We start from the raw sequence: 144,179 nt of genomic DNA, 5'->3' as shown, positions 1-144,179 counted from the left end.
TGAAGAGAATCAAGTGGATAGAGGACTTAAAGATCATGAAGCTGTTCATCTTTGTTGAGGCTCATGCAAATGCAACCCTACATGTCGGCAGTCAAAACGTCAAGCAGAACACGTATGTGTACGAGGAAGTAACTCGAATAATCCCTGCCGACAAAATTAAGGTGTTGGGACGTTATAAGAAGAACAGGTATCAAAGGAAAGGATATCCCAAGCTTCCTATAACCTATCGATTCCTGAAAATCCATGATTCCAATCCATACTATTACTCAGTTCTCGTAGCTGAATATAACACAATCTTATTATCACTGAATTAATGTATCAGCTTGTTTCATTTTCCCAAAAATAATTGTACTCAGAAAGGGCTATGCCCATATGAATGAAATATACTTTTTTTAATCAATAACTGTCTTGGTTGTAAGTATTGGTAACGAAGTTAAGTGATTAGGTCACTTGGCTAAAAGTTGAACTGGACATGTAATGTAATGTGAGAAATGTCTAGCAAGCTTTTAATGTAAAGAATTTCAATGCCCAGGTATAACCTCAAGTGCAGATTCCTAGTCCGATCCCTATACCAAGTACAACCGCAATCCAAGAGAAGAAGTTCCTTCTCAAGTAGATCAAACCACCTGAATTCGATGGTAAGGGAAGGACCGTCCAAACTGATGCTGAGATCTGGATCGAATCCATGGAGGATTATTTCGAAGCAGCAGGTACTGCACTTACTAACCACGCTATGCTCGCCAAGCTGAAACTTACCGGTGAAGCAAGACTTTGGTGGGAGCAATGGTGCAGAGACCAAGGGATCTCAGAAGGGTCAGTTACTTGGGAGAAGCTAAAAAGAGCTACGCGAGAAAGATATCTACCACCTGCCTATCGCACGCAGAAGATGAACGAGTTCTATGAACTGAAGCAGCTTGGTCTATCCCTTGATGCATACTATTCAAAATTCGTCTCTCTTTTGAAGTATGCGCCACAAATGGATATGATACAATAGGTGTCGAATTTTTGTGCTGGATTAAACCCACCTATAAACACCCACCTCGAATCAATGTGCCCAACAGATCTATAGGATGCGCTCATTCGAGCTGCACCCATAATACAGGAGGCGCAGACTAAGCTGAGGAATAACAGGACTTGGTCATACAAGGATCAGAACAAGGGAGTGTATAGTAAGTCTCAGGCCAAGAGAGCACAGGGCCAAAATCAGACACAAAGGAAGAAAGCTAGGGCGAACACTGCCAATAACTTCGTTCCTACCCAAGTTAATGGCTGCAATCTCCGTTGCTTTCATTGCAACGAGCTTGGTCATTTCAAAAGGCAGTGTCCCAAGCTTAACGGAGGTCAACGTCAAGGACCATTCCAAGGAATCGTCCGTGGCCAAGGAGCCGTCGTCATGGCCAGAGGGAGAACCTCTAGGGTTGCCAACAAGGAGTTGTGTGATGAAGAGGACCCATCCATGGAAACAGACATTGAGAGGGCAAGGTTCATGCTGCCCTTCACAAGAAAGGCCCGAATCTCCAATTTTCGGTGATTCAGACTCCATCGGATTATCAAGATAAAATCTTCAAAACCTTGATTGTGGCAGTACACATTCCTTCATTTCGCCAGTCTGTGCAAAAAGATTAGGAATAGCCACCATAGATGCACCTAGCTTGCTTGTGAAATTAGCAAATGGTCGTGAGATCACTTGTACCAGGCAAAATGCTAAGGTGGAATTCCTATTGGGTGGAAAGTCGACTTCGGTCAGATTCAGGGTTATGAACGTAGATGTCCATGAGTGTTTGCTCGGAATGAATTGGCTTAAACCTAATGATGCCCACATTCATTGTGGAAAGGGCCAAGTGTCCTTTTGAAATTCAAAAAGAGAATTGGTCACAACTCAAGGAGAGGTTGGTACTCTAAAAATTCAACTAGCCAAAGCATCTCGGATAACAAAAGGAGTTAGAAAAGGGCTACCTGTCTATTTGATTAAGCTAAATAAGCTAGATCAGAATTAGGAGTCTAGCGAAGAACCTTCATGGCTAAAGGAGTATGCAGACGTATTTCCTGAAGAGCTGATAGAACTTCCTCCTCAAAGGGAAGTTAATCATAAAATCAAGCTAGTGCCAGGAGCTGCACCAATCGCAAAGAGACCATATAGAATGTCTATCCCGGAAGCGATTGAGCTGAAGGAGCAACTCAAGCAACTGATAGACCAAGACTACATCCGTCCTAGCAGTTCACTATGGGGAGCTCCAGTGCTGTTCCAGAAGAAGAAAGATGGAATGCTTCGGCTATGCATTGACTACAGAGGGTTGAATCAATCAACCATTAAGAATAAATACCCCATTCCAATAATAGATGAACTTCTTGACCGTCTTCAAGGTGCGAATATCTTCTCTAAGATTGATCTTAGGTCTGGATATTATCATATAAGGATCAAAGAAGAAGATATCCCAAACACGGCATTCAATACAAGATATAGACACTTTGAGTTCCTAGTCATGTCATTCGGGCTGACAAATGCTCCTTCTACCTTCAACAAGTTAATGCAGGATATCTTTAGGCCATATCTTGATGACTTCCTACTCGTCTTCTTCGACGATACCTTAGTCTACTCCAAACAGGAAGAAGATCATGAACCCCAGCTTCGCATTGTCCTTGAGACAATGAGGGCACACAAGCTTTATGCCAAAAAGAAGAAGTGTGCATTTTTCAAGCGACAGATTGAATATCTGGGATTCATTGTATCGGGAGAAGGAATTCTAGTAGATCCGGCCAAGGTTAGAGATGTTCTAGAGTAGCCAACGCCAACAACTGTCAGAAATACGTAGTTTTCTTGGATTGACAGGATAGTACAGGGTCTTTATAAAAAACTATGCTTTGATTGCAGCACCATTGACCGATCTGCTAAAGAAGCAAGCATCAATTGTATGGTCACCTGCTGAACAATCCAGCTTTGACAAACTAAAGCAAAAGCTTGATATCAGCACATATCCTGAAACTTCCGGACCTTAGTAAGGAGTTTGAAGTAATAACTGATGCTAGTACACTTGCCTTAGGATGTATGCTTATGCAAGAATGTCATCCTGTAGCATACTCTTTGAGGAAACTGAAGAGCCATGAAAGGAATTATGCTACCCATGATTTGGAGCTATTAGCTGTCATCCATGCTCTCAAGCTTTGGAGACACTACTTGCTGGGTAACAAGTTTACCTTAGTGTGACGGATCATAAAAGTCTTAAATGGATTTTTACCCAGAATGAGCTCAATATGAGGCAATGCCGATGGATTGAAGTGCTGGAGGAATATGATTTTGAGATCAAATACCAGCTTGAAAGGAAGAATGTAGTTGCCGATGCACTCAGTCGCAAGGCATTTCTAAATTCTTTGATTTTGCAAGATCCATCAATAGCCAGATCTCTAGCCACAAAGCTATCCATGCCAAACAACCCAATTCCTGAGCTAGCTAGAGAAGAGGCATGCCACGATCCAACCTACCAGAAATTGCTAAGGGAGATTCCCATCAAGGATCAAGACCCGAAGCTACAAACAAAGTATCAAGAGTTCTCTATCAATAGTGGATTGGTCTACTATAGAACGAGATTATGTATACTGGCAAGCCAATCACTCAAGCAGAAGATACTTTGGGAAGCCCATGACTCCCCTTTTTCAGGACATCTTGGCTATGCCAAGACCCTCAATGCAGTCAGAAAGAGCTATTATTGGGAGAGGCTTAAAGGTGATGTTCTCAAATATGTCACTGAATGTTTGTCTTGTCAACGCATTAAGGTCGAACATGTCAAAATGCCAGGGAAATTGTAACCACTTGACATTTCCCAAATGAAATGGGAATTCATTAGTATGGACTTTGTTGTTGGCCTACCCCAAGTTCAGGGAGGATATAACTCCATTATGGTTGTGGTTGATATATTTACCAAGGTTGCACATATTATCCCTGTTAAGACAAACTATAAAGCCTCAAACATCACAAGGTTATTCATCAAGGAAATATTCAAACTGCATGGGTTGCCCAAAAGAATCATCAGTGATCGTGACTCTCTCTTCACAACACACTTTTGGAGGGCCATCTTCGAGGCCATAGGGACTCAACTCTGTTTCGATACAACTTACCATCCCCAAACCGATGGTCAAACGGAGCAAGTCAACCAAGTCATTGAGTATATGCTAAGGGCACATTGTTGTCGTGAACCTAAAAAGTGGATTCAATATTTGCCAACACTGGTTGATTTTGCCTACAATTCTTCTTACTAACAAAGCATTCAGATGACCCCTTTTCAAGTACTGTATGGGCACGACTGTCGTAGTCCTTTAAACTTTTCAGATCCAACCTTGAGGGTTGAAGCTTCAAAGCAGATGTTGAAAGACATGGATGACCAAATCAAGTCAATAAGACAAGACATCCAAGCCACCAAGGACATACAAAAGGCTTACGCGGACTTGAAACGGCAAGATAGAGCCTTCGTTGAAGGTGACATGGTTTTCATTCACGTTTGTCCAAAGAAGAGTTCCCTATCCTTGGGTGAATGCAAAAAGCTAAGTCCAAGGTATTGTAGACCCTACAAGATTGTTAAGTGCCTAGGCCCTAATGCTTACAGACTTCAACTCCCTGAGAACCTAAAAGTTCATAATATATTCCATATCAGTCCCTAACCCTAGTCACGTGCTTGATGATCAACAAGTTGTCATGCCTAGCCAAGGAGTCCTTGAGCTATGGCCTGACAGGATCTTAGATGTTAGGGAGAGGCATTTGAGATCCAGAACCTTGAGAGAATACCTCATCCAGTGGAAAGATTATCCTGAAGAGGATGCCACCTGGATGGATGAAAGTACTCTCAACCAACAATATCCCCAGTTTTTCTTGAGATGAGGACATCTCGATTCCTCCAAGGGGGAGAGAATGTAATATTTCCGTAATGAAATATTAAGGGAGTTTTGATCCTACACACCCTGCGCAAGAGCAGTTTAAAATAATCTCCCCGTGAATAGAAGAACCCTGGGCTAAATGCTCCACTCTCGTGCGTTAATAAACTCCAGCCGCATTCTGCAAAAGAGGCCGAGGCTAAAAATCCGTAGGCCGCACGGAAACACCTCTTTAAAGGGGAAAAAAGGGGATAATGGTAAAAATTGAGGCAAATTTTTTTATTATTAACCCCCTCCCCCCAGCCGATGCATGGCAGGGAGAGGGAGTGTGAGAGAAGTAAGAGAGCATGGGGGGAGGAGGAAGCATGCAATTAGCCATGTGTATGGCTATCCCTCCCCCTTCCTGCTATAAGAACCTCCCTTAAGCTTGACGGGAGGGAAAAGAGAAGAGAGAGCAGGTCGTGGAGCTGCCGTGTTGCTGCCATCGCCGCCCTAATGCCGTGAAGAGCTGCCATGCTGCTTCCCCCTATAAGAACCTCCCTTAAGCTTGACGGGAGGGAAAAGAGGAGAGAGAGCAGGTCATGGAGCTGTCGTGTTGCTGCCATCGCCGACCCTAATGCCGTGAAGAGCTGCCATGCTGCTGCCACGCCAAGCCGTTGCTGCTACGCCACCTCCACCATCCTCATCGTCATCATCATAATCATTATTCTCATCACTCCATCATTTCTTTCTCTCTCCACGTCAACTCTCTGATCACAGAAGCATTAGAAGCTTCTTTGGAAGCTTTTAAATTAGAGCCTCCATAAGCCCCGCTTTCTCATGCATTGCGGGTTTTTCTTAAAACCGCATTCTGTAAGGGTCGTGTCCTGCGTAGAGGAGAAGAACTTGGTCGGAGAGGGATTCGTAACGCGTAAAGGACCCAAGAGGGAGTTGCTGAACCGAGAGTTGATTCGTTAATGGCTCCCAAGAAAATGGCGGGAGAGGCGCACATGCTGGAGCTTCCACTCCAAGTTCACGTGTGGACAACACCCCGAACCTCAATTGATTTCGCATGAAAAGAATGCACTAGCCATGTCCAATTCTCGTAAGCAAGTTTAATTACACTTGGAAATTTTAATTGATTGTCTGCTTTTCAAATATTTAATTGCATGATGTGCATTTGAAATTGCTTGCACTTCTAAGTTGCAATCCTATTGCATAGGTTAAAAGGTGGATTTGTCTAAATGCAGCCTTGGTTTCCTCGCAAAAATAAAAAAGAACAACGCATAATGCATTTAGATAATAATCTTTGAGTTGTGATTCGTATGAGATAATCATTGACGTCCATTAGAAGGAAAAGAAATGGTAATTGTACATTTTATAGTTGCATAGAAGGAAAAATACTATGAATTGCATATTTGCATGGAATGTTATGTCTTGCAATTATTTACATCTTTTAGGAAAAATATTAGTGTCTCTAAGAAAAGATCACCTCTTGTCGCAAGACAATTAGATCGATTTAGGTAAATCGCTTGTAATAGCTTAACCCACATGGGATTCATAAAGGCATAAATAGTTAGTGTGACGAACACCTCAAAGTGCTAGGTAAGGGTTTAGTTACATTAAAAATTTTGCCTAGTATCGCACTTGGGATGCCAAGTCAAGACTTCCAATCCCAAAGATCCTACCCACATTCACGGAATGTTAGGTTAGTTAAATGCCCATGCAAGAATGATCTAGGATTCTCACCCTAGTGATCGGATGACCAAATGTTAGACTTCCGAAAGGAAACTAGGGCCAAAACATTATCGGCCTAGTAGAGTTAGGGTTGGGTTGGGTCAAGAGGACTCCCAAATCCTACATCTTGACCTAAAGGTATTCTTGACCAAGTAATACCGTGTGATGGGAAAAATGATCCCACAAGATAGGTGCGACACCTATGCAAGAAGTTGCAACGTCGATTGGTTTCTGTTAAATCACAAAATAAAACTACCACTCCTTAGAATAAGGTTGGCAGGTTCTAAGTACTCGTCTAAATTGCAAGAGGATGAGTAGTCATCCTACTACATCACCCTTCTTTGGACCGATTTTCCAAGTTAGGGAAGTTATGAATTGCCTAGCAAGCAATTGATCAATCAAGTGAGGACAATGAGTTTGTCGAGGATTCATTGACCTTAATGTAAGGAAACCTAAGGTATTTGATTAGTTGGGTTAAGAGGGTATAAACCCTAACCCAAGTAAAGAGAGTAAACTAGCAACACATCTTATGAAACCCTTGGGGATCTTGCCAAGTCGCAAATTGATCCTGGAACAAATGCTGGATACATTCGATGAGAAGGAATTATACCTTAGCAGTTGGCCAAACAAATGACCACTGGATTGATTGTGTTTGTACAGTTAGGAGCACTGTTTGTACTTCTTTGCTCAATGAACTAAAACTAGAAAAATAATTAATGCTTCAGGTTGAAGGCCTGGAGGGAGAGGCAGCATCAGTTACCCCCGACTGTCTGCCTGACCCTATCCAAGGGGGTTGTTATCCACGCCAGGTACGTGGACCGAACCCGCTGCGAGAGGTCTCTCCGTGGGTGCTACTTGGAGCAGGAGGATGCTTGGGTGCCAGGGGGGGCTCTGGCCGTAAATCCCTTGCCTCCGGGTCCTGCACAAGAGGCCTATGTGACTCGGGATTGGATCTCGAGGACCTTCATACTAGTCTACGAGCGAAAACTTGGAATAGCAATCCGTGATGATTGCTGGAATTGCCTTCGGGCGGATTATGGATTAGTCTTTGGGCTGGATTATATGATGTATTCCAAAGACTGATAAATAAGATCAATTGTTGAAAGAAACTTGCTTGCTATTGTTTTTCTATGTCAATGCTTAAGTTACGTGAAGGAACCGGTGATTAATTGGCTAATTAAGGAAGCTGTTTTTGCTTGTCAAAATAAATATGGTAGGTAATTAGACAACTAAAGTAACCCTAAGGAAAGTGCGGTGGATGCGACCATGGGTTCGTTCTATGGAAGGGTGGTCCTGGTTGGCCGAGAACTTTTCTCAAAGAAGTTGACAGCAAGATAAAAGATGACCTAGAATCTAGGAAGCTAGAGTCTCGATTTATGTTGTTTTAGGGGAATGGAATGGGACTATGCCTTATGGGCAGAGAGGTCGAGCTTCGCATCCCTCTCGTTTCCCATTCTCCTTGAACCAAGTGCAGTATAAATCCGCTTCGACCCTGATGTTTCTGCGTAAAGTAGTTCGTCTGGGACTCGACGCTAGTTATTTTCTAGGAACTTGACCATCAGGTAAACCTTGATTCAGGTGGTCCTAAGTGGGAACGGCTGGAATGCTTCTGCTTCGTGGCAGACTCGGGAAGACCTAGATCGCAAACCCTGTGTCGTTCCGTGGGAGTGCCGAGCGGCACTTTCTGGACTCTCCTCCCGATGGGCTGCTAAGATGTGTCCTACAAGTCGACAGGTGGATATGTTACAATAAAAAGTGAAGTAGAGAAAGGGAGAGAAGTAAAATAGAGGGAGTTAGAAAGACAGAGAAAGTTAAGTTTGGAGAGGAAAAAGTGGAAGGGTGAGAGAGAAAGAGCAAAATATGACATCATGGATGATGTATTACTTGTACTATAGTACAAATGAGCGACAATGGCAACCTAGCTATTGGAGATTGAAAAATATATTGATCAATGTATCCCATGTCTTGTACTCAATATAGATGGATAATTGGTCAAAAACCATCATTCATCCATAGACCATGTGCTATACTACAATTAGTTCTAGCTCAAAATCACTAATTAATTGATCTTAAACTATGAGTTAGAGATAAGTAAAGTACGTAGAGATATGTATTGATTGTGACAGAGACTAGCTTTAATTGTAATATTTTGCAATGTACCCTTTTTTTATGAAAACATTTATAAGGGGATGATGGTAGATTGCAGCTAATAGAAATGTTCATGGATGTACTATACAAGAAGCATCTGACTAGGCATATTCTTTAAAAGACACTTTCTCTTGTGTATACTCTGTTGGAGAAGAAATTGGAGACAATTCAGATCGTTTTCATTTATTGAAGCTTGAGATAGAAGCAAGGATTGAGGCATTACAATATAAGCTATAGGCTATATACCAACATCTAAAGCGATGATAATATCTATTAAAAAATTATCCCTATCATCGCTAAAACCGTTAGTATATACGTCTCTAAAAAATGTCACTATTTTTGTTGCTATCTGCATTATTATATATGTTGTTATTTGCATTTCAAAAGTGATGCAAAGCAACACAAATAGTGATGCACATAAGATACAGATAATAATGTTTTTGACACATTTAACGATGTAAATAATTATGTGTAGGGTTATTTGTAACGCTAATAGCAACGGTTGTAAAGAAAAAAAAAATAGATGGTAGGGTATGCTATCATATTACCCGTTCAGTCTCGTGTTAGAAAATGTTTTATAAAGTATTTATAGATTGAGTACACAATTGTCATCAAAACATATACATCGTGATATATTAGGAAGAAAGTCATTGATTCAATATTCAAATAGTTACAATATCGATGATAACTCATAAAACTATATGGAATAATGGAAAGGAGAGTCGAAAATAAACAAAGAAGCGTATCCATAAATATTGCAAAATTGGAGTCCATACAAAGGATGAGAAATATATTTAAGAAAAGCTACATAGAAAGAGCCTACATGGATGATAGGGCTGAAAAAATAAGGGATGTGCACTCCATGAATCTAAGTAATTGCTATAACTTCTTATTGTTTAAGAGCTCATCTTGATTGTAATGGAGAGTTAAATGGACTTTACAATATAAACAACTAGAGATTAATCCACAATACATAATGCATAATAAGAAAACTAATAATTGAAAATATGAAAGATATATGATTTACTAGGCCATCATGTACATATAATCTATTGATGAGTGCAGTGTGATCGTGTCTCTTTGTATATTGAGTCTCCAAACTTATAGGATTGTGGTTTATGAGATCGAGTGTTGTAAGAAAAATATAGTAGTATTGTTAGAAATAAGATTATTAATATAAGTAGTATATCAAATAAAGAAGTGAATACAATCAAAAGAAAACATAAAAAATCTTTAAATTTTTTTTTCATTTATCACTTTTCAAATGATATACAACCCTTTTCTCCAAACATATTCTGACTATCTCTCACTGTTACCACCATCATCTTGGAGAGTTTGTGGCTTTCTGTTTAAGTCTTCACTAATTCTGTGTCTAATCACTTAGACTTCAAAGCACCACTTTTGATTGCATTGTGCACATCTAATAGTTTATGTGACGATATGTATGTATACAATTCATAATTCATCCTATGAAAAATCCATATGTCGTTATACGTATCGAGAACTTCTCATGTAAGAATACTGTATATAGTCTTTGCTCTCCTACAATATATTTTTCTAGTGGTCTAGAATGTTGTGCCTAAATATTTATTGATATAACTCTCTTATATGTGCCATCATCTTTCTCTCATTATTTATGAGCATGGTATTAGTTTTCTCATCTATTAGGTATCTGTATCCTAGTGGGGTATGTCTAAGATGCATCCTCTTTCACCCACAACTATGCTCTTGGGTATAACCAAGAGACCCATGTTCATGTGTGACGTACCTATAGGGATAGCATATCTTGGAATAGTATCCATAGAGATGCTAGATGTGGACGGTTAAGGAAAACCTAAAGCCAAGAACATAATATTGGTGAGTTTGGGAATCTCCCAATTCCCATTTTTTGAATACTAAAAAGGTGGCATCCGGATAACATGCCCATAAGTTTCTCAAAACCATATGATATGACCTATCATTGGAAAGAGCTTGAAAAATTGAATCTATTGAGTTATAGAGTGCTCAATTTGGAGTTATAGTGTTAAAGTTATGACAAATCCAAAGATTTGACCATGTGTCCCAAACTTATGGGAAATTCCCATATTCCCCAATATGGTGTTCAAGGAAGTACACCTCTGTAGGTATAGCAAATCTTAGAGATAATAAGTGTTCACTTCATCGATGAGATAGAGATACTACATCGGTCTTCACATTAGAAAAAAATGAACTCACAAATGGTCCCTAAAAAATAATATAGTTTAAGATGTGGACCTTTTGGATTGTCCAATAGGAAGACTAGATGTTGACATCCATGGAGGGTGAATCTTCTCTCCAAATCTTGAGTTTTTTAATTTAAAAAAAGGGGTAGTGGAGAATTTAACAAAAAGGAAGAATGAATAGTGCAAAAAATTTGAGTTTCTTTCACCTTGTATTTTTTTTCATTTTTTGTAGAATTTTCACTTTTGATTTTTTTTTCTCTTACGAAATTAGGTTGACCCAAAAGTTGAGCAATACACCACTTTTCGTCTCTTCTCTATACTAATGAATTTTTGTCTTCATTGAAGCTTCCTAGTGAGAGTAATTAGGGTTTTAAGTGTTCTACTTATCTTTACATTTTCTTCTTCGTGAAGCTCCAGATTTTGGGCAAAACACAAGTGTCTATCTTTCTTTGCATTTTCTCTTGTTTGCAATTTTTTCAATAGGATTTGATGTCATTTCTTACTGCTGTTGTTATTTTATTACAGAGGTTATTTTGGGCAAGAGGCACAACTGCTCATCTCTCTCTCTCTCTTCTTTCCCTCCTCTCTCTATGTGTTGTTTCTATTTTATATTGTGTTTTCAATAGAATTTGATGTTGGTTCTAATTGTTGTTTTCTTGTAGAGTTTATTTGGTGTAAGAGGCAAAGGTGTTAATCTCTCTCTCAGTTTGGTTTTTTTAAATTACTATCTTTTCAATATAGCATGATGTTAGTTTTAACCCTTGTTTTATTTGCAGATATCATTTTGGGTGACATTATATAAGTGCTCATCTCTCCCTCTATTTCTCTCTATGTTTTTTCTTTTTTATTATTTTTTCAGTACACCTTCATGTAAATTCTAACTCTTGCTATTGTTATGCATAGGTCTCCCATAGAAAGAGAAGTCCACTTCATTCTTGAAAAAATATTGTATTTCTCTCTCTTTGTCTACATTACTTGTACTTATCTCCTCTGCATGCTCCAAGCCCTCCTCATCCTCCACTCCGTTCAATATCAAGTCCTCTACTTGCATACTCTCCTTTCCCATTTTGGGATATTTCTTTCATCATAACTTGAGTGCTTTAAGGTGTTGATGGCACGATATACTACCAATGAGGTTTTCAAGGGTTTGGATAGAAGATTACCTATTTAATATCATATATAAACATGTTGCAAAGAATGAATCAACATTTGTAACTATTTTGTGCTATGAAAAAATTAACAAAAAGGTCATGCACTTGTTCACAATGACTTGTAAGACAAACACGTCATGTAGATCATTCAATCTTTTCTTGGAATCTACCTCCAGGAATCTGGACGGTCTTGAACGGTTGCCCCTACTCCTTTGAATGCCCCTTTAAACCATAACACATTGAATATGATTATGGAGAAGCTATGGCAATCTACTAAAATAATACTTTGCAGGTTGTCAAAATACTCCATCTCATCTACGGATCAATGGCCTGCTGTTGATTCTCTTGCTCAAACTTCGCCATGATATCATTGTCCATTATGGAGTGCATTTTGTCAATGCACTCAACTTGAAAATGTCATCCACATGACTATACCCTGATGTTGATTTTTTATTATACATTAAAATGGCCAGGTTTGTTGTCACGTAAAAAGTCTAGATATAACAAAAAAAAAAGCATATGGTCACCTTTGAACTACATCTACTCCAGAATTCCCACTCCTCCCTAGACACTTTTATGCCTTCATGTAAAACTACGGTCAATGTATCATGCAACCACCTTCTCATAGGTATGAACCGTGGCAACTTCTCCATATCCTTAGAATATCAAATCAATTCCATTATCAATAGCCACTTCAAAATGTATACCAATGCCTCGAACACTAGCCAACCTTCAGTGATACTATCCTCTAGACAAGCTCATTGTCACACAAAACCCTTCATAGTTTTCATACACTCCAAGAAGTACATCCATCGGGTATGGATGGGTCTTGCAATCTCCACTTTGTCCAAAATATGTACTAGGAGGTGAGTTTGTATGGTGATCATGCTCATGGGTAGTTACTTTTCAAGGAGATAGATAATCTCTACTACTTCTTACCTTACGGATTCAGTGGAGGATGTCTTGATCTTCTTGTGTGAGATCCATCTCACTAAATTCAACAACTTATAAATTACCGAATATATCTTTAGAGTGGGACATCTTGTAATTACAATTAGTAGTATGAACTATTAGAAATTTAAAGCATTATAAATATCAGACCAAGACAAAGTAGTGAAATAGTGATTGTACTTACTATTAAGGTTGGGACAAACTTAGCATATCTTGTGCCAATCATGAGATTTTAGTCATGTTATTTGGTCATCTTTAGAAAAAACAGACCTGAGAGAACGCATTATACCAGTGGGTATGGATAGACCTGATAATTTTCTTCACCATGCACTCCTCTTTAGTTGACAAGATCTAAGGAGCACGAGGTAGTTGCATATGACCATTAGAGCTCTCAATTGTGGCCAAAGTGCCTCCATCTTATCTACCTCCTTCAAATTCATCTGTACCCTTGCAGTGTCTCTCTTTCCTATGATATGGTTCCACAATAAGCTACTAACATTTTTGAAATTGTTTGAGATTCAAAAAATGGTTGATCTATAAGTGGGTCCAATATGGAAACTTACAGAAATTGAGAATTGTCGCATTCTGCTTGTGGGAGCTTTCGCTCAACCGCCAAGACCCACGGACCGCTTTTTGTTTCAAGCGTTCCAAGCCGAGCACTAATGGCTACCTCTCACATAGCCGACGCGCCATCCATATCTACGGGTGTAGTGAGCTTACCTCCATGCCGATTGAGTCACCTCCTCTCTCGCGCACTCCGGTAGCTCCACGATCCAAGTGCAAGCCTCAAGCAAGCTCCATCCCCAAGCTCCACGCTCCAAGCTCCATTGCCACGAGCAAGAGAAGAGAAGAGAAGAGAAGAGAAGAAGAGAGGAGAAGATGGAGAGCTTCTCCTCCCCGGTCCCTCACCCTCACACACTCTCTCCCTCACACTCTCACACTCCCTCTCTCAAGCACAAGCTCAAGCAAGCAAGGACAAGAAGAAGAAGAAGAAGAGGAGAGCTACTTTTGGCCACACACAAGAATGAGCTTCTCATTCACCTTTCAACTTTATATACAAAACCCTAAATCCCTTTTGGGCGGTCATCCCCTTTTCCCCTTTTTTACATGGCCGGCCGTAGCCTAGGCCCTTTTTCCCATTGTCCTTCTATCTTCCTAGCTTCCTTTCCACCGCCCGTCTACATTTACAAATTGCACGGGTGAGAGCCCAGTGCTCCTTGAATTAAACCATGATGCGCTTGCACTCTTTTACAATAGTTTGACTTGCGCTTTTCCTCCTGCGCCTTTGTTTTCCGTTTCTCTTTGCCTTGGCCTTTGTCTTTGTCTTCTGTTTTGGCTTTCCGGATTTTTCACCGCCTGGCACTCTTCTACAAGATCTCAGGAAGGAGCGCCTTTGTATTTTAAAATGCACCTTTCCCCTTTTGCATTTGCCTTGGACTTTTAAGGTTGCCCTTGCGCTTATGGCCTTTTCTCCTCTTCTTTTTTTAGTCGAGCTACCTTTTTTCAGCCTTTGCCCTGCGTCTTTTTTATTTCCTTTTGCTTTCTTCGTGTTGGGGTTAACACCGCTTGGAAGCGACTCTTAGTGGACCATCTTTAACTCATACCAACTTTGGATATTCAGTCATGCTAGAGGTTGTCCAAGGAAACCTGCCCTCAAATTATGGCCCTTTGGCAAGTACGAAATGTGCCCCTAATATACCTTTTTCATGGTTTGTGACCTTTGGAAGTCCATTGTGATTCACACAATGGATATGCATGATAACTTGAGATAACCAGACCTATCACAATATTCCTATCTAGTTAACATCAATATAAGAAATCCATCTTAGATATTAGTAATGAGAACGAAAACTTGTTTACCTGAGCACTCCCCAAATCCTGAAAAGTCATGCATGATCCACATAAGAATGGCTTGTATATTGATAAACCACATGCCAATATGCTTGGTCATATCTTTCATAGCAATCTTCTCCTCCCACAAAATCTTGAACTCATCATGCACCTAGGAATGAGCAAACTAAGGATTAGGTATCTTTTCTTCATAGAAAGATATGGGAGGATATTGTAGTTTTTGCAAGGACTACTAGCTACACATTATAAGAAGCTGAGCGGAGACCAAATGGATTCACACCATCCATAGCAAGACCGAGTTGAAGATTCCTTGGCCCTCGTGCAAAGCTTGAAAATGTGGAGTTGATGTGACTCTATGCTTGTTTGCGAGTCTATTTGTATTCACTAGATTCCATCTATAGAACCATTTTGCACATGCCACATTGTCAAGCTCACTATGTCTAACATGCAAAACATGTGACGGATGCATAGTATAAGTGAAAATTTTCTAAGAACCTTTTGAGAAATGGTTTGTTCTTGCAAGTTCTATCAATACCTATGAGCACTACACTTTGGACATGTCTCTGTGGTCTCATAGTCTCCTCACAATAGCACACAATCATTGATATATGCATCAATGTGTATTGTAGTTCATGCCAAGCTTCCATAACACTAGTCACAAAACATCATGAGACTTGGATGTCGTGTTTTCAGGTGGCAATATGTGATATTTTAGCAACTTGAAAAAAAAACATTAAAGAAAGTAAAACTTGTTTTTATAATGAAGTCACAGACAAAGGAGCATAGTATATACCTGACCAACTCGGTCACAGTTGCATCGTTCCATCACTACTTTACATGTATATTTAGGATCACAAGTAGTGTTTTTAAGTTATATACTTGCCATCCATCATATAATTGTATGGACGTCTTCTCTCTCAATGGATCAGATGACCTGGCATCCATGGGCAATAATGTATCAATCATTGCCTCCATCTCAAGCTTTAAGATTGGAAAAAGATATGAAAGATTCCTAATGTCTTTTGGTGTCGAGGACATAGTTAGTGACATGCCTTCCAATGGGTTTATCGGCCTAAGGCACTCCATCAATTGCATGCCCACAAACTCTTTTTATGGATTGCAATAGGTGTATTTCTTGGGATGGAATGACACCTCTCTACAGACATTTCTAGGAAACATTTAATATTATTAAATTTTAATTCAATTATAGTCTGAATGTTAAGTATCAGATTGGTACACAGTTTTCTTATCATTAACTCAAAGTCCAAGATTTCTTGGTCAATGATTTTCTATTGAAACTTGTTGAAGCGTTGCATGTGGTCTATAGACAAGCGATGTTTTCATCAAATTGCTAGCTTGTAATGAGTATAAGGATATGGGATATGTTGCAAATTGAGATACACCCCTCGATCTTGAAGGTCATGGCCATTACTAGCATGGAATGGGGCTCCAAATCAAGGGGGTGGTCCACTTGCCTCTTAGGGGGAAGGGCTGTAAGCATCTGAAATAAATCATTGTACTCCTTAAGTAGGGCGTGCAAGGCTGAATCCATAGATACTTCAAAGGGCTAACCTGAATTGTCCTTATTCAATTGCAAGACAAAGATCAATGAGCATTTCTTAAACTCTCGTTTGAGTTGCTTTGCTATAATGAGCTGAAAATCAGCATTATCTTAAATTCCCTCTAAGTAGATGAGTTGTCAATGCATCATAAACTCCATGTACAGTTGAGAGAAGTCCATAGCAAATTTTGTCAAATTTTCCAACCAATCACAACCCAAGATAACATCAATGGGGCCCATATCTAAGGCACTTAAGTAAATCAATGCCACATAATTTTCAGCTAGGCATAGGGGAATTGTGGAACATACATGTGTGCTGATTTCTTTCTCTCCATTTGCCACTTGAACTTTTAGGGGGTGTTGTAATTCCGTAGGGGTGCATTTCAACCGGTCAATGACTGATTTATTGACAAAACTATGAGTACTACCACTATCCACAAAAGGATAAATACATGCTTCCCATGAGGAATGCCTTGAATGCGCAGGGTGCTAGGGCTTTGAGAACCCGTCCAAGCATCCAAGGAGATGGAGCAAAGGGAGGTGGTAGTCAAGTGGGATGTTAGATCAAGTGTCTAGGATAGTCGCGCTGTGTAGGATGCCATGTGGGAGCCACACTTTATTATGTAGCATTTCATCTGTTATTTGATTCAGCAAATGCTTTCGTGCAACAGTCATTTAGTTTTTACTAGCCAACCTAATCATTTTATTAGTATTTTTCTTGCCTATTTACTAGCAACCTGCCCCAGTCATCATTCACTTGGTTTTTCAAGTTGCGAGAAAGATCATCTCGAGGAGATACAGTCAATAGCCCATGTATACATCTACCTTCTTCATTTCAGCATTCATATACTGCAATTTATGTGCTCTATTGTCTCTTTTCTTTCTCCCCCTTCTCTCATGTTTATTTTCTCTTAGTCAATCATACACTTCCGCATTTATTGCCCTATGACGATTAGAGATTGTCATCTCCTAGACAGACAGGCATCCACGAGCAATTTTGTGTGGTGCAGGTCAAAAGGGAACCATCCTCCAGGTCATAAAATTGCTTGTGATCCACATCCTCAACATGGTCAATATGTAAGTCATCCTCACATCATTGTGCCAATCTTCCATGACACACATGCTATGAACCTTGATCTTGGCTGTCTTGTAAGGGCACTTGGAGGCATGGTCAACTAGTGTACTTATCTCTACATTTAAAACATAGGCCTTTTTCCTTCCATTCCTTTACAACATCTGGTGAAATGAACCATTGGCCATTGGAGGATGATGTAGTGGAATGTTTATTTTTAGCATACTTACTCTTAGTATTAGAGCCAATTGATGTCCCAAAAGTCCCTTGTTTTCTTTTAGCATGGAAGGTGGGATAAGTGGATATTTTGGGATTTTTATTTGGTAGGGAATTGCCTCGAAATCCACTTCCATAAGGGGCTGATCTTGAAGGGATATGGTGTTGTTCATAACCTTGCAAAAAAAATTCATGCTTACGGTACTTTCTTGGATATCTTCCTACCAATTCAATTGCATCAAATAGCGTTGTAGGCTTTTGGGCCATGACATCTACTGATAGGCTCAGTTCCAACCCATAGATATACTTATGAAATTTCGGCATCATTGCTACTGTTCTCCATATACATGGTTAGTTCATAAACTAGTTTTTGTACTCACACATAGTGAGATTATGTTGGCCAAGAGTGTACCATTGTCTTGCCAACTGCTCTTTTTCCACGAGGGATACAAATACTTGAACCATATGCATTTTAAAGTATTCCCAATAAATGAACTAATGATTCTCTCAATTGATATACTACCACAATGTGTGGGAAAATCCTTTCAAGTGGAGAGAGGCAAAGATAATTTTCTGATCATCAGTGTGTGGGGGTTGATATTGAAGTAGGACTCTAACTTGGATGTCCATTTCTCCAAGTCTGATGGTGAGGTAGATCGCCCATTGTACTTAGTTAGAAAATCTTATCACGTAGATCATGAGGGCCTTGTTGCCCATGAAACCCTAGTTGTCCATACATTTCATGATGTCCATACATACCTTAATGCCCATACATACCATATTATCCCATGCAACCCATTATAGCCATGCTACCCATGATTGCCATGTTGGCCATTAATACCATACAATCCAAGATGGGGCCGATTCATGTAAGTTCCATTGGGGCTCCAAGGGAGAGTGGGGGAGCTTCTACTAATGGTGGGAGAGGGCCTTGTCAGGGGTTGGCTACATGGTTGATGGGGGAGATCAACAAGAGCTTGTCATGAGCGGTAGAAGGGGGAATACCCTTAGATCCAAGAATTCCCTATGGGCCATGCCAATGACTCCAGTGGTGGTGGGCATCTAGATTCGTGCTTGGATTCATTTTTCTTCTCTTGGGATGTGAGCAACAAGAGTGGTGAGTTGCTCCAAGGTTTGTTGAGTCCTAGAGTTTGAGAGGGCCATTTGCTCAATTGCTTCATCAAACTTGGACATCATTTGGTAGTGGTGGGTGACCATGTCATTATGCCTCTGCATGTGATGAAGCTCATGCTAACATAAAGTGTGGTTGAGCAGGCTGTAGGGATCCGTATCAGGCATTTCCTCATGCATATCACCATGGTAATCTTGTGCCAAGCTAGGTTCATCATTCATGGAGTTCATGGAGTCTTTGATCTCCCTCTAAATTTCTTCATGGGCTTTACTTTTGCCTTTCTAGCTAGCCATCTAAATGCAATTCATAGGAATCACTATTAATACATGGGATGTAACTTTTGGTGGGAAACTCCGATTGGTGAGATTTTTAATTCAGATAAGAGGGGACAAAGCCCTCTTTCGAGATGAGATATTAATCTTTGTGATAGAAAATGATTAGAATATTCTGCAATGGGATTTTTGTGTTTATGGTCTGCACCCTATCCACAATGACCTCACTGCACAAAAATGGCCATAACTTTTAAACCATAGCTCTGATTGGAGAGATTTTTTATTCAAACCAAAGGGGACAAAGCCTTTTGAGATGAGATATAGGATTTACTCTAGGTATAATAAAAAAATTTATGTAATTGAAACTTTATGACTATCCTAATTGACTATGACTAAAAACATTGATTGTCCCTTAATGCAAAAGCACTATATGAATGGCTCATATATGGAGGGTCCTAAGCAGCATCATAAATAATATCCTAAGAATATTGATCACCATGCTAAGCACATTTGGATGTTCATCTGCTCTGTCATTAATGCATAAGTAAAGCTTAATGCCATACATGTCTTTTGATTGCATACACTTTATAAGTGTCATACATAGGTACCATAAGCATTGAAAGGGTGTCCAAAGGAGATCATTTCATTGGGAGAGGTAGTGATCATAGGAGAGTACTTGCACTTGCATACAAGTATTGGGATTCAGATCATTGGGAGGTGGGCAAAGTTTCCCTCGAGCTGGGTTGTGCACCCCTTCAGGGTCTCAAATGGTAAGGGAGGGTCACCTCTCTTTTGGCTTACCACCTCACCTGGCATCGGCCTTTTTTCTTAGTCGTCGGAGTATGCATGGTAGATTTTTTAATTAAAAGCAGCCATCATGAGATGCATTGGAAAGAAAACATTGGATTGTTTCATGAGATGCAACGATGAACAAGAGATTGGATAGGGATTACCTTTGCAGTCCATTGATTCACTGGCTGCTAATTACATGTTTACAAAGGTCTATCACTTATTTGGGATTAATCCAAGGCACAATGGCTCCATCAAGCAATCATGATTGGTTGGATCACTCTAATGGATGAATACTTTCAACATTCGAATGCTTCCACTGATGATGGGGCTTCCGTGTTTGCTCTCGAGGAGTTTGAGTCTCAAAATGAAAAGCTTCAAATGGAGCTTTCATGGCTACCAACAAGAATCCCATGCATGCTGAGCTCCATGCCTTCAATCAGGTTGAAAGGAGGTAAAAGGGGGTGAAGGATCTCCTGAGGGCTGAGTTTCTAGAGGTTGTGGGCTGAATTAAGAGCTTGGACTAAGCTTCAATGGTTGCCTTAGACAGTGTACACCACAGGGTTTTCACATATGGGGACCTCAATGTTGGAGGGGAAGGTACCAATCTTGCTCGGGAGGGGGGGGTGGGGGGCGGGGGGCGTTGGCCAGTTGCCTAGGGGTCAGGAAGGCCAAAGAAGTTTTTGAATGTTGGAGCACAAGGGCAGGAGGAGGGTAGGGGCAACAACACAATTCGCACTGCAAATTGGGGGCTGCTGCTACCTGGTGCTTGTGGTTGGGCTTCCCTAGCTTCCAAGGTACACAATCTATAGCTAGAGATGTGAGAAATAAAGTTTGGGTGGTGGCTAATGTCCTCGAGGGGGCTAGAGAAAGATCTTGGAGGTTATAGGGGCTGGTAGCGATGGTAGCTTGCAAGAGAAGAGAGAGAAGGAGAGCTGAGGCAAAAAGAGAGACAAGGAGAGAAGAGAGAGAAGGAGAGCTGAGGCAAAAAGAGAGAGAAGGAGAGAAGAGAGAGAAGGAGAGCTGAGGCAAAAAGTAACTGAGATTTTTGCCCTCTTCTAACTCTTGAGTCTCTAGCTATAGCTCCTGCTTGCTCCAAAAAGCTAAGACTAATTGTGGTCCTTCTTGCTATACTTGTACATATAACTTGAGTAACTAGGGTTTGGGAATTTGAAAAGAGAGAAAGAGGAAAGAAGAAAAGGGCCAAAGCCTGATACTTTGATACCACTTGTAATGAAAGAAGCTAAGAGGAGAGAGGAGAATCAACTCAAGAGAGAGAAATGGAGCAGCAAGAAGAAGAGAAAGAAAGACTAGAAGAGGAGAGAGAAATATAAAAAAATAGGGGAGGAAGAAGGAGGAAGCCATGGAAGCCGAAGATGAAGGTGAAGAGTATGTTCTTGATAATCACTGGTTGCCCTAAATTGAGACTCAAACACCTTATATACCCCGATTAGTGTGACTGGGTATCTAACTCCTAGTTCCTTTGTATCTCGATGGTTACAATAATCTAATCCACCAAAGGGAATGCCAACAATGCCTTGCTTGAAAACACAAAGATGTACCTAAAACCATTTCTTAATAGTTCTACCTTGGTAAGTGTTGCTTGTGCATAAATTCATGGACATTGTGGTCCAACCCAAGTACTTGTAGAAAAATGTAATGCATGTGCTTGCAAGGAACATAGACCAATTGTTTGGTCTCTCTTTTTTGAAATCCTTCACAGGTGCATCTTGCAAAATCACTTATCTTGATTGCATATATAGTACACCCTTTGCCCATGAGCCTTCAGTACATATTAATGTGGAATATGTGAGACTCACCACACATTATTATCACCTCCTAAAAAACTTATGCATCCAAAAAATGGCCCTTTTCTATGCAATTTTGGAATTCTTTTTTCAACTTCACTCTCCATTTAACAAGCTTTCCATCTTTATACACTTGGAACCCTCACATCAAATCTACCAAAATAACCTCCTTGAACGTGTTTCACCTCCCCATGAAAAACAAATATAGTTTTTTGAAGCTCAACAACCTCCTCTGCCATAAGACTTGTTCCTTCAACTATTGACCAAACACCTCGTGCAAGACCAAGGGGCCTGATCACCTAACACTCATCTCATAACTATGGGTATTAGACACATTACAAAACCAAATAAATCCTTTCACCAACCCCCCTGGGTATTTGCGATGTCCCTGAAAACATGCTGCAAATAATCCTTGAGTAGCCCTTTTATTCCCCTCATAATGAATCTTCCACATCTTTTTGTATGTTCGTCTAACACTCCAAAACATGTAAGTTCTCTACTCCATGGCTAAATCCTTCACATTGCCCACATAGTCTTTGCAATCTTTGATTCCTTTAGCATATCCATTTTTCATGCATTAGTTGTATATTGCTTAGTATTCACACTAACAATAATGTACTTTGACCCATGTCTATCCCCTTCCAAGATCACATGTGGTTGACCAGGCATAGGCCTTTTCTTGTAAACACTCTTTTGGTTACCATGATTTTTATTCATTTGTGCTAGATTCGCACCCATTTCTTGCATAGAAGGTTTTGTCAAGTCAACCAATCCTTTTCCAAAAGAGGACCACACATTGGTTGTAAAATCTTTCAACCATATCTTCTAGTATAGGGCTAAGCTTAGTCCTTATACATTTCAAATACGCATTGTGTTTCACATTTTGAAGAATTTCCATTGACATATTTGCACCAATTGCCTCAAGCAAAGTGATTTTTTTAAAAATATTCCACACTTGCTCTCATACTTACATGTTTAGCCTCTAAAAGATTGGTAGTTGGAACAAAAACTCTTGAGTCATCCTAGGAGACAAACCATGCACCCCAATGGAATGCTCTAGATTGCCACAAAGAAAGCCAAGTTTCCAATGTTGATAACTCAACAGCCACTACATGACCGGTGTTCCAAAACTTTCTTATCTCTTTTTTGCAACTCTCAATAGCAATCTCTGAAGGTGCATTTCTCCACTTTCAGCCAAGTGTTTATGATCCTCTTAGGAAGGATGCATACATCTTTGAGTGTGCCTCACCATGCTTTGCTCCCAGTGGAGCACACAACTCCTTTCTCTTTTTGGTACTCTCTTATTAGCATCCCCAAAGTAGACTATGCTAATAGCAATCCAATTAGCATGGGCCTCATCTCCCATAAAACCCTCGAACTCTGGTTTTTCAAAGCCCTTACCTTGAACCATTCAACATTTTCCAAAACTCAACATGTGCATATCTAGACTCCACCATAAATTCACATGTTGCTATGGACTTGAAAGTGGTGTTATATAGTCAATAATTTTAGCAAACTCATCATCACCAATATCAGTCCGTTTCTCATTTTTAACCCCCATAAGCATGCCCAAAACAACATCTTTAGCCACGATGTTTATCAATTGTTGTGGAGTAAGAAACAGATTTCCCTTTGCTTTGGAATGTAGTTTCTTCTCAATTGATTGAATATGTGCTCTATGAGTTCCTTCCTCATATGGATGAGCATGATTTTCCAAATGTATAGTTCATTGTGTGAAGCCAAAGTGATCATTGGAATGTAGTAATACATAACTATAGGGCAAGTCTCAATGCATTTAGGCAACTCTCCACAATGCCTACAAGTTACGTTTCAATATTCTACAGTCACTAATTCTTTTGGATAGCTACGCTTCATCCTTTCTTTCCACTAAGTTTCACTCTAGTATTGAAGCCTTATGTAGTAAGAACAATCTAAATTAATACATCTTAGGTGGCTACTCAAACACATAATACCATCAAAGTAGTCATAACTAGTTGTGACATATTCTATCCAATGGTGGCAATCATTCTTTTGCTCCATACCAAGCATAGAGGACTTTGAAGCATACAAGGGAGCTCAAATGCAACATAACCTTCATAACACCTTGGAAGCTCAAGAAGTTTTTGAAACTATTTGACACTTTGCATGTAGAATGCCAACTATTATTTAAGGGAAAAATCTTTATCAAATCAAAAGCTGAGAAGAGCTTAGTATTGGACCCAAAACCTGAGATCCTTCTATTAATACTTTGATGATCATGCAATTCTTCTACACGATCTTTGCACGACGCACATTGAGAATGGCTTTATCCTTCTTACTTGCATCATTGACGCAAACTCTATAGAACAGGTTGGCTGCATGATCAAGAAGGAAACCATCCAAACCATTGGATAATTGTATTGGCTCCAACTTGCATTGTACAATATTTAAGGATAGGAGCTTCAAGGAAAAAGCCATTCCTTGAAGGTGAAAATGATCCACGAGCATTGCAAGTTTAAGCTCTAAATATTTTTGCTCGAAAAATAAATCTAGCCTCCAACCCTCAAAAGGACCAGAAATAGTAATCTCTCTAACCATGATGTCAAACAAGAAGTCGAGCAAGAGCTTGTAATGGAATATGTTACTCAGTGAACAAGCAAAACTACTATGCATCCAACCCCCTTGCTTAGTCACAAGCAAGACTACTCTGTATTGACTCATGGGATAAAGGAGATATGTAATTTCAAACCTCACAATTGCTTTTATTTGAAAAAAAGTCCCATGAGGATATTCCTTTGTCACATGTGAGAATACATTTAACCAAACATTGAATCATAAAGAGAGCAATGATATTCCTATATTCCACGTTCTTGCTAATATTGTTCAATGGGAGGTGGTTGTAACAATCACTCAAACTAAAATTTAATGTAATTTATTGTATTAAATATAGCTTTGTCCTATTAAATATAATTTTGTATGAGTTATATAATGAAAAAAGACTAAACTGATATAGTAAACATTAATTGAGAGAGAGAGAGAGAGAGAGAGAGAGAGAGAGAGGAGAGGGAAAGAGGAAGAGGAAAGAGAGGGAAGGTTTCTAGGTACACTGGTGATAGCTATACTGTAGTGGCCTATTGATGCCGACATCCTACATGCACTGCATCAACTTGCACTACAGCGGTCTGCATATGACGGCCTACACTGCACTGCACCATTGAAGCTTGCACTGCACGGTTGACGCTGACACTATATTGCCTGTATGGTGCCACTGACGATCACAAATTAACGTGTTTGACAGACACTAGTATACTAACAGCCTGCACTGCACATCAAGCCAATATCGGGGGAGGTGTGGACGAGACCAGAGGCTATTGGCGCCCAGGTCCAGGGTGTGCATGAGAAGACCTCCGGCAACCATGGCAATTTAAGACGGCATAGCTGGCCAGCGGCCCATACAATGGCGTCACCCAGTGATCTGCCCACCCACCCGCCACAGCCGTTCAAGAGAGCGTTCAGCATCAGGCCCATGCACTCTGTGTCCTTGATGGTGAGGACCTGCATCTAGTCCACCACCAGGTTGGTGGTGCTCCTCTCAGAGTTGGTAGTCCGCCTTGCCGCCACCATGTCAGCCTTTGCTACCTGTCGTATGCCCACCATCACAAGGAACTCTAAACCATTTGCTGAGTAGTAAATTTAATCCAAAGTAGTAAATTCCTCACATTTCCTAGTTATACCTAGCAAAATTGTTCCCCAAACATTTTACTACATATAACTCAAGAGAATCCTACATATAACTAAGTAAACTTATTGCTTTTCCTATATAGTTATTCTTTTTTTATAGTAAAATGGAATCTTTATGATAGACAGACCCATTTGCCATACAATGAAACCTTTGTAGCTAGGAATTACATTAATTGTCTGTATGTAAGAACTAGTTGAGTGTAGCACGCACAATTCTAATAAAACATTCGGATCATTTTATGACAAACCACCATGTGATATTATGAGTAGTTTTACAATGTGCAATACATACCAACATGAGCAAAACACCTTGAGGCAAATGCCCCCACTCGGCATCAAAACAATTTGTGCTTTTGTTTACACACTGAGCATAAATCAAAATTTCAAAAAGGTGTGTTTGGTTGACTGGTAAGAGCTTAATGGGACTTGCATCTCATAGATTGTGGGTTCAAGGCGTGTCAGATCCTTTACATTTCTTTAAATAATAAAATGAAAAGTGATTATCCTCTTATGACTTATCCGTGCACTAGTCCCCTGGGTGCGGGATTTCCCTCGCCCAGATCCGCCCTTCATGTGGGTTGTGCAGCATCCATTGTTCGCTAATACGTCACCTCCATGCCCCTCTACTTTGTGATGTGAACTAGCCCATGTGGGCCTATGTATAATTGCCTAGATTACATTGTAAACCAATAACTCACAACATGCCATTGTGACCCATATAGCATGACTGTCTTGGATGGATATGTCCCAATTTATGATAAATATTAGATAATCTTGACTTTTTGGTGTACAATTAATTTTTTAAAAGCAACTTTCATTCTCTCCCTACACATAGAGGATATCCCAATGTATAATCAGATCACAAAAACTACTATTGTTTCCTTAACTTGCATTCATGAGTCCAACATGCTCATTCAATCACAAACATTTGATGTGAAGTCTAAACTGTGGATCTTAGCGTTCTTTGAACTGATGTAGCTATTAAAGGCTCAAGCTATTTTAATTATTTAATATCAAGTTTAGGTTGTAGATCCGAACACTTCAACTTACAGTTTCGATTTCAAGAGGCACATAAAATTTGAATCCCTTATTATCAAGTTTAGGAACCGATCATAAGCTTTTAATTTCTTACTATTAAGTTCTTATTAGTAAGCTTAGGAAAGTATTAACAATATCATTTACAAAAGTCACAAGTGTTGCTTTGTAATCAAACCTTTGTGGTTGCACATATTAAACCTACAAAAGAAGAAGTAACGATAAACTCAAGGGGGGTTGAACCCCAAACACAATTTGTGTCTATCAAGGAGTCTACCTACAGAATTCTAAACAAATATTTGTAGAGAGAGAGAGAGAGAGAGAGAGAGAGAGAGAGAGAGAGAGAGAGAGAGAGAGAGAGAGATTGCCTCTCTCTCTCTCTCTCTCTCTCTCTCTCTCTGAGGCAATCTCTCTCTCTCTCTCTCTCTCTCTCTCTCTCTCTCTCTCATGAATACTATTAAGTAACATCAATATATGCCTTTAATTCCATATATACACATGTATGGCTCCCACATGCACACAAAACTATGTCCTCTAACAAGATCCAAAATGTAAAAAGTGAGTGGATTTACGTGTCAAAATAAAAGATCACCTCTACTTTTACATCATCTAGTGATTTTTGTATTCCTATCCAATTTGTGTTCTATTTTTGAGTAATATTTCAAAAGCCAAACCATAAAGCATCCCATGAATGATAGAGACAAACCTACCATCTCTTAAGGTTGAATAATCAACAGCAACAAATCTTATGTTTGTTGAGTCAAAGATCTAGACTATTGCAAAGATATAGTCTATTTTTTAGAGATATGTTCGAGATAATAATTAAGAATATTATTTGAGTCCTTCAATACCGATGAGTTAACTACACTTTTACAAGAACATACCAACAATGAATCATAAGGTTACTTGTTGATATTTAAAGGTGCCAATGTCAACAACTTGTGCTTGTGCATGCACTTATCAAGAGAGCATGCATGTGTTTGGATTGGGAGCTATATATGCTAGTAAGTTTACGACACTCCTTTACGATTGTTCATATCTATCGTAGGGCCTACTTTAGTCGTCCAATATCACAAGCAAGAGAAGATGGTATTGCAAATCCAAATACAGTGACCTTCTTTTGATCTTAAATTTTAAAAAATCACAAGACAATACAAAACTCCCATCTCCCAGCTTGCATATGGGTTTTGCTTGTACACTACTAGTAAAATTTTGAAGACCTTACAACTTTAAAACTTTTGAAGAGCTTAGAACCTTACAAACTAATACCCTTAATTGTTTCTAATCCAACTTATTAGACTTTTGACTGGTAAACATGGACTTGTGACATTACTATATCAAACTGTCAGTGTACTCCTAGTACACTAGTTGGGAACGGCTGCATGCTTTGACTACTTGTTCTCTCTCTGATACTCACATGCAAGGCTCATGCACGGTAATGAATTTAGGTAGTTACCCTGGGCTCTATAAGGCATCATCAATATCCTAAGATTCTTCATGGTCATCATGCCAAGATAGTCTTCCTGGCATGGTAGTTGGGAAAGATTGGCACGTCGTCGTTGAGGTAGCGCATCATCTTTGTGAGGGAGATGACATTGTTCCAATGCTCCAAGTTATATGCACTATGCAGTACTAGCTACATGCTTCAACTACTTGTTCTCTTTTATATTCACATGTAGGGTGAGGTATTGCTACAACAAACTATTGGTGTACTCCCACTATACTAGGGGGGACTAGTTGTATGCTCCCACCGCTTGTTCTCTTTGATATTCACATGCAAGGTAAGGATGCTAAAACTATAACATGTATTCTTAAAGGGTATAATGCAAATTGAAAAAGCATGTGCAAGCAAAGTGTTACCATTTGGCACACATTCTCGCCAACTTTGTTTAAATCTGGGTAAATATGGTCGTGCTGATATTGTGAATGCTTCATTGTGCATTGAAATGTATGGAGAAAATATATATTAGAGATGTAGACTCTATTAGATATACAAAAAAGTCCACTCAAGACTTAGAAGCTACAAATATCACTTGTGAGACATTGAAGCGACTTTTCTTTTTCTAGAATTGTTCAAAAAGAAAAAAGAGAAATTCTATTAGATATACAAAAAAGTCCACTCGAGACTTGGAAGCTACAAATATCACTAGTGAGACATTGAAGTGACTTCTCTTTTTCTAGAATTATTCAAAAATAAAAAAGAGAAATTCAATAAGAAATTGACATCTGGGCAACAGAGACCCCCCACCTCGAATCACATCTTGGACAAGTTACTAATATTTGCAGTGTGCATAGCATGTGTAGTATTCACAAACACTTTTTTACTATTGCCCTGATTGTTTGAGAAGTGTGAATCAGCCTAAGCTATGAACCCTCCATTAAATGTCATATCAATAAGTAATACTAATAAGTAATTATAGATTCAAACAAAAATGTTCAAAAAGAAATTTCTCATCCTACCGTTGTAAACACCAAACAGAATATATTTTCCCCCTCTACTACGTTTTGGAACTCATGCCTTCCCCAAACCAAAGCTTCTTTTCTTTTCCCTTTTTTTCATTCTAGAACAAAACAATCAGCCATACTCTGTGCACGGGCTATTAGGCACAAGGGAAACAACATTCAGCAAAGCTAGTTGGAGTTAACGTTCTCCGCGTCATACTATTCTAGCACATCTTCATCATGAGTGGGAAATTTGTATAGCTCCAAGGTAAGAAATCATATCTCTTAAAAAGGGTTATCTAATTAATTGATAGTAGCTAATATAAATTAGCACGTACATCTATCATCTCCTCTATATAATATGTTAATCATAGTTCATGAGAAGAACTAATATTTCTTCTCTGTTGGAATCTTGTCTCATTGGTGCAGTTATGATTCCCCCAACATAATAAGGCATGAAAATATAAAGACATCATAGATTTCATTATTGATCACCATCGATATTGCTTCTTAGCTATCCATGTACAATTTTGCAATGTATTACAAGTTTCTTTTCACTATGATTTGATAACATAGTATGGTTGTATTATCAATATATTATAGTGATAATCTTTTCAATGTTTTACAAGTTTCTTTTCACTATGATTTGATAGCATACTATGGTTGTATTATCGATATATTATAGTGATCATCTTTTGAATGTTTTGCAATGGTGGGTATCATCAATAATGTGTTGCAATAGATGTTGGGATACAAGGTGTTGTCCTTTTGGTTTACCTTGCAAAGTGTTGTCTCTTGAGGCAACACACTGAATGCCCCTACAATTTGCTATCTTGAGCCATAGCCCCACATTTTGCTGGTAGCTTTAGAAATGTGTTTTCTTGAGGGCAACAACCACAAAATGCCCTAAATGTCCCACATTTCACTGGTAGCTACAACAGAAGTAGAGCTATTAATACTAGTAATGGTGGGTAATATTAGTACTATTATTCGATTCTTAGTTCTATAGATTGGATATGTAGCATTGGATATGATTAATCCAATGCTTAGTTCTATAGATTGGATATGCTTCATCAAAGTGTGGTTTTTCAAAATTATTTGGACATTGTTTACCTATCATGTAGACAAGTGATAATCGACATCAATGTGAGATTGAATGAAACCCTAGAAGTGCCATGGAAGCTCTAGTACTAATGCCATGGAGTTATAAGTCTTGATGACTTCAATCTTGCAGCTAGCTGGGGATAGGTTTAGTCTTCACTCTCAACTTAATCCAATGCTGAGGCTGAAACAAATAATGGTTATTGTCCTATAGTTCAACATGAGGTTGAAACTAAGACTAAAATTGAAATTGAAACAAATGATGGTTATTGTCCTATAGTTAAACAAGTAATAATCAACATGAGGTTGAAAATGAAAATAATGGTTATTATCCTATAGTTCACCCATCATATAGACAAGTGATAAGGATCATGAGTGTTGTTACACACTAATGAGAGTGGCATGAAACAAATCAAGATTATACCTGAAACAAATCAAGATTGTACCTTCAAAGCTGATTTCAATCATAACCTTCATCAAAGTGTTGTTTTTCAAATTTTGTTTGGACATTGTTCACCTATCATGTAGACAAGTGATAATCAACATCAATGTGAGATGGAATGAAACGAATCTAGATTATACCTAAAATAAATTAGGATTGTACCTTCAAAGCTGATTTCAATTATAACCTCCATCAAAGTGTTGTTTTTCAAATTCTGTTTGGACATTGTTCACTTGTCATGTAGACAAGTGATAATCAACTTCAATGTGAGATTGAATGAAACCCCAGCAGTGCCTGGGAAGCTCTAGCACTAATGCCATGGAGTTGGCCACATTAGTCATGATGACTTCAGGTGCCATAACAGTCCACTTCACTCTAGCTTATCTGCCAGAAGCATATTGATGTCTTGAAGTAGAACCTTCATGACATTCAACACAAATTATCATGTCTAGCTAATATATACATTAGAATCACAAAGAGCCACATAATTAATACAACATGTCCCAGAAAGCTTCGAGTATCCTTCCTTGTGTCAATAGTAGAGAACACAATTGCTTGCACGTTGGTCCAATGAAACACAGAAGAAGAAGAAGAAGAAGAAGAAGAAGAAGAAGAAGAAGAAGAAGAAGAAGAAGTACTCCTCTGTAATTTAGTATCACCATAACTTGTCTTGCCTGAGTAATTTTAAAGTGAAAAAAGATAAAAGACATGATCAAAAAAGACTAAAGACATCTTCAACTTTGAAGTCCAAGATTATACAACCATCTGCAAATTCAACCCTGCTCTGAATTTTTATGCCATCTTACATAAACAATGCGCTCAAAGGACCTCCATAGCTCTCTTCCAAAGCCTGAGCATGATCTTGTGGCCGTAGAGTGATGTAAGGTTCAATGCCTGATCAAGAAAAAAGTAATCAAGCAAGACATAGAGGATATGAGTACCTCATAACTTTGCTTGTAGAGATTAGCAACAGTGGCATCATGTGCTCGGAGCAGATGTGACCAGCAATTTATGGCTCTGTGGAAGAGTTGCCATGGGTGCAGTTCTCATTGCCTAAGCGTTCATTGATGTTGCATCTCCCTGCAGCATTCATTGTGCATGCTTATGCCAACACCAGATAATCATTTGGCTCATCAATCGTTTTCCAGTACTTCACTCGATCACCAAACTCAGCAAAGTGCACATTCACGTACCCTTAATCTATTGGAAGATCAATCTATTGAAATGGGCTTAAATTTGAATAGTGGCATGTCAAAGATGTTGTAAATGCACTTGTCAAGAAGCATAGAAGATGGAAAATATTGCATGCTGGGGACTCGCCTATTGCTTTTGGCAAGTCCATTGAAATTGCAGTTAAGTTAGTTGTAGCTTTGGCTATTTCTAAGGATGAACCTATTGTTCCAATAGTAAAAGAGGATGTTATGGATGATTTGGTGAAGGGAATATGAAACCTACAGTTGGATGAGAAAGGGTGAGCAATAGCCACTAAGCCTTAGTGTGAGGGTTGAGTGCATAGATGCATGTGGTGTGATAGCCCTCACCATGAGAGACATGACTCTGATTTGTAGTACCATGATGCATTAGAAAGGAATCTTACTTTTGGAAGGATAGCAAAATCCATGCACAAGAGATAGGTTTACCTCTTTCTTTGAACTTTGGAAAAGGGGCAATGCAAAAACTACTAAAAGAGATTGTTACTACCTGGAATGCATGTGCAATAGTGCATGTTGCTACCTTTTGTTTGTAGATAGAGAAAGCACATGAAAAGTTTATTGCTATCTTGAAAGTTGAAATATGGTCTCATGCAATGCATGTAATAGAGAAGATCAAAGTTCCAAAGAATCAATTGACTCATGTAGGGAGAAGCATCCATGACATGACTAGTTGGGACTCAGTAATTGACTCTTACTTACTGTATGCTAAGTGTATGCATAATTGGCTAAGGTGCATAATATAGATGTGATTGTAGAAGTTAAGAGAAAGTAGAAGATAAGAGAAAGAGAGATAAAGACACTATAGGGACATCAAAGAGGGTGTGACATGAAGAATTTTGGAGTAGACAAATGCTTCAGTGTAGCCTACACCTAAATGTGTAATAAAGGATATAGTAGAAAGAAACTTGGATGGAAAACAGGCTCAAAAGTAAAAGGTAACTAGTTGTGCTATAAGTTGTAATCTAACATAGAGATTGCAATGGATCTCAAGAAAGTGCTTGAAGAGTATATTCTTAGGAATAAGGTAGAATTCACACTTGGGGAGCTTCTTGCTATTGCTAAGCATGAATTTCACAATGAAATCGTTGACATGATAAAGAGGAAAAGATAGTTTCTTAGATTTTTGGATAATTATTTTATTGAAGAGAGTAGGAGGAGACACATTAACTTTTTCCCAAAAATTTTAATCTAAAAATGGAGGAAGGGGATACATCTGTCAAGAAGGGGGGTTGTGAGTGTTAATTTTTCTTATTTAAGAAAAAACCCACTAAAAAGGGGGTGGAATACATGTGAATGAGAGTTGGGATTTATTTTTAACCCTTGCATGTGTGTGTGTGTGTGTGTGTGTGCGTGCGTGCGTGCGTGCGTGCACGTGAGATGGAGAGGAGGGGGTTTGTGTTAGATTTTTAGAATAAACAATGGGGGTACCTTAGTAGAGGCTTTTAAAAAAAATATGGGGCACAGAGAGAGAGAGAGAGAGAGAGAGAGAGAGAGAGAGAGAGAGAGAGAGAGAGAGAGAGAGAGAGAGAGAGAGAGAGAGAGCTTAATATATATAAATATGTATGTTCATAAAAATGTCAAAATGGGAGATACCTCATGGTTGAAACTGGGGGGAAAAAGAGAGAGAGGATATGTGTGTGTGTGTGTGTGTGTGTTTGGGGGGGGGGGGGGGGGTGTTGGGGGTGGTAGCGGGGAATACGTTGCAACCTACAACTTACAATTTATGTGGGAAGGAGAAGAGAGAGAGCTATAATATATATATTATTTAGAAAAACATTTTCAAAATGGAGGGGGGTTGGATGGGATGTAGTGGTAGGCCAAAGGGGGTGATGTGGTTAATTAATCTTCTTTAATAATTTAAAAAAAATGATTGGGAGTGTGCCATTCCAAAATGGTGCTTGAATCAAGATGTCCCCTCCTTATTTGTTTCCTCTCCATATTCTTATTTTCTTCATCATATTAAAGTTTTATAACCTTATCAATCTTTTTCTATTATCCCAAATCACACAAAGTGCATAGAATTTATTCTTGGTTTTCACTTATTGTACTTCTTATGCAAAGACAAAAAAAAAAAGACGACACAAAATTAACAATATCGAAATATTCTGCATAGCTTGGGTAATTTGATGAGTTGTGATAATACGCATGGATGGAAAAAATACCTTATCGTGCCCAAGACAAATCATGTAGAGAAAAAATCTAAATATTTACTATTCTTGGGGATATTACTGTTGAGATATCGAGCTCCACTCGTGATATGCCAGGGTGACCGTTGTGCATTTATGTCACCGACGTGTCAGTTGCAGACGCGGTTGGTACACCGCCCATGAATAATAGCTACATGATAGCTATCCTTATCTACTCTAGTTCGTGGCTCAGTTAGTATGCCACCTTAGTTAGTTGAGTTTGGTTTGAGACCCATATATAGGGTTCTTCTATTTCTTTGTACTAGAGTTCTTTTTGGCTTACACAACTAAGAAGAGGAAAACTGTTTTCAGCCTCCACCCTTGTGTGTCTTCCCCCATTGTGCAAGCAAGAAAGCTACAAGTGAGACTCCTTCCTTCTCTTCCACAATCTTGACATGGTATCAGAGCCTTGTTCGTGGTAAGGAGCTCAAGAAAGCAAGCCAAGCTCGCGGTGTTCTGGTAAGAGGAGCAGTGTTGCTTTCATTTTCTGTTTTGGGAGCAGATCTCTGCAGGTAGCACAGCCGGAAAGTGCAGGAGTGCATTGTCTCAGGTTGAGACGCCCTTCGCGGTGAAGCAAGAGGGCAGTATATGCTGCGGGAAAGGGCTTTAGCCCTTGGCGACCTTGTTTTTTTTATTTGAGGCCATTTCGGGGCCTGTTTTGGAGGCGGAAGTTTTCTGCACGCACTCAGGAAAAGGCCCAGTTTTATGCTGTGTAGCCACTGTTCTACAGGTCGGTGAATAGTTACTGTAAAAATTGCATTGTATGCTTGTGCACAGAGACATTGGGAGTTACAGAATCATCCCTGTTGCCTGTTGATGCAAAATCGTCACTAGGAAGTGACTGTGTGGTCAAATACCACTTTCGCCAGTTTTGCAGATTTTCCCTTGTGAGGGTGAAGCTGTGGTTTTTGCAGTGACATAATTTTTTGCAGTCTTCTGTAATGGCATCTGATTCTCTTTCACAGATTGTCACTGAAAAGCTTGACAAGAACAACTTCCAAGCATGGAAGTTTAGAATGACGAATTTCCTTATGGGAAAAGGATATTGGGAATTTGTTGCAGGAAATGAAGAAGAACCAGTTCTTCCTGATGTTCCCAATCAACAGCAAATGCAGGCATTTAAAGCATGGCATGAGAGAGCCAGGAAAGTTATGTATTGGCTGTCTATCAGCATTTCAGACTCTATGATTGTGCATATTCAGGATGCAAGTACGCCAAAGGAGGCATGGGATACTTTGTCAAAAATGTATAGTACAAATACGCAAGCCAGGAAAATGCAGCTCAAGCAAGAGTTGCACAATGTGCAAAGAGAAAATATGAGCATCAACGACTACCATATGAAGGTGAAGAAGATTGCAGATGCACTTGCTTCCATTGGGTCACCAGTGGAAGATGATGATTTAGTTTCTGTGACCTTGAATGGTCTAGGAAAGGATTATGCACAGTTTCGGACATCCATTTCAGTTCGTGAAAGATTTCCTGATTTTGAGGAGTTGATTGCTCTTCTAATTTCTGAGGAACAGAGAAATGGTGGTGCATCTTCTTCAGGAGGAACTTCAAAAGAAGCTGTCTTCTACTCAAATGCTGGAAGAGGTAGAGGCAGAGGTAGAGGAGGCCGATTTGGAGGCCGTGGTAGAAATCAGAATATGCAGCAAACTCAAGAAAACCAGTCCTATGGAGGAGGACGTGGTAACTCTAGAGGCAGGGGGAGCCAAAGAGGTCGTGGTAGATGGCAAAGAGGCCAAAATGCAAACAGTAATGTTGAATGCTACTACTGTGGTAAAATGGGTCATATGGCTAAAGACTGCTATAAAAAGCAGAATGACATCATGAATGGAAAACTGCAACAAGGAAATTATGCATCTTCTAGTAGACAGGGTGATGACAGAAATGAGCATTTGTTCATGGTACAGCACATGAACAATTCTGTGACAAGTGCGGAAGAAAGCAATGATGTATGGTATGTTGACTCAGTTGCATCAAACCACATGACAGGTCATGCAGAATGGATGGAGGATGCAAGGAAAATGGAAAAACCAGGATTTGTGGAGACTGGTGATGATACTGCACATCCTATTGTGCAGATTGGAAAAATTCCCTTGTCTATGCAGGATGGGAAAAAGAAATACCTGTCCGATGTATTTCATGTCCCGAATATCACCAAGAATCTGGTTTCTGTTGGTCAAATGGTTGAGCAGGGCTTGCAGGTCAGATTTAATCCTCATGGATGCTTTGTTGAGGATATGAAAAATAAAGGTCGCTTGATAGCAAAAGGAAAGAAGAAGGGCAGAATGTTTACATTGGATGCAGACATGCCTGAATTGAGTGCAGCAATGTTTGCACATGGGACCGGTGTAGTTGCAAATATTGATATCTGGCATAAACGCATTGGTCATGTTAATGTACAGCGACTTAAATCAATGCAGGCCCAAAACATTGTTGCAGGATTGCCTAAATTCAAGGTTGCAGAAATGCATAAGGTATGTGAAGCCTGTCAGTTTGGAAAACAGGCAAGGAAACCATTTCCTAGACATGTTCAAGAGAGTAAGAAGCCATTGGAATTAATCCACTTTGATGTGTGGACTACTAAAGCTGCATCTCTTGGAGGCTGTCATTATTTTGTCAGTTTTATTGACGACTATAGCAGAAAAGTTTGGGTGTATTTTATGAAAAAGAAAAGTGAAGTTTTTGGGCATTTTAAAACTCTTAAAGCTATGGTTGAAAAAGAAACAGGCCTGCAAATAAAATGCCTAAGGTCAGATGGAGGGGGAGAGTACCTCTTAAATGAGTTTGCAAGGTTCCTGCAGGAGCATGGCATAAAGCAGCAATATTCATGCAGTCATACCCCACAACAAAATGGAATTGCAGAAAGGAAAAACAGGCATATTGGAGAGGTATCTCGTACCATGCTCAATGAAAAAGACCTGCCAGATTTTTATTGGGCTGAAGCAGTTGCTACAGCAGTCTATATAATGAACAGGACTCCCACTGCAGCAATACATGGGATGACTCCAGAGGAGAGGTATACTGGTAGGAAACCAGATATTTCTCATTTGAAAATTTTTGGTTGCATTGCCTATGTACATGTGCCAGATGAGCTGAGATCCAAGTTGGATCCAAAAGCTGAGAAGTGCATCTTTATTGGTTACTCTTTGCAGCAAAAAGGGTATAGATGATATAACCCTTCTACTCGTAAGTTTACAGTGAGCAGAGATGTTGTTTTTGATGAGATGAGTAGCTGGTATAAACCAGTAAATGTGATTGATGATGTAGATGCACAAAATGGTAATGCTGCACAGAATTCACAGCAGCAGTCACAAAATATTAGTGGACCTGGAGCGTCCTCTAGCAGTGGTTCACATTCTTCGCCATGGACAGGGAGATTGAGATCAGGAGAATCTTCTCAAAGTAATGCAGATAGTGGTATGCAGGTATCACGAAAAGGAAAAGAGAAGGTTGATCAGCCCATGTTTGATGTGAATGCAGGTCACTCTTATGTGGATGGTGAATCTAGTGGCTCAGAACAGAGCATTGATGATGAGTTGGGTATTCCTTCTATTGTTACACCTGGAGTAAGGAAGACCAGGGATGTTTTGAGAGCACCTGGGAGTGAACCCACTTTGCGCAGGTCTACCAGAGTTAGGTATCCTGTGGATAGGCTGAAATATGATGGATTTACAGCCATTCACTATGCATATATGGTCAAGGTGATACAGGAACCAGAACCCACTTCTTTTGAGCAAGCCATGGGAAAAGAAAAATGGGAGAAAGCCATGGATGAAGAAATGGATGCCTTGGAAGCAAACGCTACATGGGAATTGGTACCTTTGCCTAAAGGTAAGAATGTAATTGGCTGTAAGTGGGTTTATAAGGTGAAGCACAATGCTGATGGTTCTGTGAACAGATACAAGGCAAGATTAGTAGTCAAGGGGTATGCACAAACATATGGCATTGACTATGAAGAAACATTCAGTCCGGTTGCAAGGATGGCAACCGTAAGAGCAGTCATTGCTATGGCTGCATCAAAGGGATGGTCTTTACATCAGATGGATGTAAAGAATGCCTTCTTGCATGGTGATTTGCAAGAAGAGGTCTATATGGAGCAGCCACCAGGTTATGTGCATGCTGTTCATCCTGAGTTTGTTTGCAGGTTGAAGAAAGCCTTGTATGGCTTGAAGCAAGCACCTAGAGCATGGTCTGACAAGATAGGACAGTATCTTGTCACTATTGGCTTTCAGATTTCCAAGGCAGATTTCTCACTTTATGTGAGAAAAACAGAGAAAGGTATTATGCTACTTGTCATTTATGTTGATGATTTGATTATGACAGGTGACAGTGATGAAGATATCCTTCATGTGAAAATGCTATTGAAGCAGAAGTTTGAGATGAAGGATTTGGGAGAGCTGCGTTATTTCTTGGGCATTGAGGTGATTAGATCACCAAGTGGGATACAGCTCTTGCAGAGGCAGTATGGATTGGACATGCTGTCCAAATATGGGATGACAGGCTGTAAGCCTATTTCAGTTCCTTTGGAGCAGAATGTGAAGCTGAGCGCAGATGCAGGTGAGCTTCTGGAAGACCCTACTATGTACAGACGCATAGTAGGAAGCTTGATTTATATGACTATTACCAGGCCAGATTTGAGCTATGCTGTTGGATTGGTAAGTCAGTTTATGTAGGCTCCAAGGAAACCACATTTGGATGCGGCTAGACGCATACTCAGGTATGTGAAGTCCACATTGCAGTATGGACTATTTTATGAGACTGGGGTTCAGATACAGTTGCATGGATACACTGATGCTGATTGGGCTGGTAGTATTTCTGATAGACGATCTACCAGTGGATATGTGTTCTCTTTTGGGAGTGCTGCAGTCACTTGGAGCAGCAAGAAACAGCCTACAGTTGCCTTGTCGAGCACAGAGGCTGAGTACAGGGGCGCAGCAATGGCTGCATGTGAGGTAGCTTGGTTGCATAAGCTACTTTATGATATGCATCAGACTACAGATGGGCCAGTTGTCATTTATTGTGACAACATGAGTAGTATACACTTGGCAAATAACCCAGTCTATCATGCTAGAACAAAGCACATTGAGGTGCATATCACTATGTGCGGGAGAGGGTTTTACTAGGTCTTATTGATCTAGTTTATGTCAGCACAGAGGATCAGGTAGCTGACATATTTACGAAGGCATTGGGCGCAGAGAAGCTGCGCAAGTTCAGAGACCTACTTGGTGTGCAAGAATTGGGATTGAGCTCGAGGGGGAGTGTTGAGATATCGAGCTCCACTCGTGATATGCCAGGGTGACCGTTGTGCATTTATGTCACCGACGTGTCAGTTGCAGACGCGGTTGGTACACCGCCCATAAATAATAGCTACATGATAGCTATCCTTATCTACTCTAGTTCGTGGCTCAGTTAGTATGCCACCTTAGTTAGTTGAGTTTGGTTTGAGACCCATATATAGGGTTCTTCTATTTCTTTGTACTAGAGTTCTTTTTGGCTTACACAACTAAGAAGAGGAAAACTGTTTTCAGCCTCCACCCTTGTGTGTCTTCCCCCATTGTGCAAGCAAGAAAGCTACAAGTGAGACTCCTTCCTTCTCTCCCACAATCTTGACAATTACATCCTCATAACCTTAGAGAATTCGACATATCCTCATCTCAAGAGAAACTCAAGATGGTCTCTCCTGAGGATGGTCTCCTCATTCGATATGACATCCTCTTTTTGGAGGCCTTTCCACTAGATAAGGTACACAGAGAATATTTTTCCTAGAAGGCTTTTCTTGGTCTCTAGGATTCTATCATGTTGAACTTCCAAAATTCCTTAAGTTGGCATTACAAATTTCCATCATTTAAGACATGATCAAGGTGTTGAGATATCGAGCTCCACGCGTGATATGCCAGGGTGACCGTTGTGCATTTATGTCACCGACTTGTCAGTTGTAGACGCGGTTGGTACACCGCCCATGAATAATAGCTAGATGACAGCTATCCTTATTTACTCTAGTTCGTGGCTTGGTTAGTATGCCACCTTAGTTAGTTGAGTTTGGTTTGAGACCCATATATAGGGTTCTTCTATTTCTTTGTATAAGAGTTCTTTTGGCTTACACAACTAAGAAGAGGAAAACTGTTTTTTTCAGCCTCCACGCTTGTGTGTATTCCCCCATTGTGCAAGCAAGAAAGCTACAAGTGAGACTCCTTCCTTCTCTCCCACAATCTTGACATGGTATCAGAGCCTTGTTCGTGGTAAGGAGCTCAAGAAACCAAGCCAAGATCGCGGTGTTCTGGTAAGAGGAGCAGTGTTGCTTTCATTTTCTGTTTTGGGAGCAGATCTCTGCAGGTAGCACAGCCGGAAATTGCAAGAGTGCATTGTCTCAGGTTGAGACGCCCTTCGCGGTGAAGCAAGAGGGCAGTATATGCTGCAGGCGAGGGCTTTAGCCCTCGGTGACCCTGTTTTTTTGATTTGAGGCCATTTCGGGGCCTGTTTTGGAGGCGGAAGTTTTCTGCACGCACTCAGGAAAAGGACCAGTTTTATGCTGTGCGACCACTGTTCTACAGGTCGGTGAAAAGTTACTGTAGAAATTGCATCGTATGTTTGTGTGCAGAGACATTGGGAGTTACAGAATCATCCTTGTTCCCTGTTGATGCAAAATCGTCACTAGAAAGTGACTGTGTGGTCAAATACCACTTTCGTCAGTTTTGCAGATTAGCCCTTGTGAGGCTGAAGCTGTGTTCTTTGCAGTGACAGAACTTTTTGCAGTGTTCTGTAATGGCGTCTGATTCTCTTTCACAGATTATAACTGAAAAGCTTGACAATAACAACTTCCAAGCATGGAAGTTTAGAATGACGAATTTCCTTATGGGAAAAGGATATTGGGAATTTGTTGCAGGAAATGAAGAAGAACCAGTTCTTCCTGATGTTCCCAATCAACAGCAAATGCAGGCATTCAAAGCATGGCATGAGAGAGCCAGGAAAGTTATGTACTGGCTGTCTATCAGTATTTCAGACTCTATGATTGTGCATATTCAAGATGCAAGTACGCCAAAGGAGGCATGGGATACTCTGTCAAAAATGTATAGCACAAATACACAAGCCAGGAAAATGCAGCTCAAGCAAGAGTTGCACAATGTGCAAAGAGAAAATATGAGCATCAATGACTACCACATGAAGGTGAAGAAGATTGCAGATGCACTTGCTTCCATTGGGTCGCCAGTGGAAGATGATGATTTAGTTTCTGTGACCTTGAATGGTCTAGAAAAGGATTATGCACAGTTTCGGACATCCATTTCAGTTCGTGAAAGATTTCCTGATTTTGAGGAGTTGATTGCTCTTCTAATTTCTGAGGAGCAGAGAAATGGTGGTGCATCTTCTTCAGGAGGAACTTCAAAAGAAGATGTCTTCTACTCAAATGCTGGAAGAGGTAGAGGCAGAGGTAGAGGAGGCCGATTTGGAGGCCGTGGTAGAAATCAGAATATGCAGCGAACTCAAGAAAACCAGTCCTATGGAGGAGGACGTGGTAACTCTAGAGGCAGGGGGAGCCAAAGAGGTCGTGGTGGATGGCAAAGAGGCCAAAATGCAAACAGTAATGTTGAATGCTACTACTGTGGTAAAATGGGTCATATGGCTAAAAACTGTTATAAAAAGCAGAATGACATTATGAATGGAAAACTGCAACAAGGAAATTATGGATCTTCTAGTAGACTGGGTGATGACAGAAATGAGCATTTGTTTATGGTGCAGCACATGAACAATTCTGTGACAAGTGCAGAAGAAAGCAACGATGTGTGGTATGTTGACTCAGGTGCATCAAACCACATGACAGGTCATGCAGAATGGATGGAGGATGCAAGGAAAATGGAAAAACCAGGATTTGTGGAGACTGGTGATGATACTGCACATCCTATTGTGCAGATTGGAAAAATTCCTTTGTCTATGCAAGATGGGAAAAAGAAATACCTGTCCGATGTATTTCATGTCCCGAATATCACCAAGAATCTGGTTTCTGTTGGTCAAATGGTTGAGCAGGGCTTGCAGGTCAGATTTAATCCTCATGGATGCTTTGTTGAGGATATGAAAAATAAAGGTCGCTTGATAGCAAAATGAAAGAAGAATGGCAGAATGTTTACGTTGGATGCAGACATGCCTGAATTGAGTGCAGCAATGTTTGCACATGGGACCGGTGTAGTTGCAGATATTGATATCTGGCATAAACGCATTGGTCATGTTAATGTACAGCGACTTAAATCAATGCAGGCCCAAAATATTGTTGCAGGATTGCCTAAATTCAAGGTTGCAGAAATGCATAAGGTATGTGAAGCCTGTCAGTTTGGAAAACAGGCAAGGAAACCATTTCCTAGACATGTTCAAGAGAGTAAGAAGCCATTGAAATTAATCCACTCTGATGTGTGGACTACTAAAGCTGCGTCTCTTGGAGGCTATCATTATTTTGTCACTTTTATTGATGACTATAGCAGAAAAGTTTGGGTGTATTTTATGAAGAAGAAAAGTGAAGTGTTTGGGTATTTCAAAACTCTTAAAGCTATGGTTGAAAAAGAAACAGGTCTGCAAATAAAATGCCTAAGGTCAGATGGAGGGGGAGAGTACCTCTCAAATGAGTTTGCAAGGTTCTTGCAGGAGCATGGCATAAAGCAGCAATATTCATGTAGTCATACCCCACAACAAAATGGAATTGCAGAAAGGAAAAACAGGCATATTGGAGAGGTATCTCGTGCCATGCTCAACGAAAAAGACTTGCCATATTTTTACTGGGCTGAAGCAGTTGCTACAGCAGTCTACATAATGAACAGGACTCCCACTGCAGCAATACATGGGATGACTCTAGAGGAGAGGTATACTGGTAGGAAACCAGATATTTCTCATTTGAAAATTTTTGGTTGCATTGCCTATGTACATGTGCCAGATGAGTTGAGATCCAAGTTGGATCCAAAAGCTGAGAAGTGCATCTTTATTGGTTACTCTCTGCAGCAGAAAGGGTATAGATGCTATAACCCTTCTACTCGTAAGTTTACAGTGAGCAGAGATGTTGTTTTTGATGAGATGAGTAGCTGGTATAAACCAGTAAATGTGATTGATGATGTAGATGCACAAAATAGTAATGCTGCACAGAATTCACAGCAGCAGTTACAAAATATTAGTGGACCTGGAGCGTCCTCTAGCAGTGGTTCATATTCTTCGCCATGGACAGGCAGATTGAGATCAGGAGAATCTTCTCAAGGCAGTGCAAATAGTGGTATGCAGGTGTCACGAAAAGGAAAAGAGAAGGTAGATCAGCCCATGTTTGATGTGAATGCAGGTCAATCTTATGTGGATGGTGAATCTAGTGGCTCAGAACAGAGCATTGATGATGAGTTGGGTATTCCTTCTATTGTTATACCTGGAGTAAGGAAGACCAGGGATGTTTTGAGAGCACCTGGGAGTGAACCTACTTTACGCAGGTCAACCAGAGCTAGGTATCCTGTGGATAGGCTGAAATATGATGGATTTACAGCAATTCACTATGCATATATGGTCAAGGTGATACAGGAACCAGAACCCACTTCTTTTGAGCAAGCCATGGGAAAAGAAAAATGGGAGAAAGCCATGGATGAAGAAATGGATGCCTTGGAAGCAAATGCTACATGAGAATTGGTACCTTTACCTAAAGGTAAGAATGCAATTGGCTGTAAGTGGGTTTATAAGGTGAAGCACAATGCTGATGGTTCTGTGAACAGATAAAAGGCAAGATTAGTAGTCAAGGGGTATGCACAAACGTATGGCATTGACTATGAAGAAACATTCAGTCCGGTTGCAATGATGGCAACCGTAAGAGTAGTCATTGCTATGGCTGCATCAAAGGAATGGTATTTACATCAGATGGATGTAAAGAATGCCTTCTTGCATGGTGATTTGCAAGAAGAGGTCTATATGGAGCAGCCACCAGGTTATGTGCATGATGTTCATCCTGAGTTTGTTTGCAGGTTGAAGAAAGCCTTGTATGGCTTGAAGCAAGCACCTAGAGCATGGTCTGACAAGATAGGATAGTATCTTGTCACTATTGGCTTTCAGATTTCCAAGGCAGATTCACTTTATGTGAGAAAAACAGAGAAAGGTATTATGCTGCTTGTCATTTATGTTGATGATTTGATTATGACAGGTGACAGTGATGAATATATTCTTCATGTGAAAATGCTATTGAAGCAGAAGTTTGAGATGAAGGATTTGGGAGAGCTGCGTTATTTCTTGGGCATTGAGGTGATTAGATCACCAAGTGGGATACAGCTCTTGCAGAGGCAGTATGGATTGGACATGCTGTCCAAATATGGGATGACAGGCTGTAAGCCTATTTCAGTTCCTTTGGAGCAGAATGTGAAGCTGAGCGCAGATGCAGGTGAGCTTCTGGAAGACCCTACTATGTACAGACGCATAGTAGGAAGCTTGATTTATATGACTATTACCAGGCCAGATTTGAGCTATGCTGTTGGATTAGTAAGTCAGTTTATGCAGGCTCCAAGGAAACCGCATTTGGATGTGGCTAGACGCATACTCAGGTATGTGTAGTCCACATTGCAGTATGGACTATTTTATGAGACTGGGGTTCAGATACAGTTACATGGATATACTGATGCTGATTGGGCTGGTAGTATTTCTGATAGACGATCTACCAGTGGATATGTGTTCTCTTTTGGGAGTGCTGCAGTCACTTGGAGCAGCAAGAAACAGCCTACAGTTGCCTTGTCGAGCACAGAGGCCGAGTACAGGGGTGCAGCAATGGCTGGATGTGAGGTAGCTTGGTTGCATAAGCTACTTTATGATATGCATCAGTCTACAGATGGGCCAGTTGTCATTTATTGTGACAACATGAGTAGTATACACTTGGCAAATAACCCAGTCTATCATGCTAGAACAAAGCACATTGAGGTGCATTATCACTATGTGCGGGAGAGGGTTTTACTAGGTCTTATTGATCTAGTTTATGTCAGCACAGAGGATCAGGTAGCTGACATATTCACGAAGGCATTGGGCGCAGAGAAGCTGCGCAAGTTCAGAGACCTGCTTGGTGTGCAGGAATTGGGATTGAGCTGGAGGGGGAGTGTTGAGATATCGAGCTCCACTCGTGATATGCCAGGGTGACCGTTGTGCATTTATGTCACCGACTTGTCAGTTGTAGACGCGGTTGGTACACCGCCCATGACTAATAGCTAGATGATAGCTATCCTTATTTACTCTAGTTCGTGGCTTGGTTAGTATGCCACCTTAGTTAGTTGAGTTTGGTTTGAGACCCATATATAGGGTTCTTCTATTTCTTTGTATAAGAGTTCTTTTGGCTTACACAACTAAGAAGAGGAAAACTATTTTTTTCAGCCTCCACCCTTGTGTGTATTCCCCCATTGTGCAAGCAAGAAAGCTACAAGTGAGACTCCTTCCTTCTCTCCCACAATCTTGACACAAGGTTGGGGGGGACATAGGGTTTGAGAAGGCTTACATGAAATACATTATGAACTTTGAGATGAGGCAGAAGTTCTTATCTATAGGTATTCCCACCAAGACATTTGATAATCTTCTAGGGTCCACAATAACTTGGATTGAATTTTTTGAATTTCCCAAGAGATAAAGAACTCTTCCTAAGATGGACTCTTAGGAATGCCATGTCTCCATCCTTGAAAGTCCATGGAGTTCTCTTGGGGTTGGTGTAGGCCTTGTGTTGTTAGTCTTGTGTTGCTGCTTTGATGTCCTACCGAATGGCCTCTCTTTGCTCCTCCATCTCTTTTAGAGTGTTTTTGGATGCTTTGACACATTCTTGCCCATACAATGCCTGGAAAGAAGTCATTCCAATACTTTGTTCATACAAGGTGTTGTAGGCTGACTTTTTTGGTCTACCATAAGAATAAATCTTCTTTTGAGAAATTAGTGATACCACAATTTTAGAGCATGAATGCCTACTAAAAGCTCAAGGTCATGCGTAGCATAAGTCTTCTCATAGGGTTTAAGTTTGCAAGAAGAATACACCACCAGATTCCCTTCTTGAGTAAGAACACATCCTATTGCCTTGATGATGGCATCAATAATGACCTCAAACTCCTTTGTGAAATTTGGTAGCTTCAAGATAGGGACAATAGTGAGGCATTGCTTTAGTTTGTCAAAGTTCTCCAGATCTCGAGATATCCAAGTGATTTTTACTTGCTTTTGAAGCAATTCAGTGAGGGGTATTGCTATCAAGGAGTGTTGCTGGAATGTGAGGTATACCTTGAAGAGTAAGGATTCTTTTTGAATGCAAAACAAATGGCTAGTAAGTAATAAAATGTTACTTTGTGTATGACCACTAAGAAGTCAAACTCTAGGAGAAGAAGAAGCCATCTAGAGATGGGGCCCGTAGCATAGGACTTGGTGAGCAAATAAAGAAGTATTTGATGGTCTAGAAAAAATGTGATTGGGGTAGCCAACAAGTAGTGATGAAACTTCTTGATGGCATACACCGTTGCTAATCCTTTCCATTCTATTGTAGAGTAGTTCATTTCTTCTTCAATGAGTTGTCTATCAGCAAATTTCACTAGAAAGTCCATATATGCTCACTAAGTTGGCACAACATTGCTATAAATGCAATTTTGATTGCATCAATATGCATTTGGAAGGTGATTGTCCAATTTGAGGATTGTAAAATTGGTATGGTCATGAGAGTCTTTTTTAGAGCTTCATATGAAGCTTGGGATTCCTCCATCCATTCTCAGATAGCTAGTAGTGTGGTTGGTGGGTAGTGGGAGATCCATTATCACTTTGATCATAGTTATATCTATTGCAATTTCATTTTGACATACCACATGGTCCAAAATGATGCCATGTTTAATCCAAAATTGACACTTCAAGGGCGTCAAGGAGAGGTGATACTGCCAAAATCGCTAAAGACTAATGGAAGCTCTTTGAGGTATTCATTCTAGCTAGAATGAACATAGGCGTCATCCATGAAAACTTCGAGTCATCATCTCATTATATCCTTGAAAATACTACACATAAGTTTTTGGAAAGTGATCAGTGTATTTGTCAAGTCAAAAGGCATGACACTGTAAGCGAACATTCCCCATTCGGTGGCGAAGTAGGTCTTGGGCAATCATCAAGGTGAACCAGTACCAAGTTATAGCCCAAAAAACCATCCAAGAAGTTGTAAGCTTCTTTTTTGCTAGAGGTCCAATCATGTGATCCATGTGTGGCATTGGACATGATCTTTGATCACTGTGGATTTAGTTTCTTGTATTTAGTGTACACTGATTTTTCCATTTTTCTTGAGTTCCAAAACAATGGGTGATACTGAGTCTATATGGTCAATCTCCTAAATAAATCTTGATTTTTGTAGTTTTTACAATTCTTCTCAAATGTGGTGTGCATAGGGGGGTTCACAAGATAGGGTCATTGTTATGTACACTTGGCATCCAATTTCAAGGGATAGTATGTGTGAGATTTTGGGGTAGTATTTCCTTGAGTTTTGAGTAGTTTGAGGTAAACACATCATGATATTCATTGAGAAAACAGATAAGTCATTATTCATCTTCTACACTAAGGTCCTCCACTATGTAGACTAATTTAAGGGATTCCCCTAGTTTGGTGAGGATGATCTCCTTTAGCTTCGTTAAGTTTCCCTTGGTTTAGGGGTTCCCCTTGCTTTACCTCCTTTACCTTCACCAAGCCCTCCATGGATTCACTCATTTTCCCTAGGCCTCTTTGTGCCAAGAAAAAAAATGGCACAATCTCATTTTTCTTATCTCACAAATCATTTTGAGAGAGCCTTTGGCTTCTTCTAGCTTTTAGTTTCTCACTCATTGTCAGGTGCCATGTTTTTAAGGTGTTTGCACTTTAGATGGATCTAGAATTTTTATTTGGCCTTGCGAGGAGCCATTTTATGCAATAATATGCCAGATTATTTCTCTCTTTGACTAGAATTCTCATCTCAACTATTGTGGGTAACTTGGGAAGCTATGTCTAAAACTCTAGCCTCTCAACTCACAGAACCTTGCTTTGCTCTTTGACTAGAATTCTCATCTCAACTATTGTGGGTAACTTGGGAAGTTATGTCTAAAACTCTAGCCTCTCAACTCACAGAACCTTGCTTTGCTCTTAACTCTGATACCATGCTTCAAATGGTGCTTATATTGAGTACAGTGCTTTTTTAGTAATAGAAATTACTTTTCTAGCCCTACAGAGTGCTTTCTAGTGCTGTTCCATAGAGTGCTTTCTGATACTATATAGAGTGCTTTAAAGTATTGCACAAAGTGCTTTAAAGTGGTTATGTATTATCGATAGAAGATAATAGTAAGATGAATCAAGATAATAGAAAAACAATGATTCATGCTTAATCAATAAGATTACATATGTAATTATCAAAGAACGAAAACTTGATTACTGTCTAATGGTAATAATAACGAACTATAGTAAGATGGGAGGCTACAATAGCATAGATGAATCAATAGGAGAGTGAACTCTATCCATGAATCTAAACTAACAAGCTAAAACACCAAAATGACCTTTATAACTTTGTGAAAGAATGAAATGAGCATGTCGTCTTGGGTATCTCTTTATATAGGCTTTCAAATGTAGGTGATTATTTTAGGTAGAATTGGTATATTATACCACTCCAAGGCCTGTTTATAGTGAACATAACTTTTGGAGTTGAGATCAATTGGTGATGAGATTTGGTAGGCTAGTAGACCATATGATAAGCTATGAATTTCTTTTTCACACCTACCCAAAATTCTTTAATAGATTATGAGAAAATAGTTTTCCAACAACTATATGTAGGAAAGGTTGTTGATTTGTAGGCTTTTCCTATGAATATAGGAAAATAGATTCTTCACCCCTATGAATTGAGGTATGAATGGTTATTCCATGACTAAAGGTGGTAAATTAGCTAGGTAAACACTAAGGATTTTCCTATGAATGTAGGAAAATAGATTCTTCACCCCATGAATTGAGGTATGAATGGTTATTCCATGACTAAAGGTGGTAAACTAGCTAGGTAAACACTAAGGTGACTTACCATGATGCTATTCTACCATGCCTTCATGTTTATACATCTCATGGTAAGGTACCATATCTTTAATTTCTTCATCACATCAATCTCATACATTTTTTCCCAACTATATCAGCATATCATTCACATAAAGGATCAGCACAATCAAGATGCCATATTTAGCCTTTCTAGTATAGAAGAAATGGTTCATATCACTTTTCTTATACTTATGAGATAGCATAAAAGCATCAAACTTATTGTACCATTCCTATGGGCCTACTTTAATCCATAGATACTCATTTTTAGCTCACAAACAAGCTTTTCTTTGCTATGTTCCATAAAACCCTTTGGCTATTGCATATAGATCTCATCATGAAGGTCATTGTGCAAAAATGTTTCATTGACATCTAATTGTACAAGGCCCATGCCATCCTTAGTCACCAAGGCACACACAATGTGAAGAGTACTCAATTTCACCACAGGTGAAAAGATCTCCTCCTTATAAAATAAGATGACTCCCCACAATCTGTCAACATCACATAGTCAACCCTAGGTTGAAATCTCTTGGGGAAACGAGAGGTACAAGTAGATCTATGTAGCACAAGAGGTCAACTTGGAGTTGGAATTTTAGCCTCCACTCTTTCTTCCTAAGGCACTATAGGGCTCTCGACCTATTGCTCAATGGATCTCCTTACTTGTTACTCACTAGCAGAAGCATCACTTATGTCCTCTTTCTACACACTTGGTGCACTAGTAGTTGTCTTATGTGGCAAAATAATAGGTGGCACTACATCTTAGAAAGTAGCATTTCTTGTTTTCACTTCCTTAAGAGGATGCTTATGCATATTCTTCTCATTGAAGATCATGTCATTACTACGAATAATATTTCCATCCTTTGGAACCTAGAGGCAATAACCCATCTCATCACTCTGTTCATAGTCCAAAAGATATATTTTTAGATTTTGGCTTTCACTTCCTACATCTTTCCTTGGTACATACACATAAGCTTCACAACTAAATACTCTTTTAGTGATCATAAGAGGGCTTCTTACCCAACCATGTGTCTTCAAGAATGTCTCCATGTAAAGAAATATTAAACAACTTGTTTATGAAATATATAGAAGTTGCCATATCCTTAACCCAAAATCCTTGAGAAAGACCAACATTAGATAGCATACTCAGTATCATTTCATTTATCATGCTATTTCTCTACTCTACAATACCGTTTTGGGTAGGATTACACAGTGCAATGAGTTCCATTTTTATCCCACATACTTCACAAAAAAATTTAAGCTCATGAGAGACATATTCTTCACCATTATCAATTATGAGACTCTTAAGTCTCTTGCTAAGATAATTTTTTACAAGTGCATTTTTTTTTTTGAAAACAAGACAAAGTCTCATCTTTCCTATCCATTGTAAAACCCTACACTTTCCTAGTTGCATCATCAATGAATGTGATAAAATAGGATATCCCCCTATGGAATTTTAGGCATAATGTATATCAATATGCACTAAGTTAAGAGGATCATGTCTTCTTCTATTGAAGTTTTTATTATGGGATGAATGTGCATATTTCTATATATAAAAAGCTTGACACGAAAAGAAAGATTAAAGAAATTGAAAAGGAAAACAACTCAAATGAGATAGCATTTCCATTTCTTTTTTGAAAATACACCCAAAACGGCGATGCCACAAAGATACATTTGGCTACTTGATTATTAAAATTACATGATTTTTTACAAAAGATACATGTAAGGGACATGAAAGGGATATAAAGTGCCACATTTGGCTCCTTTAGCAACAACAAGTTATCCCTTTGGACTTTTGATGCTAGCTCTCAAAGGGAGTATCCCAAGTCATCTAGCTGACCAATAGATATCAAGCTCTTAGTAAGATTAGGCACATGGCATACATTTTAATGAGTAAATGTGAATCCATTTTGAAAATCAAATTGCACATCACCTACACTAACTATGTCATATATATAGTCATTAACAAGATGATCCTACTGTTGTCATATAATTAGAACCATTCCTTATGCGAGGAGGTACATGATGAAAAAATGCACTCGAATCAAGTATCCAATCTTGAGCTAGTTAGCAATCTGGTACAACTAGCATATATAGAGGAAGTGTAGAAGTAAAGATTCCTCCACCATCATCATTATGTGCAATCATTGCATTTATTTCTTTAATCTTTACATTTCCTTTATTTCTTTCTTATCAATATCCTTATCCTCCTTCTCTTTATCTTTTTTCTCTCACTTTCATTTGTAGCAGTTCTTGATAAGACCTATTTTACCACAATGAAATCATTCAATGGCTTTATCAGACCTGGATTTGCTACTAACCACCCAACCATGATACTAATTCTTGTCTTTATACTATATTCTTTCTCTTTCTTCCTAAGTTTCTAATGCCTAACCATTTATGTCTTGGTCCATGGATTTTTTATATATCTCTTTAGCCAATAAAAACTACCCACATCATCATTAGACCTCGGCTCAATATTTGGAGCTAGATAGATGTCAAGGTATTCATGATGTAGGAAAGGAGCACAACAAAAATTTACATTAACCTCATCTTTAAATTTCAACTTTTGGGCCTACATTTGACTAAATATGATGTTGGGCTCGTTAAGGTGGGAGGCAATAATATTGCCCTCCTTCATTGAAACTCAATTAACTTTTTCATTAGATATACATTATTAGATGTAGTTTCTTTCTCATAAGTGACACATAGCTTCTTCCCATAAGTTATATGCAATGGTCTCATTCAAAACTATAAAATACACATACTAAGCGCAACCTAACATTGGATTTGGCTAATGCATCAGTCTTGTTTAGACATGTCTATTGGTTTTACATCTATGTCTCCTATGGCCCTCAAGTACTTCTAACTAAGGACATCTTAGATTTGCTCCATCCACAAATTGAAGATCAAACTTCTTGATGTTATATGATTCCATTGTATACAATGAATCCATTTGTGCTTAATAACATTTGATTGTTAAGTAACAACAAGAAAATCAACAAATTGCACCATGAAATTGGCAAAGACATTGTATTATTACCTCAATACTTCCTCATAGATATAGTAGCACAATAGTAGCTAACTCTCCAAAAGTACATAAGTAGACTAATCTACTTGAAACCACTACAATAAAGAACATTGTTCTTGCTTACTCACCAGCAAATATGCACGGATAGTATGATAGTAGACGTAGCTCAAAAATTGTTACAACACATAAATCAAAGTTTCTACTCTAGTAAACAATTGATGCATACAGTAGCAACCAACAACAAACTTCAAAACTATGAAATATGTAATGTACAACCTATGTCAAACAACCTATAACTTTAAAGTGCTTGTTTTTAACATTCTACCACTAGTTACTAATGCCTGGTAACATGTATATAAAATCTCTATAGTAAATCCTATAAGTCTTAACCAAATTTGCTAAAAAAAACTATGTAGAATTGTAAAAAAAAAAAAAAGAGATCCTGTGCAAAAAAAAAAAGGAGCCCAAAATAGCTTTAGATTGGAAAGGGAGCAAATTAAGCCTTTATGGGCTTATTCAAGGAGGTTTCAAACTCTTCGTGCACATTGCATCTCGTCAAAACAAAGACATGAAGATTTCTACTAGCGACACTCACTAGAGACTCCCATCCACTCTAATACTAGTTGATGGAGCTACAAGGAGAATGGAGATTGCATAGAAATGGAGAGAGAGAGAGGACATGAAGATTTCTACTAGCGACACTCACTAGAGACTCCCATCCACTCTAATACTAGTTGATGGAACTACAAGGAGAATGGAGATTGCATAGAAATGGAGAGAGAGAGAGGGGGGGAGAAGATGCTATGTTTCCGGTACTCTAATTGCTCTCTTCTGAGCAAAACCTTATTGCCTTATCACTCAAAGAATAAAGAATGAGTGTGTATATGTATAGTGAGGGTAATTTGATTGCTTATTTCTTAATTTTGAAAAGTGGTACTTAAAAAAATAAATTTACCATAATCACACAGTAAGATGGGTGAATTGTCACATTGACCTTTACCTTAATAGTCTCTGACTTGTTGCTATGGAACCTACATTTTCTCGTTAATTCTAAGAAGATCAAAGGACTCCCCTTGCCAGCAGATGACACTTTCTTTGCTAGTTTGTATATGATAATGCAAACATACTTGAAGAAGACATTAATGCTAGTATTCTTGATGGCCTTAAACTAAAAGACATTGATTTGGGAAAATTTGTTAGTTATCTTGGCTGCCCCATTGATATGAAAATCTCTTTCAAAAAAAAAAAATCATTAGTTATCCAAAATAATCTAGATCCCTTCACTCCAAGGATGTTGTGACCTAGTATAACTATTAGAGGTTGATTGAGTAGGTCTCATAATAGTTTCAACTAACTTGTAAAGAAAGGGACCGGTTGGTGTAGGTCTTCTCTAAAATTAAACATGAATGGCCTTCGCCTTTGAAATTTAGAAAGGATTTCAATTGGAATTATTTTTGCATTGAGGAGACTTTGATTACTAAGATTAGGTCAATTCCTAAAGAGCCTAAAGATAGCAGTTTTCTAGAGTGCATGCCTTTGGGTGAAATGTCATCATACTCTCATTGTCAAGAAAGTCAAAATCTTAGCGACTATTATTATGAGACATAATCTATTGTTATGGTGTGTTTTAATGAATAGACTTTCAACCATAGATATGATTGGCAAGTGGAAGCAACTAGATGATCATTGCACTTAGATTGCACTTTATGTAAGAAGTTTCAAGGGTCTATTTTCCACCCTTTTCGGGCTTATAAATGCACCCACAATGATGTTGCCCAAGATTCAAGATTGGTTGAGACGTGAAATTGCATGGTGTAAGCAAGTGGAGGTAGGGTAAAAGGGAGGATGACACCCATAGTCTTTGAGCCTTGGCACATGATCAAAAGTGTTGGGATTACTAAGACCCAAGAAGGAAGGAATGTCTTGCGCCTCAAGGGAAGATCTTGGTTGATGTTTGATCCATTGGATCACATTGTCATAATTTGTAATGGGCTTTTATTCCTCCTTAAAGTTAAGTCTAAGGACGATAGCAGGAAGCTAATTGTGGCTAAGTTACAAAGCTCGATTAGAGCTTGATCCCCTTTTCATAAGGCCGTACATATTTACTTAGTATATTTCACTCACATTACAAAATAGGAATCAATGATATCCAAGATTAATTAAGAGATATGAACGTTAGTCCTTCCAATTTAAGCAAGCAATTCCTATCAATATGACTGAGCTATTGAGACTCAAATCAGACGTAATTTGGGACAAATTCAATCCTAGTAATTCTTTGAATTAATCAACAAAAAGATAAGAAGTTGGAGACTCATTTTAGAATCATGAATGTTGTGAGTGTATGCCTCACATAAGTCTGCAAGTTAAATTTGAAAAGTTTTAGCCCTCAAAGTTAATTCTAGATTATAGCTAGAAGCTAATCATAGCTAAGATATAATGCTTGATTAGAGATCAATTCCCTTTTTGTAAGTTGTAAATTATTTTTGAATATATTTCACTCGCATTACTAAGAAAAATAAATGCTATCAAATATTAACTAAGAGGTACAAACATTAGTCCTTCCAATTTAAACAAGCAAATTCTATTGATATGAGTGAGCTATTAGTACTCTAATCAGAAGCACTTTGAAAAAAAATCAATCCTACTATTTTTTAAATTGATGAAGAAAAGAAATCAGAAGTTGAAGAGGCTCGATTCAAAAGCATGAATGTTGTGTATATATGCCTAGATAAGTTAAGTTAGATTTGAAAATCAATAAATAGAGGAAAAGATAAAGAAGTCGATTTTTATTGGTGTAGTAGAAGAGCTTAAAGCATTGGATGCATTCTAGAAGATAAGAAGAGGTTCTTGATTAGTTAGATCATCACAATAGAAAAGTTGTATAGTCTATAGCCTCCTTACCAATATTAAAAGGTATCTCAATCTAGTAAATCTCTTTCAAAGTATGAATCTAGAACTAATTTTGAACCAATGGTTCAAAATGCATCCTTTTCAATGTGTCAAAGAGGTAAACTCACTAATCTAGAACTATTTCAAGATTTTTGTTTTTACAATCACATTCCATTGGAAGGATTTGAATCCAAACAAAGTGACTTATGTACATAACTTTGAGGTTATTTTTTACACTATAAGTTGGCAACTAGAAGTAAGCAAGTCTTTGCAAGTTCTTTTGACATCTTTTAGAGTTGTAAATGCATGTACTTAACTTTATTTTGGATGCAAAATTAAAGAACATTTTATCATTCTTGATGGACATTCGTTACGATACTTGGCATGTATTAATTTGTTATAGACTTGGTTATATGCTACATTGGGATATGTATTGGGTTCGTATTTAGGATCTAAATAACTTTGAGTTGCTATTTGGAACCATAACCAAAGATAATTATAGTATATGGTCTTATAAGATGGAGACTTTTTCAATGGATAGAGAATAACATGAGCTTATCAAAAATGAGAATACACATCCAAAACTAGTAGAGATTCATCTACTCAAAGAAAAAAAGAGGATATTCAAGTATTACATTGAAAAGACATGCAAAGTTTTCAATACATACCTATAAATGTCTCAAAGATTTTAAGCTTGCACATCAAAGATGACTAGCACATGGAAAGAAGCTTAGATATCATAGAGGAGACTTATTGCACATGCAATAAAGCAAGGAAGATTCACCTTAAAAGACATTTGCATGGTGCTTGGAGAGGTAATGCAACTATTAATCATTATGTAGCTTAGATTAAGAAAATAGAAAAATAATCAGTCCAATAAAGCATTCATCTACGATGGTTTTGTCTCAATCACCTTCACTGGTTTAGGATTGCATTACAAGTTCTTAGATGCTCATATATCAATTTTTCAGAGCTCTATTCTTGATTTTGAGGATAGTATCTGCCCCTACATGAAAAATAATATTATCATTTATCTAAATGCATCTAATAGCATGCAATTGGATGATTAGTCTATTACCATCATCATTGATATGGAAATTACCTCGAAGTAGGCATTTATAATCATCTAGTAGAGAAAATGGCTATCGAATATGGTGATGGTAACATAAGTTGTGCAAATCCATGTGCCTAGAGCAAGAAGGGGATCTCAATGTAGAGATATAAGATATACAAGTAAACCTCAAAGAGATGGAAATTGCAAATGTGGATAGTTTGGTCCCTTTGTAACATAGTCCTTTCACAAAAGTAGTGGTGTTAATGTACAAAGTGGCGGATCATTGTTTAGAGGTTGCCTCTTTGCTATGGAGCATGTACTTGGGAGTATGCAATAACTGTCACATGAGGATAATTGTGGCTTTCTAGACTCGAACTACAAACCATACGATATGTCATGTAAAATGATGTGACATTAAAAAGGCATGCAAACTCAAGAATATGGTGCCGCATGACATTATGCATAAGATTACTCGCATTGAGACTATCAAACATTGCTTATTAAAGATGGTGTAGAAAACAAATTTAATCATATATAGTTTGTGCCCACCATTACAAATAATTATACAAATTGAATGAAATGTAAACACAAACATATTGTTCGTGGTCAAGGTTAAATTGTGAATTATGAGCATGTACGAGGCTTATTGGTTTGGTATGCAATCCATGCTATCTTTTTTAAAGAGAAATGCATTCTTTGTATAAATAGTACACTTGGATAAATGGGAAGCTTCTCAAGATGTATCATTAAGTGGGTATATAAGATACTTTCACATTATTGATGATTTAGTTGGAAGAGTTGGGTATATTTTATGCAATACATTAGCGAAGCTAATGAAGAGTTTATGAAATCCAAAACTATAGCTTAAAACCAATTTGGAACTTACATGACATATGTGACATTAGATAATATAAGGATAATCATATGAGTTCAATGACTACGTGTAGGGTATTGGCATAAAAAAGAAAATGATTTGTAGATTACAAATCTCAACAAAATGAAGTAGCATAAAGAAAAGGTTGTGTGATTGCAAAAGTTGCAAGAGCCCTTGTGAATCGGATGCATATACCACTTACATATCATGCTAAAGTTGTATATACTAACGTTCATATAATAAACAAGACTCCTATAGATGATACTCAATAGTATACTGCCTTGTGAGAAAACTACATGGAACAGGACTTATAGTGGCTTACTTGGAAGTGTTTGAATATTTGAAATATGCTTATAATCTACATGATTTGAGGAAGAACCCAAAGCAATCAAATGTATATTTCCTGGCTATCTAAATGAAAAGAAAGGGCTTAAGCGTTATGATCTTTGTATGTATAAGAGGGATGTAACATTTAGTGAATATGAGTCATGGTAGAAGCCAAAATGTTATGATTATATCAATGCATATAAAGGTAATTGTGAATATAAGGATGTTGGAATATCCACCTAAGAAGCCCTATGTTCCAAATTCTTAGGATATAACAAGACCTTGTGATAAGAAAATGTAGTGAAACCAGCAATCCATGGTCCAAAAAGTCAAGGAACAAAGAGAAGGTTGAAATTGCTAAGAGCAAGTAGATGTTATTGACAATTTAAAAAAGTGACGATAAATATGAAATACCACAAGACACTTGGAATTAAAAAGTGCAAGGAAGTGTACACCACCACATGCTAGAGAATTAGAGACTAGTCTACAACAATTGAGAAGGTTAGAAAGGATTTGGCAATCCAATTGACAAGTTAACTTACAATGAATGAATACATATACATAAATGCTTTGGTGGCTCGTAAACAACATGAAGACCCTCGTTACTTTCCAAAGATAGTTGGACAAAAATATTGGAAAGAAGATATGGATGTAGATATGAATGCACTTGTAAGAAATCATAATTGGCATTTAGTGAAGCTATCATATGGCAAGAAGGGAATCAATTGCAAATGGATCTAAAAGGTGAAGTGCAAAGCTCGTGATGCACTTCAACCTTACAAAGTTGGATTGGCTACTAAGGGTATTGCACAAACTTATACGATAAAACATTTAGTCTAATGGCTTGATTACATTGACAACTAGGAATCTATGCAAATGGACGTGAAGAATCCCTCCATAAATGGAAATTTGAATGAGGTAAAAATGGGTTGACCCAAGAAATTCATACACCCCAGAATATCCTCATTCATGTGAGACATACACCCCAAGTTCCACGTTACATTTGTGGGTTGCAAAAGTAGACACCTATAGAAGTAGTTATGTCAATGATTCATACATCTTATCATTACAAAAAACATAGGAAAAGAAAATCATAACCATAAAGGATGGTCTATGTAAATACTTAGCATCAAAGATTTGGAACATCCAACATTTTTTTTGAGCATAAGAGCACTTGTACGCTTGATGGAATGTGGCTTTTGAAAAAATAGTATGCATTAGAGATATCAAAGCAGCTATAAATCAATCAATACATTGTTAGATCAAACTACCAAGCTCACAAAAATGGATGATGGTAGTGACATTGAGGATATTCCCATGCATAACAGGATGGTTTCACTGGATAAGATGCAAGCTATGTGATTGAATGATAAGTTAGTTCATGCAAAAGCCATGCAACATTCATTTGAATGTACTTCAAAGGATTATGTGCTATGTGAAAATCATTACAAGTTGGTGTTATGAATACATGTATCTTATTTGAATACATAGATGTAGACCAAACTGGCAAACATCATACAGCAAGAAGTCTACAAGTGGTTAGGATGTAACTAGCCCACCATTGCAGTCTCAACCATGATGCTCTATGGCAACAACATAAGCAATATTATGCTGGTAAAGCACAAAGCACATTGAAATCCATTATCACTTCATTAGAAAGAAAGTACTAGGAAGGAAAAATAGACGTATTCATGTCAAGGCAGAGGCCGAGTACCTTGGTAGTTCACGATGTGGAAGCTCATATTGAAGTTCAAGGGGGCAGTGTAGTATTGATAAAGTTCTACTTATTACTACTATATGAGTGTGACAAAAATAGATAAAAGGGACGTGTGTGAATGCACTTTCTGGAAATAATCAAGATGAGATAGATATCCGCGTCGTATCTCTATTGTCTGTACGAGGAAGAGAAGATGAGAAGAGAATGCATGCAGAGAATCCATGTTTAGGTCGCGCTTTGCATTTGGCAATGGAGTAGGTAGTGGTTTGCAAATTGCGGGGCGCAATTTTGAAGACTGTCATCTCTGCTTTCAGTCATCTTGCCCGTCAAAACAAGCGAGAAACGGCACACGTCTTGTGAAAGATGTTTGGCATTGCTCGCTGGTGTTGGGCACAACATACTGGGATCTGTAGATAGTTTGAGGTTTACTCTACTAATCTACATCAGCGAGACGTTGTCGTTCTAATTATTGGGTACATCCTGTCCCATTCGGTGCCATCTGCCATCTGAGCTCGACGGATTTTGTTTTATGTGATTAGGACGATGCACATGCAAAGTTACCCTCTACCCTGCAGCCCATCCCTAGGCTGGAACCATGTACCTCCACTCATGTACACAGCTTTTCCGTGGACAAAGATGTGGCTAACTCTATTAACAGAGGAAATTCCCCATGAAGTACAAATGCTCACTCACAAACAGTCTACCTGCAGCTATTTCCCGAACAAATCCCACTCAAAAGTACACCCTTGACCTTGAATACTATTGAGAAACAGCATATCCCTTTCACCATTTGCAAACACGTGAAGCCACAAATATTAGATGATGGGGTTATGCCAATATATGTCTATGTGCCTTGTGCCATGAACACAGCCCAAACAAGGGAAGTCGAGGCCTCTACAAGAGCTCAGTTGTGAGATTAATGGCTACCCCCAAACACTACTGTGCGAAAGACCCTACAAGCACAACCTCTTTATGTCTGCCAGACCGACGATTTCTGCACATTAGAATTCAACTCCCCAGTATATGGCCAGACCCCGACCTTTGCCTGATGAATTCTGCGCACAAATATTCAACTGTCCAACGGTAGTTGGCAACAGAAGGAATATTGGAGAGGGTAACCGCGGGAAGAAACCATGTAGAGACACTAGAACCAAAAATCAACAAGTCGAGAAATAGAACTACATTGATGAGATGACAAACAGACGTTCTATTTCAGCAAGAAGGCTTAAGAATGGTTTGTTTTAAAAATATATCAGTGTAAGTTATCCGAGGGCTTGCTGATTGTGGCCCCTCAGCTAGTCATTGCTTTGATAGCAGATCCAAGAGCATATATCAGCAAATCAACATGTGTAAAGCATCTGGATTACATAAACTCATACAAGTAATTTCGTGTTTGGGAAAGGCAAATGTAGAGCCATTGATCTGACCAGGTTGCAATATTTAGCATCTCGTCTTCTGCTCATTCAAGGATCGATATCAATTCAAGTATGAGGACGCACAGAAAAACCTTTACCAGCTCTTCTGATTGCCTTGCATTGTTGACAATTTTTCGCACTCAAAAGTGATTTGCCAAATCCCCTCAGCAACAAGCTATGTTATCCACTCACTAAAACTATGCCGATGTGTACATGCTACCCATCTCATTGGAGAATGCCCACCAAAGTAATAGCTGCAAATACAAGAAACAGAACCCCTCCGGTATATGCAATAACCTGCACAGAAGGAGGTGTCATCTCTCTCTCTCTCTCTCTCTCTCTCTCTCTCTCTCTCTCATATAGCTGCGATCACTCAAAGCAGCAGAGGCAGCACCCGATGACAGTTTCAATTTAGACCATAGTGCCGACATGATGGCAGCATTTTCCAGGAGTAGACACTGCTAGATCTACTTGTCAGATTTTGTCAGATCTACTTAGTAGGCACAATCTGATTTTACTCTTTTGTTTCAGTTAAGTTTGTACTTCATGAGAGACATTGTTACACTTGTATTACATACTCAGGTATTATAGGTCACATTGGCCTTGTGCAGACGTTAATATACCTTTCTCTGTGTGTGCGTAAATGTTGAAAAACAGGATGCATACCAAACACCACTGAAACTGCAGAAGACTACAAGGAAATGCATTATGCTAACGATCTTTAAAAATTGGGGAAGTCGCCCATATGTCAAGGGGATGCTACATATGAACAATTGGGGAAGTCGCCCATATGTCGAGGGGATGCTACATATGATCAGGGCAGAAATGAAGAGAGACAATACAGGACATATATGAGAAAATACAGATATGATCAGGGCTGAAATGAAGAAACACAATACATGACATAAAAACCAAAATGTATGAGGATATGGAAGTTCAAAATCCGACATGTATGCACACATGAGAAAAGTGTAGAATGAAATGCTGGCTTGTAGGCTAAGATGTACAAAGCATTAACGTGAGCAACAAGATGAATTGAAGCTTGGAGAAAAAGGGGAAGAGAAGGGGACAAATCCATCTCAACAAAATGTTGACCGCACGCATTTTTGAGATGCTTCTATTTCAGAATCCGAAATTCTTTGCTTTCCTCGACTCTTAAGATAGAATACTTATGTCTATCAGATTTTTGAGAAGTTTTTGGGAAAAGATTTGAACGAACAGCCTTATCAAGAAAGGGCTTGGGAGAGCTCTCATATGCCATTTTGAAGCTTTGGGTTTTGATTTTGTCTAATGTATGACAAGTACTACTAGCACGATATAGAAACTTCTCTAACTGAATCCCAGAAAAGCAACATACGATGACTCTCTGTCAAGATTAGAATCTTTTAACATTATTATACAATCCGTGTTTCTTTTGCCAAAGAAAACCAAAGGTCTCTATAATCCTTTAGCAAAAAAGTCCTTCCGAAAGCAGTATTTAGAGTGTCGAAAACTAAGCACATGAAATAGCAACGAGAACAAATTCCACTTATCCTAACGTTATGCCTCCCTCACCATCCATATCCCCGGTAAAAAGCCATAAAAACGCCAAACCAATGATATTCAGAGACACAAACAGTAAAATAAGCATTTAACTGTTCAAACTTAAGGCATGAAAGCTGCCAAATCACATACTTTCTCTGAGACATACGTTGACAGAAATGAGCCTCCTAAAACTGCAATCTGCACATCCAAACAGAGGATGTCATGAGTTGCACACGAGGAATCGTTGAGATTTTCTACATGTCAGGGTTCAGAGTTAAACTTACCAGAGTAGCAATGCCATGACCAACGACTGCGCCTGTCACTACCCCAAGGGGTGATGAGGCAGCTGACAAAGCTGTGGCATCCCAAGTTTTAGCAGCAATCAGCTTTTGGATTTCATATCATAAATGATAGAGTTAGCATCAGCCAGGAACTTTACAATGTAGCATCATTTGAAATCAGAAAACAGTTCAAATTCCGAAATCATGAGCCTGAGATTTTTAAGGGACGTAATGTTCAGCTCCTAACCCCACAACAATGATATCGAGTGTACTTCAGCAGACGGACAGAGCAAACGAATGAGGGGGTACCAACAGAATGCGCCCAAATTTCAGTGGAAGAAGCAACATGTGAGTGCGAATGCAGAAGCAGAAACACAACTCTGTGTGTGTGTGTGTGTGTGTGTGTGTGTGTGCACGCACGTGCGCGGGTGCACATGGTGTGAGTGAGTGAGAAAGCGAGTGAACAAAACCTGAAGAATGCTTGAAACAGACCAGATTGAATACAAGACTGAATGTGACGCACTGAGGCCCTTGCATGAGTGTTGGAGGGGCAGCGCCATGAGGGCACCCAACAGAGCAGCAGAAGACGGACAAGTTTGGCAATGAGGAGAGAGAAGAAAGAAACACAAACTAGCTGGAAGGAGTGACTGCAGCAGCAGAAGCCCAAACTTAGGCAGGTCCAGGTGGGCAGATCATGCCCAAAACAGGGTGCCCTATCTACTGTCGCTACCTAGAATGTCTGGAATATACTGCTGGACAGCATAGACAAGTCTCAAGGACAAGACCAATGCGACAGCTCTAAAAATCCTCATTTGACTCAGACTGGAGTTCACAAAACAGAGATGGACACAAAGAAAGACATGGAAAGTTATGATTGCTAGCACCCCATCTCAACTATTTCGTGTTGCAAAAGGCCAAAGTGCAGAGAAGATGGGACACCACAGAAGAGTAAGCTGTAGAAGGGGAAACTCGATCGATCGAATAACCTCCAAAGCTAGCTCCAGGGGACTACAACATCCAAGTCAAGAATGAATGAGCTGGATCACTAACCCGACCAGGTGACACAGCAAGGAGCTATCAAACGTGTTGAAACCCTTCCTACGATGGATAGAAATAAGGGACCAAAGGGCATGGGATGTGCTTGCAAGCAAGGATTCTAAAGGCTAATGGTGGCTCAAAGAATAAGCAACAGAGTCACTACAAGAAGTGAAAGCCCTATAAAGTGGATAACCATTAAAGAGCTAATCGAAATCCCAGAAGACCCCCCATGAAACAGAAAGAAGGCCCCAGAAACACCAGAGCTGTATCACTGATTCAAATCCCCTATGAAAGGGATAGAGTCCAAAGGAACCACCAGATGAGATGGTGGGGGATGGGATGGAGCTATGAGATGGAAGAGATGCAAGATAGCCTCACAGAGTTAGGTGGACCAGTGGGAATATGCAAAGGACCCTACTCAGAAGTAATAGCAGCAAGGAAATGGAGCTAATAAAGCCCATACTCCTGAGTCCAGATGACCTAAGGTAGCATCCTCCACACTGCCTGCTTGGTTGGAGAAGATAGCTACGGTAGAAGATGGTAAAGGCAATGGATGGAGGGGAGATGGAAACCCCCAATTCAGAACCCTTAACAAAGCTTGAATATTGGCAGTCAGGGAGTAACAGCATGGTGTCCAACCCACAAATAGGCAAAGATGAGACATCACCTACATTGACAAAGCCCTCCTAATGACAGAGATCCTAGAGCCAATCATGTTGAAATGCCATATGATTGCATTATCCATCAAGCACGGCTTCTCAAAAGATGAGAAAGCCATAGAATGATTGTTTTCCTGATGAATTTAAACAAAGATGGCCTCCAATCATAACGGCTGTGGAAGTAAATGTAGACTCCTTCACTCCATACTTAGCACTTGGACAGAGGTAAGCATACTTCTTCCAACACTTCTCTATATGAGCAGTCTTTCCATAGTGAAGGCACTCAGGAAAGCCCTTGGGATTTACCCTCCATGTTAAGAGTCCAAGTACAATGATGCCTCCAATTTGACTTTCTTTTTTTTCTTCTTTATATTTTGACCTTTACCTGATATACTAGCGACAAAGCATGGCTGACTGACCTCACGCTTTCTGTTTCCTTGTCCCAGTCCTCCTATTCCAAGATCATAGGGACCAATTCCTCCCAAGTGATGGTGCTTCACATATACATGGTAAGCAGACTGGTGTGTGAGTACAAACCAGAAGAAAGAAACACACACACACACACACAGAATAATTAATACAATTCCCAGTTACACGAGAGAGAGAGAGAGAGAGAGAGAGAGAGAGAGAATGATGATGATGCCCTTTTACAAAAAAAAAGAATGATGATGGTGACTTTCTTTCTTGGCATCGAGCAGTAGCTTCAGTGACCCTGCCCTGACTTTTTTACTCTCTCGTATTTTTCTATGATATAATATAACAACTCATTACAGGAAAAAAAAAAGAATAATGAGCACATAAAATGATGAAGGAACTAACTGATCTGTAAAAAAGGATTGCATTCAAGGAAAGCCCATTCACATTGGGCTGATCCCTGTCAATGAGGGCATCCGACTACACAAGAGAAAGAAGATAATCTCATTGAGAGAGGAGACAGAATGATGATGGTTGGAGAGAGAGAAGACAGTGATGGCAGCAGTCTGATCACAAGCAACAGAAGGAGATGATGGAGGCATGAAAGTGATAACCCAGCATTGAAGGGAGAAGCCTTATATACATGCCAGAAATCAGAAAGGGGACCTAGCAAAATAGTGGCTGACTGCACCTTCAGTATCTTAAAGACTGACAACTTGATGGAGGCATGAAAATGATAACCCAACAATGATGTACATACTCAACAGAAATCAGAATTAGCAGACCCAGAAAAATAGTAGCTGACTGCATCTTCAGTGTCTAAAATACTGCCAATTTGATGAAATGTTGCCCACCAGCCAAGTGTCTCCTCAAATCTGGAAACTATCCCCCCAGCTTAAAAGTAATCGTGCAATGCAGGCAATCATGTTATATTCTATAAGGAAGCCACATGGCTGCAGAGGACTAGGAAACTCTGGATGGACTTGGAAAAGGTAGTGGACAGATCTGAGAAACCCGAACATCTCCATCTAATGTGCCTAGGGTGAACATTGCTGCCATATGCGAAGGACTATACAGTGCCCAAGCTCCAAAATATCCTCCCCAAACTCCAACAAAGACTCATAACCAAGAGACGGAAACAGAGAAAGACAGGTAAATACATGTTTGCTAACATGATGTAGAAGATCTTTTTTTTTTTTTGCAAGTAAAATGTGGCTGATTATATTACTCAAAAAACTGATTACAACAGAGTGCTCATGCTCACCAAACTAGCTGGAGCTGATGAAAGTCACAAAAACATCATGTATACAAGCCTCTCAAGGCGGTTTGGGGGGGATGGGAGCAAGAAACCATGAAGGGGGGGTGTATCGCCATCTGAGGCTGCTTGCCTACATCACGAAAAACAGGTCCTAGCCGCCCCAAGTGCACATGAAATGACATCTGAGCTCCTGACGAGCCCTAGACTCGCCCTACACCTGATCCCATCCGCCGCGGAGGGAGTGGATGATGGAGGTTCAAAGCTCTACTAATGTCGCCTATACTGAAAGTCTCTCTCCACTGAAAGCCTCCTAACACCGCGCCTTCCAGATATGCCAACTAGTAAGACTCCCTATGATCTCCCATACCTCGAAGCGGTCTATTGTGGGCTCTAGTACCTGGCGGGTGGGTAAAGCCTCCAAACCAACCACTGCGCACGACCCTGCCTCGATAATGGATATCGTGTCCTGCATCTCCGCCTCATACAGAAGGTGACAGCCCTAGCTGACTGCCTGCCGGCAAAAAGCTCCCCATGAGATACCTCCAAGGTTGGGTGCTATACGACGAAGGAGGCCGCATGCTCCTCTCCACACGAGCTACGCCACCTCACACGACCAAAGGCAGTGCTTTGGGGTTTCCACAGGCTGTTGTGTGCAGCGCTTACAACCTCCCTCCTTCTGTATCTGGGCAAGCCAACTTCCCACTACCAAGCCTTCGTGTACCACCAGCCATAAGAAATACGATACCCTCCTCGGCCTCCAACTATCCCATAGGCCGCGCCAAAAGGTCCGTCGGAAAGGCTCCGTGATGTTGTGCTCCATCCAGTGCCTGCTACGTGACGCACCCAATCCATATCCTCCTGCATCAGTACGTGTTTGCCAATCGTGGCAGTGTACTCCAGGAACCTCGGTGGCTTCTTGGTGACCGTAGTGGCCAGCCATAGCCACTCCCCTAGATCCCACTCCAACTCTCAAGTGCCCTACTCTCCCAGATCCAAAGGTGCCACTCCCTAAGCTCCTGCTAGAAGACAAAAGGGTCCAGCCGCCATGTCTTCCCTTGAAGGCCAATCACCCGCATCCTCCTCCATGAAAGGACAGCTATCCCCTCATCCTACTACCCTCTGTCAAGAGCCAGACACCCCCCCTCTTGTACGGTGAAGAGGGTCCCAGGTGGAGCGCCGCCCACTCTACCTGCCACCTGTAGGGGAATGCATGCTAGTGAAAACCTAGCAGCCCATACCTCCCCGAGCTCTATCGGCTCTCGTATCGGGGGAGCAAGCCACTCTTGAGATATTGCTGTGTCTATCTCCCTTCACCTCAGCTCCACTCCTCTCTGGCAGCCTGATACTCGCTGTAGCACCTCCTTGTCCACCATCCTGTTACACCTCCTGCCATGTCATGATGGTACGAGCCGAGCCAGCCTCCCAACCAGCCCACTGGATGTGGGGGAGCTCGCCAATCTGTGCCCCTTCCCGATCTTTGACCTAGGGGTTCCAGATCACCGGCGGCTGACGTCGGTCTATCTCCTCCTGGCAGCCTCGGGGGCTTTGGGTTAGGGCCTTACAGAGGCCCTGCCACACACGAAGCAAGCTGCGTAGGAAAGGTGATCTAGGCCGACATGAAGATCCATATCAGGGACGGCCTCCACTCACCACCAAGCCTCGGTCTACAATCCTGAAGACCCTCCTGCAATAGGACCTTCCAGGTCTGCCCTCCTAGTGTGAGGCCGCGGACAACTAGCTTGCCCAAGAGGGCCATGCTCTGAGACTCTAGGTCTATGATCCCAAGCCCTCCCTCTGACCGATGCCATATGATGGTCGCCCACGCCACCTTGGCCCTAGAATCCTTGGAGCCGTCTGATCCAGACCAAAGAAAGTTCCGCACTAGGCGGTGAAGCGGCACTGTGCAGGATGAGGATAAGCACCAACACGAGGGGACGTACCAGGCCAACGCTAGGACGACCTGGTTAACCACCAGGGATGTAGAAGACATTATATGTGCGTGATGACAAAAAGGTCACAATTAATTCCTCTGACTAAATAGTCTTCCCAAGGAAAGTCAATTAATGCCAAATCTCCTCCACCTTCTTGATGTCATCCTGCATGGTGGGCGAATCAGAGAAAGAAAGTTGTCACTTAACTATGTTGATCCAATGTGTAAAAGGTAAGGTTTGACAACCAGTTCCATATCTCAAAGATTGTGCAAATACTCCAAACATCCACTAGAACCTCGTCAATACGCGTCAAAAAAGAAGAATGAATGGTGAGGAGCATTGAGCCTAAACCATGGAGTTGCCTGATCCATAGAAGTACGTGCCTTTGGATCCATAATGGGCCATGTAATGGGGAGAGGAACAAAACACCAAAGGCCGAATGTATCAAGGATGGGCTCAACTTTGCAGCTCCAAAAGGAATAGTTAGCCCCATCGGCTCCTAGGAACATTGGGAAGGACGGGCACTTGAATGGATGGTGCCATGACAAAAAGATGAGGAATACATTTCTCTGAAGGAGGAGGGAAAGGGAAAGGGTCATGGGGGGATGGACAAAGGGGGAGGGAAGGACCATGGGAGGGAGGACGGGAGGATGGACGGAGAGGGGAGGGGTGAGGTGGTTAGTGGGTTATGGGGGTTTTGGTGTGTACTTTTTTGCCTATTCTAGTAATCCATCGTGATGAAATCTCTACACGAGCAAGGGGATGAGGATCTACAAAAGAGGAGTGTGCCAGGGGAAGCAAGTCTCCACGCCTAGAGAAGTGATTAGGCCTGAGGTAAACCCATAGAAGACATCACAAAAAAGCAATCCTAAAGCACTTTTAATATACCACGAAGAATGAGGCTCCCGACCACGAGCTATGAGATTGCACAAATGAATGGAAGCATAAAAACTTGGACATAACATTGACACAAAGAGATGAACATAAGAACTTGGACAAGAAGTCAATGATGCAACAACTTGTTGGTAGCTAGACAAAAAAAAAAACACTTGGGAGGCCGAGATAAAAGACAAGAGGTTATCATGTACTATGCTCAATTATAAATTGCAACTTGGAGCAGGTAGATCATGTGATCCGCCTACTGGCCTTGCCGTTGACAAGCAAGAGAAAGTGATTATGCCTTGGAACAAAGAATTCCATATCACACTACTAAGAATATGGATCAGCCATATACTTCAAAGAGGGATGGCTGTGGGGAAATTTCATTTGCATTGTTGGCTGATTTTTTGGATGAGGAGATTTTGGCTGCAATTGGGACAAAGGCAAAGGGTAGGATGTAATAGTCTCGTACCTGAATTTGTAATTGTCTCTTATGAAAATCATTGCTTGGAATGTTTGGGGCATTTTCTCTCACAGAAAACAGCATGATCTATTGAGAGTGTTACATGCAAATGCTTGGGATGTTCTACTTGCAACTGAATACAAGTCATAACAAAGCAAGAAGAAGAGTACAGTATCATAGTTTCAAATTATATTTTGTTGAGGTCTCATTGGTGAACTATGTGCATGTATTGATGATTGTGTAGGGGTATGTATCTTGTAGATTCCTTGTGATTGAGATTACATATTCTGTACCATGCCTTTTATATGTGCATGGGTGTGAAAACACCCTTAGCACATTTGTACTTTCATATATATCTATCTAAAACCTAAAGAGGTACACACGAGAAAGATTGTACCCAAGAACATCATACATCTCTCTCTGACTCTCACTCTCTATTTTTTGCTAATGTTTTGCTCTCTACCTGACATTTTCATCATTGGACATTGCATCGCCACTGCGCATCGCTCACTTCAAACTCGTTTCACAGCTGCGGCTAAGGTATTCGCACTTCTCGGAGTCCATGCAGGTCAGCTCGTCATTGTTCTTTCACTGGACAGACAAGCGACAGCTCGTGCAGTCAGGCGCAGGTCAACAGGCCACATTTTCAGTCATGCGAAAGTTCCAAGCTGCACGCAAGTCAAAATTGTTGTTTCCTGGTCAGACGCAAGTCATGCGAGCAGGCAACGGGCTGGCGGCTGTAAACGGGGCAGATTCGTCATTTTTGCTTTGCAAAATTTTTTACTTTTTCAAAGGTTCCCTGCAAGCAAGCCCTTTGCTCACTGACGGGCATTCGTGTGTGTAAGCACAATTCAGAATTTTGGGCAGATTTGTGCCAAAAATTTGGAGATTTGTCCAGATTTTATGCGAGCAAGACACAACAATGATATTTGTCTCAGAAATTCCAGGAATTTGTGACATTTGGCCTCTGACATTTGGGGCTTTTTCATGTACGTGCAAGAATTGGGCTGAAATTTACACAATTTCTCGACATTGATGCAAATTGGACCCCGTGCAATTTGGGGCTTTTGCTATTTGGGTGAAATTTGTGCGCCATTTGGTCATTTTATGTACATGCGGGTTTAATTCCATGCAATTTAAACATCTAGCACTTGAAAATTTTGGGGGTTTTGCTGAAATTGCTCTATTTTGGCAAAATTGGCCTATTTTATGCATGTCAAAGACAGTGCAGATGTATGGTTGATGCTTTGAGCACAAAAGTTTTGGGGCTTTTGACCGTACGTGTCAAATTTTGTGCCCGTGGGTGCATGTACAATAGAAATTGCAGCTAAAATTTGGGACTTCTCATGTAATGTGATGTATTTGTCCTTGGAACAACTGTAATCAGTTGTGGAGTGCTGTAGCACAAGGTTTAGTGCTTCTAAAATTTTATTTGCAGATCTGAAATTTCTGCTTTTACATGGTTATTTATTGCTGGTTGGTACTTGTTTGTACCTTGTCGCTTGTGTGACAGTTTGGGCCTGCATTTGCTGAATTTTTTTGTCACATTTGGGCTGAAAATCATGGCTAACAGCAGTGACAGCAGTCATCTCATGCACATTAAGAAGCTTGAAGGAGCATAACTTTGCAGTCTGGCAAAAACAATGCTATAATATCCTGTTGTAGAAGAAGTAGGCAAGGCCGATTAAGACCAAAGGGGCAAAGCCCACAGATATGGAATAGGAAGACTAGGATGAGTTAAATGAGCTTGCACGCTCAACCATCAAGCTATCGATTTCTGATGCCTCACTATTTAACATTGGAGGTTTGGATTCTACCTATGCTATTTGGACTCGACTGGAAGAACTATATGCCCATAAGAGTGCCGCAAGCAAAATTTACTGTTGAAAAAGCTTATGGATTTGCGTATGAAAGAGGGTACAGCAATGTCTACGCACTTGAGTGAGTTTAACTCCATTGTCAGCCAGCCAGTTGCCTTGGAGTTCAAGATTGATGAAGCATTTAAGGCTACGTTCTTGCTTTGCACTCTGCTAGAGAGTTGGGATACATTCAAGACTGCTATGAGCAATTCTAATGCAATGCTTTTGTATGCTAATGTAGAGAGAGCTCTACTCATGGAAGAAATGAATCGGCAGAACAATGCATCCAGTAAGTCTTCAAGTGCTTTGCATACTAGGGGCAAATCACAATAGAAAAGCAAATCTGATAGCAAGGGACGCAGTAAATCATATAGTAAGGATGTTGAATGCCATCATTGTGGCAAGAAGGGTCACTTTAAACGTAACTGCTACAAATGGAAGAAAGGGAAAGGAAAGGGCAAGAAGAGAGATGATAGCAAGGAAGAAAAGAAAGAGAGTTAGCCTAAGAAGAGCAGTGTCAAAATTGAAGAGGTGAATATAGTCACTCATGATAGTGACAGTGGGAATGATGTTGTCGTGACGTTGCACATCTACCACTGCAAACCTGAGGGCATAATTTTTTGCCAAGATTTTGGACTCTTAATTCAATGTCATTATGAGTTTATTTTCCGTTGTGCATAACTTTTGTGTTTGCATTTGCATGACGCATGAGCACATGTAGTTAGGCTAGACACAAATTCCTTAATGCATTCATATTTTTTTGTATGGAACATCGCTTGATTGATTGCAAATCATGGTTTCAAATTTACAAACTGCACGAGTGATTAGACATGAAGTTCTTTTCTAAAGCATGTTCTTGATAGGGCACAATTCATGGAAAACCGGATCACATGAAGAAGACTCGAGGACTTGATGATATTTGGATGTTGCTGGTACAGACGATATGACTCTTCATAAGCAAAATTGGAACAATATTTAGTGGTCCATGAAAGCTTAAGGATATCCGTTCATATTATGGGCATTTAAGTGGAGTAATGCTACAACTAATACTTGCACTCTTTGTGGAGATAAAGGAGACTTGTTGTGCAAAGACCATTGTCCCTCTACCTTTCATACATCCTGGCATTGTCATCTTGGCATATGACAGGTTTTTGTATGCTCCAAGAGATCACTTCGGGTGCTCTTCCTGGATGAGAGTTCAATTGATGCTTATGAGAACAATTGGCTACATGAGCTAGCATTATACAACTCATCCTCAGAAGTGCTGAACTTCTCAGCCACAAACATCTCAAATGGCGAAATTGCAAACTTAGAGACATTAGCAGAAAACTGCAGAGATCTAACATCGCTGAAGAAGAATGAGATAGATTTGAACAAACTCCGAGGGGTGTTTCGTAAAGCAGCTTCCTTGAAGAAACTAGGTGGAGTTTGTCTGTCTGATGAGATTAATGAAAGAACAAGGCAATTAGTGCGACTGCCGAGTTTACCAAAAGGTTTAACCTCATTAGTGAGTTTGATATATATGGGTGAAGACCATGGTGAAAGGTGTGTTAATGCATTAGTTTAACCTCTAACCTCCAATTTGAAGCAACTTGTCTTACAGCAGGCAGTTCTTAGTATTGATGGCCATTCTCGGCTCCTTCGATATTGTTTCAACCTGGAAACTTTAGAGGTTCTAAATGACATTGGTAATGAAGGTCTGGAAGTGGTTGCCAGTAGCTGCAAAAATCTTACGCGACTGAGAGTAGAATTTGGTTACAAGAATCGGTAACACAGAGGAGTTTAATCTCCGTTGCGCAAAGCTGTGGGAAACTAGAGTACATAGCATTGTACATGTCAAACATAAACAATGCTGCTTTGAGGGCGACACCTGGTGAACTTGACGTGAAAGCGTCGTTTTTGATTATCAAGATGGGAGACTCTTCAAATACTCCACCTACTTCATCATCGAGTGCTTCTTCCTTTTTGACCGATGAGATGAAGAATTTATTGCAAACTCTATCTTCGGCTATTATGATGTAGAATCAGCAGATGCAGTTATCTATGCAGCAACAGTAGCAATTACATCAGCAACAATTGGATCAACAATGAATGCTGCATCAAGAACAAGAGCATACACATGGAGCAACCAAAGCGATCGAGGTCGTGATAAGTAAACGCAAATTATTTAATGGCCGGAATGTCTCAGTTTATCTTAAAACTTCTGAAAGCCAGATGCACTTCTTTGGAGTTCCTACCAACTGGAGCAACTATTTCCTACGACTTGTCATGCTTGCTTTGCGAGTTAGAGTGACTGATTTATTTGTGCAAGATTCAAACTGGAATGTCTTTAAGAAGACGCTCAAAGATGAATATTTTCTGGAGGATTATGGTATTGCTACGTGATAGACGTTCAGAGAATGGGTCTATCAGCCCAACAAAGGACTTGTTGTTTCCGAGTTATTACACGAGTTTGAAGAACGTTACAACCAGTTGGATGCACTTGAGCAAAGAGCCCTCAACTCGGAGAAAGTGGAGTTATTCTTACAAGCAGCTAATCGTGCACTTCATGACGAGTTGGGAGAGCTTCTTGAAGACCGTACGCAACCTATGGGATTGAAGATGGATTGGCAAGATATTGTTGATGCGGTTTTCACATTGACGAAGAGGCGAAGATGGAAGACTCGCCTACAAAACGGCATGCAAACTCCCCTAACGATATCTTCTCCTACCTCCACTTCTCCTACTTCTTTTGCTGCTCCTTCCACTTCCTCTCCTACTTCACATCCCATGTCTATGCCTACTTCTATGCCTATGCCTATGCCTATTCCTACGGTAGTTGTCAGGCCATCTGCCAAACCAACTGTCGAAGTCATGGTGGAAGAAATTTCAAAGAACTTGAAGGATCTTCAAATAAAGATGGCCAGAAGAGATCAACAACCACTTAACCCAGCTCCAACTTCTGTCCCATCCTCTTCTACTCCTATGAATTCTTCCAGAAGTGATCAAGTACACCGTTGTATAAGGTGCGATAGCCCAGACCGTGAGTGCAAGGACTGTCAAGACTTTGAAGAGGCGAAAAGATTGAAGTTGGTGGTTTGCAAAGGAGATATAAAGAAATTATTGGAGGAAACTCTCTTACGTTCTTCTTATGTGAAGCAAGAGGCGGCAAGAGAAGTTGCTGCCTATGGTCTTCAATTGGAGCAGTTACTGAAAGATAAGTCTCCTCTATGGTCCTATACACTACATGCAGAAAAGAAAGGTAAAGCTTCATCATCTGAACTTTTATTCATAGGAGATGCAATTAGAAAAGGAATCGGATGAAATGATCGCGTAGATGTCTTCTCTATCTATGCTTATATTGCAAAATCTCAAGGGTTTAAAGCACTTGTTGAAGAAAAGCGCAAAAGAGAAAATGACCAACCTGAATGATCAAAGAAGACAACTAGGAGGAGTGAGTTCTTCAACCTTCTTCTTCAGGACCGGAGCAGAGTATGGCGGACATGCAAAAGCCAAAAGTGCAAGAAGACCAAAAGGACCCAAAGTTAAAGGATTCAAAGCCGAAGAAGCAATTTGGATTCAAGCTGCTATCCGACATCGAGACTTCCACAAACTTGAAAAAGGTACTTGAGGATTGAATTCTTAATTGCAAAATTGAATTTACGCTCGGTTCTCAACATAGGTTATTCTAGAGACTGAATTGGTGTTGATGTGTTCGAAGTCATTTGAATTTACCGTTGTTCTTGCTTTTTGCAGAGAGCTTTCAGATCAAAGGCCTAGGTTTCTCAAAGAGTACCAGGCTTTGATACCATGTAAAGAAATACTCTCACACAGAAACGCAAATAACAATCATACGACAAGGCACAGACTAATAAAAGAACTGAGTTAGGGTTAGGATAACTTAGAGACAATGAATAACTGAAGTGACATAACTGCTAAATATACAATGCTCATGCAGCAAACACACTATGCAATGAATGAATACTGAACCTCAAACTCATATATCTCAAGGATCAGGGCAGGGGCAATAAGCTCGAGAGTGTGTCGTACTTTGAACGGATACTGAATTGTAGCAAGGCAACCTCCAAATGTCACACAAGCAAACGCAGTAGTGAAAAGCTGGATCTGATGCAGACAGCACTGAGGAGAGAGAAAGAATGAAAACGCAAGCACCATAGCCTGCAGGAGAGAGAAAGACTAAAAACGCAGGCAGAACATCCTACAAGAGAGAGAAAGCTTCCAAATGCAGGCAACCTGCAAGAGAGAGAAAGTTGCTTGCGATAGCCTGCAAAAGCTGGGCAACAGCTGGAGAAGAGAGAAAACTGCCAAACACAAGCTACAGATGACATGGCAGGCAGTACGGCAGCAGGTGTGTGTAGGAACAACAGTCGCCATGTTGGGATCAGCTCCAAACTAAGAGAAGAGGGCTAGAAATCAAGTGCCAACTAATGTAGACAGCAATGGACAGCTTCAGTTGAGATCTCCTCCACGAACAGGGTGTGGGCAGCAAGATGTAAGACCTAAAATCTACAAAAACGAGATCGAGGGATGAATGGAGGGCAGCATACGTATTTATAGAAAGTTTGGGCCCTACCAAGTGGGTTTGTGCTTATGGGACACAGAAACTCTCTAGAATCATGTTTCTTTTAAATAAACAAGGTTTCTTCATTAATCAAGCAAGTTTTGGGATTGTAAAGCTAATGCAATTTTTAGTTCAACATCTCCATTGTATGGACTGCTAAATCTAGAAAAACGTAGCAAATACTAGAACTGCATAAGATTATGGTTGCACATGTAATCTTGATGAATATAAAGATCTATAACTACACAAAGAATGACATATCATGTTTTAGAGGTATCAAGTTCAAAGCTTGCTGGAAAGCCTAGAACATTGGTTGCACAAGAGCCTTCATAAAATGATCTATCAAAGTGTATTTTGAGCAGCTAGCCCAATCATGATTTGTAAGTCCATGCAAAGTAAGTGAAGCATCAGCCTTGTAGAAAAGGCCAAAATTTTGGGTCCCTTTAAGGTATCTAAAGACATGCTTCACAGTCCCCCCACAATAGTGACGAATTGGAGGGCCAAAGAATACTAAAATACACCTAAATCTATCATAGAAAAGGGCTGCTGTAAATAAGGCTGAAAGGCTGCAATTCGATCCCCGTTGGTCCGAGAAACAAGGAGATCAACATAAAGAATGGAAATCAGAAATCCCAAATGTTGATACCATAAAGTAGTGTGTGCCTAAGAGAATCGCTCACTCAAAAATGCATGATCAACATTTTTGTGTGAAAAAAATTGTGGCTAGTTACATTTCTAAGATGAAAAAGACAACAAAGTAGACAATGATCAACAACCTAGTTGAAGTTGTATACTAATCAAAATTATATATCCAAGCATCTTAGGGTGATCTAAGGGGGATGTGGAATGGAAGCCATGGTGGAGAAGTATAATCTAACGAGGGTTGCCATCCAGTAAAGTAAAGAACATGCCATGGCCACCCCAAAAGTGATGGAACTCCTACCAAAGCTTCCATCGATGTCAAGTCTCCCTACAACTGCTCTCAATGGCCATAAAGCTAAGGTAGCATACAATAAGAGGCTCTCATTGCTGAAAATAATTTGGAAACATATCTTTAGATGTACATTGTGTGAGGCTCCCGATGAGCTGTTGTATCTCAAATCACAATGCACAAGGCTTTATCTAGCCGTTGGGCAAAGCCTCAACACCCACTACTATGCATGAGCCAACTTCCATAATCAAGATCATATCCTACGTATGTATCAATAGTAGGTGGTGGCTCTGGCTGATTCACTCCCAACAAGAGACCCCCCACAAGATACACCTCAAGCCAAGTAGTGCTAGACAGAGTACGCAGCGCATACCCCCACACACAAGGTGAACTGAGTTGCATGACCATAGGCAAAGCTTCAGAGTCTTTAGGGCACTACAAACTCCATTCTATTGCATAAGGGCCACCAACTACTGATGGTCATGTGCCCTTGAATCACAAGCAATAGCAATCAGGAGAGTAACACTACTTCTCCCAAAGGCATCACCAGAAAGTCTAGCAGAAAGCATCCATGATGCTATGCTCTTGCCAATGGTTGTTGCATGACGAGACCCAATCCACATTGTACTCCATCGAGATGTATCTACCAAATCTGATCTATGTAAGCAAAGAAACTCATTGGTTTCTAGGTGAGTGCTGAAGCAAGCTAGAGTCACTATCTTGGATCTTAGTCGACCTCATCCAAGGGATTGCTCTCTCAAATCCAAAGTCGCCACTCTTGGATGTCTAACCATGCTATGTGTGGATCCAAGTGCCACAACTTCCCTTCGAGGCCTATGACTTTGATCCTCCTCCAAGAGATGTGGAGGAAGGCAAGACCCTACTGCCCTCTATGCAAAGCTGCCAACCACTCTCCCACACAAAGAAGAAAGTGACTTGGGGGGCAACTTTGGCTTTGCATGCAACCTGCACCCAAACGCCCATAGGTGAAAATTGCGATGCCCACCCATGTCCCCAAAACACAACAGTCTTGAGGCTGAAAATTGGTAAATCCAGCAATGTACCACCGATTGGAGGCCGGAAACTGATGATCAAGGCTGTAAACAGCAGGGTGCCAGCTGAGGGAGGTGTGTTGGATGTTGTATGGGCCCGCACTGCACAAAACACAAGCTAGCTGATGTGGGTGATGAGGCTGATCAGCAGGGTGGCCAACTGAAGCACTAAATGTAGCTGCCTAGGGCAGTAAATGCAATCGCCAGCAGCTAGGAACCATCCCTAACAATGGTGGACAAGCGCCAGGTGGAGGTGCTGCAGTCGATGATGGTTGGACAGCAGATGGTGAGGGGCTGCAAGTTGGAAACAGGGCATAGCAGCAAAGAGGGTGAGGATTGATGGACCTAAACTGAAACTTTCTAGGACCACACACTATTTAATGAAATGTTTGGTAATTCACATGTTTTGAGGCCGTTTTAAAGAGCTAATCTGTTTGTGATGCACTTTTAGCTCAACATTGGGTAGCATGGTCAATGTTGTGGTGAAGGTCCACCTCAAATATGGTCTCCACTCCCCTCCCAAGTGAAGTCGACATTCCTTGAAACCCTCTTGAAGGAGAAGTTTCACATCTAGTCTCCTAGAGAGAGCACTTGTACCACTAGCTTGCCCACTAGCGCTAGGGTCTAGAATGCTGGATTAATGATCCCCAAGCGCCCCTCTGAGAGGTATCAAATGATGATCTGGAGGCCACTTTGGCATGGAAATCCTTGACCTATCGAAGCGACCATAGGAAATCCCAGACTAAGCGGCACAATTGTGCAACACATGGTGATGAGAAGCACCAGCAAAAGGATTTATACCAAGCTGTCACAATAAGACCAAGTTGGCCACTTGACCTCTGCTAGCAAGAGAAAGGCAAGTCGTACTCAAGTGGGTAAACTTTTGTTGGAAGGAGTCCAATACTAGTTCAAACTGCTGGGATGCTATGATATCAAGTCCTACTTGGAACTTGAGGTATTTGACAGTCTGCCCTTGCTCACCCACGTAAAGGCCAAGTGAACTCCCCAATCAATGCTAGAGTTAGTGTTTATTAAAAGGCCAACCGACCTATGCTAATTGATTTTCACATTTGTTGCTATGCAAAACACCTCTAGTGCCATGCTATCCTCCAAGAAATCCCAGACCAAGCTACTATAGGCCTTCTCAAAGACCACAAAGAGGATTGCAACCCTCTGTCCACTATCTTGGACCCACTTCTAGCCTCGAAAAAGGTGAAAATGTTCTCCAAGATACTTCAACCTTGGTCAAAGTCTGTCTATGCATCATGATGACGTCTGGAAGGATGGGTCCAAGTTTGTTGCCGATGGTCTTTGGCAATGCCTTGTAGGCCACTGACAACGAGGTGGCAAGGCACCATTGTGTGAGCTCTAGTTGATCCCCTTCTTTGGAAAGGAGACAAAGTAGACCACTAGAAACACAACTTAGCATTCTCCTAGAGCTAAAGATCTAAAAGAGTTGCAGCATAGGTGCCTTGACCTCCTCCTAGTAGGTGAAGGGAAAGACCTAGAGAGCACATCCTCTCCTTTGCCTGTCCCTGGGACTAGAAGACATGAAACATCTCTTGCTCGGTGGCGGATATAAGGACCAAACATCCTATCTCCTTTGTCACCAAACAGTATGCAACCCCACACATGCTCTCTACATAGAGTACCCAAGCCAAGATAGTCTCCTACTGAAATGATTGTCCATAGAAATCGGTGGCAAGCCCTAGTGCCTCCTCATGGCAAGATCTCACTCTCTTATATTGATCGCCCAAGCTATAAATTTGGGATCCTAGGGTGTTAGGTTGATGTACCTGGAAAAACTCTCTACACAAGGTGCCCCCTTTCGCACCCAAAATTCAGCTTAGGTGCAGAAAGAGAACTCTATCATCCTGTCATCTACGCTCACTAGAGCTGCTAATGCCTTCAAGGCATGGAGGGTGTGGTCTCTGAGGGAGTCTTGCAGTAGCCTTCAGTTGGCTGCTTGCACCTTCTCCTCCCAGCACTTTTGTCTGGAGGGCCACCTCCTGACATATCCTACTTGAATGTCCAAAGGTCTGAGCCACCACCTACACAATCCCTCCATTCTACGCCCAGTCCCTGGACCAAAATTTTCTCATCTTCTATGTACCTCCTCTCGCTCAGTAGTCAAATCTAGAATCCAATATGAGCGTGAGTCAAGGGTTGAGGCAAGCACATCCAAAGATAGACGGATCAAGGCATAATGCAATAATGTGGTCCTTGCCAACCATCCAATCTTCCCTCCCCAAAAATTGCTCCATCTGGGAGGATGCCTCTCAATCAACATGTAACCCAAGAGAAGTCAATCAGCCATTGGGCTTGCAGAAATCCAGGCCTCTCAACAACATGTAACCCAAGAGAAGTCAATGAGCTATTGCACTTTTGCAGAAATCCAGGTCTCTCCAAACATCACATGCACATGCTACAAAAATAAAAAAGCCTCCCATGCCTCCTACTCATCGTCCACCATACCCTAGAAGTTTGTACCTCTACATTGTTGATCCTCTAAGGTCACACACTTGCCATTCTAAGACATAAGAATCACAAAGGTTCCCACTTCAAGTGGAATCAAATACTCCCCACGGTCTAAAGCTCACCTTAAAGGAACTCTTGCAGGAAGAGCTGATTGTGGCGAGGAAAGGCATAGCCTACTTCAAGGGCTGTAATGCATCTCCCTAGGAGGAAAGGATCACTCTGTTTGCTGTCAAGGAGAGGGACACAGGGGTATGGAACTCGTCACTGCTTGGTTGGGGTGCTTGGGGGTGGCAATATTAGGGGGTGGGGATGGGAAGGTGGTGTGTCTAGTGGATGGGAAGTGGAGAGGGGAACTGAAGCAACAGCAAGGGTGGAGGGGAAGGAAGAGAAGTTGGGGGGCAAGGGGTGATGACCGTTTCACTAGGGGGAGGCTGCCACTGCAGGGCCCACGCTGATATGAGGCCACACCAAATGTACTCTCTTTCAGCTAGGGCTGATGAGCAGGTTTCTACTGAGTGGCCTTTCCCCCAAAATGTGTACACTCTAACACCTAATGTCAAAAGACTTGCCACTCCAAGAGGACCCCCTTTTGCCACACCTTTGCACCATGGACCCATGCAACCTATTAGTGATTCGATTATCTGCCTATGTACAAATCTTTTCATTGAGTGACTTAATAATCCCAAATAAATTTAACTGTTGGACCCTTTTACAGGTGTGATTTATGGAACTACATACAGACAGCTGAGTTGGTGTACTATTAGCTGGAGTGATCATGAAACATATTCTGCACACTAGAAATGATCAAACTTGAGATGTAATCAAAGGATGCAAATTTGGGCTCTCTAAAGATTGGATGAGTAGAGACATAATAGAGCACCTAATACATAAACTCAATGTGAGATAATTGCAAGGTTAGAATAGCTGAAGAATACTGACCGACAGTCGAAAAGAATGATTTATCACCCCATTCAGCAACAAACACAAGAGCAAAGGTTGCAAGTGCTGTATTAGCAACAGCTTGCCCTCCACCATTTATAGCTATTCCTGCAACTGCCAGTTCTGCCTAAAACAAAAAATTAAAAGACCACCTCTGTCAGAGCTAATTCTTGTTTTGGAAAGAAAGAAAGAAAGAAAGAAAGATATATTAACGTCTACATAAGGCCAATGTGGCCTATGAGACAAAATCCAGAGTACATCCATGTCTAATTTCATCTCATCAGTAAGGTAAAGATAACATTACAAATAATTGGGTGGCCTATGAAACAATACTGAAAATAACTATACGATGGGACTATACTAGGGTTGAACCATGTGTAGTGTTGTTCCATCAATAGAAAAAAATAACCAGGCGAACCCTTCATGGAAAACATGCATCTCAAGCATCAACTCTGGTCATAAAGTGCCTTGTTTCTTTAAAACGGTCTAATCGAAACTGCAGTATGCATGCTGTTTGCTTGATATCTGCTTACCTAAATTGACAGTAACTATAATGTTCATTGATGCAGCAACAAGGATTCTAACACTATTTATATTCATCATGGAGAATTCAGACCATGAACTCTTGAATTGAAATGTCAGTGATCATTTTCAATATGTTTCAGCTGAACAAACACAACATCAGTCATCACACATTTGTCTGCTTCGGAGTTTTTGTCAATCAGAAGCAAAAGAATCAGGGGTTATCAAGACCTTCATTTTGGCAGCTGATCTGACACTGAAAAACTGGGCAAGTCAGAGTTCAGTTTAGGATACCTCTTGTTGTTCCTCCTCCGCCTTAGAACCTTCCATTGATGCAGCATCTACAAGAGTTGACACCCCAAAATACACCTGTGCATACAAAACTTTCAGAATGTTCAGTAATGATATGACACTTTCAATGCCAAACAAATCCAATGTATTTTCATCAACAGAATATCTGGACAGTAAAAACAAGAGACACAAAAAGACTGCTAGCAATACTCAAACTGTACATAAAGGAAACACTCAATGTAGTCAGTCATTGTTGCCATACACTTGGTTTACTGAAATAGGAAATACAGAGACCCCTGAAATTTGCAATCATACAAGAGAATTGCCATGAGGTCGTCTTTACTTTAAAAACACCTTCCAGAAGCATGAGGTTTCAGATTATCTGAAGCTTAATAGCATGATGATACAAATTAAAGAGAACATAGGTTCTTACAATTGACAAAAGGCTGTCAGCCTTCATGCAGGCTTCTGCCTAGTAGATTGTTGCTTATAGCTTGGTGCACTTTAAAGGCCAAATTCCAGGACATTGGAGTCACAAAACTAATATGCTGACCCCTAGATGTAAGACTTATCCAAATACCTCAAATATATCCCAATGTGATGAAACCTCAAATATTCAGATCCCACCAACAGTCAAGCACCTGTAAAGACAACCTTGAAAAGAACATGCCAGTCAAAAGAAATTTTTTGACTCATTGGAACTCACATGCAGATGGCTTGTCTGATGCCCCTAAAACTGCTCCTTTGGCCATTAAATCATAGTTTCCCTTGTACATAGTACAGATCTTTTCGTACTACAGCATGGTACGAATCCATACGTTTCCGTATGAAAAAACTGCTGCTTTTGCGCCACCCCGTGCTGGCACATTCTGCATCCCGCCGATCAAAGTCAAATCTGCGCACTCTGCCCGTATTTTTGTCCCGTTTTCTGCCCGCGTGGCACACTTGCCAGCCCATTGCCACTTGCCATTGGATCCCATGCTCTTTTCCACACTCTTGAGCCTTCTCTCTTCTTCCACTTTGGATCCCTCTCTTGTTCCACTCTCTTCTCTAGCCTATAAAAGGTGCTCCTCCCCTCCATCCTTCCACACCAAATCAACAAGTATTCTCATTGCTCAAGCCTCTCTCTCTTCAAGCAAGCCATCTATCTATCAAGATTCAAGTCTATCCCGATTCCTACGCCCTTCCTCTCTAACTTCCACCCCCTCTCTCCCTAACTTTCAAGCTTCTCACTCTCCCTCTCTTTCTCATGGCTCAAGGCTCAAGCCTCTCACTATCCATTGGGCCTATCTCTCACTCGTTACTCCCTCTCCATCAGCATCATGACACGTGAGAAGCACAAGGCCTTCAATTTGCACACCATTCATGTGGAGAGGAACACAAAGAAGTCCAACTCCCACCATTGGACATGCAAGTATTGCAGGAAGCGCCACACAAGTGGTGCAACCCAACTTCTCCAACATCTTTCCAAGATGGGTGGGCAAATTGTTCCATGCAAGGAAATCCCTCAAAATATTGTGAACGGGTATCTTCAACCGAAACGAATGAGGCCTCCACCATTGGTGGTGGGTGACTCCACATCCACATCTCGCTTCAGAAAAAGACAAAGAGTGGAGGCTCATGCGGCACCGGAGAGGCTATCCTCTCTCTCTCAAGCTCTTGGTCATGTACGTGGATCGATTACCTCTCTTAGAGAAAGGCAATGACTTACAGACATTGTGTTGAGAAACCCTTCACCCCCAGTTTGCGTTTTTTGCGTTTCTGCATTTTGTGTTTTGTGCTTAGGGTTTGCAGCCCCAAAAAAGGGGCACCATCCTAGACTAACTGTGCCTATTTATAGGCCACTCTCTCATTCATTCCTCACGGTTGATTCATTCAGTCCGTCACTTCTTCTCTCCAGCTTCTCCATTGCCCTCACATCCCTTCAAGAGGACATTGCGGTTCGTGGTTTGTGGCTATCATCATCATCTTCCTTGTGCTACGACACCCTTGTTCCCTTGTATCACATTCACTCCATGATTCAAAACTTCAACATTCCATTCATCAAAGTTTCTTCTCTCTTCTCTTCTCTTCTCTTCTCCATGTTTGCTGAGTTCACTCCGTGTTCCTCCCCGCAAATCCTACTGTCTCACTGGTACGTTATCTTTTGACATGGTATCAGAGCTAGATTTGCTCAAACAATGGCAAAGATCCTCCACTCCAGTGAAGGCAAAGACCGGTGGCAGGTTCGACATCCACTTCTCTTCTTCTTCCGCTACCTCAACACTCTGATTGGTAGCTGCTTCTGTTAGCGATGTCAGATCCTGGCCATACAGTACGACGACTGGTCAGACTGACCAGTCGGACTGCCACGTGGCAGTCCGACTATACTGCACCAGTCGGCTGCATTTAATGCAGCCGACCTGTCTATTTTGGGCGCATATTTCCTGGCTATTTATAGCTGATGTCCAGCACAGTCCCTCACACTTCTAATCGCAGGTGTCAGGCTGGAGATTCGTGCAAATTACATCTCTCTTTGCAGATTTCAGGTTGGAGATCGTGTAGACTCCAGTGGACTTCGAGGTGAACAGCAGGTTGCATCGTCGAGGTGGAGACACGCAGTCCCGCGCACTGCGCCCATGTACATATCTGCATATCTTTGTATACAGCACACTTTATACAGCAAATCTTCATCTTCCACTGTCTCTTTCTCTCTCTTCTCTCTGCTTTCTCTCTCTCTCAGTCTTGGTCCCACGCTTCCGCATCGCTGCACTCTGACATGGTATCAGAGTAGTGTAGAAGGGCTGGCTGAGTAAAGAACCAACCTGAAGAGAAGTTTCCATCGCGACACAAGGCTGTGTTTCCAACGTTTGAGGGCGAGCGGGAGGGCTGTGCCTCGGAACAAGGCTGAAGCAAGCGTGGGCGCGCGGGAAAGGAGTCCAGTTGGTGGGTTTGCTGCTGTTTGAAGAGGAGGAAGGCTGAGTTTTCAGCTTTCAAGTGCAGGTTTTGCTTTTTCATCGCCTCCGACGGGTGAAAAAGGTTCAGGACGTGGAAGAAAGAGCCCTAGCAGGCTGCGTTTTCACAGTCAGAGGGGGCTGCTTTTGCGTTTATGAAGGCATTACAGGTGAAGATGTCTACAGAGATTGACTTGGAGTTCCAGACGATCATGGACCGGAAGGTGCCTGTCTTACCGGCTCTTCCCGCAAATCAAAAGCTCGATGGCGACAATTACCGCATCTGGCGCGTGATGATGTTGGCCATCCTTGAGTCCTACGATTTGGCGGAGCTTGTACAGGAGGAGATCGACCGGCCCTCGGTGAGAGATGAGTCCAAACTCTCTTCCGATGCTCGTGCGGAGTTGGCCAAGGCACAGTCTCACTGGGACAAACTGAATGCCCGGATTCGTTCTTTTCTTTTTCTATCTTGTACTACAGCCGTGATAGCCCACATCGAGCACTTGACGGTGGCTCGGGAGATATGGCTAGAGCTTGACCAAATGTATAACCGGATGACCCTTATGAAGCGCGTTTCTTTGGAGGTGCAGATGCGGACCTTGTCCGTGAACAAGTCTTCTTCGTTGCGGGAGCACAGAAAGCTTCAGATGCAGGTTCAGAATGCGGGGAAGCTGATTTCCTCCGAAGACATGGCAATCACACTCTTGTCCCAGCTGCCGCCACGATTCGGTGCTTTCTACTCCGCCCTTATTGCTTGGGGGCGAGAGTCTACTCTTCGATGGGAAGAGCTGGTTCCTATGGTCTTGGACCAAGAGGAAAACTAAAGGGACAGCATGCTTCCAAGTCGGAAGCCTTGACAGGTCAAGCCTCTCAGAAGAAGGGGAAGGACCAAAAGAAGAAGAAGGAGGACAACAAGTCAAAGAAGGACAAGGACAAAGACTCCACATGCCATATTTGTGGAAAGATAGGCCATTGGAAGAAGGATTGCCCCAACAAAGACAAAAAGGACACCAACAAGAAGGACACGAAGGATTCTGAAGCAGTGGTGTAAACGCCCCGAACAACGTAGTATGCTTAACAATTATGATATTCGCTTGTTTTCGAGATTTAATATAAAAGAGAATGAACACTTAAAGCTGAAAATGAAAATTACTCACAAAATTACAGCCATGAAAATGTAAAAGTAATGGAGACAAGATTAAGGGTTGAAGATGGGCAACCCCCCCCGAAGGAATGAATTTCTGCTCAACCCAAGTCCCTTAGGGAAGAGCTCAGTTACAATCAACCTGAGAGTGAGAAGAAGTAATTCTCACTCTCACAAGATCATGCAAAGATGTACAAACACACATGCATTATCTATTATGCAATGATAAGAACTGATTTCTTTACAGTATGAGAGAAGGAAAAGGGAAAATCAGCCTTTCTCCATCGTTGATCAGCAGTACATGGATAGGGCTTGCTTCTTGTTGCTAAAATGGAAGAAAGAGCTCGAGAAGGAGGTGCTGTAATGAATTTACATGCTTGTTGTCCTGTAAAACAGCAGTGATAGAAGAGGGAATATGGAGGAATTTGATAATGGAGAAGTGGGGGATGATGATGGGGAAGGATGGGGCTAGTTTCTGGCTATCTGTGGGTGCTGTACATGAGTGTACAGCAAAGAAAAATAATGTTGAATGAAGAAAAACGAGCTCTTATTTATAGGAGAGGGGAGAGCTAGTACAAAAGGGGAAAGTGGAGTAGCACAAGACAAGTGTCCAGCCACATGTCATGAGATGTGACAAGTGGTGGGACACTTGGAAACTTGTGTGACAAGTGTCTTGACACTTGTCTCTTCTCTATGGTCTTCCTTTTTGGGTTGAATACTGTCAAGAATAGAAACAACCAAATTTAGTAAGCACAGTCAGAGTACAGAACTTACTATTATTAGAATGACATCCCTATTTTTTAGGACTAGCATTTTTAGGCTAATTCGAGGCTCCTAAAATTTAGGGACCCCCCCAATATGGGTGTCATATGAAAGCTTTTTCCGTGTACATCGCAAAAATGGTATCCGAATCTTCATGTGACTTTCCTATGCAAAGAAATGTGCATTTCAAGCTTTCAGCCCACACATGCGCATTATACAAGCATTTCATGATCATGCCATCTTGTTGATTGTAACTGTCTGTTCTGGTGGATCTAGCCCACACTTCAAGGCATCAATCATTTCTGTGTGCGAGTCTAACCCTGATATGCGTGAGTTCTAGTCACAGGCGCCCAATCGGGCCATATAGCTGGAAGTGTGAACTATCTTTTCTCTAACCCACCGCATGGGTCCACCATAACCTGTGACCACTCATCAGTGGCCAGCTCCAATGCACTTTTCTTTATATCTAATTAGTCCAAAGGAAATAAATTTAATAAATCATTACATAGACAAATTAATGAAAAAGGATACAAATTCTGTTTCTATAGAGTTGTGACAGCCCTCTGGCTTTTATTCAGCTGTCCTCAGTTGAAAAGCTTCTTGATATTGAATAGAATATTTGGGTAATCCTTCATGAATTTTTCATCTACCCACTGTGCATCTGTTGTGGGTAGATTCTTGAATTTTAGTAAGAATTTTAGTAAGAATTTTAGTAAGAATTTTCGTGTCACAAGGCCACTTCTCGTGGTTCGATCCTTGAGAAACAAAATCTTTTCAGGTTCCAAGAGTTGCTCTGTTTCTTCAATTTCTGGGGGATCTTCAATAATGGGTTCCTTTGATTCTGGTCCTATGTAAGGTTTTAGCAAACTTACATGAAAAGCGTTGTATATTTTCCAATGAGCAGGAAGCTCAAGTCGATAAGAAACTTCATTTATTTCTCAATCACTTTGAAGGGTCCAAAGTATCTACTGGAGAGCTTTGGAAAAGATGAATTTTGACCAGAACCTTATTTGAGCCTGCTTTTATCAAACTTTAGCAAGACATATTGACCTTTTTCAAAAGCCAAAGGTCTTCTTCGTTTATCTGCTTGCTTCTTTTGTCGCTCTTGGGCAACTTTGATAGTGGCTCGAACTTGATCCATTGCGGTTTTTAAATCTGAAGCAAACTCATCAGCAGCAAAAATCTTATCTTTAGTGCGAATAATTAGAGGAGGAATCACTTTACCCTGTACTATTTCATTTGGAGCTTTCCCTGTGGATGAGTGCACTGTATTGTTGTAAGCAAACTCCAATAATGGAAGATATTTCTCCCATTGTGACTTATGTTCACTAACATAAGCTTTCAACATATCCAAAAGAGTGAGATTCATCACCTCTGTTTGGCTGTCAGTTTGAGGATGAAAAGCTGAGGAGAACTTTAAAGTGGTTCCCAAATTCTCAAATAAAGCACGCCAAAAGTTACTTGTGAATTTGGAGTCTCTATCTGAAATGATCTCAGAAGGCATACCATGTAATCTGAAGATATGTTGAATGAAAAGTCTTGCAGCTTGTGCGGATTTCAATGTTTTATGACATGGAATAAAATGTGATTGTTTGCTGAATCTATCAATTATGACCCAAATCATATCATGACCTTGAGGTGTTCTTGGAATACCTATGAGTGACTACATTCACCTCTTCTATTTTTACACTGCTCTTCTTAGGCTGACTGTCCTTCTTCTCTTCCTTGCTATCATCTGTCTTCTTGCCTTTTCCTTTCTCTTTCTTCCATTTGTAGTAGTCACATTAAAGGTGGCCCTTCTTGCCACAATGATGGCATTCAACATTTTTGCTACGTGATTTACTGCATCCCTTGCCATCATATTTGCCCTTTTGCTGTGATTTGTCCCTAGTATGCAAAGTACTGAAAGACTTACTGGATGCATTGTTCTGCCGATTCATCTCTTCCATAAGTAGAGTACTCTCTACATCAGCATACAAAAGGATTACATTAGAATTGCTCATAGCAGTCCTGAATGTATCCCAACTCTCTGGTAGAGTGCAAAGCCAGAAAGTAGCCTTAAATTCCTCATCAATCATGAACTTCAAGGCAACCAGCTCGCTGAAAATGGAGTTAAACTCACTCAAGTGAGTAGACATTGCTGTACCCTCTTTCATACGCAAATCCATAAGCTTTTTCAGCCAATACACTTTGCTTGCAGCACTCTTTTGTGCATACAATTCTTCCAATCTAGTCCATATAGCATATGCAGAATCCAAACCTTCAATGTTGAAGAGCAAGGCATCAAAAAACGATAGCTCTATGGTTGAGTGTGCAAGCTCATTTAACTCATCCCAATCGTCCTAATCCATGTCCGCGGGCTTTGCCCCTTCAGTTTTGATCGGCTTTGCCTGCTTCTTTTGTAACAGCATATTGTAGCACTACTTTTGTCAAACTGCAAAATTGTGTACGCCTTCAAGCTTCTTTACGTGCATCAGATTACTGCTGTCATTGCTGCCAGCCATGGTTTTCAGCCCGAAAGTGACCAAAAAACCAGCAAATGCAGGCCCAAACTGCCACCCAAGTGACCAAGGTACAAACAAGTACCAATCAGCAATAAATGACCACGCAGAAGCACAGATTTCAGATCTGTAATTAAATTTTCAGAAGCACCCAATTATGTGCTACAGCATTATCCAACTGATTACAGCTGTTCCAAGGGCATATGCACCACATTACATGAGGAATCCCAAAATTTCAGCTGCAATTTCTGTTGTACATGTACCCACGGGCATAAAATTTGACACAAATGGTTAAAAGTCCCAAAATTTTGTGCTCAAAGCATCAAACACACATCTGCATTTCCTTTGTCATGCATAGGACAGGCTAGTTTTGCCAAATTAGAGCAATTTCAGCAAAACCCCCAAATTTTACCAAGTGTTGATTTCCAAATTGCGCGGAATTCAACCTGCATGTACATAAAATACCCAAATGCTGCACAGATTTTGCCCAAACTGCAAAAGCCCCAAACTGCACGGGGTCCATTGTGCGTCAATGTCAAGAAATTGGGTAAATTTCAGCCCAATTTGAGCATGTACATGAGAAGCCCCAAATGTCGAGGACAAAATGTCACAAATTCCTACAATTTCTGAGACAAATTTGCTTGTCCTACATCACAATCCCCAAATCTGGGAAAAACCCCAAATTTTATGGGTCTAATGTTGAGAAATTTCACTCAGATGAGCAAAATTTCAATAATTGTGGCAAAATTCCCAATTCAAATGCACACAATGTCTGCAATTTTTGACACAGATGCCTCAATTTTGCATGAACAGTACTCAGTCTGGAGAAGCCCCAAATTTATGGGCCAAGATTGCACAGATTTGGCCCTTTTGTGCCTAGCGCGCGAAACCCCGTTAGTAGGTAAAAGGAATTTTAAAAAAAAGATTGATTTTTACAGAAAATTCTGACGGGTCCGTTGACCTGGCAGGCGTCGCGTGACTAACGGCCCGCTCACGGCCGTCCCGTGCCTGTCGCCCGACATACGTCGCGTTATCAGCGCCTGCTACAGTCGTCGTCAGCAAAAGTCGTTCCGTCGACTACCGGTCAATGCCCCGTTGGTCATCAGCACAGCAATAAAATCACCCATCACGCGCCTGGTCCACGCCTGCTCCAATCGACTACCTCTGCTCTTGTCGCTTGGTCTCTAGCACTTGTCACGAAGACCGTTTGGCGTCGCGTTCAAGTTGCCTCATCACCTGTCACGCAACTCGATCGTCTGTTTGTCTACTCGCCACATGTCGCTTGCTCCTCAACAGTCCACAAGACTGTTACACAAGACTCTGCGTGTCACCTGCTCCTCTCAATAGTCCACAAGACTATTACACGAGATTGTTACGTCTGTTGATCTACCCCTCAACAGCTTATGTGAGCCATTGGCTCTGATACCAGTTTGTAGGGGCCGATTAGGCACGGAGATCGAGGCATACAGTCGTTACATACAGTGAGAGACAAAGAGTGAGAGAGAGCAGAGTAGAGAGTGAACACGTTTTCAGGTACAATGACGAGAGAGTACCTTTAGGTTTTTAGATAGATATATATGTGTAAGTACAAGTGCTAAGGGTGTGTTCATACCCGAGCACATTTAAAAGGCACAAGGTCTTTATTCCCAACAAGGCAAAGGTGGTTTCTCCACCAAAAATGATGGTGACAAAAAGAAGAAGGACGGTCAGAAAAAATTTCAAGGAGAGCGCTTCTACTGCAAGAAGAAAGGACATGTAATCGTAAATTATCGTGTCAAGAAGGCAGATGAAAAGAATGGTACCCTTAAAAGTAAAGGAAAAGAGACTGCCAATACGATTGAAGCAGAGTTGAAGTTATTCATGGCGACCATTGAGGAAGTGTGCTCCTCGACGCAAGAAGAATCTACCACTGACTCATGGGCATTGGATAGTGGGGCCTCCCGTCACATGACCAACAAGAAAAATCTATACAGCTCTATGTAGCCTCTACAAGAATCCATCATTATGATGGTTAAAAATGATGCAAAATGCCCTGTTGCGGGCATAGGTACTATTTCTTTTGTTGTTGTAAATGGTGAAGTCAAAAAGCTTTCAAATGTGTTGTATGTTCCCAAAATTAGAAGAAATCTGTTATCACTTGCTGCCATAGTTGATCTTGGTCATGAAGTGAGGTTCAAGAAGACAGGTGCAAAAATTATTAACAGTGCTGGTAAAGTTGTTGGCAAAGGAGAAAGAAGGAACAACCTGTATGAGCTAAGTGCTCTTACAACCACCGCTAGAGTAGGCACAAGTAAGCTTTGGCATGAAAGGTTTGGACACATCAGATTTGCAGTGTTAAAGGAGATGCACAAGCAAGGTATGGTTGCTCACCTATCTGCAGTGACTAAATTGAAGGAACCATGTGAAGCTTGTATGATGGGCAAGCAACAGAGAAAGACATTTCCACAGGAAAGCAAGAATAGAGCACAAGCTCCTCTAGAGTTGGTGCATACTGACTTATGTGGTAAGATACCTACACAGGCCTTAGGGAGATCTTCTTATTTTATGTTGATTGTCAACGACTACAATAGAAAGATATGGGAGTACTTCCTTCGTGATAAGGCTTAAGCTTTTGGTAAGTTTAAAGAATGGCTAAAACTTTTTGAAAATGAAATAGGGAAAAGTGTGAAGAAAGTTAGAACAGATGATGGTGGTGAGTTCAACTCAAAGGAGTTTGAAGACTTTTGCAAGAGCAAAGGGATCAAGCGTCAATTGACGACGCCTCACACACCTTACCAAAACGGTGTTGTGAAGCGCATGAATCGCACCATTATGGAGATGGCAAGATGCATGCTAAAGGGCAAGGGATTGCCTAACCATTTTTGGGCTAAAGCTGGTAATACTACAGTCTACATTCTAAATCGGAGCTACACAAAGGATCTTAAGGGAAAAACACCTCATGAGGCTTACACTAGTAAGAAACCATCTATCTCACATTTCAGAATTTTTGGATGTGAATGTTATGCACATGTTCTAGATGATAAGAGAAACAAGTTAAAACCAAAAAGCTCAAAATGTATCTTCTTGGTTTATAGTGATTAGTAGAAGGCTTACAAATTATATGACCAAGAGGCAAAGAAGATCATCGCCAGCCATGATGTGGTGTTCAAGGAGCAGCCGCATATAGTGGAGGAGAAGAAGGCAAGTTCTTCCACTTTATCATCAAGTGAAGTAGTCCACTAAGAACCTATCCCGAGAGCTGTCCCTATACTTAAGGAGGAGGAAACATCATCTTCATATAATGAGGAAAAAGTTCACCAACCTGACATCACCCCACCGGAAAAGTCATTGCCGCGTTGGGTGAAGCAACTCTATGACCACAATAATCCTATGCCTACATTTGTTGAGGAGAAAGCAAACGGACCAAGGAGGTCTCAAAGAATAGAGGAGCAAAGAAGGGCTTCTGCTCACATAGTCAATATGGCCTTGATGGCTGAGATTATGAGAGAAGGTTATTGGCACCAAGTGGATCTGGAAGGTAAAGTACAAGGCTGATGGTACCTTAGAAAAGTACAAAGCCAGACTGGTTGCACAGGGATTTTCACAGATTGAAGGGTTTGATTTTCAAGAGTCATTTTTCTCAACTACTAAAATGACTACTATTCGCATAGTACTTGCAGTGGCCGCCCACAAGCAGTGGCCAGTTTACCAAATGGATGTTAAGTCAATGTTCTTAAATGGTGATCTCAAGGAGGAGGTGTACATGGCTCAACCACCAAGGTTTGAGGCTCCCCATTCTAAGAACAAAGTGTGTAAGCTGAAGAAGGCATTGTATGGGCCGAAACAAGCCCCCAGAGTATGGTACCAACGGATAGATAAGTTCTTTTTAAACTTAAAACTTCAAAAGATGTGCCTCAGATACTAACTTGTATGTTTACAGGGATGGTGAAAAGTCTGTAGTGAGTGTCCTATATGTGGATGACCTTATTACAAGTGACTATGAAGATATGATCAACCAGACTCAAAAGGCTTTGAGTTCTGAGTTTGAAATGACAGACTTGGGCTTGCTGCACTATTGTTTGGGATTGAAGTCTGGCAAGAGCCAGGAAAGATCTTCATCTCTCAGAAGAAGTATCCATGGGAGATCCTGAAGGCATTTGGCATGACCGAGTGCAAGGAGATAGCTACACCTATGGAGGTGAATCCAAAGTTATCCATTGAGGATACATCAGCACTAGCAGACATTGGGAGGTACAGGAGGTTGGTTGGCAATTTAATCTACTTGTGTAACACCAGACCAGATATCAGCTTTGTTATTGGTGTTTTGAGCAAGTTCTCAAACAAACCTCATGAGAGTCATTGGAAAGCTGGGATATCGATGCTCAGATACTTGAAGGAAACTCTTGACTATGGTATCACATACAGTTCCGTAACTTCTCTTGCGAGGAACTGTGACTCAGATTGGGCAGGAGACAATGATTCCAGGAAGTCAACTTTTGGTTATTGTTTCTCTTTGGGTTCAGAAATTTTTTCTTGGATTAGTAAGAAGCAGCCAACAGTGGCATTGTCTTCTACCGAAGCAGAGTACAAGGCAGCTTGTTTTGCTGCATGTGAAGCAGTATGGTTGAGAAGGATTCAATGGTATATGGGAGTGCAAGATGTAGAACCAACTGTACTGAGATGTGACAATCAAAGTTGCATCGCCATTGCCAAAAATCCACTGTTTCATGCACACACCAATCATATAGAGATCCAGTATCACTATGTGTGATTTGATCGAGAATGGGATAGTGAAACTGGTTTACTGTCCAACAGAGGAGAATGGAGTAGATATCTTCACCAAAGCACTTACGAAGGATCTACTTCAAGTTCATCTTAAGAGATTCGGCATTGGGCCGAGGAGATAGTTCACCTACAGATGGACATTGAGGAGGGGTGTTAGATATGCTCAATGCCCCACCCTCATAAGTTGCCACCAATGATCCATGGTGCTCGAAGTTGTAAGGCCCCCATTATGAGGAGACGCCATATGTGAGCCCGGATATTGGTTGAGCCCTAACTTGTATGTCACATGAGGTCTATGTGATCGGATGGCAAAAAGGTGACCGTTGTGGGTCTAATCTTTGGGTTAGACGGAGTAGTTAAGCTGGTAGCAACTCGATGCGCATTACATCAAGTTGTGGGGTAAGGGAGTTATCAGGGGCCCTAGCCAACGGTAAAGGAAATATTTCCTAGCTAACTAGTGGAGGTGCACATGGAAGGTCAACAAACTCAGGTGCATATGGAAGGTCGTCCATCATGACCCCCTTCACAGGCTATAAAAGCTAAACCCCTTCACAGCCATTGATCATCTATCTTTCACCCAGTCAAAGTTATTCCCAGCTAGTCTTAAGCTCTTCACCTATCTTCTATCTAGATCGCCATCTAAGCTTCAAAGTGGAGGTGCACGGGTGGACAGAGCCATCTTTGTATCAGTTATTTGGAGCTAAAGAAAAAAATTTAAATTCTCCTCTTATCTATTGTGTATACTCTATCTCTTTCTCAGATTCTATTCAGTACGCCATGTAATTTTTACAAGATATAGTGGCTATCAAAGCATAATGAGATCTCTTCTCATAAGTATCCAACAAAAATAGACCTTTATATAAAGTACTTGACAAATGAAGAGCATAATCAAGCTCTCTATCTATGACAATGCATTTTTCATCATCAAAGATAACCTGAAAGCCTTTCTTATTAAAATCTAAAACTAAAAGAAATTTTTTACTAATTCCAAGCACAAACAATACATCCATAAGATGAAAATTTGATCCATCTTTAGTAGTGATCACAATTGTACCAATGCCATACATCATAGCTAGAGCTATTCGCATAAGAAACTCTCTTCCCTACAAGGGCTGATTACATTACATTTCCAAGAAGTGTTGTTCCTAGATGCCCCACCATCAGAATACCATGTATGCTGCATTTTAGCAACATTAAATGTTGAATCAACTATAGACATGTCATAACTGCAAGTGAGAAATGCATAATCCAACCAAGTTTAATGTAGCATCACCATCAAAATACTGAGTGGCTCATATTTCATGCACAGCCAAACAAGCCACATTCCTTTTTTTCCTTTGCTAACATTTTTCTATATTCGTCTATGTAATGGCCATGGCTTCTTGCAATAGTGGCATTTATCCTTTCTTTTCCCTTTGTCTGAGTCTTGGGCAGCCTTGCCAAATGGCTGTTCCACATCAGCCTTGGGCTGGATTTTCACTTGTTGCTTGCCTTTGCCTTTGCTTTTATACCTACAAAGAATAGTTACATCACCTAATCTCATAGCCATGTTCTTCAAAGTCTGTTTCTTCTACAGCAAGAGGCCGGTTAACTCCACAAATGTGAAGGGTTGTCATAGCAGCTAAGAAACACGTTTCTTTCAATTTGAAACTTATTTAAGTAAGAATAGTTTTTAGAGTAAAAACCGTGGGTTTTTTTTTGTGAGTTGGATCCCAAAACATGGTTTTTTGGACAAAAACAGTTGGGCAATGTTAAACATGATGATGATGATGTGTAATGACTCGTGAAGGCTCAAGATTTTGGATGAGAGAGTGATTTTTTTGTGATTTTGTTTAGTTATTAGACTTTGTCAATCTAGTATCTATTCTTGTCTTGAGAGTTAATTATATACGACTATAGTCTCATTTATGAGTTATTTATGATATATTATGATCCGTTCTTGATTTTGACATTCTGTCAATTTGTTTTGAAATGAGAATCATGATGTTGCAACTTGACTCAGCCTCCATATTTTAGATAGGTAGCAATTTACATATTTATTTCAATTTTCTTTTTATGATATATATGAATCATAATGTTTGAGTTCTAAACCGTAGTATAGCTTGTCCAAAGGCTAACTTTGACATAAGTGACAAGTCAATAATGGATCATGGATATGTAACTCAATTGACTCTATTATCACTCAAGCTCAATTGGCTATTCTTTGTTTAAGAGAGAGTTTCATAGAGGCTTATAACCTCTTTCCCTTGTCAAAACCATTAAAAATCCCTATGTAAAAAACCCACGTTTCTTAGTTTACTCCCTCTTGAAAGAAACTTACGAAACATGTTTCTAACATTTTGGGCTACTATGGGGATTGTTGTGCCCCCCTCAAGGCCAAACTCGGTGCAGTATGGAAATCAAGATAAGACTTTGGAAGAGAGTTAAGTGTGATGTTAACCATCTCTTCATCGGGTATCACCTCATGAATATTCACCGACTACTCTCTCAATTCTTGAATGTAGGTAAGGTAATCTGTCAAGACATCACCCTCATCCATGTGTGCATTTGCCAATTCTCTTCTCAAGCAAGAGATTCTAGCCTCATTTCTAGCTACAACCATCTACTCAAGGATATCCCAAGCTGCCTTTTGAGGTCTTACATGACTGGATATGAGGTATAATTGCGCTCTTGACTAAAACAACAATCAAGGATAAGGCTTATGCATCCTTAGAATCCCGTTTCCTTTATTCTTCAATAGGAGGAATGTGTGGTAGTAGAAAAGGTAGCTTGTTGTTCTCTAGCCCCTCTTGGTCTACCTAAATCACCGATCACAAAATTCCAAAGACCCTTGGCAACAAACAAATTGCACACCATGAAACTCCACAAGGAGTAGTTGGTGCCATCCATTTTATCCTCCTAAATAAGTGAGGACACCCAAAATGTTGCTATGGTCATTGTGACCTTGGTGAGCCATTGCTGCAATAAAGTGCACAAACTACAACAAAACACTTCCAAGCTGAAGTACAAAACACTAGTATTGAGATCCCAACAATTACATGGGATAGATTGTGCAATCACAAAACTGTCCAAAATTGTCTCAAAGCAAAATCTTCCTGTAAGTGCCTTGAAAAGCATACCAAATTTATTTAGAATAGCAACACTCTATTGTACCTCAAAATGCATGCCCAAAAAGTCTATTTCAGCAATTTAATGCTGTAAATCCCCAAATTTGCACAAATTTCCATGCCCAATCTCTAAAATTCAAAAAAAAAGGTTGTACTTGCACCTGTTGATTACCTTAGGATGCATGAAATGCAAAAGTTCCAAATTTTCTCGAAAAAATTTTGAGAAATTGAAATTTCATACTTATAGGTATATAATTTGATGAAATGTCACCTCACGATGCCAATTGATTGCAACCAGCAACTTCACTTGACCTTGAGATACGTGCCGAACACAAAGATCACAAAAGCCCCAAATTTCTCATGAAAATATCAATAAATTTCAAAAATTGGGCAAGTCTATCAAAAACCCCCAAATTTATTGGCACTGAGTGTGAGAAATTGAAAATTTCTTTGAAATTGGGCATGAGACATTAAGGTTTCTGCACTATAGACATTTTTGCACATCTAAAAATGGCAAAGATAGGCAAGACGGATCAAAAATCACACAAATTTTCAAAGACCCCCAAATTCAGAAATTAGAATCCCTGGGTTCTTTTTAGATCTGCAAAAAATAAGAAGCAAGGCTGAGAATATCACAAGTAGGGGTGAGAGAGGTTGCATGTGCAAGGCTCTGTGCAAGACTACATACAAGACTATCGTAGGCTGAAAACAGCAGCAGATCCTCCAGAACAATAGCTCCTCCCTCCAAAATAGCAATTCCTCTTCCTTTGTCGGCTAAGTGGACTTCACGTAGGTGGCACCGGTTGAGTGGTGGCGAGATGGAACCCACGTGTCTAGCTCTAATACCAACAACTGTTGAAAATAGAGGAAGGGAGAGAGTGAATGAGTGAACACAAGATAGTGAGCAAGAGTGGGCAACAGTCCCACGCTCAAAAGATGCAAGTTTAGAATGACAGAATGAAAGTATACTAGGTCTTAAGTCGGTTAGGCCTATCCCTAGCTCAACTAGAGTTACACTAACTCTCCACACACTAAAACATTAGGTGTTGCCCATAATTGACTAATCTCCCTCAAATGTGGTTGAGAGGGAGATCTTTCTCTTAGGTCATGAAATCCCCCTCTCAACCACATCCCATGACCTAAGAAGAAATGAAGAAGCCCCATATCTACCATCTCAAACTTCTCATAGAGTGCTTCTTTAGTCTGCCTAACTATCTAGGCATGGTCATCTATTAGAATGAGATCGTCCACATAAAGCATAAACACTTTGTGCCCACCAGCTGACATGTAGACATACAAATCTGGATCAAAGGTAGACCTTTGATATCCCAACTTGTCTCGAAGAATTGAGTCTGTCTTCTCATTCCAAGCATCGAGAGCCTACATCAAAAAGCCTCATGACACAATTACCCATCTAAGATCGAAAAGCCACTACATAGGTCTCCTCCCTTAAGTTGTCTATCAAGAACGGGGAATTGACATCCAACTAGTAAACCAGCCATCTCCTATGGCTAGCAAGAGCAAGTATTATTCGAATGGTGGTCATACAAGCTGTAGCCCATGGGGGCAAAAGTATCATGGAAGTTAATACCTAGCCATTGTGCAAAGCCTTTGGTAACCAATCATGCTTTGTGCTTGTCTAGCATGCCCTAACTAAGATACTTGGTCTTAAAGACCCACATGAATGACAACTGCCTTTCGATGAGTGAGCCCACCAGCCACAAGGTACCAAGTGCCATTCCATTGAATGGACTCCAACTCTTGCTCCATGACCTTCCATCAATGATCAAATTGTAATGCCTCTTTTTTTCCAATGTCAACTCCCTATCCTGCATGGCACGGGTCATCAAATCATAGTACAAACAAGCTCAATGAATTATGCCTACTCTCTATAAGATCATCACTGGCCATCCTGCAACTACTACTCCTTACGAAGCCCATCAACTCCTCACAAAGTGTCTCACAAGCCCAACGAGAAGGATGTTAATACTCCCCTTGTCACTCTGCCTTTGCTAAAGTCTTTACAACATCCACTGATGGGGATTCCAATGGAGAAGCCATCTCCTCAACTATAGGTGGAGCCTCAAGAGATATAAGCTCCGTAGGTATTGGCTCCGGTGGCCCAATTATCACCTGGATCTCCAAGAATAGGGTGCTCCTCACCCCACCTCTATAGTTGAAAACTCAATGACATACACATCTCAGCTTGTAAAGACATCTTGTGAGATGAGATCATACATCCTATATCCTTGTGACTAAGAGCTATAGCCAACAAATACCTGTCTTTTGAAAGTTGGCTCAAACTTGTTGTTGGGTGTAAAGTCCCTTCGGGTGTAAAGTCCCTTAATCTTCATGTATAAACTCATATGAGAGTGAACACAACCTTATTTGTACCCTAACATATAAATACATTTTATTCTTTGTGTACCGAGACAAGCTGGTACACTCATCTTGGGATTCTCTCACTCTCACACTCAACAATGTTGTTGCTCCACTTTTGACTCGCATTCCCATTGCGCACTCATCCCAAAAAATTGGTATCAGAGCTTCGGCTAAGGTGTGCACGCTTCTTGAGGACCATGCAAGTTAGTTTCAACATGCATGCACAAAGAGAACGGCAAGTCGTCACTTTTGTAGACAAGTGATAGTGTCTTCAGCAAGTGGAGACCAAACAGCAATCAACATTACCAAGCAAACGAGGCGGTTAAAAACATGACCAGGCAGAGACAGGCGGCAATCAGCGTGACCTGTAGCAGTCTGTGTGACCTGGCGGCAATCAGCTTTGACCAGCGGGACAACAGACGACATCCTTTGATAAGTCACACTAGTCACATCAGCACATTTCAAGCCAGATTCATCTTTGTTTTTCATTTTCTAGCAAGCAGGTCCCCCTACTCACTAATGAGGGTTCGCATGTGCAGGCACAGTTTGTAGATTTGTGCCTAAAAATTTAGGGCTTTTCCCATATTTGGACCCAGAAATTGCAAAAATTGAGCACATTGGCTTTGAAATTTTTGGGGCCTTTCATGTATAAGTGGAATTTTGCACAGCTGAGCCAAATTTATTGACATTGGTGCACATTTGGAGCCAAGAAATTTGGGGCTTTTGCAAGATTTTGTGAAATTTTGCTAAATTTGCTTGTTCTATGCTCTCATGAACATGTATTAATGCAATCAGGGCAAACTGGTCAACAAAATTTTGGGGCTTTTGCTGAAATTTGTGAATTTTGGAAAAATTGATATGTGAAATCACTTTGGGGACATTATTGAAGTAATCTTGGTGCTGTAAGCAATGTAGTTCGAGTTTATTATCTCCCACTTGTGAGATTTTGGAGAAATTGCAAAGATTTTTTGTGGTTTTTTGTGTATCAGAAGTGCTTTTGGGCACATATGTATGTAGTACACATGTTAGGCAACTCCTATTGAGTTGATGTATTGATGAATATTCATGGTGCAGTATTCTTAGTGATCATTTGCAGATCTGGGATTGTTGCAGATGTATTTTTGGTGATATTGCTGAAGTGGGAGTCACCTTGCAGTGATGTATGCTTGGAATATATGTTGAAATCTCAATTATATTGATGAAAGCCATTCTTTCTATTGTCGTACGTGTGTTTGGATCAAATCTTGCTCTTATTTCCTGAAATTTTGGGCTAAAATTAGCTGAATATTCAGCCTATTATTTACCTTCATAAAATACAGCATTGGTACTTAGCACTTTGCTAAACAATGGCCACTAATGCTTCTAGCAACAGTGACACTAAAACCCTTCTTGAAATCGAGAGGTTTGATGGCACTGGCTTTTATCTATGGAAGGACAAGATGCAATGCATTTTGTTTCTCAAGAATTGTGATAATGCTCTCTTGGAAACCAAGCCTGCAACTATGACAGATGAGGATCAGGCTAGACTCAACAAGAAGGCCATTGTATACATTAAAATGGTTGTATCTGATGATATACTTATAGACATTAAGCGTCTTGATACGGCTTATGCCATATGGAAAAAGTTAATGGATACTTATGAAAATACAACTTTAGTGAATCAAGTGCATCTCATGCACAAGCTTCTAAATGTGGAGTTGGATAAGTCTAAGCCAGCATCTGAGCATTTGAGTGCTAAAGGATTTTGAGTTAGATGTAGGACTCTGGTTTGTACCCCTTCAATGATAAACTAAAGGCTATTTTCTTGTTGATGACTTTGCCTGATAGCTGGGAGTCTTTGGTTGTTTCACTTAGCAAGAGCCCTACTTTAACCTTTGATGGTGTTAGGGGCTCTATTCTCAATGAGGAGATTAGAAGAAAGCCCAATGGAGAAAGCAATGATTTAGCCTATCACCTTAGAAGCAGGTTAGAGAAGAGGGATAATGCTACAAACAAAGGCAAAAGTAGGAGTAAAAGCAAGGGCAAACAACAAGATGTTACTTGCTATCAATGTGGGCGTAAAGGGCATAAAAAGCCTGATTGTTGGTACTACAAGAAAGCGCAAGAAAAAAATAAACAATAAGGAAAGAAAAAGAAGGACGAGAAAGACGATGACAACTCTCCCTCAAAAGAAGTTGCAAAGGCAGATGTTGCATCTAGTGTGGTTATTGAAGAGCTCTCTTGAGACTGGAGAGATACTTGTTGCAGTATCATGCAACGATGTAGATATTATGGCAGCAGCAAGTGATATGCACATCACCAAAAAGTAGGTAATTGATGCTTTATTTTCAGCTCATGATGGACTCTCCCAATCATGGATAGTGGACACCGGTGCCTCCTTTCATGTTACTCCCTCTTTGGAGTCATTTTCAAAATACACTGCAGGTTGCCTAGGCAAGGTTTACTTAGGCAACAACTATGCATGTGAGATAAAGGGTATAGATGCCATTCACTTGGTCCTTGAAAATGGCCAAGAGCTGATTTTACAGGATGTCAGATATGTATCTACCATAAAGAAAAGTCTATTGTTAGTTGGGCAGCTTGGTGCAAGAGGATATTTTACTACTTTTGGTGGTGGATCTTGGAAGGTCCACAAGGGCTCTATGCTGATTGTTAAGGGCAACAAAAAGGGGACCTTGTACTATTTGCATCGTAAAGCTTTACTTGGCTAGTTCTTGACTGTGGCTGAAATTCATTCACAGAGGGAACTTTGGCACAAAAGACTTGGCCATATGAGCCAGAAAGGCCTTCAGATTATCTCCTCTTTAGGGAGATTTGATGTAAAAGACTCTAGTCTCGACTTTTGTAATGATTGTATACATGGAAAACATGTGAAGCCTCCTTATTACTCTTGTACTGTTAAGAAGTCCAATGCTCTTGATTTAGTACACTCTAATGTGTACACTATGCCTATTATTTCATATAGGGATGCACGATACTTTATTGCTTTCAATGATGATTTCAGTAGAAAGTCACAAATGTATGTGTTAAAGAGTAAAAAGAAAGTATCGGATGTCTTTAAAAGGTTTCATGTTTTTGTTACCACACACAAAGGTCTTAAGGTAAAAGCTATAAAAATGGATAATGGGGGCGAGTATGTTTCTAATGAGTTTAAAAAGTTTTGTGAGATGCATGGCATTAAGAGGGAGTTGACAATCCCCTATAATCCTACATCAAATGGCGTGGTTGAAAGATATAATCACACACTTTGTGAGAGATTTGGATGCATGTTGTCCACAGCTAATCTCCCGCAGCAGTTCTAGGGAGAGGCTCTTAAAATTACAGTTCATGTATGCAATCGCTCTCCCAATCGTGCATTGGAAAATGACATTCCTAAAGAGGTTTAGTCTGGCAAACCTACTTCATATGACCATTTGCATGTCTTTAGTTGTGATGCCTTTGTGCATGTTCCTGTAGATCAAAGGACTAAACTAGACATGAAATCCATCAAGGACATCTTCATGGGATATGGAGATGAGCGAGAGATGGGTTGTAGAATTTGGCTTTCTCAAGGCAGGAAGATAGTATGCAGCCAAGACGTAGTATTTAAAGAGGCAAAATTACTGACACATGCTACATAGGGTGACCTTGACAAAAGGAAGGTCAAATTTCAGCATGAACAGCCAGCCATTTAGCAGCCATTAGCTGAAGATTCTGTTCCTTTTGATGCTGAAAATGAGTAGCAACCTATTGTGCTACAGCTAGAAGATAATGGACAGCAAATAGATGCATAGAATAGAATAGGACAGCAAGAAGAACATGCTGAAAATAGGTTACAGCAGCAAGAAAATGCTGAAAATCAGCCACCAGGTGATGGTGTGCACATACCTAAGGATGTAGACCCATTGCCTAACAATACAAATTATTGGGTAAGAAGATCTACATGTGTCAGATTGCAACCACAAAGGTTTCAACCATCTTTGGATTGCATTTCATTGACTGATGAAGATGAGCCTCTAATATTTAGAGAAGCACAGTCAAGTGAAAACAAGAGAAAGTGGGAGCTTGCTATGCAGGAAGAGATGAAGTCTCTGTACGCAAATAATACATGGGAGCTTGTACCTTTGCCCAAGGATAGGAAAGCTATCCCTAGCAAATGGGTTTACAAGATGAAATGTATTGATGGAAAACCCAAGTACAAGGCACGTTTGGTTGCTAAGGGCTATACACAGAAGAAAGGTATAGACTTCGAGGAGGTTTTTTCACCAGTGGTGAAGATGACTACGCTCTATGTTTTGTTTGCTCTCACTGTATCCTTGGATTTAGAGTTAGATCAAATGGATGTGAAGACTGCTTTTCTTCATGGTGACCTAGATGAAGAGTTGTACATGAAATAGTCCGAAGGTTTTGCTATTCCAAGGAAAGAGCATTTGGTTTGTAAGCTGAAACACAGCTTATATGGGCTGAAACAAGCCCCTAGACAGTGGTATAAAAAGTTTGATACCTTTATGCTCAACCACGGATTTAAACGTAGTCATGCATATCATTGCTTATATGCTAAAAAGGTAGATGATGGAAGCCTTATTGTGCTGGTCTTACATGTGGATGACATGCTAATTGCAGGAAAGCATAAGGGTACTTTGAATGCTCTTAAAAGGTAGTTGAGATCAACCATTCTCAATGAAAGATTTAGGGGCAACTAAACACATTTTGGGCATACACATTAAAAGAGATAGAGCACAGCACTTGTTGTTTCTCTCATAGGACAAGTACATTAGCAAAGTACTTGGCAGGTTTAATATGGCTGATGCTAAGCCTCTTGGTGTGCCTTTACCATCACATACAAAGCTTAGCAAAACTGATTGCCCAAAAGATGATGCAGCTACTAGTACTATGAAGGGCATACCTTATGCATCAACTTGTGGATCTTTTATATATGCCATTGCAACTTGCCCTGACATTGCTCATGCAGTGGGAGTTGTTAGTAGATTCATGTCTAACCTTGGCAAGCCACATTGAGAAGTAGTGAAATGTATCTTCAAATACTTAAAAGGTACACAAGAAAAGTGTACATGCTATGGAAAGGGTACACTAGAGTTGTATGGATTCTATGATTCGGACATGGCAAGAGATCCTGACACTAAGAAATCTACCAATGAATATGTTTTTACTTTGGCTGGTAAGGCCATCTCTTGGTGTTCAAGGTTGCAGAAAATTGTGGCACTAAGTACTACAAAGACTGAATATATTTCAGCCACAAAAGCTTCTAAGGAAGCTATTTGGCTTGGTCGTTTGGTCAAGGATTTTGGTCTCTCTTCACATACTCCAACCCTTGGTTGTGATAGCCCGAGTGCACTATATCTGGCTAAGAATGCCATGTTTCACATGTTCGGTACCACTTCATTCGACAGGTCTTGGATGATGGTCTTGTCACACTGACTAAGGTCAAAACCCAAGATAACACTACACATGTTCTCACTAAGAGTCTTGCAAAGGCTTTGCATTAGCATTGCATCCAATTAGTGGGAGTTGGCTAGCTTAAAGGTACCACTTCGCGCCTTTAAGTGAGAGGTGGTTGGGTGTAAAGTCCCTTAATCTCCATGTATAAACTTATACAGATGTGAACACACCCTTATTTGTACCCTAACATATTTATACATTTTATTCTTTGTGTACCGTGACAAGATGGTACACTCATCTTGGGATTCTCTCACTCTCACACTCAACACTACTGCTGCTCCACTTCTGACTCGCATTCCCATTGCGCACTCATCTCGACACTTATCCCTTTGCTTCTTTGGGATGTGAATATATACATCAGACCCAAATGCCCTAAAAATAAGAAACATCCAATTTTAGTCCAAAACACACCTCAAAGGAGTCATACCTACCATGGTAGATGTGGATGACTGATTGAGGATGTGAACTATGGTAGCCACTGGTTTGGGCCATAGACATTGAGGTGTCTGCCAATGCTTCATCATAGTCCAAGCCATCTCAATCATACTCCTATTCATTTGCTCCAATGTGCCATTCTCTTTAGGACTATTCATCTTGGCATACTCCTGATGAATCCCTTGATCCGCCTAAGACAAAGCTCATTAATTGGAGACAAACTCTCAACCCTTATTGAATCTCATTATCTTACACTTCCACCCTGAATGGTTCTCTTGGAAGATGATCCAATCCTTACAGCCAAAGAAAGATTTTGATTTCAATGCCAAAAAATAAGCCCATGTCATCTTGTTGTAACTTGTAATTATCCACAATCAACATAAGTAAAGACTCCCCTTAAGGGACTCCATTCACGCAGATCCCACAAATTTGTAGAAACAAGCTCCTTTGCCAATCCTAAAGCCTTGTTGAGAATCACATCTCTATGTCCTTTACCCCGGATGCAAGTTACACATAGCAGATGGCTTATCCCAACATCTGACAATCCATGCACCAGCTAGTCATGAGCTGCCTTCTGAAGGTACTCATAGTTAAGGTGGCCAAAAAAAGCATGCCATAGCTCGATTTGAGACTAAGAGAAGCAAGGCTTGAAGAACTCAACACTTTGTAGACAAAATACTAGAGAGGCCTAAAATCTATTTATCATCTTCATGGCTTTGATCAGTATAAATCTGTAAAAGACTAGAGGCTTCTGAAGCTACATGAATCATCACCTTCCTTTCCAATGATCAGGTTGCTTAAATCACCACAAAGGCCTCATAAGGTTCATGATATTTTTGCATCCCTCTTTTTGAGGCAGATCGCCCTTTTCATATGTCAAGATGAAATTGCCATCAAGTCAAAATTTGCACTGAAGCTTAGACAATCCAGATCTAAGGTCTTATGCCCTAACCTGGTTATAGGTTACTCCCACAAAAATGGTAGGTCATCCACACCTGCACCTTGGGACAACTACTGCAATGAGTCACATACTTCAAGAGCAGAATTTTCTTGTTGGAATCATGATCTAATCATTTGCAGCTGCAAGAGATACTCTCAGAAACTATGGTGTCACGGGCAACTCCACAATTCCATTTTGGTTCTATTCTCATGCATTCATTGGCATCTTGTTTCCACTACCTTATACACCAAAATAGCTGGGTAGGAGTATCCGATCTCTATTACAGCAGTAATACAAGAGATGCCTATTCATGCACAGAAAGTGTCTTCCATTTTAGACTGCATATACTCATCATATTACTCTGCACACTAGCTATCCTGAGACACTTGTCTCCTGTTTCACCTATTCCCCATCCCCCACGCCCCTTAGAAACAGACCAAAGCAGAACTTTTGTCTTACCAGAAGCACAACTGCAGCCAGGTCATCTAGTGGAACATCATTTTCTCCTAAGCTGCAAAAACAGTCAGTAAAATTGTTAGACCCTGACAAAAGTATAAACATTTTCAAACTATAACAATAAACTACGAGATGTTTGATTAATCACAGAATTTAATAACAATATCAGCAAGTAAAATGCAAAAGTGCGTAAGACAAATGTTTAATCAATGACCTGAAAGGTAATATCCCATCAATATAATGGAAAGTCCTGCCTAGGAATACTGATATGAAAGTCATTGCCCTGAAAAATGTGGTCAAAGTCTCAGTAATTATGAAAAGAAAAAAAGAATAAACCACAACACACTAAAAGATCAAACACAGAAGACTGTATTTAAAACACCCAATATCAAAAGACAGGTAAAACTGCCTGATAGAAGACCTACACAAGTGCCCCGAAAGTGCCTGTGAAGACAGCAGCATTTGACTTCCTTGAAGCAAGGAGAGCCTGCAAAAAAGGTTTAAAGCTTCATTCATAAACATGCAACAAGAAAGAACATCACGATTAAAATCACGATAGCCAACTTTGTTCTTTTCTTTTTAAGAAAACAATGATAGTGCAATACCTAGAGATAAGAAGGATCTACTTAAACAAATAAGAGAGAGAGGGTAAGAAAGAAAAGAAGAAAGGAGGTAACAGCCCAAACAAGAAACAAAAGCTAGCTACAGCAACCCGTTGTCCACGAGTCTCTCTCTCTACCATGCAGAAGTATAGCAAGAAAAACTTGGAACAAACCAGTACAATCACTTGACTATCTTGTGATCATTGATCTCACACAGCTAGCAGTCTCCAGTTTAGTGTGAGTGGACTACTTGTGGCTCTTTTTGGAATAACTCTTGCATAATCATATTGAGTTAGTTTCCTTTATCGTTATTTCTCTTGCTTATGATTTACATTTTACCTTGTCGATGTGCATGTTCTTGAGGTGGCGTTAGCCCTTTTCCTCTCCTTTTAGCTATTAGCCCACCACACATCCAGCACTTAGACATAAGAAGAAGAAAGGAAAGAAAGTTGAATCGCAATCTTCTTTTGGCTTTGATTGTGAAAGAGGCCAAGCATGAAGGGTTTTCCAAGTGTCCACACTATGGGGAGACCTCACGTCCTGAGGAGAAGTAGCCTATTGTTGCTAATTCAAATAATAGCTATAAGAAATGCAACTCTTTCATTGACAGAGGTAGAGTATCGAGCATTGTGTTCTGCCACTGAGGAGGAAGCATGCCTCCACCACATACTTGCAGAGATGGATTCCAACAGGCATAACTCAAATTACTTAAAGATGACAATTAAAATGCTATCACTTCTCGTGAGCAACCCCGTTTTTCATGTTCACATGATGCACATTGAGATTCAAAACTACTCTATTCAAGAGTGCATCTTGGATTCCAAGCTAGAGGTGGTCTATTGTCCTATTGCAAACAACAAATATCTTCACAAAACCTCTTCCGCCGTCTTTCATGCTTCATCACATGCATCTTCCTAATCATCAAGCACTTGGACGTCATTGTATGCATGTCATCTCTCGGTTGTGAGCTTCATCAAAGTTTCACAAAGATGAAGAAACTCTGACTGTCTATGCATTTGCATTTCCATTTCTACCCTAGAGTTAGTTCTTTTCACACTATTTAGTGGTGGATTTCGACTTTTGCCACGTGAGTCTTGGCAGCAACTATTGCTGGCTGGACAGCTGGTCAAGCAGCATTTATGAGAGATCAAACTGTTTATGAGCATTTTGCCTTCAATTTGGCAAGTCCGTGAGTTTTGCTGCACTCCCCAATTTATAGCTCCCACATTCAAGGCTGCTGCAATCACCAAATTCACGTTGCCTCCATTTTCTCATTATCACGTGCTATTCAACCAGCAGCACAATCAGTCCAAACAGCAGTCCAATGTTTTATGGTAGTAAAATGCAGCTGTAGACTCTCTCTGATGATGCAGTTGACACTGTCCTTATGTGTATGCAAGCACAGCAAGTCATGACAGCATCAAGAATGAATGCAGCCCTTTGGGGTCGGCTCAATTCTAGAGCACAATCTTTTCTCTTCTTGAGTATGCAAGATTCTGTCCATACACATGTGCACAGACTTTGGACCACAACAAAGGAGTGAACAAAACTCTCCTCTTTACCATCAGAATTTGTCAATTCTAGGTAGTGCCCATGTAATTCATGTGGTGTGGACACTTTAATAAGTGCCACTTTAGTGTGTGTATGTGAACCTACTGTCTTGACATTAAAGTAGTGACACTAACGACTAGAGTTAGTTAACTTAACTCTAGTCAATTGGTGGAGGGCCAGTTAGGTCAACCCTTGACCTAACTTAGATTGTACCTCCACTCTATTTTTTCAATTCAGCAAGTACACCCTATTCTCTTGCTTCTTCAGCTCACTCACTATCACTGTCTCATTTCTCTCTTCTCCATAGCTGGTGCATTTTTCTCACATTTAATATTAGAGCAACTCCCACGCCGGTTTCAATTAGTTATCATCAGCAACCGATGCCACTCCACCCGAGGTCTTGCTACCACCAACTCCTACCTTGCTCCATGCAAGGAAGAGATTCTAGCCACCGGAAGACCAACCAGCTCTATCAATAACTATGTCCTGGCAGCACCGCCACCACAACCTGTTCGCCAAAGGTGCCACCTACTATGCCAACTCTGCCCGCTATATTCTGCCCCGCAACGCCAATTCTGACCCCAGAGACACCAGTGCTACCACCCGCCTAGTCCACCACCTATACATGTAAGTGCCCGCTCCAGCCTTGTCTCTTGCAAAGCCATCTCTGCCACTGGCCAGCATCAGCAACACACCGCCTGCCGGTGCCTACGCCCTAGCCACTAACTACTGCACTGCACAAGCCTGAAATGCCTCCGCCCGCCTGCTCGTCTTGGCCCATTATTGCACCCACCAGCTGCCCCACCTGTCGCAGCCTGCAGCGACCGCTGCCCGCCATAACCACCAACCGTCCCTACCTCGCCCGCCTACTGCATTGCCATCTACACTGCACTCAGCCAACACCGTCAACCGGCATGTCACCACTTGGACAGCTGAACTACCACCAAGTCAACTCGAAGGTCCTGTACCCTGTGCATGCTTCTCTAGGTGTCTAGAAATTGGGTATTTTGCTCGTTTCCTCTCCCCATGTGTGAATCCTCAACAACTTGACATTGTGCAATTTTCTCCCAATTTGCACGACAAATTTGGGGCTTTTTATTCCAAAGGCTTTGGCACGCATCACGGGGCAAATTCCAGCTGCTATTCACTGTTGTCATGTATACCGAGGTGACATTTTTGCAGAAAATCGAACTATAAGGTATAAATTTCTTCAATTTTCTTGAAATTTTGTGAATAAATTTGTGCCCAACATGCATTCCAAAGCATAAAACAGGCAGTACAGCAGCATTAAATTGCTGTAACAGTCAGATTGGACAGCAAATTTTGGGAAGATTTAGTAAATTTTGGTGAGACTCGGCATTAAATTCCTCTAAACTATACTTTTGTGGAGACACATTTCGAGGCAAGTGCGATACGGCAATGGATTGCTGTCATTTGCAAGCTAAGTGCTGATTTGTGTGACATTGGGCACATTTGGCATATTTGTGAGAGTTTGGTACTTGCATTCTAATCCTATGGGGATTTTTGGTACCCAAAGGAGTACACTCTATGCTTCAGCTTTGAAGTATTTGGCTATTGATTTTTGTGCATCATTCATAGCACGGCACGTCAAGGGCATAATGATCAGAGCAACATCCTTGGTGTCCTCACTCGGGAGGACAAACTTGATGGCACAAAACTACCCATTGTGTAGTTTTATGATCCACAACCTTCTTGTGGTGAAGGACTTGTGGGACAATGTCACTAGTGATCTACAATCAATGACTAGGAGATCTTGCACCTCAGCATAACACTCCAAGATAGGGTCCTGCTACTGCTACTGCTCCCCCCTCCTACCAAGAATCAGAGGAAGTGGGACTCGAAGGGTGCACAAGCACAATCTTTGATTGCCTTTTTAGTGAAAAGGGCAATTATTCTTCACATTCAATCTTGTAGGACCTCGAAATTTTCTTGGGATGTATTTGAGTGTATGTTTGCAAAATGCAATGAGGCCAAGATATCCTATCTGTGGAAAGAGCTGGCCAATGTGACCATAGATGAGGGTGATAGCATGGCAAATCACATGTTGCTATTGCCCCTCCTCCCCCTCCTACCAAGGATCAAAGAAAGTGGGACTTCAAGGATACACAAGCACTATGTTTAATTGCCTTATTAGTGAAAAGGGCAATTATTCCACACATTCAGTCTTATAGGACCTCAAAATCTGCTTGAGATGTACTTGAGCGCATGTTTGTGCCACGCAAAGAGGCTAGGATATCCTATCTCCGCAAAGAGCTGGTCAATATGAACATGGATGAGGGTGATAGCATGACAAATCACCTTACACACATACAAGACTTACATGAGCAACTACTCAATGTTGATGAGGTCATTGAGAATTTTGAATTGGTAAACATCACACTGAACTCTTTTCCTAAGTCGTATCTTTGTTTCCACACCCCTTTGATGTTGTCTTTCGGGGGGATGCAACAACCCCTTACATTTCTGGATTTGGAAGGCCTCTTGCTACAAGAGGAACACACTCAAAAGAATGTTGCATTGCATTCACGTGATGTGGCTATGCTTTCCGAGTACAAAGACAAAGGAAAAGTCGGGTAAAATGTAAAAAATCTGCAAAAGGTCGAGGTTGGACGGCCATCAAATAAGGTTGGCCAAGACACAAAAAAGCAAGAAGCCTAGTCACTATATCGATGAATGCAGGAGGTGATTGGACAAAGAGAAGGACTCCAGTTTGGTTGTCCAAGAGACATCAGCCAGCAAATCTACTAATGATGATGCTTCAACCAACTTTGTGAAGGAGAACTAAGCATTTTTCATATGCAATTTTGATTCTTTGATGGTTGATTCAGCATTTAATACTATTGAAGCACAACACAAATGGTATTTTGATAGTGGGTCTTCAAAGCACATCACTTTCTCGAAGTGTCTATTTACCTCTTTGCATTCAGCCCCTACTAGGAAGCATGTTGCATGTGCAAACAGCAACAGTTATGATGTACATAGCATTGGTTCAGTCACGATTGCTACTACAAATGGTTCCAATTTTATACTTCTAGATGTCTCATTTGTATTTGGGATCACAAAGAATTTGTTGCCAATCTTTGGTTTTAATAAGCATGGCTTTCAGGTCATCTTTGAGGATGACAAATGCATTGTCAAAGACAATAGGATGATTATGCACGCACGCTGTCCGGCGCCCAGTATAAGGGTCTCTTTTTGTTGGATACGTATGATAGACAGTCTCATGATGCTCTGGCAATCACTACTCTTTTGCCCACAATGTAGAATGCAAAGCTATGGTATGTCTGCTATGGGCATATGAGTTTTGGGAGTCTGATGACCCTTCAAAGGTGTCAGATGGTAGATGCATTGCCTCCAGTGGAGACCCCACCTCCTCATGTATGCAAGGGAAGTATTTTGGGCAAAATGCACAGATTTGCTTTCCAAAAGGATGATGCAGTACATGCTGTCTGCAAAAATGCAACTTATTGACTCACACGTTTATGGTCTCATGAGGAGATGTGTACTTGGGGGTGATCTTTATTTTGTCACATTTATTGAAGACTATTCTCAGTATACATGGGTGTATGGCTCTAATGTGCTTCTGGATTTATACATCTTGTTGTAAAGCTTGAGGCTAAAACTGGCTTGAAAGTGCAAACACTTCACACGGATCGGGGAGGGGGAGTACATGTCTCATACTTTTGAGACATATTTGCTTGACCATGGAATTACACATCAAGCCACTCTTAGGATGACACCTCAGCAAAATGGTGTCACTGAAAGGGAAAATCGGACACTTAGGGAGATGACTGTTTGCATGTTGAAAAGCAAAGGGCTGCCTCATGACTTTTGACTAGAGGCCCTTCAGTGTGCAAATCATGTATTAAATCATGCACCCACTAAGGCACTAAAGACGTTCACACCATTCGAAGCTTGGCATGGCAAGCAACCCGAAGTTGACTACTTTCAGATGTTTGGATGCATAGCCTATGCACATGTTCCGAAAGAGCTTCGTGGAAAGCTTAATGACAAGGCTATAAAATGTATATTTATTGGTTGCAGTTCTCGGAGAGCAAGGGCTATCGCTTGTATGACCCATGCACAAAGAAAGCTTTTTTCAATAGGGATGTCATGTTTGCTGAAAATGCTGCATTTTCACATGATCAATTACAGATGCTAGCTACCCATGACATTGGTGATGTCTTTGAGGGTCTTTTGCCACTTTCTTTGGACTCTGTGCCAAGACTGCCATGTGGCCTTGAATTCAAGGCAAAACTGGCTGACTTACCAAATTCAAGGCCAAATTCAAGGCAAAATTCAAGGCAAAATTTGGCAAGTCAGCCAGTTTTGCTGCACTCCCCAATTTATAGCTCCCACATTCAAGGCTGCTACAATCACCAAATTGGCATTGCCTCCATTCTCTCATTATCACCTGCTATTCAACCAGCATCACAATCAGTCCAGTAGCAGTGCAATGTTTTATGGAAGTAAAATGCAGCTGTAGAATATCTCTCTCATGATGCAGTTGACACTGCACTTATGTACATGTATGCAGGCACAGCAAGCCATGCCAGCATCAAGAATGAATGCCAAGGCAGCTGCAATAATCATCTCCACTCCAGAGCTATTGGGATCTTGCAAGTAAGTCATGCCAGCATCAAGAATGAATGCCAAGGCAGTTGCAATAATCATCTCCACTCTAGGGGCTATCGGGAAGAGTGGACAACCACTCAATCCTTCCCAGCAATGACTACTTCCTAGTCCTTCAACTGGTAAGGAAATAGAGTACTTTGAATAAATGATTTTCGTCGGTTCCGACAATGGAACCAAAAGTGTAGTGCTCTACAAGCTCAATGGTGGGACATCAACAAAATACTCCTATTCTTTCAAGAGCATGACTCACTCTCAGTGCATCTCTCTCACCAAGGATGGCTCTATCTCCTATTCTCACTCTCTATCTCTTGCCTACGTCACTCATTCTTCCAATAATGCAAGCAAACAAGGAAAACAAAACAATGGAACGCAAGATCACTTTGATCGCAATGCACATGCAATGTAAATCGCATAAGGTCGTTGATCAAGTAAATCTCAACTTGACTATATAAAAAGATTTGTGCTTCTAGAGAAGGTGATTGTGATGAACAAGAAAACAATGTTGATCTTGCACACTACCACATCCACTTGAAACTTCAATATCTTAGACAAGCCATGGTTCTAATACCATGACTTGAACTAAAAAGACAAGCAAGCCTATAGCTAAATGAGTGCAAAATAACGCTATAATATTGAGATGAATTTACAACAAGGATGCACTCTATACCGTTCCGCTCAACCATAGTTATCAGGTACGAAAAGTACGGTACGGTATGGTACAATAAAATACGGTACTAAATGGTACCTTAAGATTTTATAAGGTATGGTACGATATTAGTACGAAAAAAAAAATAACTTCATTATTTTGAACTATAGATGATAGAACAAATGTTTAAAGTCTAAATAGCAATGCTATTGGAGTATATAAGATGAATCCTTGAGGGTAACATGCCAAAACCTCTATGGCATATGCCGCATGCGCAACATACGCTACAACTTACAAGTACATACATAGGAGTGGATACATCATACATGAATGATCATACAAATAAGAGGCATGTATGCTTGAGAGAGAGAAGGTTGAGAGAGAGGGAGAGGCGCGCGCGAGAGAGAGAGAGAGAGAGAGAGAGAGAGAGAGAGAGAGAGAGAGAGAGAGAGACGAAATGATTAAAAATGAGCTTAGATCACAATTCAACCGGATGGCTCGTTTGGGCTTGTCTTCGGTCGCGGATGCCACCCTTGCTAGTCGCAATGTGCTTATATCTTTTCGTACAGCCAGGAGGCTTTACAGGATTCCGCGGGGATATAGGCCTTTATGGGAACAACTTTTGTGGATGCTCCAGAGCAGACAACCCTTTCCTGGCCTTGCTTCAGATCACCCCTGGCAGGATTGGGACCTACAAGGCCGGCTGCCTTTAAGCAAAGCTTCTGCTAATCAAGTTTATCATATTCTGATCAAAGATCAACAATGGTTAGTTACCAAAGCCAATGCTTTATGGGGCTTACGAAAATCCCGGTCCTGGTGGAGGGCAACTGTGATGGAGGGCTGGTTGAACAAGACCCCCTTCAAATGTAAAGTATTTCTTTGGAGAGTGATGATTGGTGGTCTCCCGCTTGCGTCGGCTCTTTCCAAGCGACGAATCTCCAATGGCAACTGTTTCTTTTGCACCACTGCGGTGGAATCAGCCCGCCACAGATTTATTTCTTGCCCTGTCGCAACAAAAATCTGGTTCTTTTTGTCGGCTATTTGGCAAGGAGCGGTTGGATTCACCCTGCGCCCATTTGATTGGGTTTTCGGGCAGCCCAAATACCCCACTCCTGCACAGCCACATATGAAACTCATGTATCATTTTCTTCGATATTGGGGCTGTTGGCATAACTGGACCATTAGGAATGCTTTTCTTTTTGACTCCGCCTATAATGTTCAGCGACATATTGCGAGGCTTAAGGGCCTTTTGTATTGGCAGTTGGATCTTCTCCGGCATTCTGATTTGCTCTCTAGGGAGGACTTCCGTCCCTGGCTTATGGCAATTTCATCTGCCCCCTTGCCATAACTTTGTAACTTGTAGCACTTAGCCCCTCTTCACATGATGGCCTGGATTGGCGTCATGTATCTTGTAATCAAGTTATCTTGTACTTTTTTTCGTAATTAATACAATTACCTTTTACGAAGAAAAAAAAAGAGACGAAATGACATGAGATGCTTTATTAACGTCTACAAGATGCCAAAATGACCTATGAGACCAACAATTATTACCAAACAAACCACCAAAGGTTTTGGTAAAAGATTTATGAATTTTGTTATGGTTTTGTTTGGCATTGCTAAGGCTAAAGTAGCTACCAATGGTACATTCACTAATTCGTGTACTCTCAGAAGGTACATTAGGCCAAGCTATCCTCTGGCCTAGTTTTATTAGCAATGTGTACTAATGCTTTGGGTTGGGTGGTGCAAAATGAGCTGTGAACAAAGTAAAATCAATAGGATTAAGCTACTTGATGATTCTCAAATGGTGCTGAATTTATTTATTGATGACACTAACATATTGTGAAAAATGATGGGACATCAATTAGAAACGTTTGGAACTGCTTGAATACCTTATGTATGGCCTTTGGCTCTAGGATGAATCATAACAAAACATGTACGAGGAGTCTAATCAAGCTTCCACCCCTTTTCTTGGTTGATCGATCAAGGCTACAAAATCACCACCACCACCACCACAACAACAACAACAATCAACAACCCAAACTACCACCAACAACCACCACCACGCCCCCACAAGGGGATTTTTTTTTTTAAGTGCTTGTTTTTTTATACAAATTCGTACGAATTTGTACGGTACGGTACGGTACGAACCGTATAGTACGAACCAGTTCGTACTACATACGAGTGCAACTATGCACTCAACTCTCAGACATGAATGGCAAGAACAACCTAATAATCCTGAGATGAATATACAATTAGGATGCATGCTATATTGCGACTCCACTCTACTCTCATACATGGGATGAGGACTTTTTGTATGTACACATGTTGATGGGACACCATACTTGGTGGTTCAATATGCCCAAATAGAGCACCATGAACAAAATGTGGGCATCACCAAAATGGAGCTGGAAACAATATCTTCGCACACCTTCATGAGGCATTGCCCAACATATATTGACTTTAAAACAGAATATCAAAAGGGTGTTGAGAAACCCTTCACCTGCAGTTTGCGTTTTGCGTTTAGGGTTTCATAGTGGACAACCCCAAAATGGGACTGGGTGTCCACAGTGGGGCACCACCCTAGACAACCAGTGCCCTCCCTCTGAGTGCCACCCTAGACAATCTTTTGCCTATTTATAGGCTGCCTCTGTCACTCATTCTTCACGGCTAATTCATTCAGTCTGTCATCCCTTCTCTCTAGCCTCTCCACTACCCTCACACCCCTTCAAGAGGACATTGCGGTTTGTGGTTCATGACTATCTTCATCATCTTCCTTGTGCACTGTCTTCATCATCTTCCTTGTGCTATGGTACCTTTGTTCCCTTGTATCACATCCACTCCATGATTCAGATCTTCATCATTCCATTCATCAGAGTTTCTTATCTCTTCTCTTCTCTTCTCAATGTTTGCTGAGTTCACTCTATGTTCCTCCCTGCAAACCCTACTATCTCATTGGTACATCATCTTTTGACATGGTATCAAAGCTGGATTTTCTCAAACAGCGGCGGCAAAGATCCTCCACTCCAATAAAGGTAAAGACCGGTAGCGGGTTTGGCATCCACTTCTCTTCTTCTTGCATTGCATCAACACCTTACGTGGCGGCTGCTCTCCCTTGCACTTGCTGTTTTCTGCCTGTGTTTCAGCTTATTGACAACTGGCGGCTCTTCCCTGCTGTTGGCCGCTCAATCAGTCTGCTGGCGGCTATTCTCAGCAACCTGGCAGCTCTTTCTAATCTTCTGGAACTTACATTTCTAGCTGGCGGCTCCTCCTTTCAGCTAGTGACTCCACCATGCTATTGTACCCTACATTTTTCTACTGGTAGTTCAGCCCAATTCGCTGTGGCTCAGCCTGGTCTACCGGCGGCACTTCCTGACTATTGACAGCATTCCAACACCCACTTCTGTTGCATTGACACTGGCTCCTCTCTCCAATGGAAAGTTCACCTGATGAATGATGATGAATGAAGAAGAGGAGGAGAAACCCCACACTAAATAGGCATGAAATAGGCCTAAAATAGCAAGTGGTCGGCCATCATTAAATGCTAGCTGACTGGCATAAAATGCCACAAATGCCACAAATAAATTTGTTTTCTGCATCTGCAAGGACTCGGTAGGAGAAGAATAGGCTCTTTGTATCTGCTTCTAGTTTTGGTTCGAGCTACTTTGGCCATGCAGCACGGGGAGCAGTACATCCATGCTTCGATGTCAGTGTCGGAACTTATCTCAAAGATTACTCCTGATTCACGTGGAAGGTATTCATCCATCGACAATGACTCTACTTCTACTGGGAGTTGGCTTATAGTGCAAACTGTGCTTTTGGCTTCTTTGGGAATATTTTCTTGATTCTTCTTCTGTCGATATTTTGTTTGCAGCCTCATAAGAAGAGTCAAAGGAGATTTCTATGGATGTGGATCCATGTCCTTTCCAAGCACCGTATAACTTCAACACTACTTTATCTAGTTCTTTGCCTAGTTGTAGTTCATGCTTTGCACTACCCTCAAATCCCTTGAGGCAGACATTGCAATTCATGGTTAATGGTTGACCTCTTCCACCTCTTCCTTCTTCAACAAGGCATACTCATTGCATGGCTTCTTTACCAACAAATGACCAGTCTACTAGGTGCTCCTATTGTGGCATCACCGAACACACCACCGATGCTTGCCGGCCTCCTTGCTCCCCACCCCCCCCCCACCCCGGAGTATATGTGTCTCCCACTCAACACTACCTGTGCCACCTCTCCTTTTTCTAGGCCATAGAGATCGTTCTGCATTGGCTACTATCAAAGTCCTATGCACAAGGCAATAGGACGCATCCGATGCGCACTAAGTCCTTTCAAGCACATGGAGAATCGATTGGTGCTATGATCTCCTAGAAATCGTCCCAATGCCAACGGCAGTCTTCTCCCATCTATTTTCGAATACAGTGGCTACCACGGCCCACAGCTCTACAATCCGCTCCATCGAGAGATAGTGATTTTTTGATACCGTCTCCTTGTTAGTCTGCTCCTTCAAGAGATAGTGGCTGCTCGACTCCTTGCTCTTCTTCAGCTTCTTTTTCCTCTCCATTGAGAAGCAACAACTGTTGGCCACTCATTGCTCAGCCTAAGCCCCACCCTTCTCCACCCTCACCTACTCAGGTTCAAGAGGCCACCTCTAGGAGTTCTTCACCACCCCAGACCTTCTTCGACACGACCGGCAGCACTTCCTTCGTCCTCACACATTTCGGAGTCCCTGATCCATGAGTTTTTTTATTCCTATCTACCTCAGATGGGAATTCAGATAGGGATGATCTTTCTTTGCCCTCCGAGGGGGCATCTACATCTACTGCAACTTCAGAGGGGACTCCTATTCCTCCAATTTCAAAGAGGGCATCTACATCTACTGCAACTTTAGAGGGGACTCCTATTCCTCCAGTTTCAAAGGGGGTCCCCATCCACCGCTCAATCCTTCGCACACCAAAACAAAGGCCTTTTACCTTCTTATTCTACCCTTGGATGGGGTGGCTTCCTTCTAGCGGTCATCTCACCTACTGATACCTAGGATCTCGAGGAACTACCTAGATCGGGGCCTTGGACGTTCAACCGCGACTTGGTAACAAGGCCTTCGTATTCCTTCCCACAATGCACGAAGCCAGTGGCTTCTCTCCCGAGGTTGGGTTTCATGTTCTCCAATTCACTCTATCTACTATTCTTTACTGCAAATTATCTTTCAAGTGGAAATCTTGGATCTTAGGGATCCTCTACATCTTCTTTCTCCTTTTCTTCTTACCTGGGTCACTTGGTCAGCATGGAGCCAAGTCCTGAGATTGAGTACAGACTTATCCTTATGGTTCTCGACACCACACAAAGTTCAACGTTTCTCTTATGAATTGCACGATTTCATCATCTTTGTACTGGGGTGCTTAGGCAAGTGAACAATTTCTCCACGAGGGACACTATCCAAGTGGCACCTGCTACATGAGCATTCTTTAGCCTATAGCATTGCATCTCCACCTCACTCTTCTCTTGTTCCCCTTTTTGGGCCTGAGAGGAGATGTTGAGAAACCCTTCGCCTACACTTTGCGTTTTACATTTTGTGTTTTGCATTTCGGGTTTCACAGTGGACAACCCCAAGAAGGGATTGGGCGCCCACAGTGGGGTACCACCCTAGATAGCCGGCGCCCTCCCTCCGAGTGCCACCCTAGACAATCTCGTGCCTATTTATAGGTTGCCCCTGTCAGCCATTCTTCACGGCTAATTCATTCAATCAATCACCTTTTCTCTCCAACCTCTCCACTGCCCTCACAACCCTTCAAGAGGACATTGTGGTTCGTGGTTCATGGCTGTCTTCATCATCTTCCTTCTGCTACGGCACCCTTGTTGAGTTCACTCTGTGTTCCTCCCTGCAAACCCTACTATCTCATTGGTACATCATCTTTTGACAAAGGGTTCCTAGTCATGTAGTCCTATCAATGTTGTTTGTGGAGGCCACCCAAGTTCACATACTATTTGGACGATAGCTCCAAACATGGGCAGCTCAATGCACTACACAGGAACAGCTTGCTGGCTCCTTCTAGGTCCTAGCCCAAAGTGTAAATTAAAGTCCCACTTTAGCAAATATTCAAAGGCCAATGCGCAACCTCATCTTGACATGCAAGCAGTCAAAGAAAGCATGGAAGATCGAGGTAGGTTCTAGAAGGGGAGCAGCCCTCCATCTCTTTTAGCCTCCATTTTACAAAAGAGTATTCAACTTATTCTCCATGTGAATCTGACCTTTGTAGAATGCTTCCCAATGTCAACACAAACAGCAAGACCAACTCTGACATTGGTGCCATGGCACATTATCACTTTTTTCACTGCCTATTCATGTTGTTGGCACTTTGTTGCTATTACGCCTGACTATCCATTGAGCTTTGTATGGAAAGTCCCACATGTTCTGGACTTTGGCTTTCCACTCCTCTCTATTCATGGCCTTATTAGTTGGTACCCAAAATGGTCTTCACCAACAAGCAGGCCATCTTTGTAGAGGATTCTTCTTCAAGTGCCACTTTAGCAACAAGTTGGTAAAAGAAGGGGATATACACGCTCGATTCCCCTTCATTATACGAGCTTTGTTTGGAAAGTCCCACATGTTCTGGGCTTTGGCTTTCCACTCCTCTCTATTCATGGCCTTATTAGTTGGTACCCAAAGTTGTCTTCACCAATAAGCAGGCCATCTTTGTAGAGGATTCTTCTTCAAGTGCCACTTTAGCAACAAGTTGGTAAAAGAAGGGGATATACGAGCTCCATTCCCCTTTCATTGTAGAGGGCCCTTCGAGCCAATCTTCCATAGCTGCACCCATTCCTGATTGTGCACCATCTACCCCACAAGTTCCATCCCATCTCCTCTAGCTATTCCCTTGTGTGATGTGGCTGTAGATTCCATGGCCCCTTGTGTTTCAAAGGGGGATTCCTAGGATCCTAAGGAGTTTCTTCATTGCTGAACTCCATCGACAGATTTCATCAGCCTTGGTACTTCTTCTACCACCCCTAGATCCATTCCATCTTCTGTGGCCTTCAGCCTATTGGCAATCATGCATGTCTTACACAGTCATCTCTTACCTATGAGCCTCAGACTGAACATTAGGAGCTCTCACATCAGTCTATCATGTGTTTTCACGAAGGAGGCAACTCTGTTAAGAGCATGCACTTCTTTTTTAGGTGTACTCACATGGGCTGATCCAATTTCCAGCCTTGCATTTCTTTTTCACTAGCTGGAGTGTATTTACACCAATTTATGAGGCCATCAGCATTTTTAAATTGGCAACTCGATTATTTTATTGATTTATGGATCGCCCAGATTTTGACCATGCCTGATCACCAATCAGACAGTTTCTTCCCTTTTGGGCTATTTATAGCCATCAACTATTAGATGGTCTTCATTCTTATTTTCACATTTCAGCACACTCCAACATTCAAGGATTCTCCCTTGTCTTTCACTCCTACCTTTCGTCTTCAACCTGATCCAATACCCTCAGTGAAGCCTTGGGCTGCATGCAGGGACTGATCAGTCCATCTTGTATTCAGCTTTCATTCAGATCCAGTGCAGATTTTCTTCTTCCATTCTCTTCTTTCATTGCAGTCTTTCTCTTCTCTTTCCTCTCCTTGTTCGTGTTCTTCTTCCATTGCACACACTCACAACTGATAGGTATTTTCTAGCTGAGGGAGTAAATCTCAAGATGCATTTTGAATTAAGCATTTTAAGTTCATATCAACAAAGAAATCCATTTTCAAATCCAGCTTAAAGGTTTCAACTTAGCAAATTATTTTTCATCGCTTTTCCTACACTTTCTTGAAGAGGTAAGCCTTTCCATGACATCTTAAATTCTCAAAATCGAACCTAGTCCCACACCTCGCATGCAACAACAAGGCAAAGCAAACTTAAAGTCTGCTGCATTATAGTGTGTCATCAAAAGAACATTTTGGTATCTCCAAAAATCCATAGAAAAGTATTTATGCTATCAGCATCCATGAATTTACAGTAAGCAGTTATTACTTTTTCTCAATGACAATAAAATTGGGAAGGAATAAGTGAGAAAGATGTGTACCGCAATGAAAAAGGTCTTGTCCCCGATTTCTGAGAAAAAAATCAACAAAAAAGCCTGCCAAAGATAGAGGAAAACAAAACATAAGTGTGAGATGTAATGCTTAGCAGCACCAATGCTTAGCAGTACCAAAGCGGACAAAGAAGTGATATTGCTGCCAATCAAGTTGCTGTAACTTGAGACTACTATCTATAGCCCAGCTGGCAAGAACATATAAAGTTTTCTGAAGCATAAAATATCAGCTAATCCCAGGCTGTCCCGAATATCCAACAGCCAGAATCCTCAGTCAATCAGAAACAGACCATGTGCACTGATTCTCGGCCCATAACATCTAGAAAGCTTGAAAACTATCAAAATTCAAGAGTACCTAGAACGTTCTGGGCAAGGCCTGAGAAGATGCTAGAGAATAGCCCAGATGACATGCTTGATTTTCACTGCTGTCTAAGGACATCACAGGCGATCTGGTGAAGAAGTTCTTCAATCATTCAGTAAATTTTCAACCAGCCACTCATGGCAATGTAAATAATATCTGCTAAGTGGGTTATTTTGCCACCAGAGAGGCTGCAGACATTTTTCTACAGATCCTCAGATTTCTGCAGAAACCAAATCTGACTAGCTCATCCAGAAAGCCATGAAGGAAAATTGAAAATATGTATAATTATCTTATCTTACTCTCCACCTTTACAGAAAACCCCCATCTTGTAGCAGTATCCACCCAATCTGTCCAAACATAATATGAAGGAAACAGAGAAGTAACTTCATTACTCCACTACTTGTGGAGAGCTTAAAGCTGGTTGGCTTTCACGAGTTCACCCTGACTACCCCTGATCTTGACATCTAAATCTGTACCACAATCTTCCTAACCATTATCAATAGTGGCCAAGACAATTTGTGGACTGGAATGAAAACCGAAACAAAGGCCAGTACTAACTACCATGAGTTTGCATGTGGGAAGCCAATATACATATTCAAACCATTCAGAATGTTCTTTATAACACATTTGTCCTCTTGCCAGACTGAATTACAATTGGTTTTATTGGCAGTACAGCCATTAAACAAGAAAATTTGCCTATTTAACTATGGTTGGAAGTTTTCAGAATGAAGAGGGAAAACCTAACCTGTAAAGATAAACTACAAGTAAATGTTCCAGATATGTTATGTTAATATCTACAAATTAACCCAACAAAATGAAAGCATCTGAAGGAGCATACTGAGACAAAACCACTCTTTATATCACTGAAGTCACCAAGCCAGGTTGCACTATCCTGTACAGATGCTACTTCTGTTCCTGCCAACGCATGATGGCACAGAAATGGTCCAGTCAACAAAGCAATTGCTATAACAGCTGCACCTTGTTTGCAGTTCCATGTTGGCCAACCTTCTGTAGATGGAACTTGTTGCAAGTGCAAATCATTCTTTGTAACTATCTTCAGGACATCCACAATTGCTTCGTTGTTTAGCACCTTCTTACTGATGTTGCACTCAAAGAGGTTTAGTTTACTCTGTATATTGACTTCCTGAAAGAACATGACACTACATTTTGGAATAAAGACCACAAAAATACATGGTGCAAAACAACACGAGCAAGCTCATTCAACACATTAATATATTAAAAATGGACACAGATGAACGAACATTTGTACAATTGAGTAGTGTATTCATGTACAAGTAATATGTGTATCTACACAAGTTTGCATTAGGTCTTCAAGAAGATGCATGCTTTATAGGAAACCGTGGGTTATTTCCCTAATTGATGTGTCAGGTATCTGACATGAAGATAAACTCTCAGCCTCCCCACTTCAGCTTCATTTCTATACATAAAAGAAGTAATAATGAACCTAAACCTCTCAAAACAATTCATACCAAAATTGGGCTCATCAATCATCAAAGAGAAAGTATCGATGCCAAATTCAATAGTAGCCCATCCATGTTGCACCTAGAAAGGGTGAAGACATCTGCTAAATATTTGAGACATACTGCAAGGATATGGTACACACTCCTGTACTACCCAAACAGAGTAGCAAATGGACATTGGCCCTCAAATCAGATACCATATTTCTAGCAAAATTGATGGACACTGCTGACTCTATTGCATCAGTACTAAAAGAATGCCTCTGCAACAGTATCAAATTAGGCTGGATACAACTGCCTCCAAGAGGAAAACCAGCATTAGTCGACCAACAGATCAAGTCACAACAGACGTGTGAGAGGTGATAAAACTATGGGACTGTGCCCCAATCCACATCAACAGCCCAATCTACCATTGCAATCAAGGCTTACATTGCACCCTGGAAAGTGATTTTTGTTGAAATACTGAAAGTACCGCAACTGCAGTCTGCTCCAGCTATCCACACTGCTGCCACGTCCTCCAATGGTGCTGTTCGGACCTGCCTGGTAAAAAACACAGCCCCTGCAGCTCCCATGACTTTTCCAAGCATCATCCTCTGCTCCTCCAAACAAGCTTGCTGCTGCTGCTGCAGCCCCAAGACATTGTTTTACTAGATTGCCACATCCTCATTCTGTTGTGTTTTCAGTCTCTTACTGCTACGGTATTGTGTGACATCCAAAACACAGCCTCTGCTCCTCAAATGCAATTTGTGCTGCTCAGACTTCTCCCTACAGCCAAAACACAGATTTTCCTCGCAATCTGACATCAACCTTGCTGGTTGCTCTCATCCAAGATCCATTCGAGTGACGACACTCTCTATGCTACTATGAACAAGTCCTAGTTGGTTGCTCCTACTACTCATAGCATATCCAACTCTGCATTCACCTTTGCACAACTCAAACGGCCTCTTTGAGTGTCCCTAACACGTGTTCTGCCTCCAACTTCAAGCCTTTACCCTTGTTTCAAGTTCTTCAGCATTTGGTTCCAATCCTACTAATCTATGTTTGAACTAGCCTTTGGAATCCCAAAGGGCATAGACCACATTTTAGCAAACACTTAATTCAGCTTTATCAATACATTCTACAAGAAAAATCCACACACAATTGGAGCTAGAGTTCTCCTGCACCAGACATGACACCTATTGGCCCCAAAGTTTGGTGCCCCTTTTAGTATTTCTTTAGATTACTGATGTATGCTCAAAATTGGTTACAAATGGCTTTATTTCAGCAATTTATTTGTGACACAATTAATCCATGGGTACACAATGACCTTGTCATGTTCAATGTTGGCCTCCAACCAACTGTAGAGCCTTCAAAAATGTGAATGAAAATTTCAGCCTGCCAAACCCAAAAAATTACAGCCAACATTTGAACCCAATTACGCGGAGCATTCACCTAGAGTCTAGACAACTATCCTGCATAGTTCTTGTACAATCTCACATTGTTCCTCTCACAAACAAAGGGATTTCTTGCAATGAAACTATGAGAATGTCACTTTCTTTGTGACGAAGTTGCCCAAAAAGTGCACTAGGCTTGAGATCTCAAAGAAGAGGAAAAGATCTCTGTCCCAATGTTGAACTAACCTATTTTTCTAATATTTAGTTCAAAAACAGTAGCACACCTTGCTATAAACAAAGTTACAGAGCTGCCTAATGAATTACCCATGCCAAGAGGAAAAGATTGGCTATTGTCCATACCTCATCCATACTATCAGCTCATACTCCATGGTTGAAACCTATAATCTCTGCAACAAAGAAAAGAAGCATGGCTCTCCCTAAACTTGGGCTACTCCAAAATGAGAGAGAACCCCAAATAGCTAAGACAAGTTTTCCAAATGAGTAACCTGCTACTCCTTAACCAAATCTCGTTTTGATTGAGGGCTAGTTAATGACTTAGTCATTGAGCATAAGTGAGCTCCTTACTGGACCAAACTTAAGCTCAAAGCCTGCTTTATAACTCAAGTACCCTAAGTGATATGCTAACTAGGTGAAACTTTCAATGTAACTTAATTCACAGGTGCAAACTTTCAATTTGATAAAGTTTCACATTGCACCTTGCAACTTTCGCCTTGGTCCTAGCCTATACACTTATCCACTACATGCCCAATGGTTAATCCTTCACTACCTATACAATGGTCACCATGTTAAGAGCTAGGGATACTAGAAAAAAAGTTCATTTTACTTTAAAAAAATTGTGAATTATAATTAAATCATTAAGTTTATTTCTCATTTTGGTGACATACTCACCTCTTGAAACATTGCAAGCGACTCCAATTGCATGCAATTAAGATCCAACTTGGCATACAAAATTACCAATACATGTTTTTCAACAATCAAGCATATTGCTATTATTGCATGTATTGCCAATGTACATTTGTTCATATATGTTTCAAAGTAACTAAGCACACCACTGTGACTCCATGTATTACCAATGTGCAGTTATCCATGCATGTTTCCAACTAATCAAGCAGACTTTTGTTACTCCATATTCTAACAATGTACATTTTTCCAAGATGATAGTTGCTTTACTAGTATACAACCAATCACAACTATACAAATCCACAACTATCAAAATGGTATTTATTGCACTAGTAAATAACCAAGCATAACCACAAAAAACACAATGGTCTAGTAGACTGATCATACAAATACCCGAGTAGAATCTGAAAGATCTTCAAAACAGCCTCTAGATATGTGAGCATATATGTACCAAGTAAGTAGAACACCACCATCTTCTTGAGCATCATCCAATGCTCCAAATCTACACTCTACTAGCCATAACTGAGTGTCGTTGGCTTCGACTGAAAAGCATCAAGCTAAAGTTATCATAAATGAGATAGTTCTACCTCTACAAAAGAGGAAGAAGAATGATCTACCCAAAGTGCCTACCAACTATAAATAACTGAAATGCCTCTAAACTGGCATACCAGCCAGCTGAGCCACTAAATGTGGTAAGAAGAATGATCTACCCAAAGTGCCCACCAACTATAAATAGTTGAAATGCCTCTAAACTGGCTGAGCAGCCAGCTGAGCCACTAAATGTGGCAGATCAGTACCTACAAAAACCATAAATGTTGATGTTGCAAGCAATAAATGCCAACAGGGACAAACAAGGCAAATTGCAGTTTGCAAGGGCTGCACAAGCTAACAGTTACCTGGCAAAACCAAGAAATGTATACTAAACTGACTAAGAAAAGAAATGCATGCTCTAAATAAAGTTTCCTTCATTGTCAATGCACATGACAGACATAGTAAAGCTCCTAATGTCCCCATCTAGCTCAGACTAAGGCTCACAAGCAAGAGATGATAGTGCCCGACAAACATGACAACCAACAATGTCATCATTCCTAATAGATGTCCTAGTAAGATCGAAGATAAAATCCATGGCTATGCTATCCCATGGTCTATAAGGAATAGGCAAGGGCCCAGTATATTCTATCAATCAAACTTGACCATTTGACATAAAATGCATGTGAGCTCAAAGTGATCCACGTTGCATCTCAAAGTTAGCCACAAGAAAAGAAAGTCTCAACTTCTTTCATTGTAGCACCAATGCAACAATGCCCTACATATGGAGGTGCATGACTTTCAATCATAACTTTGGCCCTTAATTGTTTTGTAGCACATAAACAACCATGCATCATAAGAAAGCCCTCTTTAAGAGTATAGACCTCATGGTAATGATCATGTAATAACAGATCATAGACTCTAGCAAATTCCTCATTCTTTGCATATTGTGTCTTCATCTCATCTAACTCATGATAATATGCTATAGACACTATTGAAACTTGTGGTTTCCTAGACAATGCATCAGTCACAACATTTTTTTACCCTCCACGTGAACTATCTAAAAGTGAAACATGGATAAAAAGCTGGCCCATTGCATATGCTTCTCTGACACCCTAGTCTAAGTAAGAAAATATCACAGAGTTTGATGATCTGTCTATACAACAAAATCAGCCCCTGGTAGGTAGTGTGTTTCAAAGTGGAAAGAACATGAAAAAAAACTATTTCTCATAAACCTACAAATTTTTATTAGCACCCTGTAAAATTCTACTCTCATATGCCACAACATGGCCTTGCTACATGAAAACTACACCAATGTTGTCCCCACATACATCACACTGAACAATGAAAGCTTTTCAAAGATCTCGCAAGATCAACGCTGGATTCGAAGCAAGCTTTTATTTCAGCTTATTGAATGCTGAAATTTATTTAAAACCCATGTGAATGGCACTCCCTTCTTCTACAATGCATGAAGGGGTGAAGCAATTTCAGCAAAGTAGCATATGAACCTTCTATAATACATTTCTTTGGGTAGAACAAAACAATAGGTCTCTATTTGCCCAGCCATTGCAACTCCACGAAAAGAGCTAACTAATAGCAAAGCTGCCTAACATTAGTTTGTATACTCTTCCAAATCAGCGCAATGAACTCTATCTGATTTGTGCCAAGTTGTTGTTGTATTCACTTCAAAAGTATTTGTGTGCCATTGGGAAGAGAAAACCTGTTTAAAATGCACCCAAGTTGTCCGTGCCTTGCCTTGCATCAAAAGGCTTGTCCACCATTGAAGTGCATTCCTTTTAAGAAAGTGACTACCATGCATGCCTCTAAATGCTCGAAAAAATTGCCCCTAGAGTAGGCTGCATTGAATTGTTAAATGAAGGTTAAAGCCTTCAATCTATCTTGCATACTATTAGAGGTTTCAAATTTGGCTACTACCCCACCTAATCTATAGTCTTTAACTTTACCCAAAGGTCTCAAGTTATCATACACTGGTAGCTACAAAAATGGTGGCCCTAATGATACCATTATTACATTTGCATTTAACATATGCCCAACAAGGCCTCCCAATTGACCAAATATTCCAGGCTGCATATAAGTGTTACCATACATGTCAATGTGCATTTCGGGCTACAATGCCCCATGATAATTCCCCTGAACACCTAATATAGGTGGCTGAAAACCAACTACATGATGCATGGCAACTTTGGCAAATGCAATGGTATCCATAGCCTCAAACACTAATCCACCCCCAAAATAACCTAGATGCATAGATGGTTAAGGAATTGTTTACTGTCCATGAGAAACATGCTGCACATTATTCCCTAATGAATGATCATGCTGCTGAACTAGAGTTCCCTGCACATTCGGTATTATAGATGCTGGTGTATGCAGTACTTTTGGCTGAAAAGATTGCCCATCAGCCTCATTTCACTGTTTAGAATGCAAAGCAATCTTTTTCCCCTTAACATCAAGAGCTAACTGCATATGTTCAGTAAATTTAGGCTGCTGAATTAACTACTGCAAGTTTTTAACACCACTTGCCAACTATACCCTGAACACTTCATTTGCTTCCTAAGCACCTTGGACTTGTGAGGTTGCATGTGATTGACTTGCATGCTCACCAACCACATTTGTTGCTCACTTTCCTGAAGCACTTTCAGCATTCAATGACTCAAAATCATGTGTTGAGTGCCTTTCAAGAGGGAATTCCTGTTCCTCACTCCTATTACCATTGTTGTGTGTCATCATTTCCCATTTGCCCCTTGCTGTACACTCTTTTGAGCGAGTATAAACCTTGTAACTGAATTGCAACAAGCCAAGACGCATGTCTTTGTAGCTTGAGACAACCACAAGCTCACCTCCTTCAAAAAGATGGTGTTGTCTTGACAACGAAATCATTAAAACCAGTCTAAAAGCCCAAAGGACACTAGAACATATTTTATCAACACTTAATTCATCTTAATCAATAAATTTAGCAAGAAAAAACCACAAACAATTGCAGCTACAATTCTCCTACACCACATGACACCTGTTGGCCCCAAAGCTTGGTGCATGTTCAAAAGGACATGAAATTTTAATGCTTTGCTTAGGATTTGATTAAAAGTTAATTAAATGTGTAAATGTGACTTACACATGTGAGGTGCAAGTTAATTATTTCACAATATGGGACCAAGGACCTCGAGATATTAGCTGGTGCCAAAGATAAAAGTTATAATAAGTTATGCCTAACAAGTACTACATGGTACCCGGTGTCAAAAGTTAGCCTAAAACATCTAATTAGCCATTAGTGTCAACGGTGACACTAGCGAATTGGCTTTAATTAATTAATTAATGTGATTCCTAGACTAATGAGTATTGAACATCACTTGGGTGATAAATTGGTTTGGCAATTTAATTGTTGACAAGTCTAATTATTTTTTTGAGTCATAAATAATTATTAAATTAATTTTCAAAAGTCATCTTCTAAAAATTAGTTTTAAAAAATCTAGATAATGCTGGAAATTGTTTTGGAAGGCTAACACTTGGCAAAACTTACCCATGCAAGATGGAAGAACATTGTTGAGATTGAGAGAGAGAGAGGAAGAGGGATAATTGTGGTACGCAAATCGGATGCTATATGTGTGCATAGTGAACGTCGGAAGGATCCCAAGAACAAAGAACTCTACAAAAGCTCATAAAACAAGAAGAGAGGTTTGCACGACATGAGACAAAAAGACAAATTAGGTACAATCTCCCCCCATGCCTTATGTGAGCGCTTTACAAGGCATATATTTATAAATTTATCAATCTCCAAGCTCAAAAATAGCCCAATTTTACAATTAGTATGCTTTGGCTTTTGTGTTTGCTTTTGCCCAAATAAAGAATAAAGCGTTTGGGCATCCAAAAATCGGACTGTGCCCAAATACAATATCCAATAATAAAATATTTAAACCGAGCGCCTATGTGCATACAAAATAATAAATGTTTGTCAAGCGCTTTAATAAATAAGCGCGCCTAAGTAAATATTGACGCCGCGCCTTTAGTGATAAGACGCGCACCCATCAAAAATAATAATTCTTCTAAATAATATGAATATACACCATTGCCCGGTACTTCTCAACGCCACCGCTGCCTGCTCTACACATCAACTGAAGCATTCACAATTGTTAGAAAATAATAAGATAAAATCCATAAAAGTGAATACCTAGTAATCTTCAGCTACAAAATAATAAAATAGGTTGGAACTCTGTCCTAACCTTAATTTAATACGAGTGTACTCTAAACTCATAAACATCCATGAATTTAAATATGTATTTTGCGGAATCACCAACATGTACATTAAATTAACATGACACCTGAAAAGGACAAGTGTCCCCATCAACTTCTTGCACAAGGAATCCACCTTGTGTACGAGCCCCGATAAATAAATATAGTTTTATGAAATCCATTGAAAAACCTCACCGAATCCATCATGGAATAAAAACCTCACGAAATCCACCGTGGAATATGCCTCCTGGCATCAAATTGTTACAAAAAAAAAAGAGAGTATCATTCTATTTTGTGCAAACTAAGAGAGGGAGAAAGAGAGAGAACTGTCATTAATAGGCCATTTCCAACTAGTAGAGACCCTCCAAGAGGAGCTGATGACATGCCCAAAAAAAACTACAACAATAGAGTGACAGCAATTTGAGGGTTATTTTCTGCGTGTTCCATCAGTAAAGATAGCTTTCATGATATCTAGACAAAGCAACAACAAATTTCTTTTATTTTCTCGCGGTGGAAGTCTAAATCTTCTCTCTCCTTAACATTCTTTCTCATCCTCCAATCTATTCTTATCCTTCCTCAACAATTTTCAAAAAAACTGCCCTTGGAGGTAGAGATTTTGACTAATCTCTGTTATAAACCTTAATTTACAAAAAAATTAGGACTTCACAACCACCTCACGAAGCATGCTAAAAAATTGAAGACCTGGACACTTAAATCTTAATCACTAAAATTGGTGTAATTTCAAGAGATTCAAGTAGCCATTTCACCACCAAACATTTAAGGCTGAATTTGTCACCCTAGGAGTACAATTGAAGGCCAATCCCCAAGCAAACCAAAAGGCAAATTGGTTTGAAGGCTTGGTAGTTATTTATGACAACACGAGACGCTTCGATTAATGGAAGAGATTAGAGAATCTCAGTTGTACTCCATCCATTTGCAATGAAAGATAAAGAAAATATTGCAAGAGACAGCAACTTTGGGGCCAACAAGCTTGCTCTTACAAACAAAGGGATTTCTGGCAATGAAACTATGAAAATGTCACTTTCTTCGTGACGAAGTTTTCTAAAAAGTGCACTAGGCTTGAAATCTCAAAGAAGAAGAAAGGATCACTAAGCACTGTTAAGAAGGTTAAGAAGAGTACTAGGGTTTGCACTGAGGACACACAGAGTGTACGACCACGACAGAAACACAAAGACACTGACACTGACACAGAGGGCAAAACTCAAACCCTAAACGCAAAACTCAAAACTCAAACACAAACAGAAGAAGGGAGAGAGAAAACACAACTCTGAAGTGAATGAATGCTGTAAATGAATGTAAGAGTGTACAGTGCGCTCAAGGGCAGGGCAATGTCGGAGTGTGACGTCCACTGAAGACGGATCCCAAGTCTGTGACCACCAGTCAGAGTGTAGGAGTGCTGAATAGTGAATGGCAGCAGGCTGGTCACCAAAACGCAGCAGTCTGGAGGCTGGAAACTGGTAAACGCAGCAGTGTACCACCGATCAGGGGCTGGAAACTGTGCACAGTCTGCTGTGAACAACAGGCTGAAACAGTGTCTGAGAGTGTCAGGGCCTGCAATGCTGAAAACGCAAGCTGGCTATCCCTGGAGATGATGGACAGCAGGCTGAACAGCAGTCTGGGACAGTTTGGAGCAGTCGCCAGCAGCTGAGAGCTGTCGCCTACAGCAATGGACAGGCTGAAGATGATATGGCTACAGCCGATGATGACTGGACAACAGATGGAGGCGGGCTGCAGGTTGGAAACTGGGCACCAACAGCAGCAGAGGGTGTGTGGGTTGGTGTAACCTGCAAAACAAGGATGATTGTTGAATGGGGGCAGCCTGTCTATTTATAGATGTGAAAGGGAGCCCCAAAAATTAGGGTTTCCACTAAACTTTCTCGAACCACTCCCCGTTTTAGGATTTCCACTGAACTCTCTCGAACTGCTCCCCGTTTTAGCGTTTTACTCTAAAAGAGTATTTTTAGTGTGTTTTGGGGCTGTTTAAGAGGCTAATCAGCAAGTAATGCATATTTTAGCTCAACAAGCACATCCTGCACTTAAGTTTTGTCTAATGAGCAGGCCTCTTATAATAAATAAACAAGTCATTAATTAGCTCTTGATAAAAACTGAGATTCAATTAAGAAGCAGATGGTTACTCATTTGGAAAGCTTATCTTAGCTATTTTGGGCTCCTTCTCTCTCATTTTGGAATTGTCCAAGTTTGGAGAGTAATTTTTCTCTTCTTTGTTGCAGAAATTGAAATTTTAAGCAGTGGAATATGAGCTAATAATATAAATGGAGTGATAAACAACCAGTATGCTCCTCTTGGCATGAGGAATTCATTAGGTAGCTTTGTAACTCTATTTACAACAATCTGCATTCGAAGAAGAAAGCTCATGCCGTCGCGCACTATTGCTCTACTCCCACCATCGCACAAGCTCCCCCCACTTTCTGTCCCACTATTTCCCCGCCATCTCCCCCGCATTCTGCGCCGCTTCTCCCCCCCATTCCCCCCTAGTGTGACCCCTCCCCCCAGCGCGACCCCCCCAGCGCCGCTTCCACCTCTACTCGCAGCCACGCCGCCTGTTCCCTAGCACGCCCTGCCTCCTCTGCCTCACCCATGCCGCCTGCTCGCCCTCGCCTAAAACCCCCCCCCCCACTTGAACCCGCCCTATCCTCCCATTTGAGAATCTGTTTTCTTGCCTCTCTACCCTGACCCCTCTGCCTCCACCGTCCGCCCCTCCGTCAGTTCCCATACTGCGGCTCGACTCTGTCCAACATGCCTAACACACGTTCGCCCTGTTGCGAGCCGGCCTACAGCAGTATCCAACACCTCCCCCACCATGTAAAAAGCACTCCCCACCCCTCGCCATCGGCCCTCCTCCCCTCCAGTTGCTCCCTCCCTCTGCAGCAACATCCCCCCTCCGACAGAGCAGCAGGGTGAGTGGTAGGTCCTCAATAGGGACGCACAATGGAAACCTCTGGTCAGACACCAGTGCATTCTACGAGTGCCCCCCAGTCAAACACCTTGCGCATCGTCCTATTTGAGGAACAGCTCTTAGCCGTCCGTGCCACAAAGCTGGAGCTTAAAGAAACAGCGATCTTTGGTCAGGTAGTAGAACACTCCCCATCCAGGGCCTAGCTTCGAGATTGGCTTCACTCCACAATGCGCATCAGCACAATGCAAATAGTGGAGGCAGTTCTAATGGGTCAAGGGATCTTCATGATACGACTCACCTCAGCAAACGCAACACGGAAGCTACTGGCTAGCTCACCCTATGCCTCCACAAAGGGGATCATCCATATGGTTCCCTTGTACAGTGGCTTCACAATGGAGGCATTTGCACTCCACAACAGTTTCCTTGGACACCCGGTCGCCCTACTCTTCTCCGGACTAGCGATAGAGTATCGCCAACTTGTCGAAGACTTTGAACAGCTCTTCGGCACTGTCGTTCCCACATCTTCCATGGACGCAGTGACAGCCACAGGAGTCCCAAAGGTATCGGTGGCAGTGAAAGAGAAAGAATATACAACAGTTTCTAGAGATTGAGGCAAGCGGACACTCCTTTCAGGCAACAGATCATCGTGACTGGGCAACTAGGGCAGTGCCTGCATTGCCATGACTTTGGGTACCTGGCAAAAGAGTGCACGCGCTTCGGCTAAACGGCTTCGCCGACAGGTCCACAAGTAGACGCGGATGGCTTCACATGGGTCCAGAGACGACAGAGAGGGAGACGGCAAGGGGGCCACAGGCAGCCCCTTAGATACAGCCACAACAACAAGGCGAGCGTCGCCCCTCCAACAGAGCACCACGCAGCCCCCCCTCCTCACCCCATCCAATAGGACCAGAGGCCTACACATCCACCCCCCACGGAGGTGCCACAGGCCGCCTCACCCGAGGGCCCACATCCCCCATCCCCTCCCCCCCCCCCCACAGCTCCCCCCCCAGACCCTAGTCCACAGCTCCCCTCCTCCAGAGCTACCGGCCCCTGCCCACACCCGCCGTGTGCCTCCGACCACCCCACCATCCCTTGATCCTCCCCCTCCCCACCATCACCCTTACCGACCAGCCCCCCTGATCCCCACCCAGCACAGGTGAAACCCCCCTCCCCTCCCACAAGAGGTAACGAGCCCCATACGTCAACATCCTCCACTCACCCGCAATCTAGCCCTCTCTCCCCTCCCCACACAACCACCAGCTCATCCATCCATGCCGCCCATCACACTTTTCCAAGACAGACGTAGCTACTACCACAGGAGTTTTTTCGCAATGGGCCGTGGTCTTATCTAAGAGTTGCGGAGCGCGGAGAGTTCCACTACCCCTAGAGGTGGGAATCTTTGTGGTACACAAGTCAAGGAGCAACAAGGTCCATCTACTAGCACCACCGGATGGACCAAACTACGCTTTCTTCCTTCAGACCTCTCACACACGAGATTGAACGACGACTCAGATAGAGGAGAAGGTGAAGAGTCAGGTGGCAAACCACATCTCCCAGTGGATGGGAGAAGGTGGACTGATGCTTTTCTCCCAACAGTGGCCAGGGTGCATGACGGACATTAACTGGTGGGCTAGGGCCGAGGTCCCACATCTAAGCATTATCTTTCGAGCCCCTCCACAGTGGAGAGCGCCAATGGATGCGATCGAGTGGCCCCTAGCACAAGCGGCCGGCTTCTACCAATGTACAGAGTCTCACCTCTCAGCCTGGTTGATAGATGCCCTAGTGGTACCACCAGGCGCATCCATCATCCCCATGGTTTGCCCAAGGGCTACCATGGGGGAATGGAATTCACAGTCTAGGCCGGCAGCGAAGTATATCCGCATGCCTCATAGCACCTCTTCTTTGTCAACAGCTTCCACTCCAAATAGATGCTTGTTCAATCAATCACAGGTTTCCCTATGAGCTTACATCTTGCATCCTCGAATGTGAACAGCCTCCACTATAGTGGAGCATGTGGTTCCAAGAAGTTGATTGTTCGTCGGCAGGAGCTATAGCCTGCCCTTGCCAGACAAATCGATATCTTATTGTTACAGGAGCACAAGCTCACTCCCGCCCAAGCCCAGCGGGTAGGGAAGGTACTCCCGGGAAGTTCACACACTTATTGGGAGCACACCATCGGTGCCCACGGTAGAAGTGGAGGCGTATGCACCTCTATTGGCCCGAGTCTCACCGCCTGCGTATGAGACCACGGAACGATAGTTGTAGGGAGGGTTCTATGGATCAATTGGATATTGGGGACTCGTGCCTTAGAGTTCTCAATGTCTATGCCCCCACTGAGGTTAGGGCACACAGCAGGTTCTCGCAAGACTCCCAGAGGTGGACTCCTAGATTGTTGGAGGGGACTTCAACAACCTGGAGGCTCTAAAGGACCAGCAAGACAGAGGCAGAAACTACCAGGGCATGGCTGGGGAGGAGCAGGAGGCATGGGAGGTCTTCCTACTGACAGTAGGAGCACGCAATGCTTGGAGAGACCTTGCCTTCCACAAGAAGGAGAGGTCGCTAGACTTCTCTTTGGGATACAGGGCGGCTAGGTGGAGTCTTGCTTGAGCGATTGGACAAGTTCTATGTGGGAGAGTGGGGATCCTCTCGTGGAGGCCATGTAGGGCAACTGGCGGAGCACCGCGTTGTCCAGTGCCCGGTGCTCCTGACACTTGATCCCCCAGCATCTGCCCTTGACACAAGACCCTGTCGGATCCCTGACTCGATCTGTAGGAGGAGAAAGATGAAGAGACAGATTGAGCAGATCTGGACCAGGGAGTGGGACAGGAGGGACCGGATCACACAGGTTGCAGAGATCCTAGCCGAGTCGAGCAGTATCTGCCAAGAGGCAGCCCTACAGGCCAAGCAATAGAGCTGGGAAGAGGAGAGAGTACTCCGGCGGGACCTTACAGCCACGCACAGATTACTGCAGAAGGCACCATGGGATCCCAACCTCCATGCACAGGAGGTGCGTGCGCAAGCAACCATTGCCAATCTAGAGGACAAGCACTCAAAGTTCTCATTCCGCACCTAAGGAGCCTTCTAGGCGCAGAAGGGGGGCACAATGTGCAATTAGTTTTTCCAGGCGCACCAGCCCTACACCTCAAGAGAGTAGATACGCAGCCTTCGGGATCAGTATGGGAGGACTCGTTCTAGCCCAAAAGAGATAATGGAGATTGCCACCGACTACTACAAACACCTTTTCCAGCAGGAGACAACCTCGGCTAGAGGACACCAATGTAGACAGCAAGTCTGAGATCACATCCCATCCCTCGTCATAGACAAGATGGGGCGCTCCCTCCTAACCCCCTTCACAGAGAAGGAAGTAGAGGAGACTTTCCATACACAGGACGGACAGAAATGCCCAAGAGAGGATGGCCTCTCCAAGGCCTTCTTCACTACCTACTGGAAGGTAGTGAAGGACCCCCTACTACTGGCCTTCCAAGAGATCTTCACTTCAGGACATATGCTAGGGAGTCTTTTAGTAGGCCTATTAGTCTCCTCCCCAAAGAAAGAGACCGGTGTCAAAAGATGATGTACCAGCGACACAGTAGGGTTTGCGGGGAGGAACACAGAGTGAACTCGGCAAACATGGAGAAAAGAAGAGAAGAGAAAAGAAACTTTGATGAATGGAATGAATGTGATACGAGGGAACAAGGGTGCCGTAGCACAAGGAAGATGATGAAGATAACCACGAACCATGAACCGCAATGTCCTCCTGAAGGGGTGTGAGGGTAGTGGAGAGGCTGGAGAGAAGAGGTGATGGACTGAATGAATCAACCATAAGGAATGAATGAGAGTGTGGCCTATAAATAGGCACAGTCAGTCTAGGATGGCGCCCCTTTTTGGGGCTGCAAACCCTAAATGCAAAACACAGAAACGCAAAAACACAAACTACGGGTGAAGGGTGAAGGGTTTCTCAACACCCCCTCTCAGACCCAAAAAGGGAAACAAGAGAAGAGTGAGGTGGAGATGCAATGCTACATGCTGAAGAATGCTCATGCAGCAGGTGCCATTTGGACAGTGTCCCTCGTGGGGAAATTGTTTACTTGCCCAAGCACCCTAGTACAAAGATGAAAACATGCAATGCATAGGAGGAATGTCGGACTTTGTGTGGTGCCGAGAACCATAAGGATATACCCGTACTCAATCTCGGGAGATGGCTCCATGCTGACCAAGTGACCGAGGCAAGAAGAGAAGAGGAGGAAGAAGATGTAGAGGATCCCTAAGATCCAAGATTTCCACCAGAAAGGGAACCTACAGTAAAGACCAGTAGATAGAGTGAACTGGAGAACCCGAAACACAACCTCGGGAGAGAAGCCACTAGCTCCGTACATCTATGCTAGAAGGAATACGAAGGCCTCGTCACCAAGTCGCAGTTGACCCTCCAAGGTCCCGATCAAGGTGGTACCTGAAGATCCTGGGTATCAATAGAAGAGATGACTAGTCGAAGACAGCCACCCCAAGAAAGTAGAGGATGGGTGAAGAACTGCATGTCGAGTAGGTTCCCCCTCTGAGGTGGGAGGTGGAGAGGCCCCCGCAAAAGTCGAAGAAGTAGATGCCCCCTCTGAGGGCAAAGAAATAACATCCCCCTCTAAAGTAGATAGGGAATCCAAAAACTCATGGATCACGGACTCCAAAATGTCTGATGACAAAGGAAGTGCCACCATCGTGTTGAAGAAGGTATCTAGGGTGCCGAAGAGCTCCCAGAGGTAGCCTCTTGAACCTAAGTAGTCGAGGGTGGGGAAGGGTGGGGCTCAGAATGAGCAAGAGGTGGGCAACAGTCGCTATCTCTTAGTGGAGCAGACTGGGTAGCCAAAGAAGAGGAAGGAGTCAAGCAGCCACTCTCTCTCGAAGGAGCAGACTGACAAGGAGACGGTATCAAACAATCACTGTCTCTCGATGGAGCGGACTACAAATCCGTAGATCGTAGAAGCCACTGTACCTGAAAATAAGTGGGAGAAGACTGGCACTGGCATTGCGACGATCTCCAAGAGGTCATAGTGCCAATCAATCCTCCATGTGCCGGAAAGGACTTAGTGCGCATCGGATGCGTCTTATTGTCTTAAGCATAGTACTCTAATAGCTGATAATTGCTTGACTGGAATCAGCTCCAAACTGCATGAAGAGGGCTGGAAATCAGGCACCAACTGATGGAGACAGCAATGGATAGCTTCAGCTGAGATGTCCTCCGCAAACAGGATGTGAGTAGCAAGCTGAAACACCTAAAATCTGCAAAAACGAGATTTTGATACAGCAGAAGAAGAAGAGAAGTGGATGTCGAACCCGCCACCGGTCTTTGCCTTCACTGGAGTGGAGGATAATCCAACTCTGATACCATGTCAAAAGATGACGTACCAACGAGACAGTAGGGTTTGCGGAGAGGAATACAGAGTGAACTTGGCAAACATGGAGAAGAGGAAAAAAGAGAAAAGAAACTCTGATGAATGGAATAAATGTGATACAAGGGAACAAGGGTGCCGTAACACAAGGAAGATGATGAAGACAGCCACAAACCACAAACCGCAATGTCCTCCTGAAGGGGTATGAGGGTAGTGGAGAGGCTGGAGAGAAGAGGTGACGGACTAAATGAATCAGCCGTAAGCAATTAATGAGAGTGGCTTATAAATAGGCACAGTCAGCCTAGGATGGCGCCCCTTTTTGGGGCTGCAAACCCTAAACGCAAAACACAGAAATGCAAAAACGCAAACTGCGGGTGAAGGGTGAAGGGTTTCTCAACAACCAGTTGGAGCTATCCCAATGGAAACTGATAACCTTATTGTCAGTGGCCTATAAGGCACTGGCAAAGATGATTGCTAGACGACTCCGCCCTGTGCTTCCAGACATCATTCATGACACACAAACAGGCTTTGTCCAGGATAGGAGCATCCTAGACAATGTATTTATCTTCTTTGAGGCGACAAAGTGGGTTCAACACAGTGGGCGAGGACTGGCCATACTACTCCTGGATTTCAAGAAAGCCTATGATAAGGTGGATTGGGACTTCTTAGAGGGCACCATGTTGAGGTTGGGCCTCCCCCATGCATGGATCCACGGGGTCTCCGCACTTTATAGATCAACTACTAGCAGATTCTCATAGGTGGTAGGCGAGGGGAGAAGTTTCGGCTGGAGAGATCAGTCTGGCAGGACTGCCCCCATGCCCCTACATGTTCTTACTCTTTGCAGAGGCAATGTCTCACTTCCTCAAATCACATGTGAGCGGGTTACGCGGCCTTCGACTTCCACTAATAGAGGAAACAGAGCTGTTAGACTCAGAGTATGCAGATGATACAACACTTTACATAGAGAACGATGAGTTGATGCTGAAGAGAGTGAGACTGGCTCTTGAGGTGTTTTGTACTGCAGCGGGAGCGAAAATCAATTGGTGAAAGTCGATTGGATTCCTTACACAGACCCGAACTCTAGCACGGAGTGGGGCGTCCACCTGGGATTTAGATGGGTGTGCAGAGGACAGGCCGTCCATTACTTAGGGTTCCAGGTGGAACTTGACGTCACTCCCGCCCAGCAATTTCTTCCAGTCCTTGACTCTATTTGGAGGAAACTAACCTACTGGAGTACTGCTCGCCTTTCCCTAGCAGACCGAGCCCTAGTGGTTAACCAGGTCCTAGCAACAGCTTGGTGCGTCGCCTCGTGTTGATGCTTCTCCTCAGCCTACGTAGTTCAGCTTCGCCGCCTAGTACGAACTTCCTTTAGTCCGGGTCAGACGGTTCCAGGGATTCTCGGGCCAAGGTGGCATGGGCGACCATCATCCAGCATCGATCAAAGAAAGGGCTGGGGATCATAGACCCAGAGCATCAGAGTATGGCCCTCTTGGGCAAGCTAGTAGTCCACGGCCTCACACCAGGAGGGCAGACCTAGAAGGTCCTACTGCAGGAGGATCTCCACGATTAAAGACCGAGGCTTGGCGATGATTGGAGGCCGTCCCTAAGATGGATCTTCACGACGGCCCAGATCACCCCCCCCACAAATCCCCCTTCCTACATAGCTTGCCTCATGTGTAGCAAGGCTTCCGTAAGGCCCTATTCAGAGCCCCCCAAGTTGCCAGGAGAAGATAGAGCGTCAGCCAATGATCTGGAACCCCCAGGTCAAAGATCGCGATGGGGTACAAATTAGCGAGCACCCCCACATCCAGTGGACTGGTTGGCAAGCCGGCCTAGCTCGTACCATTAGGACATAGCAGGAGGTGTACAAGATGGTGGACGAAGAGGTGCTGCAGCGAGCATCAGGCTGCCAAAGAGGAGTTGAGTTGAGGAGAAGGAAGATAGATGCAACAATTCCTCAGGAGTGGCTTGCCCCCTTAATACGAGAGCCAATAGAGCCCGGGGAGGAGAGGTATGGGCCGCTAGGTTTTCACCAGCAGGTATCCCCCTTCAGATGGCAGGTGGAGTGGGTGACACTTCACATGGGACTTTTTTCATCATGCAGGAGGGGGAACGTCTGGCCCTTGACAGAGGGCAGCAGGATAAGGGGATAATTGTCCTTTCATGGAGGAGGATTCAGGTGGTTAGCCTTCAGGGGAAGACATGGCGGCTGGACCCTTATGTCTTCTGGGAGGAGCTCAGGGAGTGAACCCTCTGGATCTGGGAGGGCAAGCCACTTGATGAGCTGGAGTGGGATCTAGGAGAGTGGCTATGGCCAGCCACTACGGTTGAGGAGAAGCCACCAAGGTTCCTAGAGTATACAGTCAGGATTGGCAGACACGTACTAATGCAGGAGGACATGGATTAGGTATCGTCATGTAGCAGGCATTAGACGGAGCATAGCATCACGGAGGCTTTCCGACGGACCTTTTGGCGCCGCCTATGGGATAGCTTAAGGCCAAGGAGGGTATCGTATTTCTTATGGCTGGTGGCACATGAAGGCCTAGCAGTGGGACAAAGTGCTGCACACAGCAGCCTCTGGAAACTCCAAAGCAATGCCTTTGGACATATGAGACGACGCAGCTTGTGTGGAGAGGAGCATGCCACATCCTTTGCCGTATAGCACCCAGCCTTGGACATATCTCATGGGGAGCTTTCTACTGGCAGGCAGTCAACCAGGGCCATCACCTTCTGTATGAGGCCGGGATGCAAGACACGATATTCATTATTGAGGCAGGGTTGTGTGCACTGGTCGGGCTGGAGGCTCTACCCATCCGCCAAGTATTGGAGCCCACACCAGACCACTCTGAGGTATGGAAGATCATAGGGAGTCTTACTAGATGGCATATCTGGAAGGCGCAGTGTCAAGAGGCGAAGAGACAAACTGAGAAGAACGCTGAAAGATGAAGGGACTGAACTAATCTGCAACAGAAAATTGAATACGAGGTTGGCCAGATCATTCCATGCATGCAGCTGACATGCATCGATGAGAGGGTCAGAATGGGTGGACAGTGGAATGGCAGCAGGTTGAGGAGAGAATTTCTAACTATGTCGACAAGCAACAAGTGGTAGCTGTATATATAGTTGATGAGAGAATAAACTGGGCAACCAGTAGCTCTCACCAGCTCTCACCAATGTGGACACACTTGCCAATTGGCATAAAACTGAAATGCACTCAGTCCTTCTCAATGTGAGAAATGTGAGCATGACTAAAACAAATTGATTGGCTAGAAAATGAAATGCACTAACTATCAAATTTCCAATGTCTCAAACTTTGACAATGGAGCTCACAACCAAGAGATGAACAGCATGAAATACATGAAATGCCAATGCCCCCTTTTGGATCCTCAACAGTGGTTGAAGGCCTAATATGCACATCATGGAGCATAGAAGATAGAAGCTTGGGACATAGGCTTTGTCAAGACATCCGCTGCATTGTCCTCCATAAGACAATAAACCACCACTAACTATGAGTCCAATATGCTCTTCCAAACATAATATAGCTAAACCTCAATGTGTTCCATATGAGCATGAAACAAGGGGTTCTTCGCAAGAGCAAAGAGCCATAGTAGGGCTTCTTGCTGCTCCAAGAGATCACACCTAATCCAAGGGAGAAAGCAAAACATGTAGAAAAAGATGGTGTTGATGTCTCCAACCCAATTAGAGTCACTCCAACCTATAAGAGTCTCTATACCTATACATAATCCCATAGGATTGGGTCTCAAGTACTGCAAAACACAAAGTGCGACTATTGAGTAAGCCTGAAGCAAAGTCTTCATGAAAGCACACAACAAAGCCACCACATAAGAAATGTCTAGCCTCATATGAATGAGCCAGATAAGGGAGCCTACAAGGTACCAATAGCAGGTGCCATTTGGAAAAGGGGATCACCTATTGAAGTAACTTTAGACTCAGGGTCCATGGGGCATGAGATAAGCTTGTATGAAGCCATGCCACCTCCTTGATCTCATTGAGAAAACACTCAAGAATTTGCAGCATGCATACAAATAAAAAAGGGGAGTCTATGAATTAGTAAAGAAAAGAAGAGTTTAATTCTAATTAGAACTTTTCATTAAGAGGGAAGAGTTCAAATCCACCTCCTTGATCTCATTGAGAAAACACTCCAGAATTGGCGGCATGCATATAAATAAAAAAGGGGAGTCTATGAATTAGTAAAGAAAAGAAGAGTTCAATTCTAATTAGAAGTTTTCATTAAGAAGAAAGAGTTCAAATCCAACTGAAACTTTACATGATAATGATACATAAGCTTCTCTTGAAAAGATCTTTTCCTCGTTATATCGCTACTTAATAAGTGGATATTCTCTTATAGTTATAAAAAGAAATCTCCCTCTCCTTGTGCCACCTTGTGACACCTCAATTATGCCAATAATATCATCAACATGTCATCCACACAGTAGGAACAAAGGTCTCTTCATAGTCAATGCCTCACTTCTGTTGAAACCCTTACACTACAAGGGGAACCTTGTATTTGTCTAAACTCCCATCAGCTTTTAGCTTTGTTTGAAAAATCCACTTCGTCCCAATGACTTTCTTGTGATGCAGACGGTTCAGTCTCATTTTGGTCAATACTCTCAAGCTTCTTCTCCATGGTCTCTCACCATTGAGGTGCTAAAGAGCCTTCTTTCAACTATCCAACTCAAAATGTGCCATATAACCAGCTGTAAATAACCACACAAATGAAGCCTAAGGTGCAAGCCGAGCAAATCTTCTAGGGCTCTCCTCCACAGTGGAATTTGGGGGGAGGATCACGGAATCACGCATGGCCTGCTAGTACCAATGAGGTAATGGGTCTCTCGGAGGGGGCCTAGGAGCGGAAGGATCTACGAGTGGGTCAGGAGCAAGAGAAAGGCCTGCCTCAATAGACACTATCTCCGATGGTATAGAATGAGGAATCAACTCAGAGTTTGGTATAGATGACTGCACTATGTTCCTCTCGTCAAAAACTACCTCTCTCCTAACAATCACCTTGTTTATTCAAGGATCAAACAAATGGTAGACTTTCGCTTCAAACCAATCCAAAGAGCATCCTCAATGATACATACATTACCCCAATATCAATACATGAGTGTATAAGCATCAATGGACTCTAAACAATGAAGAGTATACTATCCCAAAGTATAGATAGTAGGGTTGTCCACTGTGATAGTAAGGAAATGATCTCAACCACTCAAAACAATGCTCAAAAAGGAAGCCTTCAATTATAGAGAGGATGCCAAATG

At 41.5% G+C, this 144,179-nt stretch overlaps 1 protein-coding gene across 1 annotated transcript; it reads right to left on the bottom strand.

Moving 5' to 3' along the window:
* Positions 1 to 59,955: 59,955 nt before the first annotated feature.
* LOC148033524 (protein PAM71, chloroplastic) lies at positions 59,956 to 126,822 on the bottom strand. Its single transcript, XM_087680920.1, has 17 exons — positions 126,705 to 126,822; positions 126,562 to 126,605; positions 126,439 to 126,514; positions 126,202 to 126,350; positions 123,944 to 124,137; positions 123,715 to 123,808; positions 123,042 to 123,180; positions 122,875 to 122,951; positions 121,667 to 121,720; positions 106,574 to 106,635; positions 106,363 to 106,431; positions 106,152 to 106,203; positions 81,289 to 81,363; positions 80,473 to 80,599; positions 62,014 to 62,084; positions 61,880 to 61,927; positions 59,956 to 60,502 (listed from the first exon to the last, which is right to left on the bottom strand). Exons 1-17 carry the CDS (start codon positions 126,820 to 126,822, stop codon positions 60,431 to 60,433), a joined length of 1,521 nt encoding a protein of 506 aa, XP_087537046.1. The 3' UTR covers positions 59,956 to 60,430.
* Positions 126,823 to 144,179: the final 17,357 nt, after the last annotated feature.

The sequence above is a fragment of the Lygodium microphyllum genome, chromosome 7 (assembly GCF_053477565.2).
Source record: "Lygodium microphyllum isolate KBCC chromosome 7, Lygodium_microphyllum_v1.1.10, whole genome shotgun sequence".
In the NCBI taxonomy this organism is placed as follows: Eukaryota; Viridiplantae; Streptophyta; class Polypodiopsida; order Schizaeales; family Lygodiaceae; genus Lygodium; species Lygodium microphyllum.
Note: the sequence above shows the minus strand (reverse complement) of the source record. Positions and strands in the feature narration are given on the sequence as shown.

Coding starts and splice junctions, on each gene's coding strand:
- LOC148033524 (XM_087680920.1), bottom strand. CDS start 126,822: ATGGGGACATTAGGAGCTTTACTATGTCTGTCATGTGCATTGACAATG. Junction 123,181..123,714: donor TCAATTTTGCTAGAAATATG/GTATCTGATTTG, acceptor ATGTTCTTTCAG/GAAGTCAATATACAGAGTAA. Junction 122,952..123,041: donor ACAAGTTCCATCTACAGAAG/GTTGGCCAACAT, acceptor ATGCGTTGGCAG/GAACAGAAGTAGCATCTGTA.